We start from the raw sequence: 141459 nt of genomic DNA on the forward strand, positions 1-141459 counted from the left end.
CAAACTTCTTCCACAAGTCTCTGTGCAGTGTACTCAAATGTACATGCGATAGTTTACCTTTGCTTCCTTATTAAAAGTGTTGTAAATGATGCTAGCCCTGTCTGATATTTACACAGAAAATCTTAAAGGACAGTTTTTGAAATAACAATTTATTTAAATGTTGCACAACCTTTACAAAATTAACAACAGAAAAAGAACCCTATAGAAAGCAGATTAATATACTGCCCCCTAGTGGCTCGAAACAAATGCACAATTAGAAGAATACAACTGAAGTCATAGAAAGCAAAACATTTTATTAAAAGTGGTTTGTTTTTTTACCACATTTAATCATGGAAGTCATGGCCGAGTCAAGATCAGCTAAGTCCTCTAAATATACACATCATATATGTACATAATAAAAAAAGGGAGGTCATTTACATTGGGTCAGACAAACACAGTTATCTATCTTTTATGTACATATTCAGGAACTTGAGGGATTTTACAAACGATGGAGCAGGTTTCAACCTCAGTCTAAACTTTCTGCTAATATCCTGGTGAAGCACAGAACTGAAGGCTGAGCTGAGACGTTTTTGATGCTGTATGCGTGACCTGTGTGAACAAAGGATCCATGGTCAGAAACAAAACACACAGTTTACTATTTTAAAGATACTGAAAAAACTGACACTAAAACACGCTTTGATGCATATGTGGAGGGATATCAGACTCACCACATGGCACCATGAAAGATTGTCCTGGGTTGAAGCGGGACTCTTTGCCGTTGATGGTTACGCTCACCGAGCTCGTTAATAAGTTAAAAACCTTTAAAGAAAAATATGGAATGAAAGAAATAAGTTAGAAAAGAAACCAGATTATAAAGAGTCATATGAGAATGAAGCAGAACAAGTGCACTGACTGATGTGGCGCTGTGATCCACCATCAGAGGCTTCTTCATGAAGGAGCCCAGCAGGATTTTCCCGTTACAGATGCTCCCACAGTTCAGGTCGACCAGGAAGCCAATAGCTCGGCCCTTATGGAAATACCAGTCGAACTGGTCTGGGGTGATTTCAGGACTGCCTACGATGATTTGAAACAGTGAAGAATTATTCAATGATGAGCGCTTTTATTAACACAGTGTGATTCAAAGTGGGATCTGGGCCGACAGAGACTCTGAAAGACTGAGGTTTCACTCTTTTTCTTGTTAAACCTTTTAACCTGCTCAACTCCAAAATCATGTCAGAGGCCCAGTAAAGATGTTTGACTGAAGAGGTCTTTTCTTTGAGGTCACTGGGGTAATGATTAGTTTTAATCAGACATGATGTTCTCTTACTATCGACAGAGGCGGACCAGAGGTTCTTGAACCACTCGGTCAGGTTGGCCTTATCCTTTGGCTGTAGGACCAGCGGTTTGAGCGGAGGAGCGCACAGATCTGATGCAGAGAGAGCAGCTTGGACTGTGGAAACAAAAAGGGTAAAAAGCAAGATGTCTTTACTGGGATCAACTGAAAACACCTGTTTTTATCACGTAGAACAAAACCAATCAAGGATCAAACAATTAATAGGACACCAGCATCAATGCGTAAGAACATGCAAGTTGTTTGCAATCCGTATTGCAACCTACAGGAGTGTGTGTTTTTGGTGTGTGCTATCCAAAGGGATTTCAGTTTGAACAGATAATCTAGAATATTAATGTAATCTTTGCTCACTGAAGTTGAGCCTTTCTGACCCTCAGGTGTGCAGAAATCACATTTTAAATACAAATATGTTCAAAAGTAAATCAGCCCTCTTAGTGGTATCGGCCATCACAGGCAGTATCAGCTCAAAAAAATCCGACATCCCCCCTTGTGTCAAATAAAGTCTTCATACCAGATTCGTTGTCTTCCTCGTATTCTTGCAGCTCAATCATGGAGGACGGCCCGCTTCTGTGAGATTTCAAACTGCACAAATAAAGATAAATGATTTAAAGAAAACTGATGACGATATCAGAAGTTTATGAGGGACAGATATTCAGACTTTCTCCTTACGTGTTCTCTGATTGACACTTGCTGTCCTGGGGGGACTGGAGAGAAGGAGGGCTGTTGGACTCGACAGCCTCCATGCTGAGAACCCCTCTGACACTTTCATCAGGTACTGAACCGTCACCAGCATCGACCTTAAGTGTGTTCCTCTGCCCTGCTCCTCCGCTGCTCGTCACGGTCAGGCTCTCTGTGTTAGAAGTGAAGATGTCTTTGAACGTGGCCAGACAGCGCCTGATTGACTTTGGAGCCGACGGCTTTGCATTCAGAGGAGACACAGAAGCGCCCCCTTGTGGTTTCGATGAGACTGCAACATTGCCGTTTTTAGGAGTCCCGAGTTTAGACCTGTTCTGTTTGGTCTTCTTTTTTCTCTCCTTCTGGAGTTTTGGCTCCTGCTGCGGAGGCTGAGGTGAGATGTTCTCCACCTCCTCTGTCGGGCCAGCAGCTGCCCACCAGTTACCAGGAGGCTTCCTCCTCCGTTTCTCTGACTCTGCTGCTCTGAGCTGCTTTCCTGGGCCCCTGGGAGAGGGCAGCACTGGTGGGTGTTTTTCAGTGGAGGTGTAGACTTTTTGAAATACCTGATCCCCTGAAAAAAAAAAAAAAACACACACATCTTAGTCAGCTCCAAGGATTAGTGGTTGGTTTTTATGTTTTTGAAAACTCACACTGATAAAAGTTGTGCCTCACTTTAAACTACAGATGTCAAGTTACCATTTAAAAACACAACACACACCAAGTTTATAAACAGTGTTGGAACAAGACAGAAAATACCTGTTCTGAGGCTGCGGTCTCTGTGTGTAAGGTCCATAGGATTCGACTGATCACCCCCGTCCTCGTCAGGCACCTCGTCCTCCTGCCCCCACTTTTCCTCCCGCTCTGCCTCGACCTCCTCTTCAGTTGCTTTGATCTTGACTGGTGTGTTCTTTGTTCTGTTTCTGTTGTTGCTCTGTTTTGCCTTGTTACCTTTAGCTTTCTTTGCAACGTGGTCGGATGACGACACGGGCTCCCTCTTACCCTTCCTCTTTAAAACTTTGTCTTTTTTAGCCGTCACAGGTGGCGGTGCTGCAGCGTTGATTCCCTTGATCTGCTTTGCTGTCTTGACTGGCTGTCTATCTGTAGCTTGTGTCTGCTCTGGGCTGGTCAGCCACCACTGTCTGGTCTGCTTCCTTCTCCTTTTCCCAGGTGCCTGGTCGTTCTCAGCAGAACTCCTTTCAGAGACGAGCGGGAGGTTGTTCTGTTCATCATTTCCGTCCAATGGAGCCGTCGCTGTTTGTGCTTCAGAATCAACAACTTCTCCGTCTGTGGGAAAATAAACGATGTTGTATTGAAGTTTACATCTTTTAGAGTGACTTTGAAGAATACTTGGATGAGTTTCACTCTCTATTATTTATTCTGACAGTTTGGCGTAAGCAGGTTACTTCTTAATGACTATATTTGGAAAATAATACATGACCATATATGGTGGAATCCAGTGTTCTCTTGTTTTATTTGTCTGTCACAATAAGAGTTAGATTTATAAAAGTAGGAGTTCCTCACCTGATGGAAAGCCCCAATCTTCTAGATCTCCGCCCTCCTGTCTCGGTTCCTTCACAGCCTCAGCAAACACTGCCTTCTTCCCTGCATCCGATCCCCGCACTACTTTTCTGCTCTCCTTTAAAGTCTTCGCTCTACCTCTCCTGACATTTTCTTTCCCTTCTTTTAAAGGCTTTACTTTCTTTATGTCAGGGGACTTCTGAGAGTTCTGTTTCGTTTCAAAAGCGGGCTTTGAGTCCTCTCTGTCCCTGCTGGTTGTGTCTTCAGGCCTCTGTGCTTCGTCTCTCTCTTTCAAAGGAACCTTCTTGAGCCGCTGTTTCTTCTTGGTTAGTATTTCTTGTTCGACTAAGTCGACTGCAGGAGAATCCTCAGGACAAGACATATCAGGAGTATCATTTCTGAGCTCAGGTTCCTCATTCTTCTTTCCTTTCCCCTTCGTCTTCTTCACTTTCTGACTGGAAGTTCCCAGTTTCTTGTTTAGCGGCTCAGCTTCCAGCTGTTTCTGCCCCGTCTCTGCTGCTCTCTCTTTTGCCCCCTTGTCTGTGGAGCTGTCTTTGTCCGCGCTGGACGTCCTACTCTGTTTCTGTTTCCTGCTGGTGGCATTTTTAGTCGGGATGGAAATCCAGAGCGGCGTTTCATCCTCCAGAATCAGGAAATCATCCTTTGGCTCAGGAGGCGGAGTGGATACTTTTACAGGTGACAGAGACTTTCTAGAACTGAAACACAAAAATCATTTCATGTGTTGTAAAACAAAAAGGTCCTTAACTTTGCCTCTTTAATTTTCAGCTGTTTAAATTTGTACCTTAAAACACCTATGCAACAACTTTAAAGGTGTACGCTTTTTACAACTCACCATGGAGGTTTGGCCTGTCCAGCTTCTCTCAGCCTCTGCAGGAAAGCTGTCATGTCTTTTCCCACACGGGTGGAGACCTCCACCTCCGGCTCCTTGTTAACACTCTCTGAAGTTTGACGGGGAGCTTCAGGTTCAGGCTCCTGTCTTACTGCTGGAACAGGAGGCTCTTTGTTTTTCTGACTGAGAATCAACAAAAATAATAAACAGACATGATGCACAGTTAAGTCACATGACATTTCATGTTTCATTGGAGACTTCTCAGTTGTGACTCAATCCATTGGTGCATTTTGCAGTCATTTTATCACATACCTATTCCTCATAATGAATGTCCAGTTTATTATTAGAAGTTAACCCCTGCATTGATCATAGCCCTTCTTCTCTTACAGTCTTAACGTCATATTTAAAATGCAGTTTATAGCTCACTCAGCATTTCTTTAAGAAGTCTTTGTCCAAATGCAGATCTTAATACTGTCTTCATTTGTCCAGCGTCTCAAAATCAAAGATCCACAATAAAATTCCTTGTATGTGGGCTTAGATATGTCGCTCAAAACGCTGCTTGCCTCCTGACTGGTAAGAAAAGGAGGAAGTACATGATCACACCTGTGCTGCGTGCTCCCCATTGGCTTCCAGTCCGTCACAGGATTGATTTTAAAATTGCACTGTTGACGTACAAGGCCCTTAATGGATTGGCACCATCCTAGCTCGAGCACCGAGTTCAGCCAACCATCTGCTCCTGATGTGCCTAAAACTGGGCTAAAACCCTGGAGAGACCAAGCCTTTTCAAAAGCTGCCCCAAAGCTCTGGAATGGCTTACCGCTTCAATTACGATCAGCCCCCACTGTTGACTGTTTTAAGTCTTTGTTGAAGATGCATCTCTTCTCTTAGGCCTTCTACTTGAAATGAGAACATTAATATCCTGACTGATTTTTATTTTTATATAAATATGTTGTGTTGTTTATTGTTGTATCCATGTACTTTGGCCACCACTGGTTGTTTCAAATGTGCTATATAAATAAAGTTGACTTGACTTGACTTGACTTGACTTGACTTGACTTCAATGAAAGGTCCTGTAGCTTTAAACCTTAAACACTCATCACTACTTACCCGTCTGTTTTTCTTTTGCCCTCCGGAACAACTTTTGCAGGTTTCTTGGGTGTTTGTTTTTGGACTGGCTGACTCTCTTTGCTGCAAATCAAAGATCACACACACATGAGTCAAATAATAATAATACTGAAAAGCATGAGCAGGGCAGATTAAGGTCAATCATCACAGCATAAAGTAGATACTGTTTACTGTAATATATATTTGCGGGTGTTTGCAGTGAACTTATCATTACACTGAAAATACAAAAAGGTCCTTACCAAACTCCCTGCATCTCTTTTTTGCGGCAGGACATATTGGGTTTGTTTAAAGCAAGTTTAACAGGAGGAGACTCCAACTCAAAGTCATCACTTCTAGAGGAAATGAGAATGATGGAAAAAAGCATGTTTTAGATGAATAAGTTCAAATATACTGGATCATTATGTTTGTATCGGGGTAGAGCCGGGCGATATTGAAAAAGATGTTATCACGATAATATTTTTTTCATATCAGTCGATATCGATAATTTTCACAATAAATATCAAATCATTCTTTTATATCATTTTAAAGGGGACATATCACGCTTTTTTCATCAATATATATTGGTCTAAGAGGTCCCCAAAACATGTCTTTAAAGTTTATGCTCAAAAAAACACTTTGAAATCAGATTTTGGCATGCCTGAAAAGCCTTCTTCTTCATTCTTCATCAGAACACTCTGTTTTCCCTCTGACCACGCCCCCTCAGGAAGTGGATGTGCCTCGGCTCTCCAGCACGTTGATCTAATGTTTACATGTTGGCTGAATATACACGGCTGCTCAGAGATCACGTTACTTCAACCCTCTGAATCTGATCCTGACGGAGAGGCGCCTGTAGCAGGACCTTTCTGAAGGATTGGTCATAGATTTAGTGTTTCTTGTTGTTTTATTTATCAGTATGTAGATGTGTGTCTTGGTACACAGCTACGAACATGTAGCTATGCTAACTAGCGCTAGCACTTATCCATGATAAAAAATCATCCACTAGATCTTCAAATCTGCAGACGTGGGGAGTAAAACCGACCTCTGCCAGAAAGGCAGCAGGACCTTTTCTGAAGGATTGGTCACAGATTCTGTGTTTCTTGTTGTTTTATTTATCAGTATGTAGACGTGTGTCTTGGTACACAGCTACAGCTACAGCTATGAACATATAGCTATGTGGCTATGCTAACTAGCGCTAGCACTTATCCATGGCAAATAAAAATCATCCACTAGATCTTCAAATCTGCAGACGTGGGGAGTAAAACCGACCTTTGTGTATATTAAGACAGCCTACAACTAGCATGCCTCCCTCCTAAGCTCCTTGTTACCACACATTTGTGCAGGTAATGAAAAACGGAGGAGGGATTCAGTATTATTTTATACAGTCTATGGGCTGAACAAGCTCCGAGCTCTGACTCCGTGACAGACCGGATATTGTTGTTACGTAACAAAAACACGGATGTCTGAAACGGCTCGTTTCACACACATTTACAGAAAGGTGTAGAAATCAGAACAGGGGCAGAATGGATTTTTTTCATTCTCAGGGGGTTTGTAGACATGCCAGGGAAACATATTTCAGGTAAAGAACCATTAAAAAGTCAATTTTGCATGATATGTCACCTTTAAAGGCAAGTTTTCTTGTATTTAGTAGTTTGAAAATAACCAATACATCTTAACTAATGAAGTTTAGTGGCCTCTCTTGCCAAGCATGTTTTCACTCAGCTTGGAGCTGGTAGGTTTTGCGTTTTCTTCAGCGTCACTGTCGCTCGTTTCAGCTGTATTTACAAACGTCAGAACACCTTAAAGCCTGCCTACATCTTACCCTGCGACATGATTGGCTGTTCCATGCTGACTTCGGTCTAATGTTGGGTGGGAACCATGGACTGTATGAAATATGGACGTAGTATCCGTGACGTCCCCCATCTGTTTCTGAAACGCTGTTTTGTGGCCAATGCTGATATCAAGTGATTGTGACGTAAAGAGGCGGGCTTTGAGCCTCCTAGCAAACAGCTACAGTGTTCCCGCCTGTCAGTCAAGTCAGCTGTGCCTCTCATTGGAAGACTCCTAATCTCAATATCTTCAAAATTGCTGTGTTAGAAAATAATTCACCCCCCTCAAAGTGTGTGCCGATCCAGAAAGGAGCTATCCAGACTATACTCGTCTTTTGTACCAGACTGTAAACATGTTTATTTCTGCTCTAAAGATTGCCTTTTTTGGAATTGGTTTGTATGTGGTCCCGGTATTTCAGGAGCCAGCCTCAAGTGGATCCTCAATGAACTGCAGTTTTTAACACTTCTGCATTGGCCTCATATTTTTAGACCGGAGGTTGCCGCTTGGTGGGAACTAGCATTTAAGACACATTAGCGCCCCCTCCCTTTGCAGTGGTTGGGGGGTGTTATTACAAGTTATAATATATCAACGTTTCATCATACATTTGTTATATCTATATTGAGAATAATTATACCACATTAATTATCGTTATATTGCCCAGCCCTATATCAAGGATTTAAATGAATACAATAAAATACCACTGACAAACACAGATCGTCTCTAGAAGAGTTCAACAGAAGACAAGTAGGTAGAGATATACTGACTTTTGGGATTGTGTTTTCTGCCTGGGTGCAGGCTCTATCTTTGCCTCTTCTTCTTCTTCCACATCATTACAATCAAAGAGAATCGGAGACACAACTCTGTCTTTTTCCTTGTCCGGCTCTTCACGCCCACGTCCTAAAGCTATGTTTACTTCGATAGGGCTGGATGTCTTAATCGGCCCATGCACTTTGAATGGGATGTCCAAATCTGCAACAAGAAAAAACACACAACTTAAAATGTGCAAAAGGACAAGAAACATAACGCCACATGTGAGGAAATAAAGAGTGGCAGAGTATTTCCTCCAAGAAAACAGGGTTGACTCTCTTACCCATGTCTGGTTCAGGCCTGGCAGACCTTCTGGAAGAATTCAGGGCATCTCCTTCAGGACCCTAAAGATTACACAAACATATTTGATCTACTACTCTCTTGAACTTTTTACCAGGTGAGGACAAGCATAATAAACCGTTAGAGACTTTTCTGTAAGATTATACAGATGATATACTTTTATTACGTAACACAGGAGCAAGAAAATCAGGCCGTCTTGACCGACTGTACGTTACCCTATGGCTTCCAGGAGGTTTTTCCTGTATGTGACCTTCCTGTGGGACTGATGAGACTTTTTTCTCACTCTGATTTTTCTGATGATCAGAGATCTGGAGCTGAGGAGTTGGAGGAGCGAGGTCAACCTCATTAGTCGAGGGTGAATCTATGAAGGATATAGTAAATACAGGTTAGTGTTATAGAAATGCAAAACAAGCTGTACGTTTTTAAGGAGAAAATAATCAAGCGCATCTCACCCAAGTCATCAAACATTTTATCAATGTCTCCCAAAGTCAGCGGCCCCATCCATTTTTTAGGCTGACTGAAAACACAAATGTCAGATTAGGATTGTATCTTTAAACTCAACATGATGATGTTCCCTTACAGCTCTGAGACACTCAATGCCGTGACATCTGCATGAAACATTTTAATGTGAACACGCACAAACAGCCAATTTAGAGAAGTCTATACAACACAGAGCTGCAAACATGATCTGAGTCAGCTTGATTTACTCACACTATATTTCCTTTCAATACACAACAATATTTGTAATTTAATGAAATGTGACAAAGTGAATTATGAAGCACGTATCTAAAGCATGACTTATAGGTTACAATAAAAACACACTGAATTGGCACTGTTGACAGAAATCAGCCTTTATAATAATAATAATAATAATCCATTTTATTTAGAAGCGCCTTTCAAAACACTCAAGGTCACTTTACAGACAAATTAAAAGACAATAAATAAAAACAAGGTGATAAAATAAATAAAAACAAGCAGAGTCACACCAAGTTAAAATGAGGCAGTGAAATTAGACAGGGAATGCAGTTCCCAGTTTCTCCAAATGTAGTGCATGTTATACGTCTGATCATTGATTTCATGATGGCAAAGTAGAAGCCCTTCATTTAACTGCTATTCATGTTTTTTTATTTAACTTTAATGTAACATATCAGTCTGTGTCTTTAAAATCAAAGATTGTTTTGTAAGTAAAATATGGGCAACAGCAAATTTCTATATAGTGCATCACTCATCACTCAATTGGCGATCAGTAAATACTTCACAAATACTGAAATCATTTTACAAAGAGTAAAATAAACACATAAAGACTTCCTGCTGAAATATGCTTGGATAAATGTAGGTGCAACAAGCACAAAAATAAACAATTGAAAGAGCCATACAGAGGTGAGGGTGGGAAATGGGTGGGTGGGGTGTTAAAGCAGCATTTTATTTTATTTTATTTCTTCACATGATTGCAGTTGATGCATTCATTAGATAATTCAAACTCAAACTAGTATGTGTGTTAACTAAACTAAAACCAAGACGAGAGAGCACATTACTTCTGTTTTAATGACCCTACACAGGCTGCCCATTGCTTTTAGAATAGATTAAGGTTTTACGTATCACTTTTAAAGCACTGCATGGCCTGGCCCCTGAATATATATGTGATCTGCTGTCACCCTACCAGCCCGGGCGCAGCCTCAGATCCTCAGGCAGGAACCTCCTTAAAGTTCCCGTCACGAAGCTGAAGTCTAAGGGTGATCGAGCGTTAGCTGTGCCGGCTCCAGGACTGTGGAACGACCTGCCTGAGGATCTCAGGCAAGCTGCAACAGTATCTTCTTTTAAATCACAGCTGAAAACATATTTTTATCCAAAGGCCTTCTTGTAATATTATTTTATCCACGATGCTACATTTATTTTTCATCTATTTTCATTCACTCATCATTTTATTGTTTTACTGATTTTAATTGTTTTATTGTTTTAATTGTTTTTAGTAGTTTCTCTTTTAGCTGTTCCTCTTAAATTGTCTTGCCAGCCCATATATCTCCCCCATGCTTTGTTCTCTTTATTGTTGGTTTTTGTGATGTTAAGCACTTTGTAACGTCTGTTTTGATAAGTGCTTTATAAATAAACTTTATTATTATAATTATTATTAAGTACATTAATTATTCATTTTCTCTTCATGATTCTTTAATCATTACTTGCATTTATTTTCTTATTTTTCTTACTATTGTTACTCTTAATTTAATTATCATTGTTATATTCATTGCTTTATTCAGCTATGTATCTGTTTACTTATTAGACGTACATCAACACAATTATTTTATATAATATCATTACCTTTTATATCAATTGTATTTGTATGTGTGTATGCATGTATGTATGTACAGTATATATAGTTATTATTTCAATCTATGTATGTATATATTATTATTATTATTATTATTTATTAGTATTTTTTATATATATATGCATTCATATGACTATGTTTAAAACATGAAAAGATGTTTGAAATAATGGACCTGTATTGTAAAGTTTGCGTTTTGGAAATAAGAAACAAATCTTGAATAAAATAAAGAACTTTTCCACATTTACCTTTCTGTGTTGGTGAGGTAGCACAGTTTCCTCTTTGGCCTCTTCTGCAAACAAAATAACAGGAAGGATGTTTTTAACAGCTCCGACAGTGATTCTGTCAGTTTGTAAGCAAACACAGTTAGCAATGTAGTAGCATCACAAACTACAGCCTCCGATATTCACGGCCAAACATCTTTCCAGAATAGTCTCAGCACACTGAACTACATCAAACTGACTTTGAATCAAAGTGGAGAGCCCCTGCTGCGTAGGGGAGACGCGGAAGTATAAATCAGCCTTAAGAGGTTGTGTACTGGACACACTTCAACACAAATTAACAGGACTACGTGAACGTTACAGCCCCACTTCTCTCGATTAGGACTAAATATGACTGAAGTCTACAACCACCTTTAAAAGACACATTTAATCCTGTATTTACTCACCAGGGTGGGGTACTTTGTCTCCATTATTCAGGTCTGCAGGGTGATTCTGACTTTCAACGGTAGAGTCAACGTTAGTTACAATGGTGAGATCGGATTTAACAATGAGATAGTAACCATTCTGTTCCAAATAACCGCTTTTACTCCGTTTCTTTGAGTTCTATCTGTAATAAATCCAGTAAATAACTAGTTTATAACCTCAATAACTCAGATATTCCGCCCAGACGAGTGCCAACGTTAGCTTCAGCAAAACAATGGCGCTGTTTACAATTTATAATATCCCGCTCGATGTGAAGACCCGGGTTGACTGAACCCTCAGTTCAGTCTTACAGGAAGAACTATTAATAACAGGCTGGCGTTAACCTACAATATACAGTTACCTACTCCTTGTGGGCATTCCAGAAACTAGTAGCTGTAAAACATTGAATAAATGTAACATTTACACAAAGATACTGAATGGTGATGCCTTTTCTTTATGGACTATTGCACGGACTTCATGCCTGAATAACGTGCTCAGGAACTCTTTAACCCACGCCTTTCTTCTTCTTCTACGTTTCATGTCGGCAGCGCAAGACCAGACTAAAGCTGGTGCATCCCGTTGCTGCTCCCCTCTGGTGAATGTGTGTATCGTTATCAACTTTCATTTCATTTAAAACGTCCTTAAAACAGACCAAATGATAAATGACAAACGATACAAGGTGCGAGAAATACTGGCAGCCCCCGAGTTCATTTTAAAAGTATATGATACTAAGACTATTTAAAACTTATTTGTTTTGTCAACACAGCACTTCTGCTGTAATCCATACAGATTCATTGGTTCCTTGAAGTTATTACTATTCAGTGGTGGACAAAGTACATATCTTCCTTACTTAATTCAAAGTATAAATATTCCAGGTCAAATATTAATCCAATACAACTGAAAGTTGCTCTGTCAAATTATTACTTGAGTTAAAGTACTTGAGTTAAAGTACTGGAGTACTTGATTTTAAAAATACTTAAGTATTCAAAGTACTTCTTAAAAAATCTCAAAACGTTGTATTTTCACAATACATAAATGCAGTCAAAATACATAGGAGTACATTCTGTTACATTATGTTTATCTAGAAATCATTACTTGAGATCTCTAAAAACTATACCATGGAATAAAAACAGACACAAAGTTACTCCAAGCACAGACAACTTAGTTTGAAATGTTCATCTGGAATTAAACAAACGTTATGTAGCTCAACGCTTTCTCGCTTGGACTGTGAATTTTTGTATGTTTGTGCAGAGTGGGGAAAAGGGAGAACATTTCAAATGATACGTATCATTCTTCATTTTAAAAACCTCTAACACGAGCTGAAGATGTGGCCATGGGTACTCAGGTGGAGAATTATAGCCATCATTACCACTTCTAAATGAACTGCCTGATCTGAGTGAAATCTGCTCTGTGTTTGCTCCACGTTCAACCGTGGAGACACACGATATACAGGTATGACTAAACCACTGAGACAAACAGAACTACACAAACACATTTTACCGTCTTAGGGATCAGATTTCAGAAAAGAGAAGGAAATTCATGAGCTGACTTCAAAGCAAAAGTAGTGAGTAACTAGAGCATTGATAGAAATGTAGTGAGGTAAAAAGTACAATAATTGTCTTCTGAATGTAGTGGAGTAAAAGTAATAAGTTCCCCCAAAAAATAATACTCAGGTGAAGTACAGATACTCAAAAAATGTACTTAAGTACTGTACTCAAGTAAATTTACTTTATTAGTCCACCACTGTTAATATATAGAACAGCCATATATCAGAACAATGATCTTTTATTTCTCCTTCATTGTGAAAAATGGGCCGACACAACCTGTTGAAATAATTTTAATTAAAACTTAATTAAAATAAATATGTCCAGTTTAAATGAGAAAACCGTCATTTGATGAGAAGCAATCCTTCTGTAAACTTTGGAAAATGTTTACAACATACAGCCTTTACAGGGAGGTGGGTGATAACAGTGCTGTAATAGTTTCCTTATCATATACTAATGAGTTGTGTTTGCAATAAATATGTTAGAAAAGACCCATAAAAGGTTCAGAGATCAGTTAGCCAGAGTTGAAGTCTCTGTTATATATACTTGACAACATTACAAATCATACTTTACAATCAGAAATTCAGAATTGTCTATCAAGATTTTAAATAAAAAACCTCTTAATCATAATTGTCAACACACATAGAGAATAACTCCTTTCTCTGATATCAAGTGTCAGTGAGTTATATCATTGACTGATCAGCGGAATATCTTCTTCTGCTTCTCAGCAATCTCTGTGGGCTCCATGGCTTCAGAACTGGCATCTTCATACAGCGGCTGTTTGATGTGTCTCCAAATCACAATAATAATGCGGAGAGCGAACAGCACGCAGGCTAAAGACAGCAGCACAACTGAGAGAAGAAAAACGGTCAACATTTAAATAGAGGTTTGTGGTCACCAAGATTTCTGTTCATTCTTTTTTTTTTTGATTATACACCATCAGGATAAAAGGTACCTTTGTTTTTTTTACATGAAATACTGTAACCAATCAAGAAATCTAAATGATCAAATTGTTTAAAGGTGATGTTTTCAGGCTGAGAGTAGATTCTATCATAAATCTAAATCATAATACTGATGTAGAGTTCTCACCGATGAAGATGCCATTGCGGCTGGGTGATGCAGCGTCATAGTTTTTGTCCATGTTTCCACACAGCGCCCAGATCACAACAGGGTAGATGATGAGGATGTACCGCACGTGTTTGTCAAGCACAAGGTTTTCTAATACAAACCTGTGAAATGTGCAAAAAACAACAACATCTCACTGATGATTCTGCATACAACATCTATAATTATTATTTTCCAAGAGCAGTGAACTCACCACAAAAGCAGTACAACAGCCAGAACAGAGTAGGAAATGGTGGCAGCATCTGTCGGAGACATCTCTGCTTCATAAGTCAGTACAATTGTCAGGTTGATCAGTGTTGCAATGGTGGTCCATGTTGTGTAGACCATGATACCGTTCTGAACCTGAAAGAGGTTTCCACATGGGCCATATTAAAAACATAAAAACCACAATATAGAAAACAGTCAAACTCAGTCAGTCTCAGTTATTGGTTGTACTAACAATCACACGGTAGCACCACAGGTCTGCGTGGTGGTACTTCTTGAGCCAGGGTCCATAAAGATGAAGTCCATGGCAGACGAAGGAGATCATGGAGTAGTTTGTGCAAATGACCAGGATGAGGAAAACCAGTGCAGCGATCATTATCCTTTAAATAGCATGGAAACAGCAGAGATTGCTGCTTATTAATGTCATCCATCATCTCTTCATACAAGCTTCTGCACTGTTTCTGAGGTCACTTTTCACTCACATATACACATATAAATATAAACGTACTGTATATGATTTTAGTTTACATGTCATTTTAGTAATATTGTTTGTTAGGATGTTCATACCTAAACCTAAACAATTAGTATGCACTATATTTGTACATCATTTTGATGTGTCTTTACTTACACTCTCATGAATATATAGATATAACCCTGTTATCAGACATTTCTTTTCATTTCTGTGAAACCATTCCTTCTAAACTGTAATCGGATCTTAATCAAATCATATTGAGACACACCCTTAATGTTTTTGAAATGTTTGAACCATAGACTGTATAAAATATGGACGTAGTATCCGTGACGTCACCCATCTGTTTCTGAAGCGCTGTTTTGAGGCCAATCGTCAGCGGCAGCCTTATTGCTGCTGTCGAGCGATTGTGACGTAAAGAGGTGGGCTTTGAGCCTCCTAGCCAACAGCTTCAGTGTTCCCGCCTGTCAATCCAGTCAGCTGTGCCTCACATTGGAAGACTCGTAATCGCAATATCTTCAAAATTGCCACGTTAGAAAAAAATTCACCTCCCTTACAGTGTGTGCCGATCGAGAAATGAGCTATCCAGACTACACTCGTCTTTTGTACCAGGCTGTAAACATGTTTATTTCTGCTGTAAAGATCGGCTTTTTTGAATTGGTGTGTATGTGGTTTCCAGTACTTCAGGAGCCAGCCTCAAGTGGATCCTCAATGAACTGCAGTTTTTAGCACTACTGCATTGGACTCATATTTTTTTGGTTGCCGCTTGGTTTGAACACAAAGTTTCTAGCTCGTAAGTTATTTTGTCCCTTTTGGCACACCATATTTAAGCCACTGCTGCAGTTTCCTGCTTCCTGCTGCCACACAGTGAAAAATAACAACACAACTGCACCTTTGAACAACATACAGTATTTCCTTTTAACAAACTCCATAACGAATCAGCTGACAGGTCAAAGTAATCTACACTTTGTATCAAACTGAGTTAGAATCTCACCTAAGTACTTCGAGTTTGAGCTACCACCTAAGAGCTAAGCGTACAGGCGCAGCTAATCAGACTGTTGTCAGCGGGCATCTCATTTGCTGGCACTATTTAGGAGTGAGAGAATCACCACAGACCAGAGGATGAGACTAAATCAGAGAAGTTAACTAAATGGAAACAGTCTGCAAGTCGGGGAGACTTGGAGGACCTGAATGAAACAGGAACGGCAACCGAACTGAACTCCTGAAAAGTGTAAATGCTGTCACAAATAAGAATACAAGTTTCTCACAGAAGAAACTCTCTGAAGCTGTCTCCTCCCTCTAAGTCATAGTTCAGACCACACTGATGAAACAGTGCAGTATCTATTTAAATAAATAATCTAAAGGTAAAGATCTTCAAGTACTTTTCTACTACTGTTTCTATTGTCACTTTTTAATTATTTTATTACCATCCATACTTGTTTCATTTGTATACTCTGTTAACTAGCCTCTTTTATAAACTGTTAACAAGTGACTTCCTCCTGGAGGAGATCAATAAAGTTTATCCTAGCTTATCTCATCTTATCTTATATAGTGTTACAAAACAGTAAGTGGGACACAAACAGATACAGGAGCCTCTTACCCTCTGTCCCACACGATCAGCCAGCCGATGTTGAAGCACAGATTGATGCACCAGCTCACGAAGAAACCATAAGGCAGCACTGGAGGGCTGCAGTAGACATAGCCATAACCGTTCCTGAGACAAAAGGAGTTCAGTTTATTCTCAGCCTGTCTCAATACTAATTTATTCAAAAGTATGTCTGGTTCTGTTCAAGATCTCTGCCTGTTTAAAAGGACTTTTTCACTGTACTGTGTCCAAATGCTTGCTCATTAGAGGATTCATTTTAGGTCTCTGTCTCTTTCATACAGAGCATGGTCTAGAGAGGCTTTGTTTTTCAACTCCCATGACTATTGTTGGGTCCTTCAGTCAAACTGACCCCAGAAAGACTCGGATCACTATTTGAGACCAGTGTTTCACTCAGCTTTGACCTTTTGAAAGCGTCTTAAATTATTCGCTGTCATTCATACTTTCTGCAAAGTCCAGTGACGATGTAGATGACCATTGCTGTCAGCCACACATAGATGACACTCCAGATGTTGAAAGTCCATCCTGAGGGTGTGATCTGCGTGTCAAACACAGCTGACACATTGCCTGTCGTGGTTTTATACGGACCTTAGGAGGAGAAATAAACACGAGTCAGTGCACAGAGGAATGTAACATGTTAAACTAATATTTGTGATTCCTCAACAGCCTCACAGAACAGTGCACACTCACAATAGCACTTAAATTACAAACAAAAGGCTTTGACTCACCCAATCCAACCACAGAGAGCCCATTGAACACCAAACTAATCGCAAAGCCCACAACAAACACCACAATCGCAGCAAGGCGTCCTGGATGATGTTTTGCCATTATGGTCTGCTGTTAACAAAAGAAAATTTCTCATTGAAACAAACAAACACACACACACACACACACACACACACACACACACACACACACACACACACACACACACACACACACACACACACTGCAGACTCCAACACGCAGTAGAAAGTTCCTCCTCCATTGGTGATAACCTCTACTTGAACCTGGCCTCTGACCTCCATATGCAAGTGATAACTAGACATCTTATGTAGCAGGTACACAGGCCAAGGTTTACATAATCATATAGGCCAACATTCCTGAAAAGTGTCCCCTAAATACTGAAAACATGACGTTATAAACTCAAGGAAGTCAAATTCAAATAACTCAAGTAGTCAAAAACTTTCATAATACTTAAAAACCATCCATAAGTTCAGAGTAGTTCACGTGCCACTACGACGGCCTGGATGCCCTAGGGTTGTAAAATATTGGCAGCGAATCAAAACCCGCCCACATGATAAAGACTGATCATAGTGAAAGCAGACGTACCTCTCTGTGGTCATCGGCTGGAGACTCAGAGTGACTGTGAGCAGAGCAGGGGTCTGCCTGCTTTATAGAAAAGCGCGTTGTGTAAGAGTTTTTATGAGCATTCCAAGCGTCACATGCGCCTCTTATCTTAAACATGTCCACCACAGTGAAGTGAATCATAAAACAAACTGTCAACAAATGCCACCTTGTTATGAGATGAACGTAAAAAGGTTAACGTAGAGGGTTTATCTGAACAGGCATTGAACCCATGCTCTATCTTTAAGTCTTAAAACATGGCTTCACAGTTTGTAAATTTGGACTTTATAGAAGAAAACCTGGACCTCGACGTAACATGTGGTATACACAGAGGACGTGTTATTAAAGCCATCAGTGTCTGATCTGGGGTTGTGGTTGTAAGTCATCCCTCGCTCCTGACTTCAAACTAAAGATTTGAATTCTCCACATTTTAATGTGCCACAACATGGAAGTATAATGGTTAAACTTGAGCTTTACTTAGTAGTGCGAGGACCCCATTGCATGTGCTCTGTTCTTTCTTTCATCACTGGTGATTCATGTTGTACAGCTAGAAGGGAGCTTATTGGAGACAGAAGTCAAAGAGTGTGGCGACCTGCTGAAGTCTAGCACTCTGTGCATGATAAATAAAATATATTATTATATTATTATTGTCTATGTCCCACTGTGAATCAGAAAGCGGCTGTGACTCAAATGCAGGGTCTGCACATCTGACCGAAACCCCCTCCCAAACACCTGCATTCCAAAACCATCTTTCCGTCATAGTGCCACCCCCTGGTGTGAGACAATAAGTCTTGCATAATAGATTCTGCTTGGTAGAATTTGCAGACATGTGCCAAACCCCTTGCCTAAACCTGACATGCACTGAAGTATTAGGACCCATTCAATGCTGCCTGCAACCCTCGTTTTTATTCATACGTCTTAAACTTGTGTTGCATCATAATGACATAAGGACAAGGTCAAGCGAATAAACACTAACGCAGGACACATAACGTTATGTATTAATTTCTACTCTCTTTATTATGATGTCCTCACCCTGACCCACCCAGCACATACACGTTGTGCTTTTATTAGATATGTGTAATGTCTTAAGTTCCTGAGGTGTTTGACTGTGTTTATTATAAGATTTGCACAAAAAATAATTCAAGCTGCATTTACAAAAAACAAAAAGCTTTTTTTTATTTGTATGAAAAAGACATTTGAACGAACAAATAAAGGGTTGACATTATTCCACTACTAACAGAGAGTGGGGTTTAACTCCAGCATCACATGATTTATCATTTAAAGAGGACCCCAAAGGGAAGTCATCAAGTTTACATCCGTTTAAGACAAGACAAGAGTGCTCCATTAATAAAGAAAAGTGTATTCTAAAACAGCATTCATCATCCCCCCCTTTTTTCTCCCCCTTTTTATTGTGTATATACATGTAGTCGATACAGACATACTAACAAGCACAAACATTACAAAACATGGAAGGACACATTTATACACTTGGGAAGAAAGAGAAAACACAAGAGAAGGGAGGGGGAAAAAAGGAAACCAAAATCAAAACAAAAACAAAAAAAAATAAAATAAAATAAAACAACAAAACAAAAAAAAAAAAAAACGTATTCATCATTTTCACTTGAAGATCTTTTTCTGCTTCTGGGCAATCTCTATCGGGGTCATGTCGTCTGGATCGACGTCGTTGTAATATGGCTTTTTGATGTGCCTCCAGATGACCAAAGCCAGGCGCACAGCACACATCACACAGGCAATGGCCAAGAGGGAAACTACAGAGGAGAAAGACATTAGAGAGAAGAATGAGTGTGAGGTTTTCTGTGCTCTGTTTAGGTGAAACCTTCTGTTTCAATCTGATGTCATACCGACAAACTTGTTGCTGCGAGAAGGAAGTTGAGCCACGTAGTTTTTGCTGAACACCCCCGTGATAGCCCAGATCACAGAGGGGTAAATGGACAGAATGTACCTCACGTGTTTGTCCAGCACAGTGTTTTCCAGGACGAACCTGTCAACACACAACAAACACACAGAAAGAATCCATTTTTACAAAGTGTTTATTCAACATTTAGATTCTTCTTCTACTCTGATTTGTACTTACCACACCAACAGCACCACGGTCAAAACACAGAGACTAACAAGGGCAGCGTCTGGGTTGGACATCTTTGCATTATCAACCAGTACAATGGTCAAGTTAACAAGGGATGCAATGGTGGTCCATGTCGCATATATGGCAACCCCATTCTGGATCTGTAGTAGAAATAGAAGAGGAAATCAGACTTGCAGTCAGTCCCTAATTTTATTTATACTTTGTGAATTTAATTTAATTTCTAACGTGTTACCTCTCTGCTTTTACTATCAGTTTGCTTTTATTGCTTCTTTGCTTTTATTGTGTTTTTATTGTTTTTGTGAAGCACTTTGTTACTTGTATTGAAGAGTGCTATACAAATAAAAGTATTATTAAATAGAAGTAAGAATAAGATGAAGGCAAAATGCTGGTTGACTTTAAAAAGGAAGCAGAGGAACAAAAACCTGAAACTGACCAGCACACGGTGCAGCCACAGATCTACTCTGTGGTATTTGTTGAGCCAGGCTCCGTAGCTTTGAAGGCCGTGGCACGAGAAGAAAATCATGGCGTAGTTGGTCAAGACGATGAGGATGAGGAAAACCAGAGCAGCTATCATCAGACTTTGAAAGAGATGAAAAACACAGTTATGTTTATTTTATTACACACCTGCAGGAAACAGACAAACTCATTCACATACAGGCAGCTTTATCTACTCAATAACTCATCTTAAACAGGATTATTAGAGCAAACAGTTCAAACTGGTTTTTCATTAATGTTGGTTTCTGATGGAGAAATGCCCGTCTTACCTTCTGTCCCAAAGTAACAACCATGCAACATTCAGGGTCAGATTCAAGCACCAACACACGAAGAAGCCATGTGGCAAAACTGCAGGGCTACAGTAGATGTAGCCGTATGCGTTCCTAAAGATGAGAAACGAATAACGTATATGTCCAGATAACCTTCCTTTATCAACATAATGATTATTAAAACCACCAAAAATACTGACTTCCTAAAGACGCCAATGAAGACATAGACCAACAGCGTGGCCAGAAAGCAGTAGATGATCCCCCAAATGGCAAAGGTCCACCCTGCAGGTGTGATCTCAGTCACATACTTGTCTGAGATGTTACCAGTCGCTGTCAGAAATGGAGCTGAGATACACATCAGAGTAAATCACAGAGCCGGATGACAGAAAGATTGAAACTTAAAGGTATCATGATAAACTCTAAATGATGCAACATTATTCCTACAAAACACATAACAAGATAAATACCAGAACTTACAATATCCTGATGCTGCCAGGGCCGTGAAAACCATTGTAATGATGAAGAAAATCACTGCAGCCACTATGGCAGCCAGTAGGCTCATTCTGTGTTTGGCCATTGCTGGAAAGTAACCTTAGAAGCACAAAAATATCACAAATGAAAAAAGCAGATAACGAGAAGGGCATGAGGACTGAAAGTTTTTTTTTTTAACTGTGTAGGACACATTTGATAACATGCAATGACAAATAATGTGTTAAGAAGCTTTTCACGTACCGTTTGTTGTGCGTCCTAGGATGAGAAATGAGCGATAGGAGGGCTGCAGTGGAGGAGAGGCTTTTATTGCTTAAAAAAATGTCTGCTTGTGTAACTGTGAGGCGTTTATGGCCCCTCAACACGTGTTCATGTATGTATGTCATCAACGTTTGCAGACCTCTTTTGACCTTTCCTTTTGTTCTGAGAGTAAAGACAAAGGGGATCTGATTCAGTGGTAGTATTCAATCCTTCATATTTATCATTTTCGTAACTGAGCTCTTGAACTGTCACACTAACAAAAGTCTTCAGTTTGTTTCATAAATCCAGCTTGAAGTTTGCTCTTTGGTCCCCTCCCTGATATAATGAACCGGCCAAAACAGACATATCAAACCCTGCTGCATGGCACCTCAGAGATCAGGCATCCAATCAACTGCATGGGCCCACTCCAATAATCCCTGTGACCTATAGCTTTCAGGCTCAATCCAACATCCGCAATCTAATTAGCTCCACAGGTCAGCCCAGGTAGGGTAAACAAGTTGACTCTACTCTCTTCAGTCACCATGATCCAGATGATCCAGATCCAGAATTGTGATCCTCTGCAATCTTCTGCAAAGGCAAACTCCAGTGCCCATGATCCAGCTCTCTTCACAAGCTGACTCTAGTCCCTATGATCCAGTCTCACAGACAGACTCAGAACTTTGTGATCCAGCTCTCTTTGGGGATCCAGTTGGCTGTCAAAGTCCTGATTTTTGTTGACTATGCTTCCTGTTTAAGTTTGTGGCTCTTGCCTCTCTGTCATGTCTTGTTTTACTTTCTTTGTTTTTGGGTTTCCCCACTCTTGGGCCTTGCTCTTTCTGAGCCTTTCCCTTTTTTTGTTTTCACCTGTGTCTTGTTAGTCTCAGTGAGTAATCACTCCACGTGCATTAAGTCTCTTTTTGTGCTAGATTCTTTGTGTCAAACTTCTTATCATTGTTCCTGGGTGTTTTACCTCGTGGCTCCTCTTGTGTTTGTTGTATTTAGTTGGACCTTTTGTGCACCATTCAGATCCTGGACTGTTAAACAGCATGTTTTGTTTTTATTTTATTAAATTCTGCTAAAATTCTGCTTCCTCGGTTTAATGGCAACCCTAGACACATTCAACTGTTTTTCCTGTTTCATGTATCAACAACTTTTTTTATATTATGAAGTTTGTCACTATGAATCTTGAAAGTGCCGTTCTAAATTTAAAGAGGTCATATCTAAATATCTTATGTGACTTAAGAGGTTCTCGTGCCAATACTGCAAGTGTTACGAAAGCTATAAACATTGGCAGGAAATCTAAAACAGTGCCCCCATGATAAGATCCAATAAAATGAAAATTGACAGCGTTGGTGGAGTAACTGTGGGGAGAGCAGCAATCCAAAGAAAAGCAGGTTGTATAAGCAGTTCAACCTTCATGTGCACCTCTTATCTTGTGCTGCAGTTAAGTGTCATAAAAACAACTGGGGTTATTTTTCAAGTAATTATAAAATGCTACCCATAAACCTGGCTGTTACTCAAAAACCTGTATGGCTGTGAAGAGATTGTCTGCACCTTTAAATACTACAATCTGCACCTTTAAATACCAAACACTGTACCTTTAAATACTACAATCTGCACCTTTGAATACAACAATCTGCACCTTTGAATACTACAATCTGCACCTTTGAATACAACAATCTGCACCTTTGAATACTACAATCTGCACCTTTAAATACTACAATCTGCACCTTTGAATACTACAATCTGCACCTCTGAATACTACAATCTGCACCTTTAAATACCACACACTGTGCCTTTAAATGCTACACACTGCACCTTAAAAATTTAATACTGTACCTTTAAATTCAACTCATCGCACCTTTACTACTACAAACTGCACCTTCAAATACTACACATGGTACCTTTAAATATTACCCGCTGCACCTTTAAATTCTACACACTATACCTTTAAATACTACCCACTATACCTTTACCTTTGCGCTCATTGGTCAGGCTCCAGTCTACATTAGGGAGCTGCTGAAACCTGATAACTCCAGCAGGACTCTGAGGTCCTCAGGATTTTTTGGTTGTGCCTTGTACCAGGTTAAAAACTAAAGGGGACTCTGCTCTCCAGGATGTTGGTCCTAAACTCTGGAACATTCTCCCTCTGGAACTGAGAACTGTGAACACTGTTGACAGGTTCAAAAAGCAGTTGAAGACCTATCTGTTTAGACTTGCCTTTGTTTAATATGTCTGTTTTTGTATGTATTTGCAATCACTGTTTTGCCTTTTAATGTTTTTCTATTGTTGATGTTGTAAAGCACCTTGCGACCTCTGTTCTTGAGAGGTGCTCTATAAATAAATCTCACTTACTTACTTACTTAAAATCTACACACTGTACCTTTAAATGCTTCACACTGCACCTTAAGGTCACCCTGCTTCTGTAATTTAAGACCTCACTTGATTAATTTGATTTTCCCTTGAAATTAATCAATCCTTGTGTAATGTTTTAAGACTCTTAAAGAAATATAACTGGATATTGATACTCATTCTTTAATATGATTTCATTACGGGGGGTTTTCCACTTTTCAGTTCAGATGGAAATATACATTTCGCTGTACTTCACTTCAATTTAAGTGACAGGTTGGGTTTCAAGTACAAAACACACTCGGAAGAAACAGCTGCAATACTGACATAAAACACCTGACACATTAAAACATCTATGATAATAAAAATGTCTTTATATAAAATCATTAATGTAACTCATATCTCAGTGGGGTCATTGTTCATTGTTTTGTAACGGCAGTTTATCACCTCATTAAATAAGTGTGTGAACTGGGCTGTGATAGGGTTTATGATCATGGTCAGTTATGAAATGCTGACACGATGCTAAACATCAGAAGCTAAGCTAAGTGATTGACATTTGTAGTGAATATACAGTGGTGGCCAAAATTATTAGAACACTTGGCATATTTAAGAGGTTTCAGTTGTTTGGTTGAATTGTCCATTAAAATACCCACAGAATTAATTAAAATATCTACAAAGTCATCATTGTGCTCTTACAACCATAGAATAGAGCCATCATAAGGAGATTTAGGTCATTTTCCTAAAGCTAGGCCTATCTCACTGTCAATGTCACACAATCATGTTCCTTCACAGAAGAAGCCAAAGTACCTGCTCATTGTCAGGTGTGATCGTGGTTAAATTGATGCTGATGCTAGAGTCTTAAAACACATCTGTGTGATTTTTTGGAATGTAGAAGGCCTCTCCTGCTCATTAAGTGATTGGTAACATCAGGGATTTGTCACTGCGTCCACACCACCAATTGGTATAAATCTAAAGCCTCTAGAAGAAGTCTTGAACACATGTTGCTCTCTGAGCATGGCGAAGGTGAAGAAGAAGCGAACAAGTGAGCAACGGGTTCGAATAAAGGCCCTTTATGATGCTGGAGTCACCGCCGCATAGCCAAAGACCTGAGATTCAGACCAAGCAGTGTAAAGTACACTTTAGACCGCCATGATGTCACCAATTCACTCTGGAACCAAAAGGTGAGAGGTAGAAAAAAAAAACTTTCAGACAGACAAGTGAAGCATCTCAAAATGTCATTTCAGCCCCAGGTACAGGTGACGATGGATTCATGGATAAGAAAGTATACCACAACATTCTGGTGAGGCACAAAGTACCATCTGGGAGTCCTCTTATTGGGCCCGGATTTATTAAGACCCTAAACATTCTTCTAACTATTGCCAGAACTACCTGTGACAGAGGGAATCTGCTGGAATACTGAAAATGATGGACTGGAGCCCTCAAAGTCCAGACCTAAACCCCATCAAGCAAATTTTGGGCGAGTTGTAATTGCTGCACAAGGTGGACATACCAAAATTTTAAATTAAAAGTGGGTGAAAACACTTCATCATATATTTGTTGTGCTCAGGGCAACCATCTGCATGTTTCATGAACATTATGAAATGAAATCGTGTTTTGGAGGCAAAAAAAAACGTCAATATATTCTGTCAGGTGTTCTAATATTTTGGCCACCACTGTAAGAGAATGAGGCCAAGATTTGTTGCAGTGTAAGATTAATTGTTTATCAGTTATATCCACTGTGTTACATTTTAGAGAAACACATCTCTTCAAAAGAAGCATTTAACCCTAACACTATCGCCGAGTCATTTTCATTATGTTGTCATGGGTGTCATGGGTCCCTGGGTAGCCTCAGCATCTTCTTTTACGTCTTTGAAGGCGTGGGTGTTTCCCTACTCCAAAACACGCTTTTCCTACAGGCACGTGTTCGATTTTTAAGCCTTTTTTGTTTCTCCCTCCTGCAGCTGTTTGTGTGTCAAGGAGACTGTGCCTTCACCAGGGAAGTCTGAAATGTCCTAGGAATGGGTGGACCGAACACCAACTTTCCAGTTCCATCATTTTTTGTTTCAGAAATGTTTGGTACCGAATTCCAAATTTTCAGTAGTCTAATTTTGGAGCATTTTTTATAGGGTTCCCCCATGATTCATTTTTAAAATTTTGTTAAACATGGCACAGTTTAAAATAAAAGAACACTATTCTAATTTGTCATGTATTGTCATATTGTTATATATTTTAAAGACAAGTAGCCTACTTTTTATTGGGTATGTTATATTGGGAAAAAAAACACCCGGCGTTAGTGATGGTGTTACTCATTTTAGTGATAGTATTCTGGTTTTCAAATGTGTGCACTGATTTCTCTAACAAACCCACACAAAGACAACACTCTTAACTTTGCTCTTTTTTATTTTTTAAAAACATATAGCTCATCAGCCAACCTTTTTCTTTGTGAACACTCGTGTTTACAACATGTTTTTAACGCCTGAGAGCTGAGTGATCAAACTCCATCTCCATTGAGTCTGCATCAGCCTGAGTTACTGCACACAAACAAAAAAACGACACAACATTCATTAAAAACGGCACCTTTTGTACATTTACACAACGTCAAACACAACAGTCTTTGTAAACATGAACACATGGCCAAACTGTCCTTGTAATTATGTACAGTCGTGTCCACAGTCTCTCTCCAGCTACCAGAACTTGGACACTTTCGGCATCCCTGCAGCGCCGCTCTGCTGCGTCCGCGGGCAGTACCGGCGTGTGTGCGCTTGGTCCCCGGTGGCCTCACAGATGGGACAGGTGTAGCTCCGGAGGATGGGACAGCTGACCTTCCCGTCGTCCGCTTTCAGCTTGTGGGACCGGTAAACTCTCACAGACTCCCCGTTCTGCTTACAAAAGCGGCAGAAGTCCGACGAAGAAGTCCCGCTGCAGCTCTTGCCCGACAGGCTGCTGGCGGACCCGGTCCCTGTGGGGCTTCTGCTGTCCTCCAACCGAGAGGTTTGGATGTAGCTCCACGGTGACTCTGCGTCTTTCTTTGGCCCCTTGTTGTCGATGTGTCCCCTTTCTTGTCCCACGCATAGCTTCTGCAGGAGTGTAGCCAGGTTCATGTAGTCGTGCCACATGTCGAAGCAGTCCCCATCCGAGAAGAATGAGGTCTGGACCTGTCTTTGGAACGCAGTCATTTTGGGAGTTTGAGAGTTTGTGCTTCTCTTAAGGAGCGTCTCATTTTTATAGACCTGGCTGACCTAAAGTGCAACAATGTTTTGGTCAGGCTCCAGGCAGTCTGATGACAGGTGTCCGTATGGAGACTAAAAAAGTGGCATCGTTACAGTTTGAGGTGCCTCCTTTCATCCAGGCAGTCTGTTATTAGGAGCAGTGTGCCAGACGCGTGCCATGATTTTGATACTGTGAGTGAGATGCCCTTTTTGGAATCCGAAGAGTAAGCCCTACCACAACCTAGTTTTCATCAGACATTCTTTGATTTCAAACAGTTTGATTTAACAAAAACATTAAGTTTAATGTTTATTATAAGGGTAGACATGTTGGCTGTACCTATCTGTTGTTTTTATGAACCGATTGAGACACAAGGTTTTCTTAACAGCTCCTAAGACTGTTACAGGTCTACGACCATAAATGACAATACATTAATACCTCTGTAATTTTCTCAAGACCAATTTTCTCCACTTTATACTGTATTTTTTGAATGGTATGTTGTGTGTTGGTGTGTTTGTGAATTGACTGTCATGAACAAATAACTTTCAACTTGTATCTAAGTGATAGAGTGCACCTGTTGTGTCCTGAAATCAGAGTGGGGTCAGGAAAAGTTCATCATTTGAATCTTATTTTCACTTTAAAACACACACACACACACACACACACACACACACACACACACACACACACACACACACACACACACACACACACACGCACACGTAATTAGAATGTGGGCCTTTGCATTTAAATTTACATTTTTAAGAATACATGTTTTTTAGATAAGGGTCATATATTACAATGCCCATTATATAATAGCTATATAAAATTTATGGGCTACTTTTAATTCTATAAACTTCTTGTTTTGAGTTTTCTTCCAGATATAACCATGAAATAAATTATACTTATGTTATAAAATAAAATTGTATGTGTCATTGGAGTTTACCTCGTTCTCTTTATCTGTTGTAAACTAATTCGTATTGAAAATAATGAGCTATATGAGTTCTTGTTGTGTCGTCCTGTCATCACTGCTTGTGTTGTCTAGTCTTTCCCTGTAGTGTGGTGTTATTACCTGGACCCCCGATGGCTGCTGGCGCCGGAGCGTCTCGTCGTACATTGCAAAATGTATCCTTGTGAAAAGTTCATTCAAAATCAAGACCCACACCTGGCCCAGGTTTTTCTATTCAAAGAACTGAGAGGCCGAGGAATGCTTAAAGTCTCCTTGAAGTTCTCCGCATCATCTGGCACGTGCAGAGGAGGGAGTTAAGGGTGATGGAGCACATGCCCTTTTGCCCCTGACGCACAAAGTTCCCTTTGTTCCGTTGTTTTTTTTTATTTGATGTAATTCTTATATTGAAGGGGCATGTATGAAGGCCTGTGCCCCTACCAAGAAAAATCAATGTTCACACTCACGACAGAAAATGAAAATCAGTGATGATATTGGTAACTTTACTTTAATTAAAACACGAGAAATAATAACTATGAAATAAGTAGTTAAAAAACAGATTCAGGATCTGAACTTGAGAACAAACTTACTGGAAAAGGACTGACATACTGCGAGTATGGGGCACAGCATGCTCCTTATACTTCTTTATCATTTACCAATCACATGAGTGTTAGGGCTCTACAGTGTCCCCTTCAAAGTGTTCATCATTTATGCATTACATTAATTATCTTGGTAACAGTAAGACGTTTTTGTTGTAAAATGATAGAACTTTCCATATGATTGAAATTAATAATTAATCTAAATAGTTTGCAAATAGTTGTGTTTCGATCCTCCTTGTTAACTTTAACACCTGCCCCTCTAAGGTCTCTGCACGGGCCTGATTTTGCAGAAAGACGACTTTGAACTGGATGAGTCCAACTAATCCTCTATGTAGGTTGTTTTTGTGGAAGCGTCCTGTGCGTATACTGGCATTACGTGAAATAAAGACTCCATCCAGAGAGTTTCATCCACGAGCCGTTGTGTTTTTAAATCATAGTAATTGTACAGAAGCCTGTCGTTTGCATGGAGGTTAGAGCAGGGCCGGCCAGTTGCATAGGCAGTATAGGCAAATGCAAGGGGCGCCAGCCGTCCGGGACGCTGCTTGCACCCTAAATGAGTGAGGAAGAAATTTGAAGATAATAGGAAAAATTATATTTTTGTTTCTGATATAATTTGGGGTTGAATTCCAGAGTGATGCCAGTATACATTTTAAAACTTGTGATTTACTTTTGGTTTAAAAAAGAAATGGTTTGCAAAGCAGTTTTTGAAGTGTTCAAGGTTTTACTATAGGTTTTGATTTGTTTTTGTTGTTTGTTTCTTTACACTTTGGAAGCTGTTAGCTTAATAAGATAGAAAATGTAAGGCTAGGTTTAAATAAGAATTTTGCTTCTGGCTTTTTAGTCATCACTTAATACATGACTGTTGCTTTGTTGAAAGTGTCAGTACTTTAAAAATGATTATGCTATATAATGACTGAATAAATTGTACTACTACTACATTATATGTATTTTTAAATTTTATATATTTTTTCCTGCTAAATATCAGTGTCGTTACCATTTTATTAATAACTAATTTTATATATTTATTTATTTATTTATTTATTTATTTATATAGCACCTTTAAAACAATTGTTTACGAAGTGCTTTGACAAACAAAGCCTGGTTCAAATAACAGCAAACATTTCAAACGACAGGGAGGATGAACTTTAACAATGCAAAACAAAATGCAATGCAAGAGGTTAAAGGGAATACACGTGAATCAAACAGAATGAAGTGGTAGGAAATAGACCAGTAAATCATTGTTGAGAGGTTTTTCAAGGATAAATAAAAAAAATAAAAAATAAAAATGGATAAGTAAATAAAAGCATTAAAAGGACAATAAAGGTTTTCAGAATAAGAGGACGACATCACATCGGGAAAATTAGAAAAAGTGTTCAGGATAAATAAGGAACATTAAAATAACAAATGAAAAAAGCGTTCTTTTAGATGTCATTTTGAAATAAATAAAACGTGTAAAACATAAAGCTGCATGTCAGATTTACTTCAGTGTATATGTGATGTGATTGTTGGTGGAGTTGTTGACAGTACAAGGGGCTCCAGTTGAAATGTTGCCTTTCCATAGGCTCTGGGTTAGAGGATGGGATGAACACATAGCAGAAGCGTCGCGTGGGTGGAGCGGAGTGCGGGGGAAGTTGTGGGGAGTGCGTCAAATATCACGCATGCGCATTACCGTACCGGCGACGGCTATACAAACGGTGGCCTAGCGCATAAGGGGATTACAGAGCCCGATCTGACAGGTCAGTAAATATCCTTTATATGTGAGGAGATCGTGTATAGTAACACTTAATAATACCAATATCAGTTAAATGTTCTGTTAGAAATATGTAGAAAGTATTCGGAGCCTTTAACGTTGTATTTAACAGAAACCGTTAGCTGACTCGGCTACCTCTGTTAGCCAGTCTGAGCTAACGACGGACTCTGACATTAGCTGAAGAAGTGAAGCCTTCGTGACGACGAGCGCTTAATTCACTTCATAGTATTTAATGATTGAGTTGTTTGTGAGTCGATAGGTTTAAGAACGACATTGTTTCATGAGATAATGTGCTTTGCTGCTGATTAACCCCGCAGTGTCAAAACACACAAAGCTAACCAGCTAGCTTGTATCCCCAGATGCCCCATTAGTTGAAGAGTGACAGCTGAGAGAAATATTAACCTTAATGTCACCCTTCAGGCTAAATCAGGTTGTTATGATCACAACGACTTGCTCTAGAGACTGTCTTGGTGTTCCTGATGGTTGTCACGCAGACACAGGTGAACGTATTCAGAGCTACCTGTTATACACTGTGATTATACTAGCATACATTACACTATGAAGCAGCCTGTGGTGTTTGTCATCAGTACAATGATCTTTTCCAGGTTGGAATTACTGTTGGTTTTATATATATATATATATATATATATAGTTGTGATTATATTTTTACTTTATATTTGTATGCAGGTTGTTACAAGCAATATATTGATCAGAGCAAGCAGACACATCATGCTTGTGCAAGAAGTTAACCTCAATTAAACAAAAACAGGACAAAAACAAACCATAGTCTATATGATGAAATTATATTTCTAAATGACAATAATAAGAAAGGTAAGCCCAAAACCTCACCCCACCCCCCACCCTCATTCCAGGCCACCATATATCAACATAATCAATGTAGAAGGCTTTTGATTTTCTTAGAAATCATTTGCCAAGTCTCTTTTATTTGCCTCTTTCCCCCCGTGACCTCTGGCTGTTAAGAGTTCAAGGTGCACCATATCTAAGTGTCTTAGAACCCATACTCAAAAGGACATGCAGGGGTTTCCAGCGCGTTGCAATGAGCTTTTTCGCTGCTGTGAGACCAGCTAGTATCACATTGTTTTAATTGATTGTTAGGCCTGTATTAGCAAGATCATTTAATACAAGTGTAACAGGCGAAAGCAGTGAATTGATCTAAAAAATCTGAGATAGATTGGAGGCAACCGTCCCCCAAAAACTGGCCACCGGAGGGCATTCTCCAAACATTGTTGTGTTTTATAACTGTCATGTTCTTCCATCTCCTCAGGCTGCACCATGAGTCAGGGTAAGGACAATGCTCGACTCAAGAGCTACAAGAACAAGTCCCTCAACACAGATGAGATGAGAAGAAGGAGGGAAGAGGAAGGCTTACAGCTCCGCAAACAGAAGAAGGATGAACAGGTGAGCAAAGCTCGGCTGAAATCATAAGAACAAGGAAATCATAAGAAGACCAAATTCTTATGTTTAACGGTCATTCTGTTGCAGCTTTTCAAGAGGAGGAACGTTGCCACGGTGGAGGATGATGGCCTCCCTGAGGAAGATGGGATGGCTGATAGCGGCTACCTGGAGTCCCAGGCCAACAACATGGACCCACTCATGGTGAGGGGAGACTCTTTCACCCATCTAATACCACACTGATAGAAATCAACCTGCTGTCTGTACCCTCCATGTGAACAAATGTCCATGTCTGTGCTGTACAGGGCGGGGTCATTTCGGAGGATATGACACAGATGATCTTCTCCAGCTCTCCTGAGCAGCAGCTAATAGGCACCCAGCGCTTTAGGAAACTCCTCTCTAAAGGTAAGAGTGCCATAGATGACTGTTATTATTCCACAAGGATACTTTTCTCCTCTGCTCATGATGGTGGTGCCTGCCTGTTCACTTGACTTTTTTATTATTACCTACTATTTCATGCATTTTAAGTTCAAAGTCTTCTTTATTGTCAAAAACTGCAGTGTGCACCAGACATACAGAGAATTTGATATTACGTTTCTCTTTCAGACCCTAGCAATGACAGCAACAGATAAACATAGGAACTAGCTAGAAAAAGATAAGCTAAAATTAAAAAGAGTAAGCTAATTAAAATAATAAAATACAGTTTAAACCAGTACAAAAACACTGCTACAGTGCAATTCAAAATCAAAGTGAGCGTGTGCGTTTCAGTCCTGAGGATTACAGACCTCAGCGTTGATTTGGGGGGGGGTCAGTGACTGGGTTAAGGGGGAACTATGGGAAGAGGGGGCAAAACAGGGAGAGAGTTCAGCATACTGACTGCCTGGTGGATAAAACTGTCCCTCAGTCTGCTGGTTCTACTTTTAATATTAAAAGACACTCTTATTTAAATCATGAAGCAGAGTACATTTTGGATCTGTTGTTGCTCTATTTTTGTCTTATGTCGTCTACCTCTCCTCTGTCTCACACAGAACCCAACCCACCCATTGATGAAGTCATCGCCACTCCAGGTGTGGTGGAGCGCTTTGTTGAGTTCCTGAAGAGGAAAGAAAACTGCACATTGCAGGTACATGTCCTCATTTGTAGCACAGGTGTGCAAACGCTGACTCAAGACTTTCTTTCTTGCAGTTTTTTGGATCATGTTTGTCGTGAACCAGATCTACTCTAACAACAACAATAATAATAATAATAATAATAATAATAATAATACATTTATTGATATAGCACCTTTTGAAAACAGGTTTACAAAGTGCTTCAGAGTGCAAGACATAGCGAGAGAATATACACAAAAGCACATGACACTGGTTTAGGAGAACTAAAATATGTTGAGTAAAAGACAATAATTAAAACCATGCAGAAATTAAATAGTCGGTGATGAGTTAAGAAGTAAAAGCACATTTTTAAAAAAGTTTGTTTTTAAAAGAGGACAAGGATGTGGCTTGCCTGATCTGCTCTGGCAGGTCATTCCAGAGTGACGGGGCCCTGCCTGCAAAGGCCCATACAATGACACAGGAATGCTGATATGTTGTGCAGATGGAAACTGTGTACAGCTGTTTAAACCAACCATGAACTAATGTGTTTCTACCCTTGCTTTAGTTTGAGGCGGCATGGGTTTTGACCAACATTGCATCAGGAACATCCCATCAGACTCGAGTGGTAATCCAGGCAGGAGCTGTGCCCATTTTCATAGAGATGCTTAGCTCGGATTTTGAAGACGTGCAAGAACAGGTAAGGAGGATTCAGCCAACCAGGGTTTAGTCAGGTTTCACTCCACAGGCGGTCACTTACTCTTCTCTCCAGTATACATTTGACATAAAAAAACAACATAGTATATTTTGGAAGCCTCTTAGGAAGTACTGGTATCAATTCTTTTACAATTTGATGTTGTTTCCTGACTGACCTAAATCCTTGTTTGGCCCCTCAGGCGGTGTGGGCCCTGGGGAACATAGCAGGAGATAGCACAGAATGCAGAGACTTTGTCATAGACTGCAACATCCTGCCTTCGCTGGTGCAGTAAGTGACTACTTATTGCTTCAGTGTCCTCCTCCTCCTACATCTTCTTATGACACTTGGAAAAATAAAAGAGCCGCTCTGATCCCGCATCCTTGATATAACACGCTCGCTCTTCTGCAGGTTGTTGGCCAAACAGAATCGTCTAACGATGATGAGGAATGCAGTGTGGGCGCTCTCAAACCTGTGCAGAGGAAAGAACCCACCTCCGGACTTCACTAAGGTAATTTGCCAAGATAAACATATCGCTATGGCAACAGCAGCCTTCTCACACTGCTCGAGTGTATGCTATCTCGCTGTAACAGGGTCAAAAGTCACTGTATGAAGATGCTTATATCTAAAGTGAACTCAGACATATTAATTCATATCACATCTCTGTGTCTCTTTTTATTGTCCAGGTGTCCCCGTGTCTCAGTGTGCTGTCCTGGCTGCTGTTTGTCAACGACACAGACATCCTGGCTGATGCATGCTGGGCACTGTCCTACCTATCTGATGGTCCCAATGACAAAATCCAGGCTGTTATTGACTCAGGAGTCTGTCGCAGGCTGGTGGAGCTACTGATGTAAGGCTGTAAATATTTACCGCATGTTTACATCACAGCTGAGATATTTATTGTTCCAGAAGTGCTGTTTGCCCTCAGACAGGCACAGAAAATCCTGCGTGTGTTATCTGTCGGCATTACTTTTAGTGCGGAAGTGCGAATGTGGGTGTAGTATTCAAATATTAAGAAGGAAGTCATGTGAAAAACTCTTTGGAGTCTCTGTTAACTGAGGGATTAATCTGATCTTTATACCTCTGACTCTGGAGGGATAGTACATCGTGGTCGTGTCAGTTTCAGAGATCAGAATCATTACTTAGCTGTCATACATAATCAATCAATCAATCAGACTTTATTTATAAAGCGCTTTTCATACAATCGAATCAATATCAATTAAGAAAAAGATCCCACCCCACAATCCTAAGGTTAAGAACACAATATAAGCAACAATTCATAAAAACAATAAAAATAAAATAAAAAAATAAAAAGAAGTTGCGGAATGAACTGAGGAAATGCTCTCATGATATCTTAATGAGGAAACACTGGAGGTAAAATAAGATGTTAAAACTCACACAGGAAATTAAAATCACCAAAATAAAATACATTTCTAAGATCCTCCTCCTCCATCCACCTCACTGTCCCCCCCCTGCTCACCTTGTTACCAAGGGGAGCAGAAACTTCAGCCGCTCTGCTCCCCAGCTCTGGAACTCTCTCCCACCTGTCCTCTGTAACACTGACTCACTCCCACATTTTAAAACTGGCTTACTCCATCTGACCACAACTCCATCGTCCATTCACTTAAAACTTTTTAAATTGTATTTTATTTACTGTTTGTTTTTTAAACTCTGTTTGTTTTAATGTTGTAAGGTGACCTTGGGTGTCAAGAAAGGCGCCTATAAATAAAATGCATTTTTATTATTATTATTAAGATAATAAACACGGGGCGCTGGTGGCCTAGCGGTCTAAGCGCCCCACATTCAGAGGCTACAGTCCTCGTCGCACGGGTCGCCGGTTCGATTCCCGGCCGGTCGACAATCTCCTGCATGTCCTCCCCCACTCTCTATTCCCCACATTCCCTGTCTCTCTTCAGCTGTCCTAAAGGCAAAAAGCCCCAAAAATATAACTTAAAAAAAATAAAAAAAGATAATAAAACACTAAAATATTAAACCATTAAAAGAAAATAAGATGCTATAATTAAAATAAATAAATAAGAACATGAATAAATAAAGTAGAATAAAAGTGACTAAAATTTGAACTAGATAATAAATAGGTAAATAAATAAATTAAACTGTTATAAGGATAAAACTCAGTTAATAGTGAGACTAAAAAGGTCTTGAGTTTGCTTTTAAAAATATGTATGCTCTGTGCAGCCCTCAGCTCTTCATTTAGGGTGTTCCACAGGCGTGGGCCGTGATAATATAAAGCTGCCTCACCGTGTGTCTTAGTTCTTCCTTCTGGTACAGTTAAAAGTCCACTACCTGAAGACCTGAGGGCTCTCTCTGGCTCATATGATAAGCCAGTGACAGTATTCTGCTTCTTTCTAGGCATGCTGATTATAAGGTGGTGTCTCCTGCTCTGCGAGCTGTTGGGAACATCGTCACAGGAGATGATCTACAGACACAGGTAAAGACATACTAATGAAACTATGTGACGACTTCAGGAGGTTATTGAAAAGAGATAAATATTTCTGTGTTGTTTGTCTGCTTAGGTGATTTTGAACTGCTCAGCACTGCAGTCCCTTCTTCACCTCCTGAGCAGCCCTAAGGAGTCCATCAAGAAGGAGGCCTGCTGGACCATCTCCAACATCACCGCAGGGAATCGAGCACAAATACAGGTGTGGATGCCGTCTGTCAGTGTTCAACTGAGGAGCCTGAAAGTGCTTTCTCGCAGTGGTTGAAGTTTTTCCCCTCTAATTGGTCGTTCCCTCTCTCTCTGTAGATGGTGATAGATGCAGGTCTGCTGCCTCCTCTCATCACCATCCTGCAGGTAGCAGAGTTTCGCACAAGGAAGGAAGCAGCCTGGGCCATTACCAACGCCACCTCGGGGGGCTCTGCAGAGCAAATCAGGTATGACCGCTGACGGCTTCAGGTGAATCTAAAGTGACGACTTAAAATGTATATTCCAAAGCTGACTAAAAGGGCTTTCCAAACCGTCCTTCAGCTGGTGCAGCTGTGTCTCTCTCACTCTGTTTTCCTCGGCGGGGTGTGTCGATGATACCTTTGTTAGCCAAGGACAATTATATGCTCTAAATGTTTGTGTGTGGACGTGTGTTGCTCTCGACAGGCACCTAGTGGAGCTGGGCTGTATAAAACCTCTGTGTGACTTGCTCACACTCATGGACTCCAAGATAGTTCAGGTGGCTCTGAATGGCATCGAGAACATCCTGCGACTGGGAGAACTGGAGGCCAAGAGGGGCGGAGGCATCAACCCATACTGTGCACTCATTGAAGAGGCCTATGGTTAGTGTACCCACACACACACACACCCACGCACACACAGTTAGAGAAATTACACTCATGCAATGTTTAGGCTACCAATTGAGTCACGTTCAGAGTGCAGCAAAAGGACTTTAGATGCTTAAACTTGATATATAACATGTTTATGGCTGGTAGTTAATAATCCTTAGATCTACTAATTATTGGAGCATCAACCCACCTCCTCCTCCTCCTCCTCCTCCTCCTCCTCCTCCTCCTCCTCTCTCAGGTCTGGACAAGCTGGAGTTCCTGCAGGGCCACGAGAACCAGGAGATCTACCAGAAAGCCTTCGACCTGATCGAACGCTACTTCAACACCGAGGACGAGGACCCATCCCTGGCCCCGGCCGTCGACCTGCAGCAGCAGCAGTTCCTCTTCCAGCAGTGCGAGGCTCCAATGGAAGGCTTCCAGCTATAATACTCGATCCCATTTCTCCGAGCGCCACCCTCATCCTCACCTCCGCTCATTTCTCTCTCTCACTTTGCCCACTGCCGTTGTTCAAGGTCACGACAACGTGGGATGCCCTCGGCTCCCTTCCTCCCTCTTCCTCCCCTTCTCATCGTCAGAGATTGATTTAACGATAATCATGATTATGAAAAATGTAACATCACGGGAGCAAGTGTGTGCGTAAGTCCAGCGTGGGTCAAGTTCTGCAGTCCTGTCAGCCAGTTCGTGAAGGTTTCACTCATCATTCTGTCTCCTGCTAAGGCCCTGGCATCTCCTGTGAGCAGATTTGTCCTCGACACCACCCCTAGTTTTACTCCTCCGGATTCCTCCTCAGCTCATTCCAGATAGAAAGCACCTCTCCTTGTTCCTGTAGGATCCTCTCTCTCTGATTAACCAGGATGTTTTGAGACTGCACTGCTTGTCTGATTGAAGCATTTATGACGCAAGACAGACAAACATGGACATGATTTCGACCCCTTCCTACACACACAAACACAAACACACAGACACACAGAAGAATGATCTTACCTAAACACTGGACTGACCACGAGGCGCTGACAACATGTTTGACCGTGGGAGTCCCGCCCCAAGGACTCCACTGACCTCTACAAAAGGCACTTAAATGACTCAAAAATGGAGGTTGAATTCCTTCACCTTCTCCTCTCTAGCCATTGGACAAGTGACCACAGATGGACAAATTAGAAAAATGACGTGTACAAAAAAAAAAAAGGGGTGGAGCTTGGGGATGGCAAAATCAGGCTGCTCATGTTCCCTCCTGGATTTCATATCATTCATTCCTTTATCCAGCATCGGGACTCTCCACCTGCACAGGCTCCATTCTGAAGAGTTTAGACTGCCTCCTGCCTCTGGTGTGATGTGAATAAAACCCCATGGATCTATGGGAATTGGAGTCTTCCCTTCGCACTGAGACAAATGGACAGACTTGGACAAGACTTAAACAGACTATTAAACCCTGGAATCTGTCTAGCAGCAGATCAGCGGGAATTTTTATTATCTTTCCATACTTTTCATTTCATTCGCAGCACTTTAGTTCAAGACTGACGCCTGCTCTTCGAGAATACGCCATGGTTTTTACATTTAACTATTTAATCGGTCAACGACGCTCCGGCCTCATCAGGAAGCGAAGAGGTTCTCGCCTCCCTCCTGGTATGACAAAGATCCCTCACGGTTGACTCTTCCTACAAAGGGACTCAAGCAGTTTGTGGACTGAAACTGTTAGCACACTAATAACAATCAAAAGATCACTCTGCCTCAGCGAAGCTAGACGAACATTATTGAGACGAAGGAATGGACTCTTGGAAATTTAGCTGTGAGCAGTCAAAAACCTGTAGAACTTTCCAATTTGATCATGCCAAATCATCAACACGTATTTGAGCTATTGAAGTTGAAGTTGGGTCTTTTTTTTTTTTTTTTTTTTAAGTGTTTTTTTTTTTTTTAGTGGGGGTTAGCATCTGTCATGTTCCTGATGGTGCCATAATCCTTAATCTACCGTAATCCTTCCAGATAATTTCAACAGAAATCCAGATAAAAACTTGAAAATACTGGTGATCACCTTAGCTAGCAGAATTGAATGTTTGTTTACCAAGTTCTCTTTACATTGCTTCTTTTTGTCGAAATCTCTCCCGAGAGATGACCAGCTCTACATGTTAATTACTGTTTGTTGTACTGAGTTTGTGCAGCTGTCCCCTGTTATGCCATTTGCATAAAAGCTGTTTCATGAACCACGGTGTAAATGAATCCGTTTCATTGAAGAGAGTTCAGACTGAGACTGGATCCGGACGGTAAGTATTTGCTCTGAGGACGACAGAAGAAGTGGTGTCAACTTGTATTTATTTTGAACATTTTGTTCTCTTATGATTAGGGTTGCAAAGGGGTGGAAAATTGAAAATTGGAAATATTCCAAATTGGAAACTTTCCATGGGAATTACAGGAATTATAGGAATTGAGGGTAATTTAATGGAAAAGTATCATATCCAAGCATAAATATTTGTTTTGTTATAATCAGACCTCCATCCAAAATAGAAATGATCTGTGCCTGTGATGGAGGAATGCAGTGCATGTAGGGGGCGTGGTCTCAATAGCCCTGCAGTAAGCAGTGTGCTATGTGCATGTGATTGAGGAATAGCATAGATATTCAACTGTACTAGTCAGGATTATGCTAAAATATATTTTCCCCAACTATATTTAAGTTTCCTATTAACCCTCCTGTTATGTCTGTTTCTCTTAGAACAGCAAAAATGTTCCTGGGTCAATTTGACCAATTATCCAAAAGTGTCAGAACACCAAAAAATCCCAATCCATATTTTTTTTTTCAAATCTAATTTTGAACTCCATTACTAACCATTTAAATCAAGATTTGGTCCATTGGTGTTCGTTACCTCTCACAGATCATGGTTCAATGAGCATAACTCACTCGTTTTTCATAAAAAATCATGTTCTAATTTTTTTTAATGTACATTGGAAAGCCCTAAATATCAATACAATGGTTTTACATGACATAGATTTTATTTTATTTTACTTTATTTTCTTTTTATGAAGTGATGTTGATAAATTAACACAACACCTCTTCTGTCACATGCTGCCCAGATTTTTATGCTGCATTTAGCTTGCATTTAGGAGGGCACATATTGTCTAAAATAGACTTTAAAAAGGGTCAATTTGACCCGCAACATAACAGGAGGGTTAAGAGCCAACCTTTAATTCAGTAAATTCCTGGTTTATTCCCCGTTAATTCCCATGGAAAGTTTCCAACTTTGAAAATTCCCGGAATTTTGCAACCCTTCATGTGATATTGAAATCATAAAAATGTGTAAAGTGTAAATTTCCCTATTCCCGAGGCCGTAAATGTGGAGACCTCTTCCTCTCCAAAACCTGAGGATAATGAGCTCGGCATTAGTTTGCCTGGGAAACAACTAAATGTTCACAATCGTGATTTGTTTATCCAATATTACAATTACAGACATAAGTAAACATCATTTCAGCCAGGCTCTACATACTACTGTAACCACAAGAGGACAACACTTAGTGGAGCTTATCAATAGGGCCTGCAGATTACATTCAACCAGAGCAGGTGGATCAATCAGAAGCAGACTGTGGATAAGCATTACTTTATTGAAGTGATCCTTTTGGTGCTCATTATGTACAAAATCAATGTCACTTAATCCACCAACAAACCATCTTAACGTCCCGCCTATCAGGACAGATAACCTGACTCACTTACAGAAAGTTGGAGATGGTTTTAAACCCTTGCTAGCTGATTGCCTCTGAGGCTGATTTAAAACGAGGGCTACCCTAGGCAGCTGGAGAGGCATGGATGGATTTCTAGCATTTTAATGTGTGCTGAGTAACAGAGTTAGTACAGTCCCAATTTACATCCTGTTCAGGTTTCCGCTGTACGTCAGTGACTAAATGTTACTGATTTAAAACCTCCAAACATTCACTGAAACTTCAAACCTTACATTTGGGCTTTTATATTTATTCAACCATACAAACTTGTGGTTGACATCTACAAACTGCTCTCCAGGATGGGAGTGAGGAGCTCTGAAGGGATGAATACAGCGAGATCTGGAACACTATAGGCCTTGTATTTGTAGGGGAAAATGACACAGTTGTGTGTTTGTCCTCCATCACTGAGCCTTCCCAGACAAAGCGAGAGCAGCCTCCCTCTCTTTCAGCATCTCCTCCCTCCATCGGGCTTTCTTCTCCATGTTTTGTCCGGTCAGGGACTCGTGTCTGCCGGCAGCCTGCAACGACATGAGACCCGATCATGGATAAGATCTTGAAAATATCAGGTTATCTTTTATACTTGTCTTGAGACAGACAAAACAGAGCAGTAACATAGATTAAAGTTGATAAAAATATGACCTTCTTTGTGGTGAAACAATATTTGTGGCTCAGGTGAACTGGTGAGCCAGTTTGACACACCCAGGCTCTGTTTATGGCTCAACCAACTTAAAACACTACCAGGCAGAGATGTCTAACAAAGATAACAGAGAGTGTTTCATGTTGACATAGGCTATTCTGACTTAACTCACCATTGCTTCAAAGTACACCCTTTAATTTAACAGTTACTCACGTGCAAACATGATGCAGTGTTCCTTTGTCACTCACCCGTTTGCCCAGGAAAACCATCACCAGACAGGCTGCTATCGTTGCCCCCATCATTATATAGCAGACCTTCACTCTGACTTTGTTTCTGGCACCATCAAGCGTCTCGAACCTGTTGCACAAACAAGAATCAGTGGACCCAGACATCATTGATATTTGTTCCTGTGTTCAGTATTCATGCTTGTCTCATCCTCTGATGTTAACATTAATTATGTTCCTTCTTTATGGAGCCTCGCAGCATTGTGAGTGCAGGAGGTGGGAGGTCTGCAGTTTGTATACTTCATAATTGGGACTTTAATCATTACAGCAGATCAGACGCAGTCAGATCTCCACCCTGATGTCCAGAGCTGACGTGATTACCTCCAGCCACACACACACACACACACACACACACACACACACACACACACACACACACACACACACACACACACACACACACACCCACACACACACACACACACACACACACACACACACACACACACACACACACACACACACACTGTTTGAACTGGGACATTTTTGGTGGAGCATCAGCGACCTGCAGCAGCATCATCCAGTTAGCTTGCTCTGCCACATCACACAAACAGCCAATCAGATGGGAGTGTGCTAGGGGGGCTATAAACAGGAAAAAATTACTTACGACACAAGCTCTGGTATCTGGTCTGCTGACTTAAACCGTCCAGACCAGATCAGAATCTTCTTGTCCAAATCAGAGGGTCTGTAGCCTGGGAGTCTGAACCCAGCACGAGGAACTGTAGGACAGAACAAACACACAGAATTTATTTTCCTAATCCACATCTTTGTTTTCATCAGGAAAACAGTGAGGGCAGAGAAGTTTGGATTCACAAGCCTCAGTCATTAGGTTCATCACCCTAAACTGTGACCCTACTTCCTGTGTATCCTCCCCCTGTGGGACTGAAGAAAACTTTCACACACTTGCTGTGGCCACAACAAGGAATCTGACTACACTATTCGTTATCTGTGTACATTTGCAAATCAGTACCATGAGTTTTTTCAGTTTTGAACTGAGCCCTGATTCATGCACATGAAAATTATAAAGGTGTAGAACTTTACCAGGTGCTGGGGGTGCTGGGGGTGCTGCGGGTGCAGGCGGAGGCTCTACTTTGGTCTCCTGTGGTTTATTGCACATCCCTCTGTGGCTCCATGTTTCAGTCACCTGTCGGCACCTCTGGCCTGTTGGGATAAATGCAGATAAACCTGAGTGAATCAATTTATTAGGGGTGGGAAATTTGGCTGCAGACTGAAATGATACCATATTTTTCTTGGCTCTTTCTGTGGACTTGAGTGATTAAAACATGTAGACTGATGTAGACAAAATTCCTCTCATATATAGGTCTTCTTGTATGTTTGATTGTAGAATTAAAGAAACATACTGTTGTTTTCTCAATGTGGTGCCATAGCAAATAAGGAAGGGGGCGTGGCGGTCACATTTTTCCATATCAATAAAACTACAAATCAAGATGTCAGATGGTTCCAGGTGGACTTTTGAATAAGATTACCAAACCTGGGCAATAACCACACACTGGCATAATACAACATTTCACAACACAGGAACTAGCTAATGTGTGTCCATAGGTAATCTATCGACACAAACTAGACAATCTCGGAGGAACGCACCTGGTATAACAGTAAATATAAAGTATTAAACATATATTTAAAGGTAAATGTAAATTAAATCAGCAGTATTACTAATAAAGTAACAGAATAACTGAGTTCGTCAGCCTTCAGAACAAAGCGTGGGAATTCAAGACATTTAAAGATACGAACCCATGAAGCTGCCGATGGAAAGGCGAGACCTGATGAAGTTCATGTTTTCGTTTGGGTAAATAAAGTATAAAGTGTAATCAGGCCATGAAGCTGCGTAGCTCCATGTCCAGTCCACTGTCAGCTGTTCAAAGTCACTTCGCTACTTTAGCCATCGACTGCCCTGAAGGACCCCGTGATATAAGGATAGTAGCCCTTGCTGCGTGCCTGATTAAAACAAATCCATGCCTTAGGTTAATTTGTTTCTCTGCAGTTTTTTTTTAACACTTAATGACAGCTTCATTACTTAAGTCAAAGTATAGATACTCCATGTCAAATATTACTCCAATACAAGTGAAAGTTGCTCTGTCAGATTATTACTTGAGTTAAAGTACTGGAGTACTTTCTTTTAAAAACATTTAAAAGGGTAACTGAACCCCAGAGTTTCAGCTGAAGATCATCTACCCAGGAATTTCAAAAAATGCAATTGGAATGTCAATGTTTCAATTTGGACAGGGCTGGAGTTTGTAGAATGTGGTGAGGTAGATTATATAGGGTACGATGAAAGATGCAAGTACCAAATATATCACCATGAACTCAGCCAGCCTTTAGAAAAACTCCATTGCAGTAGAGGGGTTTCAACCTGCAGGTGGCAGTCTCTACACACATTGTCAACACAATTTGAGGAATTGTAATACTTTATGCTCATCTGCTGGGATAAAGACCCACGTTGATTAACAGCACTACTAAATTCCTATGTAAATAAGTTCTCAGCTAAAAAAAATAGTGGTTTGGGGTTTAGTTACACTTTAAGTAGTTCAAAGTAAATCTCAAAATGTTGTATTTTCAAAATACGTAAGTGCAGTAAAGACTACTTAGAAGTGCATTCGGTTACATCATGTTTATCTAGAAACAATTACTTGAAATCTCTAAAAACTATACCATGGAATAAAAACAGACACTAAGTTACTCCAAGCACAGACAACTTAGTTTGAAATGTTCATCTGGAATGAAACAAACGTTACGTAGCTCAACACACTTTATCAGGTTGGACATTGAATGTTTGTATATTTGGGCAGAGTGGGAAACAGGGAGAACATTTCAAACAATACGTATCATTCTTCATTTCAAAAACCTCTAACACGGGCTGAAGATATGGCCATGGGTGCTCAGGTGGAGAATTATAGCCATCATTACCACCTCTAAATGAACTGCCTGATCTGAGTGAAACATCCTCTGTGTTTGCTCCACATTCAAAGCAAAAGTAGTGAGTAACTAGATCATTGATAGAAATGTAGTGGAGTAAAAAGTACAATAATTGTCCTCTGAATTTAGAGGAGTCAAAGTAATAAGTTCCCCCAAAAATTAATACTCAGATAAAATGCAGATACTCTAAAAATGTACTTAAGTACAGTACTCAAGTAAATTTACTTTGTTACTGTACTTAAGTACATTTTCACTTAATGATAATGATAAGTGGTACTGTTTAGCATGCTTAGTATGGATTGGTTGCGGTCACAAAGAGGATAGGGTTAGTGTTGGTTTTGAGTAGAGTAAAAGGCACCCCAATACAGGTCATCACAAGTTGTGTAATTGTCCTGCATTTATTCTGTCAGTATATTTTATATTTTATAATTAGACACAGTAATTGAATTCTAAGAAAAAGCTTCACATGTTTAAGATTAGTCATGATAAATGGCTTATCTCTTGTGGATATATTGTTAGACAGAGTGGTGTTTCACTCAGGCACTCTTTTTAACAGCCATATCTCTCACTGTGTCTTGTTTAGGACCCCGCAATCCACTATGGCGGCGCCCGGTGGATCTTTGGACTGTGAGGACTTCTCAATGTTTCAGGTAATTTGAACCTGAGATGAATCTGTTTGAGCAGACTCGTCACTGAATGGCAGCGCTGAGGATCAACACAGTTCGATGTTTCACATGTTGTGTTGTTTGTTTTCATTTAACGCCAGCCAAAGAGTGACCCTCCTGTTCAATCTGCTGCAAGAGTTCAGAGCTAAACAGGACCAGCAGGACTGATAACAGGCAGCATGTGGTTTTAAAGTCACTGTCACGAGTCTCCAGATGAACATGATGTATTGTTGTATGGAGAAACTTACAGTTAGTTATATGTCTAGACAGAAACCAACATCCCCTCAGACTTCTTTAAATCCTTCAGACTGGACTTCAGTCAGAGCTCACACCTCTGGTTATGTCTCATTAAAGCAGTGATACATTTTTCAGGCTCCACAACCCAAGACATGATGAAAACCAACTGAACCCAGGCTGCCCACTTTGGGAGCTGTCGCCTCTGTGCTATGTACTGTTTATTTAACCAGCAGGCTAATCATTCCTCTCATGTGTTTGTTTTTCAGGAGGTGCTGAAAGCAATGCGCACCATAGACGACCGAATCGTCCACAGCCTTAACACCACAGTGCCCACAGTGTCCTTCTCAGGGAAAGTGGATGCCACACAGACATGCAAACAGCTCTATGAAACTGTGAGTGTGACGCTCTTGGCTATAATAACATGTTTCAGTAAGCTGTTCCTTTTGCGGTAATAACCTTTTGTGTTGTTCAGATGATGGAGGCCCACCTGAGCCGAGACAAAGCTATCAAGTCCTGTATCGCCCAAGCATCTGCAGAGGTCGGACAACTACGGGAAGAAAGAGCAAAAGACAGTGATAACATGGCACTCATCAAACAGCTCAGGAAGGAACAGACCAAAGTAAGAAAGAAGCTCCAAACTCCACCAATCTGAATCATGTTAGTCTGACAAGACTGTCCACCTGCAGCCAAGAGACTCCCTGAAAGACTCCTTCCTCACAGCTGTTCAGTCAGTGTGAGCTCTGAGGATTATCAAGAGGATTCTAACGAGGATCTAATTCCTAAATTAGATGTTTCAAATTCAAGATCATAAAATGTCTTAACCCTCCTGTTATGTCTGTTTCTTAGAGACAGCAATAATGTTCCTGGGTCAACTTGACCCAGGGCATATTTAATGATTCAAAAGTGTCAGAACCCCAAAAAATCCTAATTTACATTTTTTTAAATCAATCAATCAGTCAGTCAATCAGACTTTATTTATAAAGCGCTTTTCATACAATGACATTGTAACACATTGTACATAAAAACAACTTAAAATAGAATAAATTAAAGAAAAAGAAAAAAAAAATATCCCAGCCCCAGCCTCGACCCCAAACCCACCCCACAATCCTAAGGTTAAGAACACAAGATGCAACAATAGTAATAAAAACAATACAAATAAAATAAATAAATAGAAAATAAAAAGATGATGTCATTATTAACTCCATTACTAACCATTTAAATCAATATTTAGTGCATTGGTGTTCTTTAATTCTCACAAATCATAGTTCAATGAGGATAATTCACTATTTTTTTACAAAAATTCATGTTAAAACTTTTTTTTATGTACATTGGATAGTGATTGGGGTGAACTATGTCACACAGTTGCAAAGAAACATTTAGTATTTGACACTTCTGACCCCTTTTAGCCTCCACTTTGACTGCAGGGTCATATTGACCCACAAACAGTATCTATGTAATATAAACATGCAGGGGGGGTTGCAAATGTGTGAAATGAACCATTTTCATTGTATATGTTGTTCACACTAATTAAGCCAAGCAGAAGAAGTTTCAGAGCGAAAAAATACTTTTAAGATTTGTAAATATGGGTCAATTTGACCCTTAACATAACAGGAGGGTTAAAAATCTTTTGATTGTGAGAGGTCTTACATTTCAGGCTGAGAAATCTGAACACTGTGTCAAATCTACTTTGTCTGGTTAGCATTACATAACATAGTTTACAGAAACTACAAACAGGAAGAGAGGAAGAATGAAGCAACTTTAGTTATACTGAAGTGCTTTTAAACTTGGGACATTTGGTTAAATATGCTACACGTGTGAAATTCTGTTTATTCTACTGTTCAAAAAGGATATTTATTTTTCTTTTTGGGGTCTGAAAATGTCCTAAAATCTTACATTTAATTTTAAAAACTGTGTAGTAACCCTACTCCTCTGGGCACCTTTATTAAACTGCCACTCCATCTATTTTACTCTTTAGGTGAAGGTAAGTTGGGGACTGTACTTCTCCTTTTCTTACTGTTCTGTTTAATCCTTCTGTCTCCAGGAGAAGTAAAAAAAAAAAGTCAGGTTATTAAAATTTGGAATGGATTTTTAATTGGAAGCTCACAGTGAAACACAAGTGTGGAGTTTGAAAGATGTTGGCATTTAGGACACGTCTAAGACTGGATGTTTTTAATCAAAATGTCTATTAACTACTTTGTTGCTGCACAGATGTGTGAGGCAAACTTAAAAAAAACCACTCTTAACGATCTGTCTTCTTCGTCTCCAGTTAAAGCTGATGCAGTCAGAGCTGAATGTCGAAGAGGTTGTCAACGACAGAAGTCTGAAGGTCAGCTGTAATGTCCCAAAAAGTCCTTTCATCACACATGCATGTTCTCTCTCTATCTCACATGTAACCTCCTCGTGTTCAGGTGTTCAATGAGAGGTGTAGAATCCACTACACGCCCCCGAAGGTGAAGTGAAGCTCAGTCTGACCAGAGGAGCTGCCTTGGACAAGGTTCAGACCCAGACTGGAGATGAAACTGTGAGCCGCTGAGTCCTGACTGCAGGCGGATCACCATCCGGACACCTCTGACCTCTTCTTCTCCACAACACCTGTATTCCATTGTGATTATTGTATTACATTGCCACCGCTGTGAAACAGTCCTCCTTGTGCTTCTTTGATGAGATACGTTGTACAATAAGAGATTTTTTAAAAAGACAATGAAATGGTTTCAAATGAAACTCTTTGTGTGTGATTTCAGTCATTTAGGATTTCAGTCTACCAACGAGATCAGTGTTTTCTACGAGTAGATCAAATAAGTCAGACTGTTCATCTCACCACAAGAAGAGATTCAACATCTTTGGGTCCCACAGTAACTATTTACTGTGAGTGAAGTTTCTAGAGCTTTCCGTCTGCATCACACAACACATGGAGGTATAGTCTCTCTAATATACATCTCCATTCTGAGAGATTTTAGTGTGGAAATATCTGCATCATTGGACTGCACCATCAGCACTGGGGTCTGCTAAAATACTGTCACAACCTCACTGAAAAACAGGCAGTCTCATGATATTAAAGGTATATTAAAAAAAATCTCATGTTTTTACATCTAAATATTTAATCTGAATAGAGATGAAAGTTTACACCTGAATCATTTCCTCCTCCTCTCAGTGTCACAAGTTGTGGGTTCATCTGAGGTGTGGTTGTGTGAGATTACTGTTAAGGTTAACTTGTTCCTGATATGATACCTTCAAGGTACTTCTGATTGGCCTGCATCAAAGTCAGACCACTACAGTATGTGGGGAAGTTCTGACCTGAATAGCAAACTTGTCTGTTTTTTTTGGGGGTTTTTTGTATCTGCATCATGTAACCAGATTTTCTTGTACCAGAGTACACTGGAAGTGTTTATAAGATTCAGCCTCAAGCTTTGGCAAGAGTTCCAGGAAGGTTGGGAACTCGAACCCACGCACGATGGAGCAATAACATAAGCTGTAATAGGAAACCCAATGAGGACAGTCGCTGGACAGATGTGAAAAATACAAGAGCAGTAAAAATTCAGTTATTGAAAACCTTCTCATCTTACATCTGGAAAGCTTATTTCCCTTTGTTACATGTATTCATCCACTTGATGAAATTCCACACCCATCTCCCTCTGGATGAGCAGGGATGTCCATCTCCTTCTGAAGGCCTGTAACACTGCCTTCAGATCAGGAGACGCACAAGCCTACCTCACAGCCAGGGCTGATCTGAAGTGGGGCACCGAGAAGGCCAAGCACTACTACAAGCGGAAGGTTGTGTGTGATGTAATTTCATCACACCCATCAAGTAATATTCACATTGTACTGGAGTGGCAACAGAAGTCTATGGCATGGGTGAATTATACACCTAGCACCTCCATCTCATGCATACAAGAAGGGGAACGGGTGTTTTTCTATGTTCAAAATGCAGGTTACATGACACTGTTCATCCAACTGTGGGTCTGTTGATCCACAGCTTTGACCACCAGGTAAACCAGATTAAGAAGTTTGGTGATTCTCAGATGAAAAGTCTAGCACCACCAGCAGTTCAACATATTAGGAAGCAAGTATTGACACCACAGTATGACAGAATTTAAGAGAACAAGTGTTCCTTCTCCACTCAGGACTCATCCTTTACCTTTAATGTAGCACCATCTTCAGGTCAGAATGTGAACTTGTTAAGATCAAATACTTTCACCAGTCCTTCACTTTGTTTTATTTTAGTTACAAATGCAAACAGCTCCAATGATGGTGCTCTATGTGTTGATGTCTCTAAACATGACAGAATTGAATCATGTCCACTAACCTTCCTCTGAAAATGTGTTTGGCAAACAGATTACAAGCAGAAGACTCACATCGCCTACAAGACATCTGACCTCAAAACCCACAACAAACATGAAATGAAGAAACTGAATCTTATATTTTGATTAATTCTTTATTATTCCTTTGCACATTGATTTTATCATTAGAAGGTTCAAGGGGTTCCTCTACCTCCTTCACACACTTCAACGTGATTTCTCCACGGCACATTTGGTACACCATCAGATGAAGGTAGTGACTTCCTCCCACATGAACCTGCAGGGAGATGATAGTACACAATCACATGATTTCAAAGTGTACCCAGTCCACTTGTGTTAATAGTTATTTTTTCCTCCACACAAAATAAAACTTTTTTTTTCACCTTAAAAAGGTAGTGACTACATCCCATCAAAAGCAAACTTCTGAACTGAAGTGCTTTGTAGACTTCATAGTTCTTGCTTTTCTTTTCCTCCACTTGAAGCTTCACCTGTGTGAATAAAATAAAGTGTGATAGAAATGCAAACCAGAAAGATAATAAGAAGGAAGCTAACTGAAGCTCACCTCATCACAATCTTCTGAGTGTCCTGATCTGCCTCCTGGATCTCAGTCCAACTTCTAAAACTTTGATCCATTTTCACAGGAAGAGTCTGAAGAGTCAACCGTCTGATCTGATGTGTCTCAAGTGTGCGTTTACAGGTTGGTATCACACATATTTATATTCTGGACCTGATCCTGGATACAGAGAGGAATGTCAGCTCTCACACACAACAATGTGGGCGGAGTCCAAAAAAAGGTTTGGAAAAAGTCATGGGTCACTCTTGCAAAATCCCAGCGAACTCTGTGTAATAAAGGTTCTTATCACCTGTCTTATTGTCAAAGCAAGATCCACTCTGAAGATGAATACTGTTAGAGAGAGCTTTCTGACGTGTTGACTCTGTAGTGACACATCAAGAGAAACATGTTGTGCAATAAGAACATTCCACAGCTTAAATTATTAATATATAACATTTAACCATTTTAGACAACAATAACAATATGACAAATATTACTAACTTTTTTTTTTACATATTTGTAAAAATCAAGAATGTATTTGATCTGCAGAACCCGTCACAAACTCTCCACACAACACAGAAGAGTGTCCAGACTACAGAGACACCTACACCAGCACAGCTCCTGACTGAGCTTTAGGCTGAGTCTGCCGTGTCTCTGTATGTGCAGCAGGTATATATGTGCCAGGTGGTAGCTGCTCTACAGGTAACATTAGATAAACTTCATAAGTCCTCAACCTGATCCACCTGATGCTACTGCCAGAGAGAAAAAGAGTCAACACGTGTTTAACTCTCAAATACATAAAATAAGCAGTATAATGAATTTACATGTTATTTGTAAGTAAATGCATTAGACCAATATTCCTATTGTCATGTTTTCCTGTACCTACAGTCGCTTCTGGTCTCAATTCATCCTCTTATTTCTGTCTAACAAAACATCAGGCCATTCAAGTGATCACAAGTTTACCCAAACTCAGGATAAGTGGTCGTTACTGTAATTTGTCAGAAGATAATGTTAGGTCTGATATGTCTGATTTGTGTACCTAACATAGATAATGTGACGTGGAATTTAAACCCAGAATTATTTGAGTTTAGCTGTTCATTTATAAAGACGGAAAGATGTCAGATACACAAAATCATTTGTTATAGTTGACCATTAACTTTAAATCACTTCTTTGGAAGTAAACAAACATCACAAGATGTGACAAACAAACAGCCACACCTCAAGGAGACCTTCTGTGGAACAATATAAACTAATTATTCATTACCACTCACATATTACAATGTGGGCAGAGTCCAAAAAAAACCCTGCCATGTTCAACTTAACAAAATCCCAGCCAACTCTGTAACAAAGGTTCTTCTCACCTGTCTGACTAGCAGTGGTGGACAAAGTACACAGCTTCATTACTTAAATCAGAGTATAGATCCTCCTGGTCAAACATTACTCCAATACAAGTGAAATTGTTCAGTCAAATTATTACTTGAGTTAAAGTATTTGAGTAATTGCTTTTAAAAATACTGAAGGATTCAAAGTAATTTTAAAATATCTCATCCACAGAGCATGAGTGCTGTCAAGAATGCATGGGTGTACGTTCTGCTACGTTATGTTTATCTAGAAAACATTATTTCATCTCTAAAAAGTGTACCATGAATTATAAATGGCAACTAAGTTACTTCAAGCACAGACAATTTGGTTTTAAATTTTCATCCAGGCTGTGATGAAGTTTGTGTGGTAAACAGATCAGAGATTCACAACAATACGAATCATTCTTTATTTCAAAAACCTCAAACGTGGGCTTCAAATATGGCCGTGGTGCTCAGATAGAGAATCATCATAACGTCTGATCTGTACTTGCTCTACGCTCAGCCGAGGTACGACTACACCGTTAAGACAAACCAAACATAAGTACATGAACAGTTTATGGTCTTTGGATCTGATCTCAGAAAAGAAAATGTAGTGGAGTCAAAAGTATGATATTTGTCTTTCAAATGTAGCAGAGTAAAAGTTATAAGTTCCCCCAAAAATAATATTCAAGTAATGTACAGATACTCAAACAATGTACTTAAGAACAGTGATCAAGTAAATTACTTTGTTACTGTCTACCACTGCTTACTTTCAAAGTAGCCAAGATCCATTTGTATATCTAAAGAGTTCATCATTCAACTACAAGAGCATCAAAGATGTATACTGTTAGAGCCTTCTGATGTGTCTGAGCAGCTAGAGGAGCTGTACTTTCTCCAAGACTTTTTAACATTTAAGCCATTTCAGTCTTCAGACATCCTCAATAATGAATCTCTTCATAACCTTTTAGAATTGATAGGATGTGTTTTAACAGGGAGAAGGAAAAAAATTCTCATGAATGAAAAATGAAAAAGCAGACAATTAATGTAGCTTGCAAACATACGTTATACCCAAGCGGCAACCTCCGGTCTAAAAATATGAGTCAATGCTGAAGTGCTAAAAACTGCAGTTCATCGAGGATCCGCTTGAGGCTGACTCCAGAAGTACCGGAAGTCACATACACATGAATGGGAAAAAGACGATCTTTACAGCAGAAATAAACATGTTTACAGCCTGGTACAAAAGATGAGTGTAGTCTGGATAGTTCATTTCTCGATGTCCTCTCACTGTGAGGGAGGTGAATTTATTTCTAACGCGGCAATTTTGAAGATATTGAGATTACTAGTCTTCCAATGAGAGTCACAGCTGCCTGTGGGAACACTGCAGCTGTTGGCTAGGAGGCTCAAAGCCCGCCTCTTTACGTCACACTGGCTCGACAGAAGCAATATGGCTGCCGCTAATGATTGACTTCAAAACAGCGTTAAGAAACAGATGGGTGACGTCACGGATACTACGTACATATTTTTTACAGTCTATGGTTATACCACCACATTGTTATGATATGAATCTAATTAAAAAGGTCCATTATTTGCATCTTTGAAACATCTGTCTTACATTGAAACTTCTTTCCCCGGTTCTGTAAAAACAGAACAGAGTTCAGTTCAGTCCTGTAACTAAAACTCTGTAGTCTCTTTCAGATGATGGAGTCCAGATCTGACATGAAGCTGTTTTGGATCAGGACCAGGTTTCATTAACCCTCTCAGAAACAGCCAAATCAGATGCTAACTTCAGTGTGGTCACATATGCAGGTAGTGTCAATCTTCTTGTATAACTTCCAGCATGAAGGCTCAGCTGCAGATTTCCAGCATAAAGGCACAACATGTTGAGCAGCTGACACTTATATCCCTGCATCATGGTGAATATTTATGAGACCATTGGTGCTGTAAATTGGATTATGAAAAAGGAAAACACAAAAATATTTATTTTTGCTATATTATTGATATAGTACAAAATTAACATAACATAACAAAATGAACTATATGCGTACACAGAGTGGATTTTTTGCCTCTATGTACTTAAGGGGCTTCTAGAGGGCACTTTTTTGTGTTTTTTCCATAGATTGTATTCTCCTCTTCATGCATTTATCCCTGAAGAAAGCAGCAAAGAAGGCAATGTTAATGTTCCTATCTACTACAGTGGAATCCAAGAGGGCAGTTTAGCATGTTTCTTTTGGTTTTGACAATGGAGGTTTCTGTTGCTAGGATGAATAAGGCAGGCCTGGTTATACAATATATGAATATCAATGTTATAATGTCAACAAATTAAATCACAATATAGTTCTGGAAAAGTTGAGTTCTTCCATTCTGTTTTCAACCACGTGTTTTGAAAACAGAATTGAGATCTTACTTTGACAGAACTATATATGATTTACTTGTGACATTATACCATTGTATTCATATATTGAATCCCTTTTTTTATTTATGCATTATTTATATTTTATTAGGCTTCCTATATACTTTCTCGGCCCCTGTAAATGTATTACTTGCAAGTAATATTCAGTTCCAAGACCATGTCGAGGGGAGGGTCTATAAAACGATGTTTGTAGGTTTAGGTTTATATTTTGTTTTCGTTTGCATTGTCATACTTACAATGGCATGACTGTATGAACTTGTATTGACAGAATTTATTAGATAATGTAAACTTGAAAATTAAAAAATGAATAAAAAGAATCGCTAAATAAAACTGAAAAAAGAAGACTCATGTGGTCTACAAGAGACTGACCTCACAACTCACAACAAACATGAAATGAAGAAACTGAATCTTATATTCTGATGATTCTTTATTATTCCTTTGCACATTGATTGAACCTCTTCAGCATGACTGTAAAGGAACATTTTTGTGTCTTATTTCAGGATGAAGAAGCAGGGCCTGTTGAGGTGAGGCTGCAGCATGGACCAGCTGAATCAGGCTGTGTTTTTATCATTAGAAAGGCTCAAGGGGTTCCTCTGCCTCCTTCACACGTTTAAACTTGACCTCTCCAGAGAGGTTTCGGTACACGATTAGATGAAGGTAGTGACTTTTTCCCACATGAACCTGCAGGAGATGATAGTACACAATCACATTGATTTCAAAGTGTACCACAGTCCACTTGTGATTATAATTATTTTTCCTTCACACAAAATAAAACGTATTATTATGTTTTTTACCTTTATAAGGAAGTTCATTCCTGACACAACCTGACTCCTGTACCAACGTGCACTGTAGACTCCATATTTCTTGCCGGTCTCTTTCTCCACATCGGGCTTCACCTGTGAGAATAAAATAAAGTGTGATAGAAATGCAAACCAGAAGTTAATCAAGAAGGAAGCTACTGAAGCTCACCTCATCACAAATCTTCTGAGTTTCCGGAGCAGCTTCCTGGAATCTCAGAGTAACCTCCAAGAATTTGAGCATTTTCACAGGAAGAGTCTGAAGAGTCAGTCGTCCTGATCTGATGTGTCTGAAGTGTGCGTTTACAGGTTGGTATCACACATATTTATATTCTGGATTTGATCCTTGATACTGAGAGGAGGGTCAGCTCTCACACACAACAATGTGGGCGGAGTCAAAATAATAAAAAAAAGTTTAGAAAAGTCAATGGTCTCTCTTGCAAATCCCAGCGAACTCTCTGTAATAAGGGTCTTATCACCTGTCTTATTGTCAAAGCAAGATCCACTCTGAAGATGAATAATGTTTACAGAGAGCTTTCTGACGGTTGACTCTGTAGTGACACATCATAGAAACATGTTTGTGCAATAAGACATTCCACATCTTAAATTTATTAATATATAACATTTAACCATTTTAGACAACAATAACAATATGACAAATATTACTAACTTTTTTTCATATATTTGTAAAAATCAAGAAGTATTTCATCTGCAAACCCTCCCAAACTCTCCACACAACACAGAAGGGGGTCCAGACTACAGAGACACCTACACCAGCACAGCTCCTGACTGAGCTTCAGGCTGAGTCTGCCGTGTCTCTGTATGTTGCAGCAGTATATAGGTGCCAGGTGGTAGCTGCTCTACAGGTTACATGAAGATAAACTTACATAAGTCCTCAACCTGAGCCACCTGATGCTACGCCCAGAGAGAAAAAGAGTCACACTGTATTAACTCTAAAGATACATAAAATAAGCAGTATAATCAATTTACATGTTATTTGTAAGTAAATTGCATTAGACCAATATTCCTATTCTCTATGTCTGTTTCCTATACCTACCAGTCGCTTCTGGTCTCAATTCATCCTCTAAAATATAGATGTCTGACAAAACAACATCTAGGCCAATTCAAAGTGATCACAAGTCGTGCCCAAACTCGGGCGAAGTGGTCCGTTACTGGTAATTTGTCAGAAAGATAATGTTAGGTCCTGAAATCTCTGATTTGTTGTACCTAACAGAGATAATGTGAGGTTGAATTTAAAAGCCAGAATTATTTGAGTTTAGCTGTTCATTTTATAAAGACTGGAAAGATGTCAGATACACAAAATCATATGATATAGTTGACCATTAACTGCAAATCACTTCTTTGGAAGTAAACAACATCACAAGATGTGACAAACAAACCACCACACCTCAAGGAGACCTTCTGTGGAACAATATAAACTAATTATTCATACCCACTCACATATTACAATGTGGGCAGAGTCCAAAAAAACCTGCCATGTTCAACTTAACAAATCCCAGCCAACTCTGTAACAAAGGTTTTCTCACCTGTCTGACTAGAGGTGGTGGACAAGTACACAGCTTCATTACTTAAATCAGAGTATAGATCCTCCTGGTCAAACATTACTGCAATACAAGTGAAATTGTTTAGGTCAAATTATTACTTGAGTTAAAGTATTTGAGTAATTGCTTAAAATACTGAAGTATTCAAAGTAATTTAAAAATATCTCATCCACAGAGCATGAGTGCTGTCAAGAATGCATGGGGTGTACGTTCTGCTACGTTATGTTTATCTAGAAAACATTATTTCATGTCTAAAGAGTGTACCATGAATTATAAATGGCAACTAGGTTACTTCAAGCACAGACAATTTGGTTTTAAATTTTCATCCAGGCTGTGATGAAGTTTGTGTGGTAAACAGATCAGAGATTTACAACAATACGAATCATTCTTTATTTCAAAAACCTCAAACATGGGCTTCAAATATGGCCGTGGTGCTCAGATAGAGAATCATCATAACGTCTGATCTGCATTTGCTCTCCACTCAGCCGAGGTACGACTACACCGTAAGACAAACCAAACATAAGTACATGAACAGTTTATGGTCTTTGGATCTGATCTCAGAAAGAAAATGTAGTGGAGTCAAAAGTATGATATTTGTCTTTCAAATGTAGCAGAGTAAAAGTTATAAATTCCCCCCAAAATAATATTCAAGTAATGTACAGATACTCAAACAATGTACTTAAGAACAGTGATCAAGTAAATTTACTTTGTTACTGTCGACCACTGCTTACTTTCAAAGTAGCCAAGATCCATTTGTATATCTAAAGAGTTCATCATTCAACTACAAGAGCAGCAAAGATGTATACTGTTAGAGCCTTCTGATGTGTCTGAGCAGCTAGAGGAGCTGTCCTTTCTCCAAGACTTTTTAACATTTAAGCCATTTCAGTCTTCAGACATCCTCAATAATGAATCTCTTCATAACCTTTTAGAATTGATAGGATGGGTTTTAACAGGAGAAGGAAAAAAATTCTCATGAATGAAAAATGAAAAAGCAGACAATTAATGTAGCTGCAAACATACGTTATACCCAAGCGGCAACCTCCGGTCTAAAAATATGAGTCAATGCTGAAGTGCTAAAAACTGCAGTTTATCGAGGATCCGCTTGAGGCTGACTCCAGAAGTACGGAAGTCACATACACATGCATGGGAAAAAGACGATCTTTACAGCAGAAATAAACATGTTTACAGCCTGGTACAAAAGATGAGTGTAGTCTGGATAGCTCATTTCTCGATGTCCTCTCACTGTGAGGGGGGTGAATTTATTTCTAACGCGGCAATTTTGAAGATATTGAGATTACTAGTCTTCCAATGAGAGGCACAGCTGCCTGTGGGAACACTGCAGCTGTTGGCTAGGAGGCTCAAAGCCCGCCTCTTTACGTTACACTGGCTCGACAGAAGCAATATGGCTGCCGCTAATGATTGACTTCAAAACAGCGTTAAGAAACAGATGGGTGACGTCACGGATACTACGTCCATATTTTTACAGTCTATGGTTATACCACCACATTGTTATGATATGAATCTAATTAAAAAGGTCCATTATTTGCATCTTGAAACATCTGTCTTACATTGAAACTTCTTTCCCTCTGTTCTGTAAAAACAGAACAGAGTTCAGTTCAGTCCTGTAACTAAAACCCTGTAGTCTCTTTTAGATGATGGAGTCCAGATCTGACATGAAGCTGTTTTGGATCAGGACCAGGTTTCATTAACCCTCTCAGAAACAGCCAAATCAGATGCTAACTTCAGTGTGGTCACATATGCAGGTAGTGTCAAACTTCTTGTATAACTTCCAGCATGAAGGCTCATCTGCAGATTTCCAGCATAAAGGCACAACGTGTTGAGCAGCTGACACTTATATCCCTGCATCATGGTGAATATTTATGAGGACCATTGGTGCTGTAAATTGGATTATGAAAAAGGAAACACAAAAATATTTATTTTTTGCTATATTATTGATTATAGTACAAAATTAACATAACATAACAAAATGAACTATATGCGTACACAGAGTGGATTTTTTTTTGCCTCTTATGTACTTTAGGGGCTTCTAGAGGGCACTTTTTGTGTTTTTCCATAGATTTTAGTTTCCTCTTCATGCATTTATCCCTGAAGGAGCAGCAGAGAAGGCAATTTTTAATGTTCTATCTACTACAGTGGAATCCAAGAGGGCAGTTTAGCATGTTTTCTTTTGGTTTTGACAATGGAGGTTTATGTTGCTAGGATGAATAAGGCAGGCCTGGTTATACAATATATGAATACAATGGTATAATGTCACAAATTAAATCACAATATAGTTCTGGAAAAGTTGAGTTCTTCCATTCTGTTTTCAACCATGTGTTTTGAAAACAGAATGGAGGATCTTAACTTTGACAGAACTATATAGTGATTTAACTTGTGACATTATACCATTGTATTCATATATTGAATCCCTTTTTTTATTTATGCATTATTTATATTTTTATTAGGCTTCCTATATACTTTCTCGGCCCACTGTAAATGTCTTACTTGCTAGTATATTTCAGTTCCAAGACCCATGTCGGAGGGGAGGGTCTATAAAAACTATGTTTGTAGGTTTATGTTTATATTTTGTTTTTCGTTTGCATTGTCATACTTACAATGGCATGACTGTATGAACTTGTATTGACAGAATTTATTAGATAATGTAAACTTGCAAAGTCAAAAATGAATAAAAAGAATCGTTAGAAAAAACTGAAAAAAGAAGACTCATGTGGTCTACAAGAGATCTGACCTCAGAAACCCACAACAAACATGAAATGAAGAAACTGAATCTCGTATTCTGATGAATTCTTTATTATTCCTTTGCACATTGATTGAACCTCTTCAGCATGACTGTAAAGGAACATTTTTGTGTCTTATTTCAGGATGAAGAAGCAGAGCCTGTTGAGGTGAGGCTGCAGCATGGACCAGCCGAATCAGGCTTAGTTTTGAACTTGGTCAGGATTGAGGGGCATATCTTTGCTGGCCCGGAACACACAAATCACTCTGACCTCTCCTGAGACGCTTTGGTGAACCATCAGATGAAAGTAGTGACTTCCTCCCACATGAACCTGCAGGGGAGATGATAGTACACAATCACATTGATTTCAAAGTGTACACAGCCCACCTCTGTTTTTAGTTTTGTTTCCCTTCACATTAAAGGTGCAGTCGGTAAGAATGGGGTAAAAAAACTATTCTTTTTTTCTGCTGGGTTTGGAAAAAAAAGTCATAATACCCATTGGTACTCATTAGTAATTGGAGTAATTTCCGATTATGGCCAAATCTCTGTGCTTTTCAATGTCTTTGTATCATGCATTGTTATTATTCCACTTCGTTCCTGTTATCACTGACCAATCAGAGATACTCTTCCACTTTCTGTCCTGATTGGTTGAGTGGAGGCCCCTACTAGGTTATTCTGATTGGCTGGGAAGCCGGCACTACTTCCTCATAGAACAAGTACGAGAAGTAGGGGAAATCTGGTGGGGTAGGGTAGTGTTGACACTCAAAATTTCTCTCCAAACTGATGTTTATATCATAACTACCAACAACAGAACAATAGGATGAGATTTATTTTTTACCTTTATATAAAAGTTTGTTCCATTCTCAGGCTGACTCCTGATCTGAAGTGCTTTGTAGACTTCATAGCACTTGCCGGTCTCTTTCTCCACTTGAAGCTTCACCTGTGTGATTAAAATAAAAGTGTGATACAAATGCAAACCAGAAAGATAATAAAGAAGGAAGCTACCTGAAGCTCACCTCATCACAAATCTTCTGGGTGTCCTGATTGGCATCCTGGACCTCAGTCCAACCTCTAGAACGTGGATCCATTTTCACAGGAAGAGTCTGAGGAGTCAACCGTCTGATCTGATGTGTCTCAAGTGTGTGATTGCAGGTAGGTATCACACGTATTTATATTCTTGACCTGATCCTGGATACTGAGAGGAGTTTCAGTTCCCAAACATGACAATGTGGGCGCAGTTCAAAAAAAAGGTCAGTCATGTTTCCTCTTAGTCATGTTCCTGCAAAATCCCAGCGAACTCTGTGTAACAACATCAAGAGAAACATGTTTGTGCAATAAGAACATTCCACAGCTTAATTATTAATATATAACATTTAACCATTTTAGACAACAATAACAATATGACAAATATTACTAACTTTTTTTCATATATTTGTACAAATCAAGAATGTATCTGATCTGCAGAACCTCTCCCAAACTCTCCACACAACACAGAAGAGTGTCCAGACTACAGAGACACCTACACCAGCACAGCTCCTGACTGAGCTTCAGGCTGAGTCTGCCGTGTCTCTGTATGTGCAGCAGGTATATATGTGCCAGGTGGTAGCTGCTCTACAGGTAACATGAGATAAATTTCATAAGTCCTCAACCTGATCCACCTGATGCTACTGCCAGAGAGAAAAAGAGTCAACACGTGTTTAACTCTAAAGTACATAAAATAAGCAGTATAACCAATTTACATGTTATTTGTAAGTAAATGCATTAGACCAATATTCCTATTGTCATGTTTTCCTGTACCTACAGTCGCTTCTGGTCTCAATTCATCCTCTTAAATATTTATGACAAACAACATCAGGCCCTTAAAGTGATCACAAGTTTACCCAAACTCAGGATAAGTGGTCGTTACTGTAATTTGTCAGAAGATAATGTTAGGTCTGAAATCTCTGATTTGTGTACCTAACATAGATAATGTGAGGTTGAATTTAAAGCCAGAATTATTTGAGTTTAGCTGTTCATTTTATAAAGACTGAAAGATGTCAGATACACAAAATCATTTGTTATAGTTGACCATTAACTTCAAATCACTTCTTTGGAAGTAAAGAAACATCACAAGATGTGACAAACAAACAGCCACACCTCAAGGAGACCTTCTGTGGAACAATATAAACTAATTATTCATTACCCACTCACATATTACAATGTGGGCAGAGTCCAAAAAAACCCTGCCATGTTCAATTTAACAAAAACCCAGCCAACTCTGTAACAAAGGTTCTTCTCACCTGTCTGACTAGCAGTGGTGGACAAAGTACACAGCTTCATTACTTAAATCAGAGTATAGATCCTCCTGGTCAAACATTACTCCAATACAAGTGAAATTGTTCAGTCAAATTATTACTTGAGTTAAAGTATTTGAGTAATTGCTTTTAAAAATACTGAAGGATTCAAGTAATTTAAAAATATCTCATCCACAGAGCATGAGTGCTGTCAAGAATGCATGGGTGTATGTTCTGCTACGTTATGTTTATCTAGAAAACATTATTTCATCTCTAAAAAAGTGTACCATGAATTATAAATGGCAACTAAGTTACTTCAAGCACAGACAATTTGGTTTTAAATTTTCATCCAGGCTGTGATGAAGTTTGTGTGGTAACAGATCAGAGATTACAACAATACGAATCATTCTTTATTTCAAAAACCTCAAACGTGGGCTTCAAATATGGCCGTGGTGCTCAGGTAGAGAATCATCATAACGTCTGATCTGTACTTGCTCCCCCAAGTTCCCCCAAAAAATTATATTCAAGTAATGTACAGATACTCAAACAATTTACTTAAGCACAGTACTCGAGTAAATTTACTTTGTTACTGTCAACCACTGCTTACATTCAAAGTAGCCATGACCCATTTGTATATCTAAAGAGTTCATCATTCAACTACAAGAGCATTAACCCTCTCAGAAACAGCCGAATCAGAAGCTAACTTCAGTGTGGTCACATATGCAGGTAGCGTCAATCTTCTTGTATAAATTCCAGCATGAAGGAACATCTGCAGATTTCTGCAGAACATTATGAGCAGCTGACACTTATATCCCTGCATTATGTTAAATATTTATGAGGCCATTTGTGCTGGACACACTGGAAGAGAACTACAAAATAAACAGGAAACACAAAAGACTAGACTAAGAAACACATGAAAAAACAACAAGAGACATGGATCACTAAGCACACAAGGGAGACGAATTATAACTAATACAGATTAAATATGTAGAGGAACCAAGACATGAAACACAACGAAAAAACTAAACTAAACATTGACTCATGACAGCTTTGGTTATCAGCGTGCACTGCTGCGAAGAAGATGCTGGCAGATTAGATAATATTTAAAAAGTCATGGTCTCTCTTGCAAAATCCCAGCGAACTCTGTGTAAGAAAGACTCTTATCACCTGTCTTACGGTCAAAGCAAGATCCACTCTCAAGATGAATACTGTTAGAGAGAGCTTTCTGACGTGTTGACTCTGTAGTGACACATCAAGAAAAACATGTTTGTGCAATAAGAACATTCCACAGCTTAAATTATTAATATATAACATTTAACCATTTTAGAGGGCAACAACAATATGACAAATATGGCCGTGGTGCTCAGATAGAGAATCGTCGTAACGTCTGATCTGTACTTGCTCTCCACTCAGCCGAGGTACGACTACACCGTTAAGACAAACCAAACATAAGTACATGAACAGTTTATGGTCTTTGGATCTGATCTCAGAAAAGAAAATGTAGTGGAGTCAAAAGTATGATATCTGTCTTTCAAATGTAGCAGAGTAAAAGTTATAAGTTCCCCCAAAAAAATAATATTCAAGTAATGTACAGATACTCAAACAATGTGCTTAAGAACAGTGATCAAGTAAATTTAATTTGTTACTGTCGACCACTGCTTACATTCAAAGTAGCCAAGATCCATTTGTATATCTAAAGAGTTCATCATTCAACTACAAGAGCATCAAAGATGTAAACTGTGAGAACCTTCTGATGTGTGTCTGAGCCATAGACTGTAACCCGTTGTACGGTTCTGAAGCCAAAAAACCCTGCTCCAGGGCGCAGCCATTGTGCAGCCAGAGTCTGCGAAGCCAAAGAATTTATGTGGTTGCCACTGTAATTTCTATGTTGGCATGGTGACGTCACCCATCTGTCCTGAGCGCTGTTTTGAAGCCAATCGACGGTGGCAGCCATATTGGAAATGCGGAACTCAACCAGGCAGAGTGTGATGTAGTGTGAGCCTCTTAGCCAACAGCTATGTGTTCCCGACCAGGAGTCACGTCAGTCATGTCCTTGTTTGTGCAAAAACTCGAAATCTTAATATCCTCTGAACCGTCACGTTAGAAAAATTCACCCCCCCTACAGTGTGTCTCATTTATGAAACGTGAGCAGCACGAATCACACAAACCTACACCTGCCCCTGACTGTGTGTAAATGTAGGAATACACATAAATACTGCTTGTCACTGTCGGAAATTACAATTTTAATACTGCTCTCTGTTAAGTAGGCTACACAATATGCATATGCCTTTCAGACACGTAATTTGAACATGACAACATATTAAAAATATATATATATAACATATTTTTACAACAATAGGTTGGCAATTAAAGCTTAGAGATCTAGATTAGGTTTATATAGATTGTGAGCTACTTGTTAAAAACCACACAGACTAACTGGAGCCTAATCTGACGAGGCCAACTAAAAGAAGCCACGCCATACCCCTACGTTTGCATGTGCACTCCGTGCTTGGATTCCTAGCCACAGGGACCTTCCAGCGGGAGATGGCAGATAGATCTGGAATCTCCCAGCCATCAATGAGCCGCATTTTACCGGCAGTACTTGCCGGCATTATTGAATTAAGGCCGGAGTACATTCAATTCCCCATATGGCGCACAACGGCAAATCGAGGTAAAGCGGGGTTTGACGCTCTGGCCAACATGCCAAATATCATCGGTGCCATAGACTGCACACACATACGCATCAAGGCTCCATCTGATGATGCATTTGCATACATAAACTAGAAAAACTTTCATTCCGTGAATGTGAAGCTGATATGTGATGCAAACCGTGTGTTGCTCAACGTTGTGGCTCGGTGGCCTGGTGGGACGCACAGCTTACTGCTGGCACCCGTTTGGAGAATGGAGCTGTGAGAGATGGCTTTTATGCATTTATTTATGCATTATTTATATTTTTATTAGGCTTCCTTTATACTTTCTTGGCCCACTGTAAATGTCTTGCTTGCAAGTATATTTCAGTTCCAAGAACCATGTCGGAGGGGAGGGTCTATAAAAACTATGTTTGTAGGTTTAGGTTGTAATTTTGTTTTTCGTTTGCATTGTCATACTTATAATGGCATGACTGTATGACTTTGTATTGACAGAATTTATTAGATAATTTACACTTGTAAAGTCAAAAATGAATAAAAAGAATCGCTAAATAAAACTGAAAAAAGAAGACTCATGTGGTCTACAAGACACCTGACCTCACAACTCACAACAAACATGAAATGAAGAAACTGAATCTTATATTCTGATGATTCTTTATTATTCCTTTGCACATTGATTGAACCTCTTCAGCATGACTGTAAAGGAACATTTTTGTGTCTTATTTCAGGATGAAGAAGCAGAGCCTGTTTGAGGTGAGGCTGCAGCAGGACCAGCTGAATCAGGCTGTGTTTTATCATTAGAAAGGCTCAAGGGGTTCCTCTGCCTTCTTCACACCCTTAAACGTGACCTCTCCTGAGAGGTTTTGGTACACCATCAGATGAAGGTAGTGACTTCCTCCCACATGAACCTGCAGGGAGATGATTGTACACAATCACATTGATTTCAAAGTGTACACAGTCCACTTGTGATTATAGTTCTTTTTCCTTCACATAAAATAAAACTAGATTTTTTTTTTTTTTCACCTTTATAACGTAGTTCCTTCCTGTCACAACCTGACTCCTGTACCAACGTGCACTGTAGACTTCATATTGCTCGCGGTCTTTTCCTCCACTTGAGGCTTCACCTGTGTGAATAAAATAAAGTGTGATACAAATGCAAACCAGAAAGATAATCAAGAATGAAGCTAACTGAAGCTCACCTCATCACAAATCTTCTGAGTTTCCGGAGCAGCCAACTTGATCTCAGAGTAACCTCCAAGAATTTGAGCCATTTTCACAGGAAGAGTCTGAAGAGTCAGTCGTCTGATCTGATGTGTCTCAAGTATGCGTTTACAGGTTGGTATCACACGTATTTATATTCTGGACCTGATCCTGGATTCAGAGAGGAGTGTCAGCTCCTACATATGACAATGTGGGCGGAGTCCAAAAAAAAGGTGATTTTGAAAAAAAAGTCATGTTTCCTCTTTCAAAATCCCAGCGAACTCTGTGTAATAAAGAGTCTTATCACTTTTCTTACTGTCAAAGCAAGGTTAATTCTCAAGATGAATTCTGTTAGAGAGCCTTCTAATGTGTGTCTGAGCTGCTAGAGGAGCTGCTCTTTCTCTAGGACTTTACAGATTTCATTTTGTCAATGGCTTTTTAACATTTGAGTAATTCCAGTCTTCAGACATCCTCAATAATGAATCTTTTCATATTATTTTAGAATTGTTAGTATGTGTTTTAACATGGGCTTCAACAGGAAACTGTCTGTGCTGAGCAGAGAGTTGCTGACTGTTCAAATGTCTTCAAGGTGGAAAACAGGGAGAAGAAAAAAAAAACTCATGAATGAAAAATGAGAAAGCAGACACATTAATGCATCTTGCAAACATACATTATCCCATCATATTGTTATGATATCAATATGATATAATGTTGCAACATTTGCATCTTTGAAACATCTTTCTTACATTGAAACTTATACCAGTCTTTGTACTCTATTTCAAAACTGGACTTGATATTTGAGACTGGCAGTAACCTTAGTTCAGGTGAAAGCTGAGTAAATCTCAGAGTTTAAACAGGTTCATACACCGGCAGGACCCTGAACGTCCCTGTCTGTACAGTGATCACCTCCTCCAACGTTTTTATTACAGCAGCACCCTGTTAAGATTCCAAAAGATCATCCTCCACTTTCCTCTTTAGAGTTTCTCAATAATTTATGGGAGTTAGTCTGTTAGCACAGCAACAACATGAGGCCACTGTTATACAATAAACTCTAACGTCCTCTGCTCATGCAGCTATGGTGACACATCAAGAAAACAATGTTTGTGTCTCTGTATGTGCAGGTATATGTGCCAGGTGGTAGCTGCTCTACAGGTAACAAGAGATAAACCTCAAAAGTCCTCCACCTGATCCACCTGATTCTACTGCCACAGAGAGAACAAGAGTCAACAAATGTTTAACTCTAAAAACCCCTCTTATTTCTGTCTAACTAACAACATCAGGCCCTTAAACTGATCCCAAGCTTATCCAATCTCAGTATAAGTGACCGTTACTGTAATTCGTCAGAAGATAATGTTAGGTCTGAAATCTCTGATTTGTATACCTTATATAAATAATGTGACGTGGGATTTCATGCAAGAATTGTTTGCGTTCAGCTGTTCTTTCCTGACTGAAAGCCAAGATGTCAGAAACGCGAAATCATAACTTCTGTCATAGTCGACCATTAACTACTAATCACTTCTTTGGAAGTAAAAGAAACATCACAAGAAGTGAAAAACAAACCACCACACCTCAGGTTGAACTTCTGCAGAACATTATAATATAATTCATAAACCATTGACTCTTCATAATTCTTCATTGAAGCCATTTGAACTCCTGGGATTTCCTGCAGAAACTTCCTCCCTCCAGAGATTTAAAGCAGCATCCAATGTGGCCGAGTTTGATCATCATGTAAGAATTAACTGAAGAGTTTCTTCAGCCACAAAAGAACGAAAGTCACACAACCAGCAAGGCTGCCTCCTCAAAGGAACTCTACCAGTGTTAGATAAGGCCGTGGACTTCAGGAAGTGGCCAAAAGGCCAGTAAACCGTGATGAGGGAGTCTTCATGCTGTCACACATCTGAGACAAAAATGCTAAGATTCCAAATTTCATCCTCCACTTTCCTAGTAAGAGTTTCTCAATCATTTACTGTCAGCACGGCTGCAACATCTGAGGCCACTGCTTATCAATGAACTCTAAGTTCCTCTGCTCATACAGCATGGTGACTCATCAGAAGATGTGTGGACACAGAGGTCAGATTGAGTTTATCATGAAGCTTCATAAGGTTTTAATAAACAAACAAACAAGGTACAAACACTAAATCCAAAAAGTCCGAAATAAAACACAGGGAACACAAGAAAAGCAACACAGAGAACACATGAGAGACGTACAATGATCCAACCCAGGACAAGGGAAACAGAGAAACTAAATACAGAGAGTAATCAACACAGGTGTGGAACCAGTGTTGCCAACTCTTCAGTGAGGAAATTAGCTATTTGCCGTCCTAAAGTTGCTAGAAGTCTCTAAATGGCGTCATTACTTAATTAGCATAATTGAATTACTGTCGCAGAGACATGTAACGTTGAGGGAGAGACAAAAAGAGGTTAAAAATCACCCTAAATATGTTTATAACTACACTTAGGAGCCTACAAAAAATCAAAGTAAAACATGACATTTTTCAACCAAAACATTTTCAAGATATTTTCATGAATTCAATCTACATTAACTATCGAAATGGACCAAAAAGAGACAGTAGGTGGGATCAGCCAGCTGTGTCTTCATACATGTGTAATACATTTGCAGTCTGGATGCTGAGGGGTGAACGCAGCCTGCTCTGAATGCAGCCTAGGAGGGACTCACAGCAGCATCCACTGCTTGTTGAGTAGATTAACAATAATACATGCTTTCAAGTCAGTCTCCAAAAGTCTCCCTTAACACACCAGAAGAAGTGACTAGATTTGTCGCTAGTCACTTTTTTGAAAAGGAGTCACTAGAGGGGTCTGAAAACTTGCTAAATATAAGTTGGTAAACAGTGTGTGGAACACAGGCCACAGGTGAAACAAATCAGCTTCATCAAAAGGGAGGGAAAAACACAAGGGCAGGAAGTAAAACTAAACTGGACACACAGGGAAAGAGAACTACAAAATAAAACAGGAAACAAAAAGACTAGAATAAGAAACACATGAAAATACAACAAGAGACATGATCACTAAACACACAAGGGAGACGAATGATAACTAATACAGAATAAATACGTGGAGTAACCAAGACATGAAACAAAAGGAAAAAAATAAACTAAACATCAACTCATGACAGCTTTGGTTATCACCATGCACTGCTGCTACAAAGATGCTGCAGAGAGATGGAAGCTCACACTCTTTCTGTAAATCAGTGGATCAACATGTTAATATAAATTTTGACCCTGGAGCTTTTTGTTGTTATATAAATCAGGCAGGCCAGGTTATGCTTGAAAACAGAATGGAGGACGACACTTGTAACAGATGCAAGAATTCACCTGCTAATCACTCCCATATGTTCTGGTTCTGCCCGCAACTACAAGGTTTTTGGAGTCAAATTTTTGACACACTGGGAACAGTATTTGATACAGTCCTTCTCTCTGATCCCACTCACTGTCCTATTTGGAGTCCCACCTTCTGGAGTGCCCAGCCTCTCAGCGGCCAAACAGCATGTCTTAGCCTTTACAACTCTGCTAGCTCGACGCCTCATCCTGTTCAGGTGGAAGCACACGCTCCCTCCTTCCCATAACAGCTGGCTCAGGGAGATCCTTAGTCATATCCAACTTGAGAAGATCATATTCTCACTTGCGGGATCAAGAAATTCTTTTGACAAGACCTGGAAGCCCTTCACCGAATACTTAGACAAAACAACTGTTCACCCAGATGAAGCTTAGTTGCCCTGCCCCCCCCCCCCCCCCCTCTCTCTCTCTCTCTCTCTCTCTCTCTACCTCTCTCTCTCCCCTTCTCTCCCCCTCTTCCTTCTATCCATCTCTAATGCCTTAATGTTTGTCTAACTTTTTATTTTTAGTCCTTTATTTAATTATCTTTCCTAATTTGGTCTGTCTGTTTTGTTTTGTTTTGTTTCTGTTGCCTTATGTAAGCAATGTGAGGTTTGGGTGGCAGGGGCTTGGGGTCATGGTTGTGAAAAGGCCAGTAAAATGTTGTACTATGTTGTATTGAAATATTGTCATTGGTGCACAGACTCTTTGTATCTACTTTTCTACACTGTCAATGCTTACATGCACTATAATAACAAAATCAATAAAAAAGATTGTGAAAGAAAGAAAACAGAATGGAGGCACTCAACTTAGCCAGAACTATATTGTGATTTAACTTGTTACGTTATACCATTGTATTCATATATTAAATCCCTTTATTTATTTATTTATTTGTTTATATATTATTATTATTATTATTATTATTATTATTTTATTTCATTTGTTCATACATTTAGACATTATTTATTTTATTTTTTTAATGAAGCTGTCTATAGCACTTTCCTGACTTACTGCAAATATCTTGTTTCGAGTATATTTCAGATCCAAGACCCATGTTGGAGGGGGGGACTATAAAAACTGTACATGTGTTCGTTTGTAGTCCAAAAAGTTTAATTAGGTCTGACACTGTATGCTACAGCAAGACAGTTATTTTTACTAGACCAGAGTATTTTTCTTTTTTACCTTGACATGTTTCCACTACAAACTGAAAAACTGAAAAATCTCTTAGTCTACAAGAGACCTGACCTCACAACTCACAACAAACATGAAATGAAGAAACTGAATCTTATATTCTGATGATTCTTTATTATTCCTTTGCACATTGATTGAACATCTTCAGCATGACTGTAAAGGAACATTTTTGTGTCTTATTTCAGGATGAAGAAGCAGAGCCTGTTGAGGTGAGGCTGCAGCATGGACCAGCTGAATCAGGCTGTGTTTTATCATTAGAAAGGCTCAAGGGGTTCCTCTACCTTCTTCACACTGTTAAACGTGACCTCTCCAGAGAGGTTTTGGTACACCATCAGATGAAGGTAGTGACTTCCTCCCACATGAACCTGCAGGGAGATGATTGTACACAATCGCATTGATTTCAAAGTGTACACAGTCCACTTGTGTTTTTAGTTCTTTTTTTAACTTCACATAAAACAGAATGAGATTTTTCACCTTTATAACGTAGTTCATTCCTGCCACAACCTGACTCCTGTACCGACGTGCATTGAAGACTTCATATTGCTCGCCGGTCTTTTCCTCCACTTTAGACTTCACCTGTGTGAATAAAATAAAGTGTGATACAAATGCAAACCAGAAAGATAATCAAGAATGAAGCTACCTGAAGCTCACCGCATCACAAATCTTCTGAGTTTCCGGAGCAGCCAACTTGATCTCAGAGTAACCTCCAGGAATTTGAGCCATTTTCACAGGAAGAGTCTGAAGAGTCAGTCGTCTGATCTGATGTGTCTCAAGTATGCGTTTACAGGTTGGTATCACACGTATTTATATTCTGGACCTGATCCTGGATTCAGAGAGGAGTGTCAGCTCTCACATATGACAATGTGGGCGGAGTCCAAAAAAAAGGTGATTTTGAAAAAAAAGTCATGTTTCCTCTTTCAAAATCCCAGCGAACTCTGTGTAATAAAGACTCTTATCACTTTTCTTCTGTTAGAGAGCCTTCTAATGTGTGTCTGAGCTGCTAGAGGAGCTGCTCTTTCTCTAGGACTTTACAGATTTCATTTTGTCAATGGCTTTTCAACATTTGAGTAATTCCAGTCTTCAGACATCTTCAATAATGAATCTTTTCATATTATTTTAGAATTGTTAGTATGTGTTTTAACATGGGCTTCAACAGGAAACTGTCTGTGCTGAGCAGAGAGTTGCTGACTGTTCAAATGTCTTCAAGGTGGAAAACAGGGAGAAGAAAAATAAAAAACTCATGAATGAAAAATGAGAAAGCAGACACATTAATGCATCTTGCAAACATACATTATCCCATCATATTGTTATGATATCAATATGATATAATGTTGCAACATTTGCATCTTTGAAACATCTTTCTTACATTGAAACTTATTTGGTGGCACCTGGTGATAATCTCGTGGCTCTTGATTATACCTGAGAGGGACACACTTACCCACTGACACTAAGCACATGAACACACACATCCCAGGTGCCCAAGCATGTAAGTGTGATTAAGTGTGATTTATGCTTATTTAAGTCATACAAAGAAGATGACAAGGGAATACATACAATAGTCACGGGCCTCACAATGAAGCAGTGTAAAAACAACTGTGAAATATCTATTTTTGATTTCCAGAAATAAAATAAAATTTTCACACATATGAAAGTGTGTTTTAATAGTTAAAAAATATGTATGTATTCTCTTTTAGATGATCGAGTCCAGATTTGACATGAAGCTGTTTTGGATCAGGACCAGGTTTCATTAACCCTCCCCCAAATAGCTGAATCAGAAGCTAACTTCAGAGTGGTCGCAAACGCAGGTAGTGTCAATCTTCTTGTATAACTTCCAGTATGAAGGCTCATCTGCAGATTTCACTCATGACAATATTTTATCAAACTATTGAATTAATGGGGCGCTGGTGGCCTAGTGGTCTAAGCCCCCCACATACAGAGGCTACAGTCCTCGGCCAAGGGGTCCCCGGTTTGCTTCCCGGCCGGTCGACCATTTCCTGGATGTCTTCCTCTGCTCTCTGCTCCCCACATTTCCTGTCTCTCTTCAGCTGTCCTATCAAATAAAAGCAAAAGGGCCAAAAAACATGATAATAAAAAAAATTAAAACTAATCATGGAATAAATCATGGTTAAAAGTTACCCTGAAATGAAAACAGTTCCATGAATTGATGTTAAAACTGGCCTGACATGATGGAGGCTGGTCTGAGCCTGGGACTTATACCGGTCTTTGTACTCTATTTTAAAGCATAGGCGTTTCTAGCCCATTTATGGGGGTGCTGAAGCAACCCTAAATTGAATCCCAGCACCCCTAAAATTTGAGAGATTTTTTTTTTACTGTATGTCCTAAAAACAAGCTAGAAAAGTTTAAAAACCATACAGTACTGGGTACAAACGTAATATTTCAATAACAAAAATACAGCAGTATTAGTATTATTAGTTTATTATTATAATTTTTTAATTTTTATGTAATTTTTCATCTAGTTGAATACAATCTATTTGTATATTATTGTCAGTCCAAAGAGGGAGAGATGAAAAAGGGGAAGGAGAGGAGAGAGTGCAAGATCAGATAGAACCAGGTAAGAAAACAAACAGAGAATAGTGGCACGCAAAACTTATCAAATTATATGATACAGACAAGAAGGAAAAAGGCAGAGAACAACAAAAGTCCATTTCTGTTAATGTGTTTTACATGCTGTGCATTGCATTTTAAATGAAAGTCCAAAAAATAACTCCAATGTCAATTTTTTGTATTTTTGGTACTCACTATAGGGGGCTGGTTTACTCCAGAAACATACATACTGTTTATGTATATGTTGACGAGCTGCTGTATCAAAATGAGTCTTCTTTCCCCAGAAATTAGGGTTACCATATGTTACTTTAATGATTCCAATCCATTTCTCTTTTGCTGGGGCTCAGCATTTAAATAACCTTTATCAGATTTGATGGTTTAGTCACAGACTTTCCCAAAAAGTTTTAAACTTTTCTTTCACAAATGTGGGAATGAAATTGCATTAAAATGTACAAAACAAGTGAATTGTATCTTGCCCGGCCGAGCAGCTCTCTGGGTGCTCAGCACCCCTAAACATCCGATCCTAGAATCGCCCCTGACTGGCAGTAACCTTAGTTCAGGTGAAAGCTCAGTAAATCTCAGAGTTTAAACAGGTTCATACACCTTCAGGACCCTGAATGTCTCTGTCTATACAGTGATCATCTCCTCCAACGTTTTTATTACAGCAGCACCCTGTTAAGATTCCAAAAGATCATCCTCCACTTTCCTCGTTAGAGTTTCTCAATAATTTATGGGAGTTAGTCTGTTAGCACAGCGACAACATGAGGCCACTGTTATACAATAAACTCTAACGTCCTCTGCTCATGCAGCTATGGTGACACATCAAGAAAACAATGTTTGTGTCTCTGTATGTGCAGGTATATGTGCCAGGTGGTAGCTGCTCTACAGGTAACAAGAGATAAACCTCAAAAGTCCTCCACCTGATCCACCTGATCCTACTGCCACAGAGAGAACAAGAGTCAACAAATGTTTAACTCTAAAAACCCCTCTTATTTCTGTCTAACTAACAACATCAGGCCCTTAAACTGATCCCAAGCTTATCCAATCTCAGTATAAGTGACCGTTACTGTAATTTGTCAGAAAATTATGTTGGGTCTGAAATCTCTGATTTGTATACCTTATATAGATAATGTGACGTGGGATTTCATGCAAGAATTCTTTGAGTTCAGCTGTTCTTTCCTGACTGAAAGCCAAGATGTCAGAAACACAAAATCATAACTTCTGTCATAGTCGACCATTAACTACTAATCACTTCTTTGGAAGTAAAAGAAACACCACATGATGTGAAGAACAAACCACCACACCTCAGGTTGAACTTCTGTGGAACATGATAATACAAATCCTTAAACCATTGACTTTTCATAATTCTTCCGTGAAGCCACTTGAACTCATGTGATTTCCTGCAGAAACTCCATCCCTCCAGAGATTTGATCATCACATAAGCTTTATATGAAGATTTTCTTCAGCCACAAAAGAACAAAAATCAAACAAGCAGTGAGGCTACCTCCTCAAACAAGACTTCACTTATCTCTAAAGTTCTTGTGCTCTCTCTGTACTGACCAAGAAGTAAAAGAAGTGGGTTCTGATGTTTTAACAGAATAGTCCTCCTCTCTGTAACTGTCCTGAGGGTTGGATGAGTCCTCACATTTCACAAATCATCACACGTTTAGTGTAAATCAGACTTCAATGAAGATCGATGTCTACAATTGATCTATCATCAAACAAGCAAAAAACTGAGCAAAAAATCTAAAACCTCTACCCAGGGTAAGAGAGAAAACCACGCCATGAACTGGGAAGACCCAAGGGTTGTCCCCTCAGAGAGTGACCAGTGTTAGATAAGGCCGTAGACATCAGGAAGTGGCCAAAAGGCCAGTAAACTGGGATGAGGGGGTCTACATGCTGTCACACACCTGAGACAAAAATGCTAAGATTCCAAATATCATCCTCCACTTTCCTAGTAAGACTTTCTCAATGATTTACATCTATAATTTACTGTCAGCACAGCTGCAGAGAGGTTAACCTGCAGAACCCTAAACATCCCTCATTATGTTTTGTAATGTTCAGGAACTGTGAACCTCCTCCCACGTATTACAACAGAAAAATGCAAAGAATTTAAAAGGTCATCCCCCACTTTCCTCGTTAGAATTTCTCAATGATTGAATGTCAGCAAAGCTGCAACATCACTGCTTTGCAATAAACTTGAACTTCCTAATGGAGTTCATTTAGGCCACCTGTGTTCTTTTGTTTGCAGGTAGAAAGAGGGGGTGAGCTGGGTCTCTGTACTTTATGTTGACAGCTTAGTTTATGCTTATTTTCGCTATTTTCTGTTTGTGCACTTTATCATGAGTTGATTATCCTTTTACCTATAAAGGTTAAACTTACTTTTTTGTGCATTAGTGATTTTTGCTTTTAGCGCGTCCGACAATAACTAGGCCCAACGTCAGCCTCTTAGCGGCTGTTGGCTCTTTATAGTCGCTACAGTGCCCGTCTGGCCCAATGGGAGTTGAACACAGAGACTGGCAGTAACCATAGATGGTAGGCAGTAACCCTCATTTCAGGTAAATCTCAGAATACAGAGAGGTTAACCTGCAGGACCCTGAATATCCTTCTTTATGTTTTGTAATGTTCAGGAACTGTGAACCTCCTCTCACTTATTACAACAGAAAAATGCAAAGAGTTTAAAAGGTCATCCCCCACTTTCCTCGTTAGAATTTCTCAATGATTGAATGTCAGCAAAGCTGCAACATCACTGCTTTGCAATAAACTTGAACTTCCTAATGGAGTTCATTTAGGCCACCTGTGTTCTTTTGTTTGCAGGTAGAGAGAGGGGGTGAGCTGGGTCTCTGTACTTTATGTTGACAGCTTAGTTTATGCACTTTATCATCAGTTGATTATCCTTTTACCTATAAAAGGTTAAACTTACTTTTTTGTGCATTAGTGATTTTTGCTTTTAGCGCGTCCGACAATAACTAGGCCCAACGTCAGCCTCTTAGCGGCTGTTGGCTCTTTATGGTCGCTACAGTGCCCGTCTGGCCCAATGGGAGTTGAACACAGAGACTGGCAGTAACCATAGATGGTAGGCAGTAACCCTCATTTCAGGTAAATCTCAGAATACAGAGAGGTTAACCTGCAGGACCCTGAATATCCTTCTTTATGTTTTGTAATGTTCAGGAACTGTGAACCTCCTCTCACTTATTACAACAGAAAAATGCAAAGAGTTTAAAAGGTCATCCCCCACTTTCCTCGTTAGAATTTCTCAATGATTGAATGTCAGCAAAGCTGCAACATCACTGCTTTGCAATAAACTTGAACTTCCTAATGGAGTTCATTTAGGCCACCTGTGTTCTTTTGTTTGCAGGTAGAAAGAGGGGGTGAGCTGGGTCTCTGTACTTTATGTTGACAGCTTAGTTTATGCACTTTATCATCAGTTGATTATCCTTTTACCTATAAAAGGTTAAACTTACTTTTTTGTGCATTAGTGATTTTTGCTTTTAGCGCGTCCGACAATAACTAGGCCGAACGTCAGCCTCTCAGCGGCTGTTGGCTCTTTATAGTCGCTACAGTGCCCGTCTGGCCCAATGGGAGTTGAACACAGAGACTGGCAGTAACCATAGATGGTAGGCAGTAACCCTCATTTCAGGTAAATCTCAGAATACAGAGAGGTTAACCTGCAGGACCCTGAATATCCTTCTTTATGTTTTGTAATGTTCAGGAACTGTGAACCTCCTCTCACTTATTACAACAGAAAAATGCAAAGAGTTTAAAAGGTCATCCCCCACTTTCCTCGTTAGAATTTCTCAATGATTGAATGTCAGCAAAGCTGCAACATCACTGCTTTGCAATAAACTTGAACTTCCTAATGGAGTTCATTTAGGCCACCTGTGTTCTTTTGTTTGCAGGTAGAGAGAGGGGGTGAGCTGGGTCTCTGTACTTTATGTTGACAGCTTAGTTTATGCACTTTATCATCAGTTGATTATCCTTTTACCTATAAAAGGTTAAACTTACTTTTTTGTGCATTAGTGATTTTTGCTTTTAGCGCGTCCGACAATAACTAGGCCCAACGTCAGCCTCTTAGCGGCTGTTGGCTCTTTATGGTCGCTACAGTGCCCGTCTGGCCCAATGGGAGTTGAACACAGAGACTGGCAGTAACCATAGATGGTAGGCAGTAACCCTCATTTCAGGTAAATCTCAGAATACAGAGAGGTTAACCTGCAGGACCCTGAATATCCTTCTTTATGTTTTGTAATGTTCAGGAACTGTGAACCTCCTCTCACTTATTACAACAGAAAAGTGAGAGATCAAAAGATCATCCTCCACTTTCCTTGTTAGAATTTCTCAATGATTTACTGCCAGCACAGCTGCATCATCTGAGGTCATTGCTTCACAAAAACGCGAACTTCCTCTGCACATGCCTGCATACATGCTCGTGCAATGTGAGAGTTAGGTGATAGAATAAACAGAGTGATTGATACAACAAATGATATGTGAAATGTGTGATTGGCATTTTTGAGATAAGAAGAGAGGAGATTAAGAAATAAAGTGACACACATTACAAAAAAATGATTTCACAATATATTACCAAGAGTACCAGCTAACTTAATTTCAATGAATATCAGTCTTTAGCAATTATATTGCATCTCACTGTGACGACAACAACTATCATCAGTCGAAAAGCCAAGAGACATTCGCCCAGGCAAGAACTTATACAGGGACATGTTGGACATATATCACGTGCTAGCTTCTCTGCGCTGGCTCCCCATAAAATCTAGAATAGAATTTAAAATCCTTCTTCTGACCTACAAAGCTCTTAATGGTCAGACACAGTCGTATCTTAAAGAGTGCCCTATTACCCCTCTGGAACACTACGCTCCCACCTTGCAGGCTTTGTACTTAAAGCTGGGGTTGGCAGTCTCGGAAAAATAGCATGAATTTGAATGTAGCATTCCCCTCCTCCCTCAGAGCTCCTCCAAAACGACAGCAGAACAGCAGGACGGGATTTGAATGGTTTAAAATTTTGGCACCCAAAAAACGGTGATTGGTTGGTGTTTTCCCAGGTTTACTCTGGCTGTAGATAGCAGCTTTTCTTCGCTCTTTTTTAAGAACACATTATGTATTGATTGCCATCAGGACATAAAGATCATTTTAACCAGTATAACAAAAAGTGTATCTAAATCTGATTACCAACCCCAGCTTTAAAGTCACTCAATGGAGATAGCATTCAGTTATCAGACACCTCTCCTTTGGAATGATCTAGCAATCAGGGTCCGGGGAAGCAGACACCATCATAAAGAAGAACTTAAAATGCTGCCAAATAATTTGTATTCATAGGAATTGTAGACAGTAAAAAAACGAGACAAATGGAGGATCGGTCTTATCATGAGGGGAGTGAGTTCACTAAATGTTCCTATTTCTACATACCATACCTTTGACAGTTGAAGCTTTCCAAACATGAGGGTAATGCAGAGCAACATTTCCAGGATTTGGGGGTGTTGATATCTGCCTAAAAACTACAAATGTTGCATAAAATCTGCTTTAAATTTCTGTGACTTTAGTGATCAATATAGTGATCAATATAGAATGACACAATCTGACATATACAGCATGGCAAACATTCACCTATAGGAACAAAGTAAACTGAATCTCTAACATGTCGTGAATCGTTAGTCATGGGGCACGCCCAGCTGTCAGGACATATACATGAGTCAAATGCAGTACATTTAATCCTCCCTTTAGTTTGGACAGAGAAAGTTAAACATACACATTTCACAATGCACTGGAGGAGGACTGTGAACCTGATGATCAGTGTGTGAAGGAAAGCTGTTTATTGCTCAATATTCTCTAACGGTCAGCTGGACAGCTTAGAAAACATATCTGATTTATATGGACTAGAAAAAGTTGACTTCTTTCAGTACTTGCAAATTAGAGCTTATTTCAATAAGGAGGTTAAACCTTTAGAGAAATCTGATTCTGAGCTTGTTGATATCTTTGTTGATATGTACAAAGGCAAGGGCACAAGGAAGCTAGTCTTAGTTTACACACAAGGGTTCAATCCACTAAGACACACACAACAAACAAGGTTAGATTAAAGTGGGAGAAAGAATCTAGACTTATTTTGGAGGAGGATTGGCTAAATATGTGTTCTGTGAAGTCCACCTCCACCAGCTCAGGTCTTTGGAGGGATTTCTGTTGGCGTAATGTAATGAGGTATTTTGTAACCCCAAAAACAAAATGTATACAAACAGCTGAGGTTGGAAAAGGTCTGTGTTGGAGGAAGTGTGGAGAACAGCAAGCAGACCATTTTCATATATTTTGGAATTGCCCAAAAATCAAGTCATATTGGGGGGGGTAATTAAGGCATTACAAAACATTTTCGGTGCAGGGATTGACTGCTCATTCTCAACAATTTATCTGGGTAACATCGCAGCCCACCTCAGTTAAGGATAAATACTTGCTGAAGATTTTATTAGCATCCAGCAAAAAGGCTGTTACACCAAAGTGGTTGCAGCTCAATCCTCCAACAGAGACTGAGTGGATATAAATCGTGTCTAGTATTGAAAATATGGAAAGAATGACTTACTCACTAAACCTTGTAACAGAAAAGTGTTTGCATAATTGGGAAAAATGGACTGTGTACGTAGCATTGAAGGATTAATAAGCCATTAATGCATGAACTGACTGTATTTCCACTATTATAACAAGGATGTATAGATGACCTCCTGTTTCTGTTTCACTGAGCTGTGTTGTCTAACTATGCCTGTTTACAACAAATAAAGTATAACAAAATAAAAACAAGACACCACAGAAATGATCACAAAAAGTCTGAATGATTTATTCAGTTATCTTGTACAAAATAGTTCCTTTATGACATACTCTACACATGATGACCTACAGTATGTAAACAGTATGGAGTGATGGAGCAATGAGTAGACATGATTATTGGTAGTTTGTGTTTAAAATGAGACTGCAGCCTGTTAGAGCTGGTGCGCTGTCTAGTTTCCGCTCCCTTTAAAAGTAACCAATAGGCTCGTGCTCAGTCTTTGATTCCTCCATCTTACTCAGTGAAATTTCACCTCCATGACACGGAAGTTTCTGATAAACACAGAGGTGGATGTGTTCGTCTCCTCCCACATGGACCTGTAAGGAAGTGGAGAGTTTAGTCTTAGAGGATCTTTGAACCCTGTCACAGATTGCTTCAAATCCATTTAAAGGAAGCAGAAACCAGCTGATCACTGATCAGGTGAATACAAACATTGTTAGTTAATGACGTATCCAACAGTTCCCGTTTGTTTGGAATCACATTGGAGTCCTTTAACCCTCCTGTTATGTTGCGGGGGCCAAACTGACCCTTTTTTAAGTCTATTTTAGGCAATATATGCTGTCCAAACCAGCTAAATGCAGCATAAAAATCTGAGCAGCATGTGACAGAAGAGGTGTGGTGTAAACATATCAACAGCACTTCATAAAAAAAAAGAAAAGTAAAATAAAATAAAATAAACAAAAATCTACGTCATGTAAAACTATTGTATTATATTTAGGTCTTTCCAATGTACATTACAAAAAGTTTTAACATTAATTTAATGAAAACCAGTGAGTTATCCTCATTGAACCATGATCTGTGAGAATTAAAGAACACCAATGAACTAAATCTTGATTTAAATGGTTAGTCATGGAGTCAAAAACTTGGGATTTTTTGGGGGGTTCTGACACTTTTGTATATTTGAAAATGCCCCGGGTCAATTTGACCCAGGAACATTATTGCTGTATCGTGATGAACTGTGTTTGCACAGTGGAGTTTTCGAGCTTTGACACTTTTGCGGTTTTATAAACATTGTTTGGAGTCTGGAGATTGAAATGAAATGTAGCTCTAGCGAATGTTCAGACAGGAAGACTATAAAGCAGTCACAGTAGTTGTTTAACTCTCCTCTCCCTCGTTCAATAGCTCACCCTCTTCCAGCTACATGCTCCAGAGCAGTCATTGGTTAATCAGCAGCGGCTATCATCCAATCTCAGTGGCACGCCCTTATCATCAGCCTATCAACTTTCTGCTGTCTTTTTAAATGTGTCTCTCTCTCCAGCTAGTTCCTTCTTGCATTGATGGTGCACACCCCTCCACCTCCCCCCCTTACGCAAAAGATTTCTGTGAAGTTTCATTATTCATCAAGTTGTAATAAATAACCTTTAATCTTCAAACTGTGTCTCTCCTGATTGAAATCAACACTTTAAAGCTACAGGCCATAAGTGTTAATAAAAAGTATTTGGTTTGAATGAAACAACAGTTTTCTTAGAGTTAGTACTCTTATAGTGAATTAGAGTGTCTGCCTTGTTCAACCCAATTCAAGTATGCTGGTGTCAGTGTAAAACTAAGGTGGTGTGCCCAGTGGCGGTTCTGGGGAGGGGCCAAGAGGGGCCAGTGCCCCTGTAAAACTGATTCTGGCCCCCCCTCCACACCAAACAAATATTATACAATAAAAAAAGCTTCGGTATTGCGCCAATGTTACAGGTGGAACACATGCGTGTGGCACTTGGTTCCAGTCCCTTAGAGCGCTAAGGCAGCCAAACAGCTGCTGTCAGTCTGCATTTTGATATAGTACACAGTAGTGTATATGTCTAGTATATAGGGATGCACTGATGTTTTGCCAGTTTGTTCTCAGCCGGTCCTCGCCCTTCTTAGTCTCTTTTGTCAGGGTTGAATGTGTCCCTCTGACAACACCCTTGGCCCAGCGCCCCCCCCAAGTAAAATTGGTCTAGAACCGCCTTGATCATTGAACTCAATGCTTTTAAATAACATCTACCTTAATGAAGTAGTTGGTCCCAGCCACGCACTGCGTCGCGTACTTCTTGGCCACGAACACACCATACTCCTTCCCTGATTTTGCCTCTGCATGAGCCTTTACCTGCAGAGAGAGAGAGAGAGAGAGAGAGAGAGAGAGAGAGAGAGAGAGAGAGAGAGAGAGAGAGAGAGGAAACAAAGTGAAACTGTTTACAGTGCGAGAGCTGATTCAAGATGTGAAAGTCGAAAAGAACTAAGCATTTAGTTCCTACTTACGCTGTCACAGATACCCTGGACTTTCTCGTCGGCATCTTGTACCGATCCGGTTCCTCCACACATCATCTTGAGAGGTTTTAGTGAGACAGTTCAGAGACAAACAAACGAACCCGAAGTGGTTTGTGTCAGTCAGGCGGACAGGCTGAGTCAGGAATCATGTGATGCTGTGTCTGGGAGCGTCATTGGACTGTACCATCTGGGAGGGATGGGGGTGGAGGAATTTCTTAACTGAAGTCACAAAGCGACTACAAATATATAGTCTATACATATGAAGTTAGTGTGGAAGGAATACATTTTTGTGGTGGTTTACTTTCAAATGTCTACATTTGTAGAGGTCAAATTTAGAAAGTGTACTTTAATTGTCCTCCCCTGTCCCATACCTAACAGACCATGTTGGTTGATCCAAGGCGTGGCTGTGGTCATGCCGTTTCTTTCATCAACAACAGGGAGACAGGTTGGACCATGAAACGCTCTGAAATGCGGTTTCCATGTTTGGGGAATTTGAGGATCGAAATGAGTCATGCATTAACCAAACACTTCTTGTTTTTTGTGTTCCCTCTTTCTCGAGTTATTCCTGCTGCATAGTTTTGCAGTAACTATGCTCAGAAAACAAACAGTAGGTTACCATGAATCATAAAACCCTCTTTGTGGTCCAGTCATGATTAATGTTCTCGTGCTGCTGTTTCAAAGCATGATCCAATCCATCCTCCTGTACTGTTTCACCTTCTTCTACAACATGTTATCTGTTAAAAACAAGGCCGGACTCACCACAGCTTCAAAAATAATCAGTCTCCCCACACACCAAACCTCACACATTTAAAGGTGACATATTACGCTCTTTTTCATCAAAATATATTGGTCTAAGACAGGCATGTCCAAAGTACGGCCCGGGGGCCAATCATGGCCCATGGTCCATTTATTTATGGCCCCAAGCTTCCATCTTAAAAAGTGTTATTTATAGCACAGCACACCTTCTGAATCATCTGTACATTTGCAGTTTCTTTCAAGCGCACTAACAAAACTAAAGTCAATCCAGAAATGTCTCAAAAAGCTTCATATGGACTACTTGTATAAATCCAAAGCACTGGGAATTCTGCAAGATGGCAATAAAGAAGAAACTCTTAAAGTTGACACATTTTCATATTAATGTTTTTATCATGATGTGAAAATGTTCTTGATGAACACTATAAGTTCAGAAGACACAAAAGAGGACACAAGACAAGATCAAAATTATGAAATTGTGCAGAAAAGGCTAAATTTGGTGCATAAAAATTGTAAAAATAACGTGGAAAAGAAGTGTGATGAAATCCAGATAGTGATCCTGCCATAGAAAAATAATGATACAATATTTTTCCCAATATTGCCCGGCCCTAATAAAAACCATTTTCCTCCAGAAGAAGATAAAGTTAGCTAATGTTTATGTGGCTTGTGGAGAACTGAGGACTACCTAGTTACTGATTTATTGACAAATCATTGAAAATAATAGTTTTTAAATAGGAATCATAAAAGTCATATATGAAATATCTAAGTCTCAGTAGGAGCCACTGGCCCTGAGGTATTCTGACAACATCAAATGTTGCCCTCTTTGAAAAAAGTTTGGACACCCCTGGTCTAAGAGGTCCCCAAAACATGTCTTTAAAGTTTATGCTCAAAAAAACACTTTGAAATCAGATTTTGGCATGCCTGAAAAAAACTCTTTTTCAGCCCTGCTCAGAACACTCTGTTTTCTCTCTGACCACGCCCCCTCAGGAAGTGGATATCCCCTCGGCTCTCCTAATGTTTACATGTTGGCTGAATATACACGGCTGCTCACAGACCCACGTTACTTCAACCCTCTGAATTTGATCCAGAATCTGATCCTGATGGAGAGGCGCCTGCAGCAGGACCTTTCTGTACGATTGGTCACAGATTTAGTGTTTCTTGTTTTTTTTATTTGTCAGTATGTCGACGTGTCTTGGTACACAGCTACAAACATGTAGCTATGTGGCTATGCTAACTAGCGCTAGCACTTTTCCATGAAAAATCAAAATCATGCACTAGATCTTCAAATCTGCAGACGTAGGGAGTAAAACCGACCTTTGTGACAGCCTACAACTAGCACTACAACCCTCCTAAGCTCCTTGTTAGCACACATGTGTGCAGGTAATGAAAAACGGATGAGGGGTTGAGTTGTATTATATACAGTCTATGGGCTGAACAAGCTCCGAGCTCTGACTTCCGTTACAGACCGGATGGCGTTATGACGTATGAAAAACACTGAAAACTGAAATGTCTCGTTTCAGCACACGTTTACAGAAAGGTGGAGAAATCAAAACAGGGGCAGAATGTTTTTTCTTCATTTTCAGGGGGTTTGTAGACATGCCAGGGACACATATTTCAGGTAGAGAACCATTAAAAAGTCGATTTTGCATGATATGTCACCTTTAGAAACAAGGCCAAACTCACCACAGCTTCAAAAACAATTGGTCTCCCCACACACCAAACCTCACAGATTTAAACAACAGGGCATTTAGACGCATCGCAACCTCAATAGAACAGGACATCACACATCCACTAAAAACCCACCTCATCCCACTCCCCTCAGGGTGCCAGTGGCGGTTTTGAGGAGGGGCCAACAGGGGCCAGTGCCCCTGTTAAACTGAACCTGCACCCCCCTGTGGCCCCCCCTCCGCACCAAACAAATATTATACAATAAAAAGAGCTTCGGTATCGAGCCGATGTTACAGGCGGAACACATGCGTGTGGCACTTGGTTCCAGTCCCTTAGAGTGCTAGGGACTCATGTTGAGTGTAAACAGCCAAACAGCTGCTGTCAGTCTGCATTTTGATATCGTACACAGTAGTATATATGTCTAGTATATAGGAATGCACTGATGTTTTGCCAGTTTGTTCTCAGCCGGTCCTCGCCCTTCTCAGTCTCTTTTGTCAGGGTTGAATGTGTCGCTCTGACAACACCCTTGGCCCAGCCTGGCCCCCCAAGTAAAATTGGTCTAGAGCCGCCACTGCAGGGCGCAGGTACAGGGTACCGAGGTGTAGAAGGGCTTGCCTTGGCAAGAGCCTGATCCCTGCTGTTATAGGGACCCTGAACAACAGGCCTCACTGAGTAAAACCACTTTCTCTGTTTGAGTGTTGATGCCTCTGTTGATAGTTTGTTTTGTAGAGTTGAACAATGTATGTTTTTCGTGAATGTGTTTGTCTATGTCTGTGGAAACACAGAGGGTGCTGTGGAAAATAATTTCCTCAAGGGGACAATAAAGCATAAAGTCTAAAGAAGTCTGGGACAAATCTCTCATTTCCTCATCCAACAGTTCCAGACGAAATGGTTTACTCTTGGTTCCTTAAAAACTTAATTCTGAATATTTGCTGAGGTGGACAATACTGAAAATCAAGTACAATTTTGAGACACTGAAGTTTCCATTGAAGGCTTCACAAAGCTGTCTTACCGAGTGTATTTCAGATGCAAATATTGAGCCTACGACCTCAGACCTGTATGTTTGACACCTTTTTGAACAACACTTATAATAATAATGATAATAATAATAACTTTTATTTGTAAAGCACCTTTTTAAAACAAAGTTGACAAAGTGCTTTCCATAAGCAACAAATCCACAACATCCGTTATCTTGACCGCTTATCCCATTTTGGGGTCTCACACACACACACACACACACACACACACACACACACACACACACACACACACACACACACACACACACACACACAGGCAATTTAGAGTGACCAATTCACCTGGAGAGCATGTTTTTGGACTGTGGGAGGAAGGCGGAATACCCAGAGAGAACCCACTCATGCACAGGGAGAACATGCAAACTCCACACAGAAAGGCACCTGCCCGACCGGGTACTTGAACCAAGAACCTTCTCGCTGTGAGGCAACAGCGCTACCCGCTGCACAACCATGCCCAAATCCACAATAACGAAGAAAAATAATGTAAACATATCAGCGGTCATATATAAGAACAGACATTTTGCTATGATACTGTGAGATAACACTAAGATATGATTTATATAAAAGATTGATTTTGAAAAAGTGTGTTTTAAGAAGGGAGTTAAAAGACGAAACTGATTGGGCGAGCTTTATCTCTTCTGGTAGACTTCCAACAGGACACCAAAAGCATATCAACCCACATCAGAAGCCCCTTCCAGCTGAATTGGAGAAAACTCTTGGTATCAACTTTCTGCAATACTGTAAAATATGACTCTATTGAAATCCGGGTGAGTGCTCTCTGACTGTGTCCACCTTTTTTAGAAGGAAAACAACACAACCATCAGTTGTGCAGGGAGAGCTCCAACCTAATCATGATGGAGTACAAAAAAGTGAGTGTGAACCTGATGAGGACATCTGCTGGACAAACATTAGAAATACAGGAGCAGTGATAACTTCACTGTGATGAACATAATAATTCTGTATCAGGAAAATAAATTTCACCTTTGTCATATGTATTAAAACACCTACAGGCTCTCAGGTTGAGGGTTTAGCTGTCAAGGTGAACAAGGATGGGATCAGTCTTTAATGGAGTTTCATACAGCAAAACTTTTATTAGATGACATTTTATACAAACATTCATTTTCCCCAGAGGATGAGACAGACAGTTTATCTGACACAGTCATGAGGTCGACATTTTTGGTTTTAAGTGAAACACTTTTTAGCGACTTTTAAATCGATTGCATCAAAACTGTGTCCTGCTTTTTGTGCTCTCCAGAGGATCACTTCTTTGGACTTTAGTGTGCTGCAAGTAACATATTTTATATTCATGTCTTCAAAAGCAGAGAGCAAAGGGTCGAGGCCAGCGATCGCTGTGACAAAGACTAATGCCTCTGTAAGTGGGACACACGCCTTCACTGCTCAGCTGATCTGGCGCCCATTGTTAGGATTTCTAGTCTTGGTTTTCCTGTTAAGATAAGATAAGATAAGATATTACTTTATTAATCCCTCGAGGGGAAATTCAGTTGTTACAGAAACCCAGACATAAGTACTATCAAGAAAAAGTTTCAATAAGTAAAATAAAATAAAATAAAGATAGAATACAATTTAGATATATACAATGTTACAAATGGAATTTAGATTAAATAGCAGTAATTACAGGCAGTATTAAAAATGTTTCAGTAGTGAAAGGTTGACATGGTGTGATTATGGTTGGTAATGACAGATTAAGCAATAAATAAAAATAAATCTGGGTATGTAATATGACTGTGAGTTGTAGTAAACAATAATAATGTAATATAACATAATATAATATAGCAAGATAATTATATAATACAGTATATTATGCATTATAATGCCAGCAGCAGTCAAGAATGTCAGTTCAGGATGAGATGATGGGGTGTGGCAGACAGAGCAGGGATGGTGTGGATCTGTTCATGGAGGGGGGGGTTGTCAGTGGTCAGCATGGTGCAGTCTGTAGCCTCCGTTACTACCGCACAATTCAGGCAGCAGAAAAATAAAGAAATACATTTTTTCCTTATTTAAAAATTCTTAGTTTTTGTAAATCAAAAACCTGTCTAAACAACATGTTCTTCCTCTCTCCCTCATGTATCTCTTTTGTAAAGCAGGGGTTCCCAAAGTGTGGGTCAGGACCCCCTGGGAGGTCGCAATACAAAAATGTGGGGTTGTGAGATGTCTTCCATAATGTCTTTTTTTTTTAGGTAATCTAAAAATTGTACATTTTACCCAATATAGTAAAAAATATTGACAAAAATAACAGCTAACCTTGAAATAAAACCTTGATAATAGAAAATGTAATGAGTTTTCTGCCTTTCTTTTTGCCAGATGACTCCTAAGTTTAGAGTTAGTGAACAGTTACTTATCAAAAGCATCAGGAGCATTAGGTTAATTCATAAAGACACAGGATACACAGACACATGCTCATATAGGTAGGCTGATTTTCTGCAGACCAGCTAAATGAAGCCACATTAAATCACTTTGAGGGACAGTAGGGGTCACAAGTCTTTGGCACAGACTTTGGGGGTCGCGGGCTGAAAAGTTTGGGAACCCCTGATGTAAAGAACAGTATTATGTTTAGTTTATGTATTACTACGTGGACAGAGATCTCAGGGTCAGGAAGGAGATGCTTAATGCTGAATTAAGTCCAGGGGTGACTATAAGGTGGCACACACCAAATGTGTCCCCTTACAACAGCTTCATTGTCCTGTTATATACTACAAAGGACACACAGGGGAGGACACATAGATGAAACATGTCCAGGTCAAAGGGGAAAAGGCACAGATAAAAGAAAACTGTAACAAGGGTTTAGAGCTGTATGTGTTAGGTATAGGCTGACATAATATCTACTACATTGCTCTTCAAATGTCAAAGCTGAACAGAGCCTCCCTTTCTAAAGCAGTATTCGTAAATAAGATCTCAGAGGAGGTCTGAAAGAGTTAAATCACCAAAATCATTTTCGGCCTTCTTCTTGATTGTGTGGTGCAACAGAACTACACAGGCAAAACTCTTACAAAACTCCAGAGCCTGCAGATAACAGCTCTAATGCACTGCTCCACTGAGGCAGTGGATAGTCACGCTGACTGAAATAAGATTCTTTCAGCAAATTTCAGGCGGCAGAAAAATGAAGAAATAGATGTTTTTGTTATTTAAAGATTCTTAGTTTCAGTAAATTAAAAACCTGCACATTCTGTGTACACTGACCTGAAGTGGTAGTCTGTGAAATGCTTCCCTAAGTGAAAAATATAAGTAGAAAGTGGAGGTTACTGAGCAGAAAGAGAAGTTTCAGATATTTTCTTAAAGGAACAAATTATTGTTATGTGCACAAATCATTATCTGTCTGGAACAAGTTATCTTGGGTGCATAAGTTCAATCTTAGGCTCACAAGATAATACTGTATCTTGCACAAGATGTCAACTTTTTGTCACCACAAGTTAATGCATTGCACGCACAGGTTATTGACTTGTTCTCACAGGATTATTTTCTTGTGGACACAATTTTTAAAAAATCACTTTTTGGGCCAGCAGGGTCTCCTCAGATTTGAGCTTCTTTTTCTTTATTTGCATAACTGGCCAGATTATCTGCTTTGTCAAACACGACCAGTTACATTTATTTTGATGCACTATTTTAAATTTATCTTACATCCCATCATACATAGAGATACCTTTAAAGCAGGGGTGTACAAACTTTTTTCAAAGAGGGCAACATTTGATGTTGTCAGAATACCTCAGGGCCAGTGGCTCCTACTGAGACTTAGATATTTCATATATGACTTTTATGATTCCTATTTAAAAACTATTATTTTCAATGATTTGTCAATAAATCAGTAACTAGGTAGTCCTCAGTTCTCCACAAGCCACATAAACATTAGCTAACTTTATCTTCTTCTGGAGGAAAATGGTTTTTATTAGGGCCGGGCAATATTGGGAAAAATATTGTATCATTATTTTTCTATGGCAGGATCACTATCTGGATTTCATCACACTTCTTTTTCATGTTATTTTTTTTACAATTTTTATGCACCAAATTTAGCCTTTTCTGCACAATTTCATAATTTTGATCTTGTCTTGTGTCCTCTTTTGTGTCTTCTGAACTTTTAGTGTTCATCAAGAACATTTTCACATCATGATAAAAACATTAATATGAAAATGTGTCAACTTTAAGAGTTCTTGTGTTTCTTCTTTATTGCCATCTTGCAGAATTCCCAGTGCTTTGGATTTATACAAGTAGTCCATATGAAGCTTTTTGAGACATTTCTGGATTGACTTTAGTTTTGTTTGTGCGCTTGAAAGAAACTGCAAATATACAGTTGATTCAGAATGTGATTAATTTCTGTGCTATAAAGAACACGTTTTAAGATGGAAGCTTGGGGCCATAAATAAATGGACCATGGGCCATGATTGGCCCTCGGGCCGTACTTTGGACATGCCTGCTTTAAAGTCTATGGGAGAGACCTCACCGAGGCCCAATATTAAAGTGACCTCAGACACTACAGTAACATTTCCAACCTGAGGATGGCGTAATATCTTACCTTGTGTAAAGAGAAGAACACGGAGAAGTGGAGAAGCATGCCGTCTCTCCTCAGCAGGCTGATGACAGCTATTGTCTTCAGCATGCTGTCCTTCGTGCTGTCTCGAAGCTTCTGTCAGGCTGCAGCGGGAGTCAGCCGCAGATCCTACCCGATCATTGGTCCCGATATTCGGACGTACACAACCCGGAGCCCAGCCTGCGGAGGAGCGTCTGAAAACGGTACAAATATGTTCTGGTCATCTTAGTCGAGCAAGAATCATCCTCTAACCCTGCTGTATTTCTTTTATTTCTTTTTACTCAATTTAACAACGTTTACCTCTGTTTCATAGAGCTTCTCTGTACAAACAACCTGTGGTGCACGGGTTCCCAAAGTGGGGGTCGTGAACCCCTGGGTGGTCGCCAGACAGTAATTGGGGGTGGCGAGATTTTTTCTTTTAAGTAATCTAAAATTCGTATAATGCCATTACTGTAAATGCATCTTTAAAAAGTGATTCATTCAGAAATAAAACCTTGCAAATTATTTTTTTTCATTAGTTTTCTGCCTTTCTTTAGATGACTCTTGGGGTTATAGTTAGTTTACAGTTAGATAACAAAAGCATCAGTAGCAGCGGTTAATAATAATAGTAATACATTTTATTTAAAAGCGCCTTTCTCAATAGGTCACTTAAAGCTGCTGTGAAGAACTTTTGATTTATATCAATTTTGGCGTCCCATTGTGGACAAAGTGATACCCCTTATCTCTTGTTCTGTACATGCAAAAGTAGTGTTTTCAACAAAAACCTCACCCTGCTGTCTTGTAACAGCCAGATGTATCACTCAATGTGATTATTTGCCATGAAAACAGACGAAAAAGGATGTTTCTAAAGCCAAATGTCAATCATGTGGTCTGACACCTACCCCCTCTGAGTGGTTTAAGGCATTAAAAATGAAAACAGAGAAGATATCAGTGTTGTTGTTTATGGTTTTGTTTGATTTTGAAGGTCATAAAGAGGCATCAGTGTTGGTTTCAGTCTGTTTCTCAGCTGGTGAAAAACTCCTCATAGTGCCTTTAACAGAGGGATTAAAAACACAATAAATAATGTTGGCTGATATTTCATAAAATATACTCTGTTGATGTTCACTGTATAGCCATAAAGAAGAAACATTTACAAAAGGAAGGAAATTAATCCTGTGCTTGGCTCCTTTACTCTAGTTATGTAAGTAATACCAACAAAATCTATTGACCCTGTAGTTGTACGGAACTGTAATTGTGTTTGTCTCTGCCTTGTTTTCAAATAATTGTAAAATTCAATGAAAATAAAGTTTAAAAAAATAATAATAAATAATACAAATAAAATAATAAAAACAACAAGCAAAAGTAACACCAAGTTAAGATAAAGCAGTGAAATTATACAGATAATGCAGCTTGGAGCAGATGGGTTAATTCAGATCAGCACTGGAAACACAGCCATATGTGCATGTAGGTGGCTACTTTTCTGCAGATTAGCTGGATTAATAATATATAATAATAATAAACTTTATTTATATAGCACTTTTCTTAACAAGGTTACAAAGTGCTTCACAACAAAAAAAGCAGAGAATTACAAAGCATAAAAAACTGTGCAAACGGGGAAGAAAAAAGACAGATTTTAGTTTAGTGAAGTATGCTTCTAATGTTCAGACAGAAATAATTGAATAACTTTTTACTGCTACATTGACAGAGTGTATCTTCTTAAGTCTGGCACTGATAGTAGCAGTCCAGACAAAATATCTCACCTAACTAAATCCATATTTAAGTTTGTCCAGTATTTTTTAGTTGTAGGCAACATTATCTTGATATGTATAGAAGCCCCCAGCAGACATACCCAATGAGCAACATTGAAATTTCAACCATTTTTCAACCAGCAAAAAAAAAAGTTATAATATCAATAAAACACATTTTGTCTTTAAATTTCAATTCTACGTTAATTTACAGAATAGAGAAATGATTACTTATTTTCATAAAAATCATGAATACTGCAGATAATGTGCTGCGTCGTATTAAAAGATGGTCCAGAGATGTCTTAAAGAGAGCAGTTTTAAACACTCATCACATGCTCAGACACAGCTTGATGCTGCCTGATGTACTCCATGAATCTGTGAGGATGAGGCAGCTTCTACAGATCCTGGAGGCGGACAGTGATGAGTGCTGGACTCACTCGTGGGCGTCTAAGTCTAAGTTATGGACATCAGTTTTTTGAAGGAGACTGTGATGTGTCCTACTCATTTTTATTTCAGCTGCTGTGCTGAATCCTGTGTCAGAAGCGGATTTGTGAAATATGATCGAAACAGAGACACTGAATCGTTGTCAACAAATAGATGTCATTAAATGTTGTGTTTGTCGAAATGAAATTGTTCACTGTGAGCCAGTATTCATTGCTTTTTCAGCAATCAGATGTTTTTTGAACATTGTTTAAAAAATGCTCACTGGGTGCATTCATACTATATCACTATATCATCTTTCACAGTGTCCAGCCTATTCTTTATTTCTCTAGATTGATGGAAATTATCCTGTGGTCTGGAGAAAACTAGCTTTGCATCTTGAGGTGATGATATAAGATGTGGGGAAGAACTAAATTAATAAGTTCATTAGATGTAAGATGCCATTATTTACTACTTATAATTACTGGGACTGAAGCACGTTTTAATGACTGTTTCTTGTGTCAGAGTGTTGTGATGCTAATATATGATGTACCTCATCACTGCTCACAGCACTGACTCACTGAAAGCACAGAAAATGTGTATTCAGTGTTTGTCGTGTGATTGTTTGAAACTGAAGGTTTTTGTTGACTGGCGTTTTTGTTTCATGAGAACAACAATGGTGAGTGAAAGGTTACCTGCGTTAGATGAGAGGTGTAGTTATCACATAGAAACAGCATCACTGAGCAGCACTGAAGAATAACTCTGTTACCCTAAAGATAATGGAAGGTGGGTGAATGTGAAGCAGTCTTCAGGCGTCTGTTGTGACTTTTTTTTAACTTTAAACTAAAGTGTGTTTATACTCATGTGTCCCAGCTTCAGAGGTGACCTACTCGCAGCTGAAGACCATGCTGTCCACCAGAGACATTCAGCTGTTCGACGTGAGAAATCCGGATGAATACGAAGCTGGACGCATCCCAGATTCTGTCAACATCCCACGTCAGTGTTAACTATACATGTTCAGGGTACAGACAGTGATTTCCAATGTTTTTATGTTATATAATTTGTATTCATCAGTGGGTCAACTGGAGGAGTCTCTGAAGCTGTCCCCTGAACACTTTGAGCAGAGATTTGAGGTGAAGGCTCCGGGGAAAGATGACGACAACTTGGTGTTTTACTGCAAGAGTGGCAAGAGGAGCAACACTGCGCTGAATATTGCCCATCAGCTGGGATTTATGAGGTAAATAAGAGCAGATATACATGTACACAGAGGACGCATATCCATCCAGTGCTGCAGTGAATGAAGCTCCTGTGAGGAACCTTCTGGTTGTGTTGATTTTCGCGCCCCCTGTAGACAAAGCAGGGTGATTTATATCTTTGCAGATTTGTAATGTCCAAGTGTAAGCCCTGTTTTCTAGCAGAAAAAATTAAACCTTCATTTTAAATGTCTGATGAGCAACTCACAGTGATGCAATGATACATTGGTTTCATGGGCTTGAGTGTCTCGGTTCTGATCAGGTTATTTAAGGCAGGGGTTCTCAAACTTTTTGGGGCCAGGGACCCCTTACAGGTGAGAACATTTTCCAAGGGCCCCTCATAATTGTAACATGGATTAAGCACATGCTTACCACAATTCTCACTCTTAGATGCCCTTGGAACTATTTGAATTGTAAAACTTATCAATCTAAACACTTCAGACCTGTTCCATAGTGATAAACAGAAAACACTTCGCCATCTGTGTTTTCTGGCGGATGTATTCCTCGCTCTTTCGCTGGAAAGAGTCCTTTGTTTTCTCGTTATATTCCGGGTGATCAGATGTCGCTTTAGCTTGGTCGGCTTCATTCGCTTCTCAATTTAGCTAGCTTGGGCTTAGCATCACTTGACGATGTTAACTGATTTAGAAATGGCTCCATGCTCGCGATGTAGTAAACAAAGCTAAGTAATGGCAGGAACAGTTGTGAACGGAGTGAAGTGTGAATGAGTGATACGTGACAGATTGATGTGAGTGTCACAGTCATATTAGTTTCTATTGGCCCAAAGTTAACTAGGGTGGGAGTAATGGGCACAATATGCTGGTTTCATTGGCTCAAATGGTCCTCATCTGTATATATGCTGTTTTTAATGACACAACACAATTTTATAATTTATTAGAATTTGTTTATAATTATTTCACGGACCCCCACTCTGTGGTTCGCCGACCCCACTTTGAGAACCACTGATTTAAGGATCCTGTTTTTGTCTTGTTAACATCATACCCTGAGTTCAGAAAACAGGATGAGTCCTTACCCAGGTTTGGAGGAGCCTGAATCTGCTACCTGGTGACACTGCGGCATTCATACACCTTGCCCTGTTTTGTGACAGCTGCCTACCATCTGCACAGGTGCGGCCTCAGCCAAGTGTCAGTATCAGCAAACAAACGTCTTACTTCTGGAGCGACGATGGAACTGTGTTTGTTTTTAGTAAGGAGATAATTAAATACTAAAGGAAGCGAAGACCAGTCACAGCTGTGTCATTGCTCCTTTATTCTGGCTGACTGGCATGCGCTGAGGACATGTTTCATATCTCCTGTCGCTCTCTTCTCCTTTTGCTGGAAATGAGGTGGATATGACATATCTGTTTTCCCAGGTTTAACATGATATGATCAAAACCAGATTAAGGCTCAGAACCAGGATACTCAGGTCCATGTGAACACACTCACTTGCTGTCAGTGAGTTTCAGTAATTATAATGACAGAGACACAGTCAGTGTTGTCTTTCACGTAGAGGCATCAGCACTCGTTTCAAACAGTTTTATCGACAGGTGAGTGTCTTTACAACACACTCACTGAATACATGTGAATCATTATGGTGGCAGTGTGTGCCCTGTTGAATCTCACCATGAGCACACGTTATTTATGTAATTATTAAACAGTCCCAGAGCTCTAACTAGAGGTCAGTGTACACACGCTGCTCTGCTTTGATGACCTTTCAGTGGAAAAACAAACACCAGCGTCAGGGCGACTCAGTTCTTGTGTTGTTGTGCTTCTTCCTCAGGGTGAGACATTATAAAGGAGGATTCAGTGAGTGGGCAGAACAAGAGGGGAAATAATCATCACCAAGGTAAATCGACAAACAGCCGGATCAAAGCTACAGAACAGGAATGTGACCATCTGTTGCATTAGAGCAATGTTTTTATCACATGGACTGGAAACGAATCACAGCTGGGATTTACTGCTCCTTTAAAGCTGTTTTCCTCAGATGTTTTGATGTCGGGTCACATTGCTGTGAAGAAAAACTGACTAATGTGAAATAATTGATGTTAATAAAACCTTATGAACATTTCAACAAGTCTCTCTCTGTCTCTGTCCACCCACAGATTGTCCCAATAACACACTGTAAACACAGTTTTTACTGTTTCTTCAGCAGTATGCAGGCTTGACTGAGTTTTTTTTTGCAGGGAGCATTTACACTGCATTTTGTTCTCTCTTATTTGGGCTTTTATGCCTTTATTGATCAGACGGTGGATAGAATAGGAAAATGAGGAGAGAGTGGGAATGACTTGCAGCCAGGACTACAGGTCTGAGTGGAGCCGCCTGGTTCTGCCTCTGGAGTGAGGGATTTACCTTTCAGGCAGAATTAAAGAAAAAAAATCTGTTCAGCCAAAGTTATTTTGAACAGACAATTCAAATTAAGCAATCCAAGTGTGAAGCAGTTCAGAACAGAGCGATGCGTTATTTTCTGGGTGTACATAAAAATGCCCCCAAACTTGCATTGTATGGTGACATGGGATGGAACCATGTGACATACGGCTTATGGGCGACACGGTGAGACTGTGGAATAGATTTATTAATATGCCAGACAACCAGCTAACTAAACAAATCTTCTACTGTGATTATTCTAACAGCTACACCTGGACCTCAGAGCTTGTGAAAATATTTCATAAGGTAGGTCTCCAATATATTTATAGAAACAAGTTAACTTGTAGTGTGAGACAGATTAAAACAAAACTATTTGACACTTAGAAACACAAATGGTTAGAAGAAGTCCTGTGTAAGCCCAAACTAAGAACATATTGTCTGTTCAAAAAAATGTATCAGCCAGAGCTTTATGTCACTCTTAACCTAACCAGAGCTCAGAGGTCTGTCTGTGCTCAGCTGAGATGTGGTATCCTTCCTCTGGCATTAGAAACAGGTCACTTCCACTCTGTTCCAGAGGAGGAGAGAAAGTGTTCCTTGTGTGATCTGGAGGAAGTTGAAAATGAAATGCACTTTTTATTCTACTGTCCATCATATCATGATCTCAGGTGCCTCCTTTTCAACAAAATATCAGAAAACTGTCCTGATTTGTTTTCCATTTTCTGATGAAGATAGACTTCAGTTCCTGTTTTCACACAAAGTGTTCCAGTTTGCTCAGTTTGTGTTAAATGCTGTTCAGCAGCGTAGGAGCACACTCTATGTCTGATTTAGTTGTTGTTACTGTCAAATGTCTGAAGTGTACCTCTATGCTTTTTCATTACTTTAGGTCATTGCTGGACATGTACAGTATTGTAACTGCTCTTCTTTCTTCTTTTTTCTTTTTCTTATTATGTTGTTGCTCCTATTTTGTTTTGTTTTTGTAATGTGTTGTAAGTACATATGGGCTGGGCACCTTTATAGTGCACGACACGATGAATAATAAATAAACTAAACTAAACTAAACCAAACAAACAGCGTTTAATTTCTAGAACTAAAACATGGTTAATATTTATCTTCTGCTTTTTTCTGTCCTCCACTTCTTCTTGTTTTTCCTCTGGTGCAAAGTGCCTCCAGGCTGAGTTAAGCATAACTAAGTGAATAATTAGCAAGTTTAAAACATTCAGGGATTACTGCCAACACTGCAGCACTGGGACATAAGTTATTAAAAGAAACTCCAATCTAACTTCACAGTGTGTTCTTCAGAAGATTTAATAGATGTTGTGTCTTCCCTGCTGCTTACAAAGTTTTCTAAGTTTGCTTCCAGCTCCTCTTTTTCCTTTCCACTCAAATCTAAGACTGTTTTAGCATGCCCACTGTTTGATTTCACTATCTTTCCACTACATACTCTGGCTGGGGCATGGCTGCAGCTCCAGTTTCATACAGCATGGTAATTGTATACTATAGATTTAATTAATCAATTAGCCAAATATTCTCTAGTCACAGATTTGTCAGTGTTGGCATGAACTGTTGGCTTTTTCATGTTGGATAAAAAAAGAAATGTGCTCACCTTACTTTGGACTCAAAAAGTAAAACATAATTATTCTATAAAGAAGGTCGTACCTGTGCAGTCAGGTGTCATTATTAAGATCTGAACCTCTCCTCAGCTGTCTTTACCTCAGTTCTTCTGTTTCTGTTTCTGTTTCTGCTGCTGAGGGAGGCTCCTCATGTCCTGAGTTTACAGCACCAAACTTCAACTGGACATTTATCATTTTGTCATTATTCTTTGTAAAAAAAATAGACAGAACACCTGCCTTCATTAGTATGGATTTGGGACACATCCTGTTTTTCTGATAAAAGCAGTTCCATCTCTGGACCAGTAGGTGGCAGCAAACTTTCAGCCAACTCTGAGAATGGTGATTTCCATTTTCCTCCCACCACTGTCCTTTATCGTTATTGTCAAGGTGCTCTCTCAGGCCTGACCTTCACACCGCTATCGGTCTAGACAGGTATAGATTCTGTGAGTAACAGCTATGTGAGCAGCTGTCAGGAGTCCGATCTGCACAAGGTCCACGCAATCCTCCAACCATCAGTCAGAGGGGAAAGTGAATCCCTCTTCACCTTCACTCTGCACCTTTCCATCCTACACAGCTAATCAGAGCTGTGTTTACTAAACAACAGTCCTGATGCAGGTGTGTGTGTGTGTGTCTGTGTGTGCGTGTGTGTGCGTGCGTGTGTGTGTGAGTGAGTGAGTGAGTGTGTGTGTGTGTGTGTGTGTGTTTGTGTGTGTGTGTGTGTGTGTGTGTGTGTGTGTGTGTGTGTGTGTGAGAGAGAGAGTGAGTGAGTGAGTGAGTGCGTGGGTGAGAGAGAGAGAGGAGAGAGAGAGAGAGAGAGTGAACTCTGTGTATAGGGAGTGAATGTGGTGGTCCTCTGTGGATTCATACGTCACAGCTGGTCCTCTGCAGTGACCATGAAGATGCCGTTTGGAGGAACCTCTATTTAAAATCAGCTTTACTTTTTCCGCATGATGTCATAAATCACCTCTTCATTGAGGCTATAGTCTGCCCAGCAAACATTATATACTTCCAGCAGCTGACACAGACGTTAGAGGGACTGAGATTAATCATCTGAATGTTGCATAATGTGCATAAAAGAAGTGTTGGGGAAATCTGGATTTATGGAACATGTTTTGAATGAATGGAGACAGCTCTGCATGTGCCCTGTAATGTCGTCTAAAGTCTAATTCAGCATTTGTCATGGATGTCACACTCCATCAATTTGGTTTGAAATGTATGGATTCCTGCCAGCTGCAGTGAGTGTTTACATTCTCATTCTCATTCAGCTCTGCTCGGCACAGGAGCTGCAGAAGACAGAAGAATGAGTCAAATTTACAACGAGCACCAAGGACGTTTGGACACTTCGACATGAGTTAAAACCTGTATCATACAGTCTATGGTTAAAACAAAGACTGACTGCAGGTAGGTGGTGAAAGATGAGCAGGTGGGGCTGTTTTTCAGCAGTGTGCTGCGGTCACATCCACATCCTGCTGCTTGTTACCTTTTAAAACTGCACCTTAAAGGAGGCTTTTTTAATGAAATCAACACTGATGCTGTGTGTGTGTGTGTGTGTGTGTGTGTGTGTGTGTGTGTGTGTGTGTGTGTGTGTGTGTGTGATCTTCTTTTACCTTCCAACAGACTTGGCCATTAAAAAGACATTCATAAGTTCCACAGGAGGTCTGCTGGATTTATTCTGTTTAAATATAATTGGACTTTTCTTCAGTTGAAGCAGATTTATGGTGAAAAAAAACATCTCTCCTCCTTCACACTGGCTTGAACACAATCTCATTTGTTTGGTATTGGCCTCTCCTGCAGTGTTTATTAAACTTATCTTAAAAAATGTCAAAGACAGCAGAACAAAGCACAACGGGAAGGGGAAATACAAGCCCTACTATCTGCACTACTTTTTTTTTATCTGGTGGATGAAGGGACCCAAAGGTGCAAGAGTAACAAAAGTGTGTCAGTTTATGAGTGACCTAAATACACTGTCAAGGACTTACTGGTCATCTCATCTGGATGCATTAAGAGGCCAACAATGGACTATATTTATGCGAATGTCACTTGCAGCGAAACACGACCCAGACATGGTTCAGGGTCATGCGGATGAATATAGCCGTGGGGCAGAGGATGTTACACAACTCAAGCTTGTATAATAAACTGTGGCATTATCACAGCTGGATATTGATGGAAAAGTGTGAGATGCAAAATATTGAAGAAACTTAAAAGTCACCTTCATCAATGAAAGGAGGAGGACACCTGACGTCTTCTCTACGCACGCTCACCCTCTGCTTTTGGACATGCAAAATCATAGCGTAGAAGAAAATCAGCGCGCGCTTCTTCTTCTTCCTTCTGTTTTTTTTTCAGCGGCAGTCACAGAGCGACAATGCCGTGGGGAGGTAAATGAAGTGAGTAAGAGCGGAGCTGGTTTGTTCACTGAGCCTGTGAGAGCTTCCCACTGTCACATTCGCCTGTGCGCAATGGCACCAAGCGCTCCCCTCCTCTTACTGCGCTGGACGCGATGACCGGATAACTTTAAACTCTGCACAGGATGATGCTTTTCCTGGGTGACATCTGATGCATTCTTCCTTGAAACACAGTAAGAGGTATGCAAATCTTCTCAAATTGGGGGAAACTAACTAAAGCATAAACTAACTCCCTTCTGGGGTTTTTTTTCCCTGCTTTTGCTTCAGTTTTTGCGCGTAAGATTGAGTTCTTATCTGCTGCTTTGTGTTAAATTGTGTTTTTTTCATGTGCTCAGACAGGTGAAGACATGAGGAAATTATTTTGACTCATCCTCTGTGTAACAACATTATGATTTGACCCCAATGTATCTCGTAGCGTGATTGAGAGAAGCGATAAGATGCGGTAGCACAGGGTTTAATTTGATTTTACGATCGAGATATGAATGAAGATTCCTTTGCAGCTATGATAAATCTGTGAGGAAAAAGTTGCTTGTGATGAGGTTTCCTGCTGCATGACCCCAGTTAATTAAAATAAAATACATGCATTATTAATCCGCAGATAACTAAGCTGTCTCATGCAGTTAAATAAAGTAACATCCCAACCTTCCTTTACTGTACAGTCTGTGTAGAGCATACTGGTACAGGAGACAAAACACTAAATATGCCTGTATGTGTGCATGCATTTAAGTGCCCATGAATGCCTCCTTCATAGACACTTGTGCTGATTCGTGCACACTGACACTGAGGTGGTGTTTACCATGGGAGGGAGGTTCAGAGCACATAACAGTGAAGCTGGAAATCAGCTTCAATTAGCACTTGATCTTTCAAGTGTAAGTAGATCATGCACTGGAGCACTTTGCAACCTTGTATCACATAACCAGTGCCCCAGGATTAATAATGTATGTGAATGTATGAATCTGTGTGTGTGTGTGTGTGTGTGTGTGTGTGTGTGTGTGTGTGTGTGTGTGTGTGTGTGTGTGTGTGTGTGTGTATATATGTGGTTTTATGATTTGTAGTCTTTGTGTCCTATCTCTCACACATTCTTTTGAACAAACTCAGAGTTAAACTCTGGTTAGGAGACTTCAAGGTGATTGGTATTGGTGGCTGGTGTTGCTTTGCTTCTTCAGATTCTCCTGAGGAGAATCATATGATACTGGAGCCACCGAGGAGGAGCTGAGGGGGAATTATAGACCGAGCAAATCTTTAAAAGGCTCCTGGGCTTGAGCCAGGTCTAAAAATGTTTCGCAGTCTCTTTTTCCCCTAGTTCTGTCACAGAAAGAGGCGGGTGAGGGGGGGTTGATTAGATGGATCAGTTTCTATAACATCTCGGCACAGGTGTGAGAATCATCACAGCACTGTTGGAGTGGATCCAGAGAGGGAGGATCAGGAGTAATGAGAGGAAGGATGGAGTCTATAGATGTAGAGTCTGGGACCAGAGCCAACCGGACCTCTCAGTGTGGCAGGCAGCACTGACTTATTACTCCTCCCTGATGATCTAACCTCACTGACTGCACAAGGCACGACGCCAGCCCCTCATTAAACTCACCAAGTTAATTTTTTTCTAGTTTCTGCTTCTGTTAGGTATGTGTGAAAGCTAGTTACAGGATGGACAGGAAGACATGTCAAAGACAGACTGGAGTAATCATAAATACATTACACTGTAGACGAAGTTTGCTCTTAAGAGCATGAATTTCTGCTGAGTCCTTACAGAGCTGAATGTCCATACAGGAGCCAGAGAGCCGCACCCCCAAGGAGGCATCAATATGTGCTTACACTCCTCACTCAGCAGGGAAAAGAAAACACTTTTACACAGCAAGTCCTGCACAGCAAACATAAGTGATGTACAGCAAAGAATACTGCTGGAATGCATTTATGAGCAGGTGTTGTTTCCCAGCAGGCTTCTGAACTGAAACGATCTCCCCCCCATCATCATTGAACAGCTAATTTCTTCTTTCATATGTGTAATGAGATATAAGGTAATGTCTGTGTTTGAATCCAGAAAACCAGAATGAGGGGTTTAACACCAAACTCTACTTTTTCTCAGGACTGCCAAACATCTCACCTCCCATGTCAGCGGGGCATGGCGATGTTCAGCAGCACAGAGCAGCTCTGGAACGAATCAGATCGCCTGGGATGGGATGAGAGGAATGAGAGTTCGGACGCATCAAGCGAGGATGAGCGTAACTACTACGCCATGCTGTACTCGCTGCTCATCCTGGCCATCGTGTTTGGAAACGTGCTGGTGTGTATGGCTGTGCTGAGGGAGCGTTCCCTCCAAACCACCACAAACTACCTGGTGGTCAGCCTGGCTGTGGCCGACCTGCTGGTGGCCTCACTGGTCATGCCCTGGGCTGTGTACCTGGAGGTGAGTGGGTCAGGGTGTCTTTATTATCTCTGTCTAAGCATTGGTTGATTTTATTGCCCAGTTGTGTTTCTGTCTGGTCTGTGGGTGAAACATTTAATTTCTGCACAGTTTATTTCGAACTGGACGTTTAGTAACACCTTACGCACCTCTGTGTGCATTCTTTAAGTCAGTGTAAGGTTGGTTGGTCAGGGATGTGATCCACTGTTAGCTTACAGTTTCAAATGATTTGTTCCAATAAGCTAACTGTTAATCTAATCATCCATTAGCTAACTATTTCAAACTTCACTTAGTACTTTAAGCAAACTTCGGCCGTGAGAAATGAAGCTGATGTACATGTTTTAAAACTGCAGTTCCTCCATTGTCCACTTGAGGCTGGCTCAGGAAGCACCATAGACTGTGTAAAATATGGATGTAGTATCCGTGACGTCACCCACCTGTTTCTGAAGAGCTGTTTTGAGCCCAATGGTCGGCTGCAGCCATATTGCTGCTGTGGAGCCAGTGTGACGAAAAGAGGCGGAGATTGAGCCTCCTAGCCAACAGCTGCAGTGTTCCTGCAGTCAGCTGTGCCTCTCATTAGAAGACTCGTAATCTCAATATCTTCGAAATTGCCGCGTTAGAAAAAAATTCACCCCCCTCACAGTGAGAGCCGATCGAGAAATGAGCTATCCAGACTACACTCGTCTTTTGTACCAGGCTCTAAACATGTTTATTTCTGCTGTAAAGATCGGCTTTTTCCCATTCATGTGTATGTGACTTCCGGTACTTCCGGAGCCAGCCTCAAGCGGATCCTCGATGAACTGCAGTTTTTAGCACTTCAGCATCGGACTCATATTTTTAGACCGGAGGTTGCCGCTTGGGAAGCACCAGAAACCACAAACACACCCATTCAAAAAGCCAATCTTTGCTGACTTGACTGACAGGTGGCACACTAGCTGTTGGTTAGAAGGCTCAGTGCCTCCCTCACATATTTGAGACATACTAGGTTGACCCAAAGTTAGGTTGAATCAGCATATCCAATCCGGCAACTGCCAATGATAGGCTTCAAAGCTTTGCTTCTTAAACAAATGAGTGACGTCACAGAGATTACTTCCGTGTTTTATACAGTCTATGGCTTCAACTTAGCGGAAAAGCAAGCGATACAAAAGTAAAAAAACACAGAAACATTGAAGCCTGAAAGTATCTTTAAAATGATGGTAATGGTAGTCCAGTTATGTTTTGCTGACCATGTACTCAGTTTGATATCATCTTAGCTCATTCTTTTGTCAGGGGGTTACAACAGCTAGTCTGTTCTACTGTTAACCTCTGACTTCAAGGTTACTCTATCAAACCTCTAAAAGCTACGCTGATTCCTCTGCTTGTCTGCTCACTGTTTTGTAAAGCATGGCTCTGTTTAACATGGTACGTTTGTCTCTGCTGAACGAGTCATCCGTCCCCCTGGACACTGCAAGTACTCCCTGTGGGGACTCTGGATGGATATCGCTGATCTACAGCGGAGAGTGCAGAAGTAGGGAAAGTGCAGCAGAAGTACAGATGCTTTGCAGTGAACAGGGGACCAAAGAGTTCAGAATACAGAGCTGAATGTTTTGTGGTGGACTTAGGGAACAAAAAAAAAAAGGAGCAGCAGTCTGAAAGAAGGATGAGGGTCATTTGGAGCTTATTAGATAGGGACAACTGTGTGGGTGATAGGAGGTGATAATGATGATTAAAGGTATTTTAGATGGTGTTTCACTATTCATGTGGAGTATACATAATTGCTACAGGACATGTTGAATATAAATTAAAATTAATGACTTAATGTGCTCGGGTAATTGGCTGAGCTTCAAATTCTGAGGAAGCAGCTTCAAACTTGTGATTTGATTTTTTTATCAAACCTGTGAGGCAGCATAACACTTTTTTGTGTGGTTGTCGTTAATTTTAATTTGAGCCTCACAGATTACTCAATTGTGTAACATAGCTTGATTGCTAATTGTTAATTTGCTCAGCCTCTATCTTTGGGTGACATGCTGTTCAGTAACTACATTAACAGTACAAGCACACATAACCCTCAGGCTTCCACTTTTCATCAAAGTAACAGTGCATTCGGAAAAAATTCAGCAAAGGGGCGTCCTGTTTGTAAAAGCAATCAAAGGCAGAGGCTGGCCGATGTGGGGATAGCATCCTTGAATCTGGGGGTACGGACAGCATTGCTCAAGGACGGGGTTGTGTGTATACATGAGGTCTAAAATCATGTGGTTGAAGTCCAGCTATGTTTACCAAGCAGTCACCCTGCTGCACAAAGTTTGCTTACTGTCAGCAGAGCCTTTTTTCACAGCACGCAGAAGATTCAACATCAGGCCAAGCAGATTAAAACAGTGAACGCACTCAGTGAGCAGGAGCAGACAGATTAAAGATGATTGTGTCCTATGAAGGTAAATTGATGTAGATGGAAATCACAACAGGATGCAGTCATGCTGTAAAAGTATGTGCTATAATTTTAATTTCAAGGGCCAAGGGAGACCCCCTACAAGGAAAGGGTCATCAAGAGGCAGTAATGAGAAAATCATTATATTCATTAATTTAGTAGGAATGCAAAGGTCAGTAAATAGCTCATATAAGGCTGAAGAAACATGAAAAACACCCAATCCCAGGAGTGACACGTTGAATACCAGCACCATGAAAACTTTCATCTGAGGAAGAAGGAATAGTTTGGTGTGACCAAAGCATTTACTAATCATGTGCCTTTGAGCAAGCCCTCTTCCCCCAGGATGGTGCAGAGGATCAGGATGTACTTAATGAGTTGTGCTGCAGGAAGTTGTTCTATTGGCAGCAGCAGTGAGTGAGTGCTTACTTTCCTGAACTCATCCTGAGTGATGTGATTCTGCTTCAGCTAATCTACATTTTACATTACAGAAACATGACCACTGACCATATACAGTATATTCACACAGTGGAATTTTATCTGGGATGTCACACTCATGGTGCTTTAGTCCACACGGTGAAGCTCAGCTGTTGGTTTAATGTTGTATTTTGTTTCTGGTATAAAAAAACTTATAAACACACAAAATCTAACTGACTGTCATCTTTTCATTTGTATGCTGATTTAAGGTTGATTAGTATGGACATGGGTTTAAGGGGATTGTTTGTTTTTGAAGTGAGGTTGTATGAGATTCTTGTAAGTGTATTAGCCTCAGAGGATCTGTGTTAGCTGTTGAAGGTGAAGTCTGACTGTCTGTGGGTAGCCTTAGCCGGTTTTAGCCATTTAGTGCTTAAATGATGACAAATATCAAAATTACCGAATATATCAGTGGCTTGTCTGCATGGACCCGATTAGCTGATCAGTTCACTGGAGGCGGAAGAATGTGCCTGTCCACTAATTGAGCAAAAACAAATGGGTCCTCTGACAGCTAAATGAAGCGCTGACACATTTCCAAATTGTGCTTGCACTCGCAAGAGGAGAGGTTTTATTGGGCTGAAGAAGTCACCTGTTGGACAAACTGAGATTTGCTTTCATGATCATACATGGAAGAAAATATGGATTGGAGTATTTCACCATCTCTGAGAATTAGCCCAATGGTTAAATTGCATGTCCATATATCTCTCCCAGTTTCCTACTCTATCCACTGTCCTCTCTTCTATAAATAAGGGTGTAAAAGTTCCTAAAAATATAACATAAAAGAAATAATAATTCAATATGTCAAATCTCAGTTCATTTAAAAACAGACATGAAGAATTACTCATGAATAAAACATCAGAATCAGCTCAAGGTTATTTTAAACATCAGAATCGGTGCAAGCTGCAACCTCCGGTCTGAAAATATGAGTCCAATGCGGAAGTGTCAAAAACTGCAGTTCATCAAGGATCCGCTTGAAGCTGGCTCTGGAAGTACCTGAAGTCACATTCACACCAATTCAAAAAAGCCGATCTTTACAGCAGAAATAAACATGTTTACAGCCTGGTACAAAAGACGAGTGTAGTCTGGATTAGGGATGACCACAATTAATCGATTATCGATTAATTGATTGTTAAGAAATTACTTGAAACACACATTTTTGTTATCAATTTTCCGTCACGTGGAACAAACATCATGTGGTCTCATATTACACTCATCTATCAGAGAGGTGTTTTAAGTTTAAAGCATGTTTCGATGTGAATCAGCTGTTAAAGGTGTTGCGCACAGCGGAGACGCTCAGCTGGCGGCTGCTGCTGTGCGTCAGGTCTCCCTGTGCGCTTTTTAAAAGAGGATCAATACAAAACTGCTGCCAACAACAACACGGACACAAAGGTTGACAGCTTTAAACAGGATATTTCCACCTTTGGATACGAAGGCAACAACAGGTGGGAAATTCTGGTACGCTACGTTTACAGACCAGCAACATCAGAGCCGTCTGAGCTTTTCTGCAGCGGGACTGATTATGACCCGGTTGCGCTCCCGGCTGACACCTGACCGAAAACACATGTTTATTTTTCTCAATAAGAACGAGTAGACAGAAAACTGGACACTGTGAGTCTGAAGTACTGTTCTGTTAGTATTATGAGCCTTCACTTTATAAGATTATGTCCGCGGAGAATATTTTAATGAGCCTGATCGTTGATATTCTGCGTGTCAAACATGTGCCCGTTTTCAATCCCGTCAGTCAGATGCATTTTGTTGCTGTAAAAAATCCAATTTAGGGGGAAAACAACCTATTTGGCATTGTTTTTGACTTAAGAATAATAATGTTTTTTTTATCAATTAATCGATAATTGATCGTTAACATTTCCAAAAATCAATCACGGAAAATACTTAAAATGTACATCCCTAGTCTGGATAGCTCATTTCTCAATTGGCACACACTGGGAGGGAGGTACATTTTTTTCTAATGCGGCAATTTCGAAGATAATGACATTACGAGTCTTCCAATGAGAGGCACAGCTGCCTGCGGGAACACTGTAGCTGTTGGCTAGGAGGCTCAAACCCGCCTCTTTAAGTCACAACCACTCGACAACAGCAATATGGCTGCCCCGCCGATTGGCCTAAATGTAAACACTACCTCACTAACATGTCTGTGAAATATTTCAACGTATCACAGTCAAAGGCCAAAATTGTTTGCAAGCTAACGCTGCAGTAGCTGACATTATTCTCAGTTAGCTAATGTATGCTTTCCTTACTGTGTAGCAAAACACTGTTAAAGGTACAGTCTGCCAAAAAGATGATGATGCTAATCGCTGACGTCTGAAACGGCACTGGGGCAAAAGTGGTCCAGTTTTTAGTGAGGTCACTTCTCCGTCCTTATTGTAGTTATTAGAGTGAGAGCTGAAGGAAAGTATTAGTATAAGCACAGACAATTTAGTCAGTAGTTTAAAAAATAGTTGAGGATAAAATGTGCTGATTTTGACTTCATGAAAAGCAAAGGGAACACTCCATACTCCATCTTCTGTGACAGAGTCTTCACATTTCCCCCCCTGCGTTTTTTTTATATGACATTTAGCTCCTTTAATGGGCTGAATGAATTGACGCCATATTTTCAAACAGTCAATATGAAATGTCTGCAGAGCCCCATTAAATCTGCATCATATTCCCACTGTGCACACACTGTTCATCACAAACATACATATGTTCAGTCTTTCTGTGTGTGGGCTGCATCTGAGTACAAAGACATGTATATTCCCTACGTACTGCATGCATTTGTGTTATTTCCATCCTGAGGGGCACCGCATGTTCTCACACGGATTATAATGATGATAGTCACATCATGCAATGGTGAGGGTACATTCTCCTCCCTCTGCTCTTTAAGTTAGCTTGTGATGAATTTTGTTTAGGATTGAAATCAAAGGGACTTTGTTTTATGGAGCTAATGAGCTTCTTAAAGTAGGAGGATTTCCGGGAGAGATTAAAAAGAAGATTGATGCTGCAGAGGCAGAAATAGCTTTATCTTTCTGTAAATGGCTGCTGTGATCAAATGTCCATATTAAAAATGTATAGTACAGTATACACTTTATTTGAGGCATACACTAACTGCAGTTAATACAGACAAAGCTTTGTTTCGATTTAAGATCCTTCCACCAGCAATTAGCTTCATATCATGTTTTCCAGCTTGCTCTCATTGTGCATAATAAATGACCGAGTTATGTACCAGCAGCAAATAAATCATGCGTTTGAGTATACATACTCATTAGCACTGCGCATGCTCCATTGAATGTAATTAATTTGATATTTATCTGATGGTAATACTCTAAAATAAACCAGTTTAGAAAATAATCTGGAGTCTTGAATAAGTTCAAACTGTTAGTAAGGGTCAAGCGGGTTTCACTCACTTCCCATAATACCCATAACATTTAAACTCTAGTTTTTGTCAACACTAATGGTAATAATAATACGACTAAGACATCAGCTGGTCTGTTTTATGACCATATTAAAGATCAGAGTCACTTGTGTTCACAAGCTCAGAGGGACTTTAGTCGATCCGGTCTTTATGATGAAAATTTGTAATAAAAAGATAAATGAAAGGATTGCATGACAGCGAGCTGTTGTGAAGTTTTCCCTTTAAGCTAAAACTGTAGAAAGAACATTAGCAGTGAACCTTCTGTAGTCAACTAACGAAAACAAAAGGGTAAATTTAAGAGACATCTTTGGTCTTTGTAAGTGAGACTGCTGTCTGTTTTCATCTTTGTACATGCCCGTGTGCCTGTGTGTGCGTATTCCCATGTGTACCTGCTGCCTCTCTGTATAGGTACACGTCTGTTTCCATCTAAGAGATTTAGCATTCGGGTGATGGAGCTTGGGTCCCATTCATCTTTGTCAGACAGTTATTAGCAGGCTTTACGGAGCCTAAGTGAAAGCCTGCCGGTCTGAGCAGGACTCTTCCTGAGGAGGGTGTGGAGGGGGTGTTATTGGTTTGGATAGGGTACACGTCTCTATGGGAAGTGGAAACTCCCTGAAGATGAAAAAATCCTCTGTTTGCCAGGCTCTTGGATTCTCCCTCCTTACAGGGATCATCAGAGAGTGCCCACGCTTCATCACCAGCAGCATGTGATCTGAGGGCGAGAGCTGTGAAATTTTGTTAGCTTCAGACGCTGGGGGCCTAGTGGTCTAAGCGCCCCACATACAGAGGCTTTAGCCCTCGTTGCTGAGGTTGCCGGTTTGATTCCCGGCCGCGACCTTGTGCTGCATGTCTTCCCCCACTCTCTGCTCCCCATGTTTCCTGTCTCTCTTCAGCTATCCTGTCATAAAGGCAAAAATGCCCCCCCCAAAAAAACTTTAAAAAAAGAAAGAAATACTTATTTATAGAAGTTGAATTAAAATCCCTACTCTTATTGGCATCAAGTCAATGCATCACTGACCACATTAAAACAGTTTTGCTGTGCCGTATACTCGGATGGGAAACTTTAAAGCTGTCACAGTGTAGCTCTGCTGTGTCCAGTTTGAATCATCAAAGGAAAACTAACCAATCATTATCATTACAACATTTCAAGACCATAGACTGTGTAAATACTGGATGTAGTATCCGTGACGTCACCCATCTGTTCCTGAGCGCTGTTTTGAAGCCAATCGTCAGTGGCAGCCATATTGGAAATAAGGAACTCAATCAGGCATAGTGTGACATAAAGAGGCAGAGTTTGAGTCTCCTAGCCAACAGCTATGTGTTCCCGACTGTCATTTCCTTAATTGGGCAAAAACTTGAAATTTTAATATCTTCTGAACTGTCGCGTTAGAAAAAAATTCACCCCCGTACAGTGTGTGCCGATAGAGAGATTAGCTATGTAGAGCCAAGCCGTTTTTTTAGCCAGGCTGTAAACATGTTTATTAATGCTGCAAAGATTGTCTTTTTTGAATTGGTGTGTATGTGGTTTCTGGTGTTTCTGCAGCCAGCCTCAAGTGGATTCTCGATGAACTGCAGTTTATAACACTTCCACATGGGCTTCATAGTTTGAGACCAGAAGTTGCCGCTTGTTTTAAGACGCAACAGTAAAGAGTTACAAATAAGAGGGCATCCATAGGCTGTTACTACATGTTTGATATCATCATGCAACAGCTAATGTTAGCATTTAGCCAGTTACTCACTAAAATGATTGTTAGCTAGGATGAGCTGAATGCTAACATTACATTATGAAATGTTATATGATTCAAGAGGAAAGGCGTTTTAAAAGCAACATATTTCATAAGGTAACCACTAATCAACAGCTTATACTGGAGATCTACTTTATTGCATTTAATTAACAGGGAATGTTTTATTGTTTTTATTGTACTGTACAAAGCTATCAAATGTAATGCTATTGCAAAACCACTTTCCAGCTAAGATGCTATAAAGACGAAGGCTAACACGAACGTTTTGTGAAATGTCACATGGTGAGATCTAAAGGCTTTAACAGGCTTATCTAAGTAATAAAAAAACATACCAGCAATATGTCAGAGAAAGATGTCTACTGTATAAATATGGTGATAACGTCAAGTTGTATCAGTGAAAACAGATTCCCCCTTTCCTTTGTACTGTCACGTGTGGTCATATGTGCTTCACACAGGTGCGTCACACTACATGGTGAGCAGAAACCTGTGTTGTTAATCTTCCTGTCTGTCCTGTGCAGGTGGTCGGCGGTGCCTGGCTTTTCAGCCGGCTCTACTGTAACATCTTTGTCACGCTGGATGTGATGATGTGCACCGCCAGTATCCTCAACCTGTGTGCTATCAGCATTGACAGGTGAGTATGCCTTGTTTGTGTGTAGGAGTGTGTGTGTGTTAACCCTCTGGGTGCATACACAGATGTGGCAATGACATCTCCAGTATAAATGAGAGGTTGCTGTATCTCCAGGTGTCACTTTATCCTTCAGCTTACCTCATAGATATTTCAAAACTTCCCAGAGAGACACGATTTTACATATCATGTGGATAAATCTGTGTGCATCAGAGAGGAATGAAGGGATGAAGGGATATTGTGCGCACATATGTGCACACTGTATGGCTTTTATTTAGTGTTCTGGGTTCAGACTTGTTTCAACTAAGTGCATTTGTTTGCAACAACACTGAACATCCTGTGCAGTGAGTGAGTTTAAACCTTTACTGTACATATCCAGTATTTGCATTATTTATTTGCATATTTTTTTCTTCTTGTTCCTTGTATCGCACTCAATATTTAATAGCCCTCTGGAGTCTTTGAACTTACAATCCCTCAGGCAACAAGAGTTCAACAATATGGATGAATTAAGTAATGCATACAGACTGGAGACGTCCTGAGGATGTATCTGAACAAAGTGCACGGAGCACTCTCCCTGCTCTTTGACAATCTTTGCAGAACTGTGATGGACGCTTCTGTCAAAAATATTTGGTCATGTTCAAAGCTACATTTCCCAGGTCACAGCACGTGTTTTGGTCATATTATTAGTTAAAATATATTGAGGATTTTCCAATAAGGTGGTCCAACATATCTTTAGATAGCAATACATTGAATTACAAAATGACAAGAAGCTGCCTGTAGAGATGAACCAACAGAGAGGTGTACAGCTTCCCGTCACCTTCATGGAGCTCTGAGTTTCAGCTTGTTTTTTCGCTGTGGAGCCGATGACGTTACTCTTTTTGTTGCAGCAGGTACACACTTCCAGAAAAACACACTTCTATAAAACAAACACACCATAAATATGAAGTGCATATTTGTAGGATTTACTGAAAAAGGTCATGCTATATGTACTAATATCTGATGAGGCATTTTTTCGTTTAACTTGATCAATAAACCTTGTCTATTTATATATTAAAAAGCATTTCTTCTTCTTTGCTTTTATTCAGCCTCACAGCAGCACTGCAGAGGGGTAAATCAGGGGGGAGTATTTTGAGTGTACGTCTGCGCTCTGGGGTTTTGCCTCTGCGTTTTGCCCACAGACGATCTTGTGTAATTAGTCTGATGAAGATAAACAGTCCTGGCAGTTATCTGGCTCCAAACAACATAACATCACATCCATTTCGGGTCAGGGTCCAGAATAATTGCTGCTTCTCCTGAGCCATTGCTGAACCTTGTTCTCCCGCACTCATTATACACTCTCAGCATATAGTATGCTGATTAACTCTTAAATCAAGCCCCACTGGGTTTATTGCTGAATACTCATATTGTTTTTGAATAGAAAAGCTTGTTTTGCTGCCCCACTGGTGGTCTTTATGTTACCCACTTTCTGCCAGCAGAGTATTTCTTGGCATCCCTAAGCCTAATTCCTTTAATGGAGTCTCTATTTCTCCTTAATAATGCTTTTTTCCTGTTGTTTGTCAGCACTTTTATCCCCTGAAATGTCACTTCCAATCCCCAGAAACATATTTGAGAGCTGGACAAACAGTAATGTGTGTGTGTCTCTGTAGGTACACAGCAGTGGTGATGCCTGTCTTGTACAACACCACCCATCGCTCAAGGAAGAGAGTTTTTGTGATGATTGCCACCGTGTGGGTCCTGGCCTTCACTGTCTCCTGTCCCCTGTTGTTTGGTTTCAACACCACAGGTTAGGTCAACAACATTCAAAATGCATCCTTCTGTCTAGATGCATGGTAGAAAAGGTGGTGGTGGGGGGGGGTTGAAATTCTGTGTCAAACAATAGTCTAGTAGATGTGTCAGGGTCAGCACTGGGACATGAAATGCAGGTTAGGATGTGCTTTAAAGGTGCACTTCACCAGTTCAGCTGTCATTTAACTTGTCAAGAGAAGTCCGGCACTGCTCATCCTTTGAAAGTGTGTGATGATGTCCTCTCTGACCCTGCCATGAACTTTAGGGAGCCCAAGAAAGAAGCCACTGATGATGAGATTTGGGACTTCATTTTGTCTGAGTCTGAGTCACAAAGAGAGCATTTTAAGTTTGAAATATATCAAAGCTTCTTCAGTAGCAACAGTCTTATGTTACAGTCAGAGTAGCCAAGTGGGAGACACAAGTGTGTGCTCACAGAAATATATGAAACGATCACATCTTCAAAACACCCCATGATAAGGCACGCTAAAACATAAAATAACAGATGAAACAATCCCAATAAAAACTCATCAAGTAACTCTTTGGGAACTGTTGGGTCCTGTTTGAGAAGTCTGGATTGATGACTGGGAAAGACTGATTTCAGAATCAGAATCAGAATCAGAATCAGAACCAGCTTTATCGGCCAGATATGCTTGAACACACAAGGAATTTGACTTTGGTAAACTGTGCTCTCTTTGTACAAGGCATAAGAATAAGACATACGAAATAAAAATAAAATAAAAATATAACATCAGCTATAAATACAAATTCATTTATGTGACCAAGAGTAAAGTTTTCTTTGTGTAATACAACACGATAAGACAAAACACGACGACACAACACAACACCTAACATCATGGCATGTAACTTGTCTCAGCACAATAGATTTATTTAATTTGATTTGATTAAACTAACATGACATAAAATGACCTAATCTGCCATACTTAACATTGACGTGACGTGGCATGATTAGTGAGTATCCCTAAATGTAACTTAACATAATGTTACATAACCTAACATTAAGTCACATACATACTTAACGTTATGTAACATGGCCTAACTTAATGTTACATAGTTAAATTCAACATAGTTTAACGTGAACTAACAATGTAACTACGCAAACATAATAAAGCTTAACAAAATCTAATAAAGCTTTATGTAACTCAATGTAACACAATTTAAATTTAAGGTACATAAGGTGATGTAATTTATATGTCATGTGCCTCGATCTAACTGACATGTAATAATTTCATCACAGTAAGTAAAGTCAAAGTCCTAAAGTTACAAAGTTTTTTTTTTACTTGCACTTTGATATCCAGGACTCGTGCAGAAGGATAACTCTAAATCAATGCATGATGCCATTATGTAATGTAGTTTACAAACAGACATGGCCAATTGATATGTTTGTCTGTAAGACAACATTGTGGAGAAACTGATGGCTTAAACATTTGAGTTGCTCTTTGTAATATTATATTAAGGTCAACTATGTTTGACAAAGCTCATTAAAATTAGAGCCGAACATGTTGTTTGACTCTTTAGCGAAGTGCTTCATAAAATTTAAGACAGGAAACCTCTCAACTTCCATTATTGCAATATAGTCAGGAAGGATAATATTTTAAACATTGAACATTTTCAAACCTACACTGACATCTGTCTGGTTTTTAAAGTTTTAAATGGGCTCTCCCCTCCATCATTGCTCAAATTTATAAAAAAGAAACACAATATGATAAACACTAGAGCACAAACTAGAGGGGAATGTGATGTACCAAGACGAAAAAACAAATTCAGCCAAATGGTAGTGTCTGTCAGAGGCACACAATCCTGGAACAAACTACCAGCACACATTCGGGAGCTTGAGAACTACTGTACCTTTAAAAGAACAGTTGGTTAAAAACAAACCAGTCATGAATAATCTGTTTTCTTACTTGATGCCCGTTCCCGGGGGCTTTGGCCTCACCATCCTGTTGTTATAATGTCTCAAACGTTTTGTATGTAAAATCTGTTTGTAAGTCAGTTCGTGTAGTGTCCCGTTAACTGTGACATCCTGTAGTTTTAAAGCTTGTTGTTTTATGTTTCATGTGAGTACCTGCCTTAGGACTACGGATGAAATTTAGCTATTGTACTAACTCCAGCATATTTACATAGAAGCATACTGTTGAAATGTTGATTAATGTGCATTGTCCTATTCAAATAAACTCAAATTAAATTAAAGGTAAAACAGAAATAAATTAACTCAGACTTCCTTGAAAAATCCCTTTAAAACCCTTAAAATGGAAATAATTGAGTAAACAGAGGATTAACATCTGAGAAGGATTCTTCTCTGAGAATACAAAGAAATGTCAAAGATAGAGTACGTATAAAACATGGTGTTTCTGATGACTCTGAGTAATACAGGAGGGATTATACCTGGTCTATACAACAACAAATCCGCTGATCACATCTTTGACATTTGATCATATTGATGTACGAACAAGACGAATCGACTATAAGACTGACAGAAAAACAGATGCTTCACCAGCTGTTATTTGATTTCTGTAGCCATCAGTACGGATGTGCATGGCTGCACAAACACAATGAATAACATTAAAGGCACACAATGCAAAGCTACTCACAGAGATACAGGCATTTGGCTCAGAGCATTCACGCTGATGAATAACAATGGGTGGTGATTGCAGGAATGTGTTGTGAGGATGCAACCAGCCATTAGCATGGGTAGGATCACATATAGGTTCATGTCAGGTCCAGAAGAGACACTTTATCATCCTTTAAAAGAATAAATCAGAAAAGGGGACATTGACAGGACAAATTATGTGTATGGGAGGGACAAAGGTTTAATGATATGGAGGCAGACACTGAAGGTGGTTTGGAGTGTGGCTAGAAATAGATTACACCTGTCTGTCCCTGTTTCCATCTCTAGGTGTATTGAGGTATGTGGTATTGATCCAGAGCAACACTCAAGCAGAAGCAAATCACCTCCGTTTTCATTCCACTGACATGCAATATGCATGTCACAACTGTGGTCAAGGCCTCTGTCGTTCTATTTCCAACATCAATTTACAGAAATATTAGCGTATCTGATAGATATTTAACTCTGAAATTGGGATTGAATAATTGATCTATTCTCTATTATTATTATGCCAAACAGTGTACGATGCTGGATTTATGGCTCAATTATAGCTGAATCAATCAACTCAGCTGCTGGGAGTGTGTGAGTGTGTGTACAGCAGAGGGGAATTCAGTTTGCATGCAGGTTATATTAAAGGACAAGCCAATCAAGGTCATTTCAAATGACTGAGCATGCAGCAGCAGGGTCAGAGGTCCACTGTAAATGACATCCCCTGTCCCCGCTGTTAGCCTTTTAGTTTGAGGCTGTTTTACGTAATGATGTTGTTCTGACGTAGATGACCCCCTGGTGTGCTCCATCTCCAATCCCGACTTTGTGATCTACTCTTCCGTGGTGTCCTTCTACCTGCCGTTTATCGTCACCCTCCTCGTCTACATCCGCATCTACGTCTTCCTCAGGATGAGGCGGAAGAGGATCACCTTCGGCCAGGTCAGCGGGAAGGTGCAGCCGGGCTCGACTCCTCCGTCTGTGGTGAGACAAACATCATACTCATGTCTCCCTCTGTTTGCTTTGTTTTAATGTGCTTCATGTCTTACTGCACGATGGTGCCACTCTATAAACAGGCTCACTATATAAAGCATTGGTTTGTCACTAATGCTTCAGAGGTCATGAGTAAGTCAACTCGTTGTGGCATCAACCTGCATGGATTTACTCATAAAGAACCTTATTTACTGTTTACACTATTGACCAGAGCTGACCTGATGTTATTTCAGTCATCATTTACTTAAGACTTGTCTATAACTATTACAGCAGGCTGGCTAGGTGTTTGTAAATAAAAGTAGTGAATTTCAAGAAGCTGACCTGATGCTTTATCGTCTTTTACTACTTGTTGTTACTGAGATTAACAGCCAAAGCCTTACTGTGACATTAGAGCCTTTGCAGTTATTTTTAATGACCTGAGTTTTGATGAATCTCAAATACACATTTTTTTACATCCACACTTCCAAAACTTAGAATTTTAGCTCCTTTCTCATCTAAAAAGCATTACAGTTTTTCTCAGTTGCTTTGGTACATTTCTCAGATCAGAATTGAAATTCTCAAAACTACTTGTTCAATCTTCACATCATTGCATCACTTGTGCACATCAAAAAAGCAGTTGAACAAGTTGCTGCTTTGGTACATTCACGCAAATGATTATGTACAATTCTCTGCTGGATCCTACATTATCAAGTGCTTATGTCATGTTGATCAAAATGTATTACAATGGGTCTCTGTTGAATAGTCTCACCCTCCACAGCATTTAGGTTCATAGTTCATAGCATAAGTCTTCACATGTAAAATGGTTGAACATGTTGTCAGAATATGTCAGTCATATTTCTGTACATTTCCATTACACTGTTTTTCTAAATCTGTCCTGAATTGGTAAATTACTCCCAGGTGAATCCTGACTTTCTCTAACGAAGGGAAATGTGTGAAGCATTAGATCAACCAATGATCAACCAGTGTTCTGAAATAGCTTAAAGGTGCATCTCATGAACCATCAACTGGTAAGTATATATATATAGCCGGAGCATAAAGACAATGTTACAATGTCTGACAATGGAAGCACAAGTACACTGTTATATTGACAATATGAACATGACTATGGTGATGTTCTTTGTATGCATGCTTCCTCAGCCTCTCTGAAAATGTTGGACTCGGTGTACCATGCTGCATTGCGGTTTGTTTCTGGTTTAGGTTTCCACACACATCACTGTATCTGGTGTGAGAAGGTAGGCTTGTCTTCCTTATACAACAGAAGAATGGAGCATTGGTATGTCTTTCTTTATAAGGCCATACTACAGGAGCTGCCGTCTTATTTATGCTCCTTATTGACTCCCAAAGTTGTCAGTGGCTGTCACCTTCGGTCCCATGGACAAATTCTTTTTGTCATTCCTCGGACTCACTCTGTCTTTGGTAAAAGTGCTTTTAATGTCTTTGCTCCCTCTTCTTGGTTTGAGCTTCAGGGTCACCTGAAACTGAATTCTTTAATTCGATTGGAGGATTTCAAAACTAGGATAAAGGATTATCTGATCAGCTTGTGCACATGTTTTAGAGCTTAACACTGCTAATTTATAAATCAATGTAATACTTGTCACTGTATGTTTTGTCCTGTTCTATTTGTGAAACTTTTATTACTGCTGTCTTGGCCAGGACTCCCTTGAAAAAGAGACTTTGTATCTCAATGGGACTATTCCTGGTAAAATTAAGGTTAAATAAAAAAAATGAAAAAACCCAATATGACTAAGAAATTTGATTGTCTTATCCGCACACAATGACACAAGGACTTGTCACTCTGATGGCACTGACATGTTCATTGACACAGATATTTACTTTTGAGAGATGACTAAGGATTTTGAGCAAGATACTGGCTTCAGGTAATCCATGGTCTTTTGCTATTGGTTTTGCAAATGTTGAGGATGATTCGAGAAATGTACCAAAGTGACTGAGAAAAACTGTAAAAGGTTATATAATCCATCAGTATGGCCATAAGTTACATCCTATAGACACTTTTTCAGGGCGTTGTACCCTACGTCCTGTAAAGATGCCTGATTAGATTAAAATCTGATTTATATTGTAACATATTCATGGAGGTCGAGCCCTGTTTGTATTTACATGCTGATATTTTGAAGATCAGGTTCTTCACATTATATTAGCCTCTCATGCTCATTTACATATATTCACACTGTGCCTGCTGATAGTGACTCACATGCTCACCTTTATCTTGCACCTTTCCTGTTAAAAGCCATCACCTATGCCTTTTCCTGTGTGCACATACTTCAGTTACAAGTCCTACTAAAAATCCTCCATAGATGCAAAATATCCTGCTGCTGTCAGAAACAACAGCATGTTTCCTATAGGCGTGAAGGTCTTTACATTAAAACGATGTCAGAGTAACTCTCTTTTGTGTAACAGGAGAGAAAGCTTTGTGCTGCTCTGAATGAAGGATGTGGAGAAAAGACCTGTAAATGTAAGAGGTGGTTTATAAGCAGCTGGCATGGCTCAGAGTGTCTAGTTTCATCTGTTTAACAAGGAGTGTGTTCAGTTCTGTTGTGTTTCTGTCTGTCTTTTGTGTTTGGTGAAGGAAAGAGCTGCCTAAAGATAGACTGACTAACACAAAAACAAAAAAAAGTCAACTCTCAAAGGAAAAAAAAAGAAAACATGTTTTTCTTATTTCTGAGTATTTTTTATGAGTACTTGGGGTTATATGCCTGTACAGAGAGAATAGGACAGTGGATAGAGCAGGACACTAGGAGAGAGAGGTAGAGATGAATAACACGCAGCAAAGGGCCACAGGTTGGAACTGAACTCCGGCCGTCCTCTTCAAGTAGTGTTGCTTCTAGAAGCGAGGCACCCCAGATTCAAATGCATCAATACATCATGACGTTTCAGTGAGAGAAAAGTCCAAAACAAGAGACTGAGAAATCAGCATTAAGAGTCTTTGAGTAAGCTAGTTGCTCTGAGAGAGATGATAGAACCAGCTGTCAGCTCTCTGATCACATCCATCACTGAATACTTGCCTCAGTCTAATCTGTCACACAAATGAAGGCCCGGTCTTTCACCAGAGGCAAGGACAGTAGGTCGGGTTCTGTGCCTCTGAATCAGCCCCATGTTTAACATTTGGAGCAAACAAAGACCCCAACAGTTAATTCAATAAAGTATCTGACCAGCTTTGGATATTCAAGAAGCTTCTGTTTTTTAAGCGGTTCATTTCATATCACTCCATTTTCCCCTTCACTGCCCACACACTAACACACGCACACATACAGTGCTCTCTGGTTTAGCAGCAGGTTGCAGATTGGCACAGTTTGGAATCTCGTAATGGATGAGGACACCTGTGGTAAGAGTTCAGGCTGAGAGAGTTATGATGGGAAAGTGTTTATAATGAAGGGCCACTGTCTTTATTCATGGACCTTACTGAAGCTGCAGTGTGTGGATGAGTAGAGAGACTGACACAACATGAAGAGATCTTCGTCCTCTGGTTTCTGTAGTCTATGGTGGACACCTAACAAGATCTGCTTCATTAAAATGAATGAAGATGAATGATTGAGCTTCATACTGAGTTCCCAAGTGAATAGCAAGAACTACCTGCACCAATAGTTGATGGTGTTTGGGACGTTGGGATAAGAAAGGCAGAGCATTTGTCTTTAATGTATTCTTTATCTCCCTCTGCTCCTCAGGAGACCTGTCTACAGGAGGAGACTCCTAAGGCAAAGCGAGACCTGTCACCTATCAGGATTAAAGTGGTGAGTTTATTTCAAACCAGACATCCAACACAAACATCACATTTATTCTTTTTTTTTTCATCGCTCTATTTTTGCCAAAGACAGAATATGAAGCCTGACAAACTCTACACTGAACATGGAGACGTATTTTGCCGCACCAGTTCTGTTTATAGGTTTTCGTTTGTGTCTCTCCGGGTGTATGTGCATGCTTCAAGTTTTCTCATTCTGCTGTGTAGATCCAGCCCGGGGGTCTGAGAAGAAGCAGAAAATTGTGATTCTTGTGTCACCTGGTCATAGCCACCTGAGCAAGTCCAAGCTGTCTGTGTGTGACACACTGCAGCATTGTCATAAACCCCGGACTGTTCAAAGACAGGGTATTAATCTGTGAGTTTCTCAAGAGGAAATGTGTGATGACATGATGGTATATGCTTCTCACGCATATTGAATAACCTGGAAACAGTTGAGCCTTCTCTAGTCATGGAATACAACTGGGAAATAAAAGAAGAGCAAAATGTCCTGGAAAATTATTGAATCATTCTCCTTATTTCATATCAGAGTTTCCCGAGGATTAAACTAAAGAGAGATGGTAGTTTATGGATCATAGTTTTAGTTTTTTCAGAATAAGCTTCACTCTGCAAACAGCCTCAAGTCACATCACACAGCAGCACCTGCAGGCTGATTGACACTCAGGTAACCTGACAACTGTTGTTGCCAAAATTCAAATATTGTTGGTAAAATATGCAGTTTCAAATTCAATGAGTCACTGCTGGCTGCTCACTCTAGTTTATATGGAGTAAGCGTTGACATTTTTTAAGTGGTTAGCATGTTTGGTCCAGTTCATGAAGTTGAAGTGCTTGCAAGCTTGTTTAGCATGCAAAGAGCAGGTTTCAGCTGTGTGTTGGACACTTGGACTGTAATGGTCAGGCTTTGTTTAGAGATTTTAATGTTGAATGGGACGCTGTGGTTCAAAGTATGAAAGGTAGCCAAACTGTGAGCGTGGCAACCACCAACTACTGGTGAACAGTGCTATTTTTCTTTGCTAGCATTGTCTCTTCAAACACAGTGATCTGGTCAAATGGACCAGATCATGGGATGTGTGGTTTGGGAAAGTGCATCTTTTTCGTGTGCACCCAATTATATTGTTTATCTGTATATTTGTAGATATTCATATTTCAATCAGGAGAGACACAGTTTGAAGATTAAAGGTTATTTATTACAACTTAATGAATATTGAAACTTGACAGAAATCTTTGGCGTAAGGACTCTATTGGGATCATTTTGTGAGCGTAGGATGTGTGAATTTGGCAGCAGAAGAAATCCCCCTAGAGTCCAGACACTGGTGGTGGTGGTTGATGAATTCTAGGAATGGAAGACTTGCAGAGACCAGGTGGAGATGGGGAGGTGGAGGGGTGTGCGCCACCAGTGCAAGAAGGAGCTAGCTGAAGAGAGAGACATTTAAAAAGACAGCAGAAAGTTGATAGGCTGACGATAAGGGCGTGCCACTGAGTTATTGGATTACAGGCGCCGCTGATTAACCAATGACAGCTCTGGAGCATGCAGCTGGAAGCGGGTGAGCTATTGAACAAGGGAGAGGAGAGTTAAACAACTGCTGTGATTGCTTTTATAGTCTTCCTGTCCGAACTTTCGCTAGAGCTACATATAGATTTATTTTATAGCTGTTTTTAGTGTCATTGAATGACAATAAAGGAATCTTGAATCTTAACTCATACAGTGGCGTTTCATATCTCAGCTGGTACCTGATCTGTCATGGTCAACCCCCACAATTCAATTCAGACCACATATGGTCTGTGGATTGATGAAAATTGTCTCTGTGAAGAGGAGGCAGCATTTAAGCAGCATGCCCTTTGGACAGCCACTATAATTAGGAACACGTGTTAAGGGGACGACCTACCTACACAAAGCCACTCAGCAGAATAAAGACCTGTGTCTCTGATACCTGTCAAATCCAGTATTCATCCTTGAGTTCAGTTCGAGGAAATTAATATACTTATCCCTGGTCACTAGTTTGTTGCTAGCTTTGTTTAGCCAGAAAACTAAAACACAGAGCTGAGAGGTGCTGAAGCAGTCTTTATATAAGAGTGAGGTCATCATTATAAAGAGATGATATTTGACCCCAGGGCAGTTAGATCACATGACCCTGTTTTAATTAGTGATGGTCTAATTGAGCAGGTGGACACTTATAAGTATTTGGGCTTTCAGATGGATAACTTATTAAAGTGGAATGTTCATGTTGATTTCTTGTGTGCCAAACTGGCCCAAAGACTGCATTTTCTTCTTAGACTCAGATTGTTTGGCGTAAGTACGAGTGTGATGTTGACCTTCTATGATGCTGAAATGGGAAGTCTGATCAGATATGGGATGGCAGCCTGGTTTGGCTCTATCTGTTCAATGTAGATCTAAGATTGAAAAAATGTTTAAATGTCAAACTGTCGTCAATCAGGCACAAAAATGTTTGAAGGACTCTTCTCGTGTTCTTTATTCAGAATATGAATAACTGCCCTCTGGAAGACGGTTCAGAGCGAGCAGATATAAAAGTAATTGCTTCAAGTTCTCATTCCTCCCTACTTCCATCTCCCTACTCAGCAAACAATCTGCACCAACATAATGCTCTTGTAGGAGTATGAGAGTTGACTTACTCTTGCACTAATTTTAATGTTACAATGTTACAATGTCATTTAGCAGACGCTTTTATCCAAAGCAACGTACATACGAGAACAAGAACAACACAAGCAAAGATCTAGACAAGAGGAAACAAGATCAGTAAGAGTAACAAAGTGCTTCAAGTCAATTTGGGTGCAGGTACTGCCAAGCAGTGTAAAGGCAATGCACAAAAATAATAAGGAACATCTACAATGAAGCAACCAAACAATTTAAGACCTTCCATTATCATCATTAACAGTTAACATCACCACAATATTGACCAATGTACCAAGTGCTGGGTCACTCCAGAGCTGAACACAGATTCCCAGAGTAGAGCAGGACAGTGCCAGTCAACTGTAGCTGGAAGACATGATCTGCCACTGGGGACAACAGTGGGAAAGTCTAGCTAAGTGCATAGTGCTTCCTAAAGAGCTGGGTCTTTAGCTGTCTTTGGAAAGTATAGAGGGACTCTGCAGATCGAATGGAGTTGGCCAATATGACATTGCTTTTTTACTGCCACATTGGTATCTTATTGTTATTTTATTGTATTATTGGTATTTTGTTGTGTCATTGGTATGCCACAGTGACATGTTTTTTTTATTTTTGACAGTGGGCCTGTTATTGTAATATTGGTATGACAAATGAATGTATTGATTGTGAGCAGCACTGTACTTATGTCCATGACAAACTTCCCCCCGGGGACAATAAAGATTTTATCTTATCTTATCTTATCTTATCGTATCTTATCTTATCTTATCTTATCTTATCTGCTTTATTTTAACACCTTTACACCTATAACATCACGTTATTTTTCACCTTTGTGGAGCGGCTGTGGCTCAGTGGCAACCTCTGCCTACAGTGTGTGAACGTGGTGTGAAAGGGTGACTGTGGCGTGAAATGTTAAAGAGCTTTGAGTGGTCAGGTGACTTGAGACAGTCCTGTTAACATATATATGTATCATTGCAGCCTTAATGACATATTATTATTCAATCTTTATTTATGAGTGCTGATTGGATGTCTTTTTCTTGGCAGCAGAGTGTGGAGCCTTCAGGCCCCTTGAAGCCCAACCTGCTGACAGGATGCCTGTGGCGAAAACGCCCAAAGACAGGACCGGTTGAGAACTCTATGCACCCACCGGTGGACACGCACAACTGCTGCAGCATGAGCCACGCCTCCTGTGGCCGTACAGAGATGGAGCTGGACCAGGAGCATGAGCGAGGGCAGGATCCAGGAGAGAACATCCAGAATGAACAGCCTACAGTCAGGATGAACTGTGAGGTGAAGGATCTGTCTAACGGGCGTACACACACATCACTGCGGGCTCTCCCTCATTCTTATACCAGCAGCCAACGGTTCAGGAGCATGCACGCGCGGGAGAAGAAGGCCACACAGATGCTGGCCATTGTTCTAGGTAAGTGGAGATTGTCTACTACAACAGAATTCCTCATTCAGCTTTACCGTCTTTATCATTTTACCCTTGGACTCTCTCTCCTCGTATTCGTCTGGTTCGTTCTGCTCTTGTAATGGAAACGGCACATTTGCTTTCTCAGTGTGCATTTGCTCCTTATTTTGCAGAGCTACAATAAATCAGCCTGAGTTGTAAAAAAATATGTCTGACTTGGGGTTCACAGTGTGTGTCCACACTCATGCCGCAGCTCCTGACACAGCTTCCACATGCTCTAATAATCAGCCAGGTTGCTGTAAGCCAGTTAGCCCTGGCACGGCAAAGATCTCCCTGACAGAAGTGTAATCAGAGGTGTCTGATTACATTACGCTGCTGTCAGTGAGAAGTCAGCTGCACAAACAGGAAATTATCTTGGTCCTGCCCACTTCCCACCTGCTTATCAGCCAGCTGACCGCTGCTCAGCTGCGTTACTGTGACCCCAATTAAAGTGCAGAGGAGTCCAGTAACGAAGTACAAATACTTTGTTACCTTACTTAAGTAGAAATTTTGGGTATCTATACTTTACTGAAGTAATTATTTTTTAGCCAACTTTTTACTTCTACTCCTTACATTTTCACGCAATTGTCTATAATTTCCTACTTGTTACATTAATGCGCGTGTTGTGAATAGTGTCTTAATAAAGTAATCAAACATTTTGGGTGGCCTAGATTAGTTTGAAGCAATCTAGCCTTCGTGTTGAGTAAGACCCTTTTGGTCAACACCAGCTGTTTCTGGTCTTGAATGGGTGCTTGATGCTTGGATGTACATTGGCAGTCCAATAAAGGCTGTTGATAACTTGCCTGTGAAGTTTGACTTTTTGCACCATTACAATACTTATAGGCAACGAGTCATCATATCTCTCGCTCCATGAAACACGTTAATGCTCAGTAGTACACATGTATTCTTTAATGTATTTGCATTGTACGAAAATGCTTTCATTTTCAATGGGCATGAACGTGGCTGAAACAGGCGCACCCCAAATATTTCAACATTAACATATTAATATAACATTATAGTCATTATGGCCTTCAGAAATAATGTTTTTTTTGGGAGGTGGGGTAGTGCACTATAGGCCCCTGTGGCGCAGCCTAAGCTTTTGTCCTTTTAATGGCATTTTTTTGTCCCTACATTAATTTACCTTTTTCTCTTTAATTAGTTTTGAAACCAGTTTTACACTTTTACTTGAGTAAAAAGCTTGAGTTGATACTTCAACTTCTATAGAAGTCTTTTTAAACCCTAGCATCTATACTTCTACCTGAGTAATGAATGTGAATAATTTTGACACCGCTGATAAAGCGTGAGGAGTGATTCAGCCAAATTTCCAAGGGCACTCCCTTGAATATGAGGTTTCGTACTGGTCACGGCTGAGACTGGCTTCATTCTGATGATCATACATATTTATGTGGAGACTCTATTTTTAATGTTCATTCAAATTAGAAATGTGATACTGTCGATGTGAAGCTGAGCAGAAGCTCTCGGCGCTTTTTAAAGAGACTGATTATTGGCAAACACCCCCTTCCATGATTTAGAGCTGGCTGCTGGCAGCTCTGATGAGGGGCTGAAAGAAGGAGCTGTGAGGTCTAAACAAATCAAGCAGGGTTGTAAACCATGAGGTAAAAAGCTTGAGTTGATACTTCAACTTCTATAGAAGTCTTTTTAAATCCTAGCATCTATACTTCTACCTGAGTAATGAATGTGAATAATTTTGACACCGCTGATAAAGCGTGAGGAGTGATTCAGCCACGCTGCAGCATTTAAAGGTGTTTATACACAACAAAGTACACCGTATTGGCTGCAGCTTGCCGTAACAAGTGTTTTAATTGACCCTTGACAATGTTAGTTGCTGTCGAGCTTCTCTTTACAGCACAGCTTGTAATAATTCAAAAGTAAACAGCAGGCGAACCGCTGCTCCTGCTCTGGAACACCTCAAGAAATGACTCACTATCAAGGACTTCATTGGCCTCTGTTAGCAAGGTCGGCACCAGCAAACAACAAAGCCAGCACCTGGTTGAAAACATTGGAATTTTAATTGATCCCCCGACTCGTGTAAAACAACAACCTTGGGGCAACAGAGTAGTGCCCCGTGTAAAGGCTGAAGTCTTTGCTGCACTGACTCCAGCTCACTTCCTGACCACACACTCTGCTTTGTGTCATGTCGGCCTTCCCACTCCCACTTTCTCATGTGTATTTCAAAGGAAAAAACTCTGTGTTGTATCCGTACCAATACAGTTATTATCTGTTATTTAAATCAATTTTGTGAGGCTGCGATATGAGCGTTGCATCATTGTACGACATGTCCATGTTTTCTACTTGTGCTGGTGCTTGTGCATGAGCTCCGGTGCGATGCTGAAGCCCCGCCTCCTCAAACTGAGCCAGGGCCGGTGCGGACGATCACACAAGTCCAACAAACTGGACTCTGGTGAAATGTGCTTGGGCACAGTACGGATTGTCTGTGTGACATTGCTCTTAATTAGTGATATAAATATAAATATATTTTTAGAATGCTATAATAAAGCTCAAGGGGGGAGCTGCTTTTTGTTGTACAATGAAAGGAGGTGAAGACTTTTTGTCCATTTTTATGTAATAATAATGATTCTTAACAAATATTTGGTTACTGTATTATTGCATCAAAACCAAAGCTATAAAATGAAATTAATCTTGCCATGCCACACTTGAAAGTGGAAAGGCTGTGTGGGTTTTTTAAATCTGGGGAACAAGTTTGTCCAGAGGATTTAAACCTTTCTAAACAAATCAAAGAGCAGGAACAAACTCTGCTGTTGTTTCAGTTAGCGTCTGTGCAGTGGATGTGTCTGTTTTTTTAAACCAGTAAACAAAAGGATGATTTTGTAATGACCTATGTGACATTGTTTATCATGAGACAGTTAGGAGGTAACACGTTCTCTTCCTGTTTATTGTAAATAGCTAGGCCAGCATGCTAACATGTATAGTTTCAGCTACACACAATAACCTTTTGTTTTTGCTCCTGCCTCTTCCTCCTCTCCTCCTCTCTGCTCTCAGGAGTGTTTCTCATCTGCTGGCTGCCTTTCTTTGTGACTCACATTCTGAACACGCACTGCAGGACATGTTACGTGCCTCCAGGGCTTTACAGTGCATTCACCTGGCTGGGGTATGTCAACAGTGCCCTCAACCCCATCATCTACACCACCTTCAATATCGAGTTCAGACGGGCCTTCATCAAGATCCTCAGCTGCTGATGGAAACAGACACCAGGAGGTACCAAAGGAGATGAGGCTGAGCTACGACCGACTTGCCATGTATTTAGTAAACTGTGATCAGGGATGTGCTCCGGTCCGGTCAAAGGATTTAAACCTGCTTCACGTCCTCCGGGAGGGATACAGAAACAGCTGATTATGCAATAAGCACAAACTTTTTACTCCAAACCAGGCTCAAAGTATGCTTGCTAGCTGGATTGGGATTACATTTGAACAGTATGAAACACAGTCTCTTTGATAGCACACAGAGTTGGATCTGCTTGTACAGTATTTTGAGCTGCTCATCTTCACAGTGCTTCACCCCACGTTTGCTTAGACGCTCTTTGAAGCCACAATGGAGCTGTTAACTTGGTCATGGAGCAGTGGGCCATGTCGTCCTGAGACACCGCACTGTGTGGATTAACTGATGTTTCTCACCTCCCCCGATCACCCGTCCTTCATCATCACCATCAGTTACTCACCAGTGCATGCACGGAGCAAATTTCCAAGGGCACTCCCTTGAATATGAGGGTTCGTACTGGTCACGGCTGAGACTGGCTTCATTCTGATGATCATACATATTTATGTGGAGACTCTATTTTTAATGTTCATTCAAATTAGAAATGTGATACTGTCGATGTGAAGCTGAGCAGAAGCTCTCTGCGCTTTTTAAAGAGACTGATTATTGGCAAACACCCCCTTCCATGATTTAGAGCTGGCTGCTGGCAGCTCTGATGAGGGGCTGAAAGAAGGAGCTTTGAGGTATGAACAAATCAAGCAGGGTTGTAAACCATGAGCAGGTTGGTTATGGACCGTGTTGTAAATAAATAAAACAGATTAAATGTTTTCCAGGCTTGAGATCATCGTTCTACACATGAACAGATTTATTTAGCTCACGTAAGCATGTGAGTGACTAAATGTGGTGAATCCAAGTGTTGGTGGGATTTCTGGGAGGAACAATGAGGAAGCTGAGCGAGCAGGATGTTTGAAGATTTAGAGACAAAAAGAAACAGACGCAGAACGAGGACAAATATGGAACGAAAAACAAGGAGGTAAAGAGGTAACGGAGAAGGAGTAAGAAGGAGTGAAGCTTTAAAGGAAAGAGATGCTGAAAGAGCAACGATCAAAAATGATGTGATAATCGCTGTAAAGGGGGGAAAAAGAGGGAAGAGAGAGAGGCTGTCAGTCTTCCTCAGCCTACTTCCTTATAAACACCTGCTCAGCTGTCACTCTGCGCCGTCACGTCAAGTCAGCCTCGTTCCACTGACCATGTATGGAAATGATGCAGCAGGTGTGTGTGTATGAATGTAAGCTGTAATGTGGGATTTAATCATCAATAATTGTTTGACCACTTCCAGATAAAACTTGATTTAAGGAAATAAAACTTGTGTTTGATTGAACTGACCGACCTTTAAAAATAACAGCAGGAGTGTGATCAGGACAGGCACACAGAGGCGTCATGGTGAGGAGTGTGTTCATCTGGTCTTTAAATGTGAATTAGAGTTGGTTTCATTAAGATCCTATTAAGTGTAAATGTGTCACAGCTGTGCATGTGTCTCTACATGACATCAAGTCTTTCAGATGCTCTAATGAAGCCTCTCATCTCTTACTGCGACCACATGATCCTGAAGACCTGCAGGCAGTGAGCCCCTCTGTAGAGCCAGAGAGGCTGTGATGTTCTTTAAACCAACAGTATGAGGCATCATGTAAACCAGGCTGCAATATGAAGGAGGCTTCTCCTCAAACACTTCTGGAGGTGAGATCACAGGGTCAAGGAGGGCGCTGATCCCTTTGGGTGCTCGTAGATGATTTCACGGTGATGCACTTTTTTTCAAAGACATCTTGAGTGCACATTTACATTTTAGCTGAAGGTGATGCAAACTCAAAGTGAGCTTGTCTAATAGTAGTTGTAATTAACTTTATTTATAGAGCACTTTTCAAAACAAGGTTACAAACTGCTTTAGGAATGAAAAGGTATATCAAACCCTGAGCGGAAAGTTTGATCCTCACCGTGAATTTGAGCCTCTTTTCTTTTGTGAAATTCTGTGATCGCAGTCATCAGCCTGATGAAGCCTTGAGTTCAGACGTCTTGTGTTTTAATTTGTATTTGTATATTTGAAACAGTAGTGAAACAGCTGGATGAGATGGTGCCGCTCCATGGTTGACTGGTCGATCCCTTTCTACAGCACACCCTGCTGTATCATCACTTTTCTTTGAAGGGGACCATGATTTATTAAATAAACATTATGTTGATTATTACCCGCCTTTCTTACTGATCACTTGTCTGTGTAAAAGTCTTGATTCTGCTTGGTTAATAATAATAATAATAATAATAATAATAATTCATTTTATTTAAAAGCGCCTTTCTTAACACTCAAGGCTGCTTTACAGAAAGATTAAAACACAATAAAATAACACAATAAAATAAATAAAAACAACAAGCAAAGTAAGGTAACACCATGTTAAAAATGAAGCAGTGGAAATTAAACAGAGAATGCGGACTGAAACAGATGGGATTTGAGTTTTGATTTGAAGAGGGGTAGAGAGTCAATATTTCTTATGTGAGTTGGGGAGCAGAGCGACTGAAAGCTCTGCTCCCCATGGTGCTTAGACGGGCAGGAGGCACAGAGAGGGAGGGAGGAGGAAGACCTGAGGGAGCGAGAGGGGGGTGACAATGTGGAGGAGATCGGACAGATACGGGGGGGCGAGGTTGTGGATGGCCTTGACTGTGTACAGGAGGATTTTAAATGAGATTCTGAATTTGACCGGGAGCCAGTGAAGCTGCTGCAGGACGAGGGTGATGTGGTGAAAGGTCAAACCCAATAACGATGTTTCTTAATTCTGAACAACAAGAGCCACGTTAGGGACAACTACATCACACACCACATATCAAAACAAGAATATAAAAGTGTCTGGGACATACAAAAAGTTCATGATTTCACCTCTTCCTGTTGACACTGTGGCAAAAACGTTTGCCTGAGATAACATCAGCAAACAACCTATTTTATATTATATTTTATATTATATATATATTGAATGTTCCTCTCAGTTTATTACTTTGAGAGCACAGAACTTTAGATCGTGATCAATGACTGACCGGTCATCAGTTCGAGAAGAAGAGAGGAGGAATACAGCCCATAAACTAGCGAGGGGATGTTCAAGTACACACTCAGGTGAAGAGATGTCGACCAGACTGAAGGAAACAGACATGAAGCAAACACAAAGAACTTACTTTAATTAGAGCTGAGGAAGCCTGCAGGAGGCGAGGTTAAACGTCTTCAAGAACTTCTACCAAGTCCAGTGAACTTTTCAGATCAAGCTTCGTAAAGGTGTTTATTTCTGCCCTAAAAATTGGCATTTCAAACACTGACTGTATAAAACATGGACGTAGTCTCAGTGACGTCACCCATTTGTTTCTGAAGCGAGCTTTGAAGACCAACAAAGGTTGATGCCATATTGGAAATGTTGACTCAACGGGACTTTAGGTTGACCTAACATGAGGCAGGGTGGAGTTGAGGCGGGCCTTTAGCTTCCTGTGTGTCTCGTGCCCCTAATCATGCAAAACTCACCGAAAACGTTTTAAGTATCAGACTGTAAACATGTTTACATCTGCGCTAAAGTTTGTTTTTTTAACGTAGTTTTTATTTCAAATTCAACAATTTATACAATAGTATTCACAATTCTTCATTTTTCCTTTTTTGTTTACAGCTGTATCTATATGATTACAAGGATAAGCACAACAATAAAACAAAAATAATCCAGCAAGAGAGATATAACTTAACTCTATCATAAGGTGAAAAATATAAATATACATACAAAAAAAACAAAAAAGCAGAAAAATAATAACAAAGAAGGTAAGAGTCGGGAGTGGATTTGCACGTGTGTGCGGCAATGTGTGTGTGTTTGTGTGCTTGTGCGTGTAGTAGCTTCAGCTTAGAAGCAGTACTGAAATGGCAGGGTTCCATCTTTTCATGAATGTTTCTTTCTGTAGTCTTAGGGAGTATGTTATGCGTTCCATGCATAGACTGTGTAAAATATGGACATAGTATCCGTGACATCACCCATCTGTTTCTGAAGAGCTGTTTTGAGGCCAATCGTCGGCAGCAGGCATATTGCTTCTGTGGAGCCAGTGTGACGTAAAGAGGCGGAGTTTGAGCCTCCTAGCCAACAGCTGCAGTGTTCCCACAGGCAGCTGGGCCTCTCATTGGAAGATTCGTAATCTCAATATCTTAGAAATTGCCGCGTTAGAAAACAATTCACCCCCCTCACAGTGAGAGCCGATCGAGAAATGAGCTAATCAGACTACACTTGTCTTTAGTACCAGGCTGTAAACATGTTTATTTCTGCTGTGAAGATCGTCTTTTTCCCATTCATGTGTATGTGACTTCCAGTACTTCCAGAGCCAGCCTCAAGCGGATCCTCGATGAACTGCAGCTTTTAACACTTCCGCATTGGACAATATTTTTAGACCGGAGGTTGCCACTTTGTTCCATGTGATAGATTTCCAATACCTTCTCAGTCCATCTACTATATGTCGGAGGGTCAGGTTTTAGCCATTTAGTTGTTATACATTTCAGAGCAGCTGTAATAAGTATTTGTAAGAGATATTTTTCAGCTCTACCATCAATGCCTCTTGGTGTTCCATCCAGTAGTGCTACTGTCAGATCTTTAGTAAGCTTTTGATGGAATATAATTTCTAGAGCTTTAAAAACCTCCTCCTAAAATGTTTTTAATTTTGCACATGTCCAGAATATGTGAGTATGGTCAGCATTTTGTGTACCATAATTTCTCCAACATTAGAATATGCTGGGCCCATTTTAGCCACTATAACTGGTGTCCGGAAGAATCTCATTATCATCTTCCACTTGAATTCCCTTCATGAATTAGAATTGGTTACAAGATGGGCTTCAGTGCATATTTCCTCCCATGTGTCCTCTGGTATGATTACATTAATTTCGGTTTCCCATCTGCTTTTTATCTGCAATGTATTATTCAAAGTCATACCTGACAATATTTGATAAAAATGACCTATGATCTTCTTACCCTGGTTTCCAGTTTGTACTTTTAACAGAAATTCCTCAATTGGGGTGGGTTCCAAGACTTTATTCCAAAGGTCGACTCTTTTGAATGGATGTGTATGTGGCCTCCCAGGCTTTTGAGGCTAGCCTCAAGTGGACACTCGAGGAACTGCAGTATTTTGGCACGTCTGCCTTCAAAACATATTAAGAACACAAAAAATGTCTAAAAACAAAATTATTCCTGCAGAAGCAAATCATTTTCCTGTCAGGGGTTTTCATTTGACTCTTTTTATTCTACCTTCCTGTTCTTTTTCTCTTCACCAGCATCACTTTCGCATCCGAAAGGTGGTTTTTCAAAGGCAAACATTAAAGCACATTTGATCAAAGCAAAACTTTGATGACATCGGCAGTAAAAGGCACAACAGCCTTGTGTTGCATCTTTTAGATACTTTCTTCTCCAGAGATAAAACACATGCTGGGATTTTAATAGATTTGGAGCCCTCAGCAGAGATGTATCCATACAATATACTCAATGTTCCTGTGATAAGGAAAACATTGTGATTAAGATCGCTATGTATTTTTCATTATCTTTGGATATAAAGCTGTGTTTTCGGTTATAACAGATAAATCCATCCCATTTTCTGGAGATAACAGAACTTATGTTCTCATGATAGTAAGATCATTCTCTGGCGATCTAGAAAATAAAGCATCAGGCTGGTTTTTGATGGACCACAGTGTGTATGGAAGAATATCAGCTTAGGGCTTTGTGTACCGTACGGACTTACTTTACTCCTGAATTTCTCTAATCTGTGTTTTTACATGTGACTGAGGTTGTTAAACATGCAGTGCAAAGTAAGTAAAGTGACATCACTCCTGTTCCAACACATACAGTGTCCTCTTTGATATGAGAGGCCGTGTGCATTCTGTGGTTGGACAAACAGATGTGATCGGCACTTGCAGAGTTTAGCGGTGGTTAATGATGATGGATAAAGATGTTGTGATTGCAGGCAGGGAGGGGGGGCACATGCCCTGCCTGACATTCACTCTGCCCCTCTTTTCTTCCCGATGCCTCCCCCTGTTTTCCTCCCACCAGTCTGTCACAGCAGCATGATAATCATCCTTCCTCTGTCGCTGCCGGTTCTTTACACACACGCTGCCTTTACCTATAATTTGATGCTATTTCAAGGTTCAGAAGGTCACATGTGAGGATAGGACCGATCCTGCAGCAGTGGGGAGTGAATTATGGAAATTTGCAAGTACAGTAGTTTTTACACCGGCTGGATAAACAACATGAACATCTGCTTCATTTTGTGTCAAGTCGGCTTTTTATAATCATATCTGTTTTGTACGTAGCTGCACCCATCAGATGGTTAGCTTAGCATTAAAACTGAAAACAATGGGGAGCTGTCAGGGTGTGCTTTCAACAGAGGGACCCAGGAGCTGAGACGGAGACAAATTTAACAGTTCAGTCAATTTATTGTGGAGACAACTGAAGAAAACCAAAATATCCAGGAAGCCGGCTCCAAGACGCCTGGTGAAAAACTGGTAAACAGGAAGATCGCTGCACACAGAGAGAAAAACACAACGGGTTAGGCATGAGGGAAAAAACTCTGATCTTAGACAGACTTCTTGACTAAGTACTCGATGATAGTATAATCATCCGTGGCACAATCCGGCACTGAAGTGGCAGGAGGACCAGGTATTAGTAGTAGTGCTGATTTGGATTGCTCACAGGTGTATCTCCTGAGCTACACCTACACCAAGCACACAGGAAGGAGGGGGCAAAGACAGAGAGGAGGGTTAAAACAACAGGGGAGAGAAAGCACTGCCACAGCTGAGACAGGTAGCATCTTGACTGGTTCTGCCCTAACATAACAAATCCACATTCAGTACCTTAGAAACCTTAAAAATAAAAGCGTATTTCTTTAATATTTGACTCAGAAGGAAAACAAGGTGAGGAATGAGGTTTCCAGGAAAGAGGCAGGAATTTTGATTTAGTTTAAAACAAAACTTCAAGAGAAAAATGAAAAAACTTGTACCATGTTTGCTGAGCAGGACAAACAAGAACTTCAGGTAAAGCCTGACCCGCGCTGTAAGATTTTAAGACCTGAACAGGAGTTGAAATGTGGGAGACCCCACACATGACCACGATAACTGATCATTTTGTTTGTGTAGAGAGCAGTCATGTGGCCAAACACACACACACACACACACACACACACACACACACACACACACACACACACACACACACACACACACACACACACACACACACACACGCACAATCAAACAGAGAGAGTCAAGACCCTGAAAAATGTAGATCTTGCAAACTCTACAAGAGAGGGAGTCAGTTCAGTTTTGGAATTTATTTTGTTATGTATTTTGTTTTATAATAATATGAGAGATGCTGATCTTTATTAAAAATTCAGGCAAAACAGTAAATATTAACATGATTTTCATATTTACAACAATTCTTTTTACTTGAGTTTTAGGATTTAAACTTGGTTTAAAAGTAAAGTTGGGTTTAAAAGTACGGTCAGGGTCATGATTAGTCTTATAGCAGACGGGGGAAGGCTATGAATACAAGCCGAGTCAAAGCATGTCTGACTGCTGTAATGTAGAAAAGAAGATTCTGTGCACGTTTGTTTGTGAATGTTCTCTGGATGATAATTTAAAACCATCAGACTGATAATGAACGCACACTTTGGCTTAGACGGAAGTCAAAGCCCTTCAAACGTGCACCAATCAGAAAGGGATTAAAGCCGGGGTTTGAGCCCCCGTGAGATCTGTGTTCATTCACGTTCCATAACCTGATACCTTCAGGCACAAATAAACTGCAAGCTGCTTTTTATTTGGTACAGTGATGATAGTTTCCACTCGAGTGCCGTATCCTGCTGTGTTTGATGTCCTGACAATAAGCGACAATCTGAGAGGAATCTTTAATTCAGAGAGGACAAACAGACACACAGGCACTCTAACGTTTTATCATCATGGTGGGAGGAAATTAAATCATTTCAGATTGGTGTAGCTGGTGGATGTAATTAGTGTCACACACATCACACCTCTGTCAAACTTCAGCCCAGGTACAAAACATCACAATAGCATGTGTTATCGGACTCTTATATCCAGATGTAGTTGTTTTGATATTTCTAAATGTCCCCAGGCTTATTTAGCTTAATTAAAGAAGTACACATCTGATATCTATGGAAGTCTGTTTCTGTCATGAAAACAAAAACGTGAAGAAATGATAATAACAATGATTAAACCATTGTTATTTGATATCTCATTATATTGACTAACATCAATATTCTATCCCTATATACAGTGCTGTGAAAAAGTATTTACCCCCTTCCTGATTTCTCATATTATTGCACATTTTTCACACTTAAATGTTTCAGATCATCAAAAAAATAATTATGTTAGACAAAGATAACCAGAGTTAATACAGAATGAAGTTTTTAAATGATGATTTTATTTATTGAGGGAAAAAAGTTTTCCAAACCCTCCTGACCCTGTGAAAAAGTATTTGCCCCCCCTTTGGTCAATCACAAATGAATAAACGCGATAAACCAGCTTTTTTCAGTCATTCTAAGCCATTTCTAAGACTTTTTTACGACTCCAGAGAACCACAGTGAGAGCCATGATCAACAAATGGAGAAAGCTTAGAACGGTGGTGAACCCTCCCAGGAGTGGCCGGCATACCAAAATTACTCCAAGAGCACAGCAACGACTCATCCAGGAGGTCACAAAAGAACCCAGAACCACTTCTAAAGAACTGCAGGCCTCACATACCACAGTTCAGGTCACTGTCCATTATTCCACCATAAGAAAGAGATCGGGCAAAAATGGCATCCATTGGAGAGTTCCAAGGAAAAAAACACTGCTGACCAAAAAGAACACAAAGGCTCGTCTCACATTCACTAAAAACATCTTGATGATCCCTGAGACTTCTGGAAAGCATTCTATGGACTGACGAGACAAAAGTTTTTGGAAGGTGTGCATCTCGTTACATCTGGCATAAAACCAACACAGCGTTTGATAAAAAGATCATACCAACAGTGAAACATGGTGGTGGTAGAGTGATGTTCTGAGGCTGCTGTGCTGCGTCAGGACCTGGACGACTTGCTCTGATAGATGGAATCAAGAATTCTGCTCTCTACCAGAATATCCTGAAGGAGAATGTCCAGCCATCAGTTCAAGACCTCAAGTTTAAGCTCACTTGGGTTATGCAGCAGGACAAAGATCCAAAACACACCAGTAAGTCCACCTCTGAATGGCTTAAAAAAACAGAATGAAGGTTTTGGAGTGGCCTCGTCAAAGTCCGGACTTGAATCCGATTGAGATGCTGTTGTATGACCTTAAACAGGCCGTTTATGCTCGAAAACCCTCCAGTGTGGCTGAACTAAAACAATTGTGTAAAGAAGAGTGGGCCAAACTCCTCCAGAGCGATGTAAAAGACTCATCGCCAGTTATCACAAACACTTGATTGCAGTTATTGCCTCCAAGGGTGGCACAACCAGTTATTAGGTTTAGGGGGGAATTATTTTTTCACTTAGGGTCAGGAGGGTTTGGTTACCTTTTTCCCTTAAAAAATAACATCATCATTTAAAAACTGCATTTAGTGTTTCCTCTGGTTATCTTTGTCTAATATTACAATTTGTTTGATGATCTGAAACATTTAAGTGTGAAAAAAATGCAAAAATGTAAGAAATCAGGAAGAGGGCAAATCCTTTTTCACAGCACTGTATATAAGGATAAAATATTAATGTTAGTCAATATAATGAGATATCAAATTACAATGTTAGCTACTTATGTCAGATTTGACTTCTTCAAGTATCTAACTCAGCACATTTGAATTTGAGTCCCCTGCTTATTAAAAATGTACTGCTTCTCATTTACTATCCACCTTTCATACCTAAGCGTCATCTAAACAGTAAGATGTGTCTTATGCACTGGTGTGAAACACACAGAGAGGTGTTATGGTGAGTTACTGTATTTATCACAGGAGATGTAGCTGCAAGAAGCAGGCTGCTGCCTCAGTTCACAGAGCATGCTGGACACATCGTGAGGCGGACCAGTGGTGCTGCTTTGATTGAAAAGACTCTCAGTTAACGAAAAGTGACCAGCTGAGGGAGGTGGGGAGTGGAGGTCTTGTCAAATGCAGTTGTTCTGTCTGTACCTCACAACTGTCACCTGGGACTTCCACCAGATCCATGTCTGGTCCGTCTCCCATCCTCTACAGTCCGGTTTCATGCTCTCTTGTCCGTCAACACACATACCGATTGAGTTTTCAGAACGGAGCATGGAGCAGGACCGCCGGACAGCTGGAGTCATGTGACAGAGGCATCCAACTCCTCTCCTCATCCATGTTGTCTTTATCAGCCCCTGAAAACCTGTTGACTCCAGGCCTGGTTTCCCTCATTATGACAGTTTGTTGTTGTAGTTAAGTGAAAAACGATCTGGCGAAATCACTGTGTTTTATTCTAAAAATGAACCGGATGTTTTCATTTTATTTTGGTGCCTGACTTCCTGTCCCGCTCCATCTGCTCTGTTAAGATTTATGCCTCGTGCTCCGGCTTATGGCTTAAATAGAAGTCTAGCGTATCTGATCCAGAGTGCTCCAGAGGGCTTCGGAGGGCTCCGGAGTGCCCTGGATGGCTCCAGTGTGCAGGTTTGGTGATGCAGCCAGAGTGCAACAGAGTGGATCCAGTGCGCCATGACAGATCAGAGACGGACCAGACACAGAGCCTGTGGAATTTGGCCGTCAGTGCAAGTGTAGGCTGAGAATACCATACAAGTAGCTCACACTGTGGATCTAACAGATCGTACTACAAAGATCTACAAACCTGCACAGAAACTGCACGCTGCTGAACTCACTGGAAGTCTTAATGCAGGAACCCCGTTTATACCTTTTTCCCTCTGGGAGATGCCCCAAAACAAACTGAATTTAATATAAACTGGTGCAGACTTTGTCGTAGTTAAATGGTTGCACCGGAAAGCTCTTAAAGATGTAAATAATTAGAGCCAGGAAACAAACCACAAACCAGCATGGCTGATCCAGTCTACACACTTGTCCCTCAGACATTTTCTCTTTTTATGTGGAGTATAACGAACAAACAGAGACTGGTCTTTAACCCTGTTTTATAACTTACTTTTGTACTACATAGAAAGTTTTCATAGCAGCAGGCTGTTATTTCTTCATAGCACACCGTTACCAAAGGAACAGATACGGATGAAGCTCTAAACGAGATTCCTGAGGAATCACTGTAATCAGATCAGTGCACACCCAGAAAGAAGGCTGGAATTTAATGACCATCCAGAATGAGATAACCCCCCGCTGCTTCCTGTCAGTGTTTCCAATGCACTGAAACAAGCCGCTCACCTCACATTATCCTGTACCACATATTTTTCTGCATTTACTAGAAAATGCACTCGCCACACATTGAGCATGAAAAAACAAACAGGACTAGACTTTGTGTGTTTTTAATCTCCACCAGGAGTCCGACACTCACAGATTGCATGCACATTTCTACAAGCTGTATGTCTTTAGATCACAAATACTAAAGAGGTATAGGCATGCTTCCTCACCTTTCCTCAGTGGATCCCTGAATGAATTTATCTCCCTCCTGTGATGATAAGGCACCAACAGGAGGAGGAATGGGAGCTCATGAAGAGAACGTTCTTCATGTGTTCGTGACTTCCATTGATAAGCAGCAATAAGTACTGGGGGAAACTATTTAGCATGATTAGATATAATTAGTTCTAGATGGTTAGTGATGCAGGCTGAAGGTAAATAAGAAGGAAAGGTTGCTTCAAGGACTTTTCAAAGTGAATACAGTAAGAGATGCTAAAATGTGACTGTTCTACTCTGATTAAAGATATGTGTACAAGACGAGAACAGAGGAGAAATATTCTGAAGCTGTGTAAAAGTCACAATGCATCACAAACACAGTTTATCGGGTTAGGACTGGAGTCAGATACGCACCAAGTGATCACCTGAGAAACCAGGAAACACAGATCACATCTGACACCTACTCAGATGGCAGCACAGAAACAACTCCACACATCATCGCTGTGAGGGGTTTGAGCCGTCGATGTTCTCTTCAGGAGGTGTGCTTCACTTTCACCTTCAGATGCTCTCCTGCGGAAGAGATTAAAGGGCAAACGCTGCTGCCCTGAGAATTACCATCACAATGCTGGATGTGATTATTATCTGCCGGTGGAGGCTCAACCTGAGTGCTATTTTTGACCTTAATGAGCAGAGGAGAAGTGGGAGGGAATGATAAAGGCAGAACAGCTCGACGACACCTACAGTCCACACTGCTTTTTCTAACCAAGACAGAAAGGGTTAAACTCCAATAAGAAATTATTCCTTCTGCAGAAATCCAGAGGAAATAAAATAATTCTTTAACCGAAACTACTGGACCTTCAATATCTCACACACTGCATAACCTGCAGATAAGCTGTGTGCTTTAAATAGAGGTGCACATTCAATAATGTAGAAGGAGTTGGCATGCATAAGTAGTAATGCATTCCATGCATGGTCACACCTTGCTCACTTTGGACCTGCAGCACCTGTGCACCCCTTACTCTGTCAATATGTCAAGCAATTAAAGCGAGACCTCCTTGCACTGCTTAGCAGGGTTGACAGGGACTGCTGTGTGAGTCAACTGTGAGGAAAATATGCATTTACTCATGTTAAGGTGCACCAACGAGGAAGGAGAGACATGGAGGTCATGGAGAGCTTGGTGATTTATATGCCATAATGTGTATAGATTAAAACACATACAATTACCTCACATTATGACCTTCACTCAAACAATGATGACTAATTATATCTTCTACTCTACCCATCCATATTAAGCAGGCTGCTGAGGATTTGACAAAGAACCCTTCACTACAGCTGAAAAGGAAACAAAAATCCTCCCTCTGTCCTCATTAAAGCTTTCTGAAATGTTCCCCACAATCCCAGACTGTTTATTCTATCACGGCTTCAGCACACAGCCTTCATCAACAGAAAGACACGCACTCCATCTCTCTGTGTGCAGGAAGACCTCTCTGCTATCTACCGTGCTTGCTCTGGCTTTCAATTTTCCCTGTGCGCGCTGTTTTCTCAGAGATACTCGGCGCATGTGACCCTGGCGAGGAGCTGCAGAGGCTGAGAGACCAACTAAACTGCTTTCAGACAGATTGAATTCCTTCCTCATTTCTTTCCTCTTCTCGTGTCAGCGCGTCTTGATTGTGTTCATTCTGCTTTGAGATTACCTGAGTTGTTTGTTTGTGTATCTGCCTCATGTGGCTCATGTGTGTTGACTGTTTGCTGGCAACTCACAGTTGCAATGAAGAACTAAATGCTTCCTCTTCAGACTACAAAGAGCTGGAAAAAAGAATGGATATAGAGAAAGGAGGCAAATATTTAGACTGACGGTTAAAGAAAATGGAAACATGATAATATCATGTTAGCCCAGCTTATCATGACAACTTAAAACAGACATATCTCACAGTCTCTCATATCATATGGCAATTTTCTCATACAGCATCAAAAATGAATTAATGACAACATTACAGCACGGAGAGAGGTCCATGACAGTGCAAGGATACACAAGGAGCAAAGACAACAGCACCATGAAACCATTTAGACCAAGTCTGAGGAGTCTGAAATATGTATTCATGTGAACGAGCTTCTTTAACATTCAGATATCTTTAAGCTACTGGAGACCCAGATCTATAAGAGCCCTCTAACGATAGCATGGTATGGTCTTACATGCTCAGAAGTTAGCAAAGCGTGGATGATGGAAAATAGGAGTAATCAGTAAAGAATCTCTACCCTCTAAGGGGGGCAGGGGTTTTGGTTTATATTACTTTTTCTTGCTTATTCCCTTTTATGCTCTCTCCCTCCTCGTTCCTCTCCCTACCTCTTCCTTCCTCTTTTCCTACCTCCTCCTTCCTCTCTCTCTTCTGTCCTCATGATTCTAAACGTCCTTGTTCCTCTCCCTGTCTCTTCCTTCTTCTGTTCTCCATCTTCTTCTTCTTCCACTTCTTACGTCATGCTCCTACCTCTGTCTTCTTCTCCCTCTGATTTCCACATGCTCCTCACTTCCTCTGTTCCTACCCCATCCTACCTCCCCAGCTTCTGTACTCATGATCCTCCTTGTTCCTCTCCCTGCCTTTTCCTCCCTCTGCTCCTACGTCTTCCATCTTCTGTTCCTACCTCCCCATCTCTTGCACTGTCTTCCTTCCTCTGTTCCAACCCCCTCCTTCTTCTCCCTTTTCTTCCCTCAGGCTCCTAAATCCTCCTTGTTCCTCTCATTATTCTGCTCCTACCTCCTCCTTCCTCTCCCTCTTCCGTCCTCATGATCCTACACGTCCTTGTTCCTCAACCTGCAGCTTCCTTCCTCTGTTCCTACCTCCTCCTTCCTCTCCCTCTTCCTTCCTCTGTTCCTACCTCCTCCTTCCTCTCCTGCCCTTCCTTCCTCTGTTCCTACCTCCTCCTTCCTCTCCTGCCCTTCCTTCCTCTGTTTCTACCTCCTCCTTCCTCTCCATACCTCTCCTTCTTCTGTTCCTACCTCCTCCTTCCTTTCCCTCTTCTGTACTCACAATCCTTTACCTCCTTGTTCCTCTACCTGCCTCTTCCTTCCTCTGTTCCTACCTCCTCCTTCCTCTCCATACCTCTCCTTCTTCTATTCCTACCTCCTCCTTCCTCTACCTACCTCTCCTTCTTCTGTTCTCATTATCCTATACATCCTTGTTGCTCTACCTGCGGCTTCCTTCCTCTATTTCTATACCTTCTCCTTCCTCTCCTGCCTCTTCCTTCCTCTGTTCCTACCTCCTCCTTCCTCTCCATACCTCTCATTCTTCTGCTCCTTCCTCTCCATACCCCTTCTTCTTCTGTTCCTATCTCCTCCTTCCTCTCCCTACCTCTCCTCCTTCTTTCCCTCTTCTGCCCTCACGATCCTTTACCTCCTTGTTCCTCTCATTGCCGCTTCCTTCCTCTGTTCCTACCTCCTCCTTCCTCTCCCTACCTCTCCTCTTTCTGTTCCTACCTCCTCCTTCCTTTCCCTCTTCCTTTCCCTCACGATCCTTTACCTCCTTGTTCCTTTCCTTGCTTCTTCCTTCCTCTGTTTATGTACC

The 141459-nt window shown here is 40.2% G+C and overlaps 12 protein-coding genes and 3 long non-coding RNA genes across 18 annotated transcripts; 4 read left to right on the forward strand and 11 right to left on the reverse strand.

The window, feature by feature from the left end:
- Nucleotides 1-273: 273 nt before the first annotated feature.
- si:ch211-161h7.4 (neurofilament heavy polypeptide) lies at nt 274-11696 on the reverse strand. 2 transcript variants are annotated; one of them, XM_034706360.1, is made up of 17 exons: nt 11402-11696; nt 10983-11026; nt 8864-8928; nt 8627-8772; nt 8395-8455; nt 8069-8273; nt 5738-5827; nt 5481-5561; nt 4377-4556; nt 3527-4239; nt 2762-3289; nt 2000-2576; nt 1842-1912; nt 1307-1429; nt 893-1053; nt 708-798; nt 274-588 (listed from the first exon to the last, which is right to left on the reverse strand). In XM_034706360.1, the coding sequence occupies exons 1-17, from the start codon at nt 11423-11425 to the stop codon at nt 506-508; spliced, it is 3243 nt and encodes a 1080-aa protein (XP_034562251.1). In that variant the 5' UTR covers nt 11426-11696; the 3' UTR covers nt 274-505. The 2 variants fall into 2 exon arrangements, with proteins under 2 accessions (XP_034562251.1, XP_034562249.1); XM_034706358.1 differs by having other exon boundaries at nt 5738-5830.
- A 1560-nt stretch (nt 11697-13256) lies between these two features.
- LOC117829253 lies at nt 13257-17195 on the reverse strand. The gene is made up of 7 exons (XM_034706869.1): nt 17091-17195; nt 16806-16950; nt 16360-16473; nt 14526-14670; nt 14280-14428; nt 14051-14190; nt 13257-13812 (listed from the first exon to the last, which is right to left on the reverse strand). Exons 1-7 carry the CDS (start codon nt 17188-17190, stop codon nt 13661-13663), a joined length of 945 nt encoding a protein of 314 aa, XP_034562760.1. The 5' UTR covers nt 17191-17195; the 3' UTR covers nt 13257-13660.
- Nucleotides 17196-19316: 2121 nt separating this feature from the next.
- Nucleotides 19317-21154, reverse strand: LOC117829331. Its single transcript, XM_034706960.1, has 7 exons — nt 21055-21154; nt 20778-20907; nt 20578-20691; nt 20247-20391; nt 19805-19953; nt 19572-19711; nt 19317-19478 (listed from the first exon to the last, which is right to left on the reverse strand). Exons 1-7 carry the CDS (start codon nt 21152-21154, stop codon nt 19327-19329), a joined length of 930 nt encoding a protein of 309 aa, XP_034562851.1. The 3' UTR covers nt 19317-19326.
- Nucleotides 21155-26037: 4883 nt separating this feature from the next.
- LOC117829015 (nanos homolog 1-like) lies at nt 26038-27058 on the reverse strand. The gene has a single exon (XM_034706513.1). The coding sequence runs from the start codon at nt 26829-26831 to the stop codon at nt 26340-26342; it is 492 nt and encodes a 163-aa protein (XP_034562404.1). The 5' UTR covers nt 26832-27058; the 3' UTR covers nt 26038-26339.
- A 2556-nt stretch (nt 27059-29614) lies between these two features.
- kpna1 (karyopherin alpha 1 (importin alpha 5)) lies at nt 29615-38838 on the forward strand. The gene is made up of 15 exons (XM_034706961.1): nt 29615-29622; nt 30001-30143; nt 31443-31576; nt 31661-31774; nt 31876-31975; nt 32599-32693; nt 33224-33355; nt 33552-33640; nt 33761-33860; nt 34036-34199; nt 35720-35798; nt 35884-36009; nt 36114-36241; nt 36459-36634; nt 36879-38838. Exons 1-15 carry the CDS (start codon nt 29615-29617, stop codon nt 37064-37066), a joined length of 1776 nt encoding a protein of 591 aa, XP_034562852.1. The 3' UTR covers nt 37067-38838.
- Nucleotides 38839-40208: 1370 nt separating this feature from the next.
- fam162a (family with sequence similarity 162 member A) lies at nt 40209-43204 on the reverse strand. Its single transcript, XM_034706881.1, has 5 exons — nt 43019-43204; nt 42305-42424; nt 41871-41982; nt 41228-41336; nt 40209-40860 (listed from the first exon to the last, which is right to left on the reverse strand). The coding sequence occupies exons 1-5, from the start codon at nt 43059-43061 to the stop codon at nt 40744-40746; spliced, it is 501 nt and encodes a 166-aa protein (XP_034562772.1). The 5' UTR covers nt 43062-43204; the 3' UTR covers nt 40209-40743.
- A 1521-nt stretch (nt 43205-44725) lies between these two features.
- Nucleotides 44726-47823, forward strand: ccdc58 (coiled-coil domain containing 58). Its single transcript, XM_034707050.1, has 5 exons — nt 44726-44850; nt 45369-45494; nt 45575-45721; nt 47369-47428; nt 47511-47823. The coding sequence occupies exons 1-5, from the start codon at nt 44800-44802 to the stop codon at nt 47559-47561; spliced, it is 435 nt and encodes a 144-aa protein (XP_034562941.1). The 5' UTR covers nt 44726-44799; the 3' UTR covers nt 47562-47823.
- Nucleotides 47824-49520: 1697 nt separating this feature from the next.
- On the reverse strand, nt 49521-50275 carry LOC117829296. Its single transcript, XR_004634600.1, has 4 exons — nt 50261-50275; nt 49960-50130; nt 49781-49885; nt 49521-49674 (listed from the first exon to the last, which is right to left on the reverse strand). It is a non-coding gene; the product is annotated as an uncharacterized LOC117829296 (long non-coding RNA).
- Nucleotides 50276-54109: 3834 nt separating this feature from the next.
- Nucleotides 54110-54767, reverse strand: LOC117829294 (cystatin-B-like). The gene is made up of 3 exons (XM_034706922.1): nt 54670-54767; nt 54495-54596; nt 54110-54381 (listed from the first exon to the last, which is right to left on the reverse strand). The coding sequence occupies exons 1-3, from the start codon at nt 54739-54741 to the stop codon at nt 54271-54273; spliced, it is 285 nt and encodes a 94-aa protein (XP_034562813.1). The 5' UTR covers nt 54742-54767; the 3' UTR covers nt 54110-54270.
- A 9740-nt stretch (nt 54768-64507) lies between these two features.
- On the reverse strand, nt 64508-65051 carry LOC117829295. Its single transcript, XR_004634599.1, has 3 exons — nt 64917-65051; nt 64741-64841; nt 64508-64625 (listed from the first exon to the last, which is right to left on the reverse strand). It is a non-coding gene; the product is annotated as an uncharacterized LOC117829295 (long non-coding RNA).
- Nucleotides 65052-69534: 4483 nt separating this feature from the next.
- Nucleotides 69535-70227, reverse strand: LOC117829293 (cystatin-A1-like). Its single transcript, XM_034706921.1, has 3 exons — nt 70092-70227; nt 69915-70016; nt 69535-69805 (listed from the first exon to the last, which is right to left on the reverse strand). The coding sequence occupies exons 1-3, from the start codon at nt 70161-70163 to the stop codon at nt 69695-69697; spliced, it is 285 nt and encodes a 94-aa protein (XP_034562812.1). The 5' UTR covers nt 70164-70227; the 3' UTR covers nt 69535-69694.
- Nucleotides 70228-78808: 8581 nt separating this feature from the next.
- LOC117829276 (cystatin-B-like) lies at nt 78809-81206 on the reverse strand. The gene is made up of 3 exons (XM_034706906.1): nt 81052-81206; nt 80798-80899; nt 78809-79139 (listed from the first exon to the last, which is right to left on the reverse strand). The coding sequence occupies exons 1-3, from the start codon at nt 81115-81117 to the stop codon at nt 79011-79013; spliced, it is 297 nt and encodes a 98-aa protein (XP_034562797.1). The 5' UTR covers nt 81118-81206; the 3' UTR covers nt 78809-79010.
- A 4378-nt stretch (nt 81207-85584) lies between these two features.
- Nucleotides 85585-89475, reverse strand: LOC117829277. Of its 2 annotated transcripts, XR_004634594.1 has the most exons (4): nt 89359-89475; nt 89044-89252; nt 87717-87739; nt 85585-85962 (listed from the first exon to the last, which is right to left on the reverse strand). It is a non-coding gene; the product is annotated as an uncharacterized LOC117829277 (long non-coding RNA). The 2 variants fall into 2 exon arrangements; XR_004634593.1 differs by lacking the exon at nt 87717-87739.
- si:ch211-161h7.8 (thiosulfate:glutathione sulfurtransferase) lies at nt 88944-94522 on the forward strand. 2 transcript variants are annotated; one of them, XM_034706902.1, is made up of 4 exons: nt 88944-89261; nt 92076-92198; nt 92277-92439; nt 94232-94522. In XM_034706902.1, exons 1-4 carry the CDS (start codon nt 89081-89083, stop codon nt 94284-94286), a joined length of 522 nt encoding a protein of 173 aa, XP_034562793.1. In that variant the 5' UTR covers nt 88944-89080; the 3' UTR covers nt 94287-94522. The 2 variants fall into 2 exon arrangements, with proteins under 2 accessions (XP_034562793.1, XP_034562796.1); XM_034706905.1 differs by lacking the exon at nt 88944-89261 and adding an exon at nt 91872-91988.
- Nucleotides 94523-98770: 4248 nt separating this feature from the next.
- drd3 (dopamine receptor D3) lies at nt 98771-127651 on the forward strand. The gene is given in 9 exon segments (XM_034706583.1): nt 98771-99007; nt 100911-101231; nt 109773-109885; nt 111526-111662; nt 115063-115256; nt 118946-119011; nt 122684-123062; nt 126114-126298; nt 126301-127651. Coding segments are annotated over 8 exon segments (1404 nt in total). The 5' UTR covers nt 98771-99007; nt 100911-100946; the 3' UTR covers nt 126346-127651.
- Nucleotides 127652-141459: the final 13808 nt, after the last annotated feature.

This window comes from Notolabrus celidotus, chromosome 17 (genome assembly GCF_009762535.1).
Source record: "Notolabrus celidotus isolate fNotCel1 chromosome 17, fNotCel1.pri, whole genome shotgun sequence".
Lineage (NCBI taxonomy): Eukaryota > Metazoa > Chordata > Actinopteri > Labriformes > Labridae > Notolabrus > Notolabrus celidotus.

Bases quoted from the DNA above. Each gene is read 5' to 3' on its own strand.
- LOC117829276 (XM_034706906.1), bottom strand. From the start codon at position 81,117: ATGATGTGTGGAGGAACCGGATCGGTACAAGATGCCGACGAGAAAGTC. The intron at 80,900-81,051 runs GTAAGTAGGAAC...CTCTCTCTGCAG, and splicing joins TCCAGGGTATCTGTGACAGC to GTAAAGGCTCATGCAGAGGC. The intron at 79,140-80,797 runs GTAGATGTTATT...ACTTCCTTACAG, and splicing joins GGACCAACTACTTCATTAAG to GTCCATGTGGGAGGAGACGA.
- fam162a (XM_034706881.1), bottom strand. From the start codon at position 43,061: ATGAACTTCATCAGGTCTCGCCTTTCCATCGGCAGCTTCATGG. The intron at 42,425-43,018 runs GTTCGTATCTTT...TTATCCCAACAG, and splicing joins TTCCATCGGCAGCTTCATGG to GCCAGAGGTGCCGACAGGTG. The intron at 41,983-42,304 runs GTAAAGTTCTAC...TCTGTCCTACAG, and splicing joins CCCAGCACCCCCAGCACCTG to TTCCTCGTGCTGGGTTCAGA.
- LOC117829294 (XM_034706922.1), bottom strand. From the start codon at position 54,741: ATGCTCAAATTCTTGGAGGTTACTCTGAGATTCCAGGAAGCTGCTCCG. The intron at 54,597-54,669 runs GTGAGCTTCAGT...TTATTCTCACAG, and splicing joins CTCAGAAGATTTGTGATGAG to GTGAAGCCCGATGTGGAGAA. The intron at 54,382-54,494 runs GTAAAAAACATA...CATCTCCTGCAG, and splicing joins GAATGAACTTCCTTATAAAG to GTTCATGTGGGAAAAAGTCA.
- si:ch211-161h7.4 (XM_034706358.1), bottom strand. From the start codon at position 11,425: ATGGAGACAAAGTACCCCACCCTG. The intron at 799-892 runs GTCAGTGCACTT...TTTTCTTTAAAG, and splicing joins TGGATCACAGCGCCACATCA to GTTTTTAACTTATTAACGAG. The intron at 589-707 runs GTGAGTCTGATA...TTGTTCACACAG, and splicing joins ATCTTTCATGGTGCCATGTG to GTCACGCATACAGCATCAAA.
- LOC117829253 (XM_034706869.1), bottom strand. From the start codon at position 17,190: ATGGCAAAACATCATCCAGGACGCCTTGCTGCGATTGTGGTGTTTGTT. The intron at 14,429-14,525 runs GTTAGTACAACC...AACCTCTTTCAG, and splicing joins TGTGGTGCTACCGTGTGATT to GTTCAGAACGGTATCATGGT. The intron at 13,813-14,050 runs GTGAGAACTCTA...TTCTTCTCTCAG, and splicing joins CCGCAATGGCATCTTCATCG to TTGTGCTGCTGTCTTTAGCC.
- LOC117829331 (XM_034706960.1), bottom strand. From the start codon at position 21,154: ATGGCCAAACACAGAATGAGCCTACTGGCTGCCATAGTGGCTGCAGTG. The intron at 20,908-21,054 runs GTAAGTTCTGGT...CATTTCTGACAG, and splicing joins CCTGGCAGCATCAGGATATT to CGACTGGTAACATCTCAGAC. The intron at 19,479-19,571 runs GTATGACATCAG...TCTCCTCTGTAG, and splicing joins TCGCAGCAACAAGTTTGTCG to TTTCCCTCTTGGCCATTGCC.
- LOC117829015 (XM_034706513.1), bottom strand. From the start codon at position 26,831: ATGACTGCGTTCCAAAGACAGGTCCAGACCTCATTCTTCTCGGATGGG.
- si:ch211-161h7.8 (XM_034706902.1), top strand. From the start codon at position 89,081: ATGCCGTCTCTCCTCAGCAGGCTGATGACAGCTATTGTCTTCAGCATG. The intron at 92,199-92,276 runs GTCAGTGTTAAC...TGTATTCATCAG, and splicing joins AGATTCTGTCAACATCCCAC to TGGGTCAACTGGAGGAGTCT. The intron at 92,440-94,231 runs GTAAATAAGAGC...CTTCTTCCTCAG, and splicing joins CATCAGCTGGGATTTATGAG to GGTGAGACATTATAAAGGAG.
- LOC117829293 (XM_034706921.1), bottom strand. From the start codon at position 70,163: ATGGCTCAAATTCCTGGAGGTTACTCTGAGATCAAGTTGGCTGCTCCG. The intron at 70,017-70,091 runs GTGAGCTTCAGG...TTATTCACACAG, and splicing joins CTCAGAAGATTTGTGATGCG to GTGAAGTCTAAAGTGGAGGA. The intron at 69,806-69,914 runs GTGAAAAATCTC...ATCTCCCTGCAG, and splicing joins GAATGAACTACGTTATAAAG to GTTCATGTGGGAGGAAGTCA.
- kpna1 (XM_034706961.1), top strand. The intron at 33,641-33,760 runs GTAAGTGACTAC...GCTCTTCTGCAG, and splicing joins ATCCTGCCTTCGCTGGTGCA to GTTGTTGGCCAAACAGAATC. The intron at 36,010-36,113 runs GTGTGGATGCCG...CTCTCTCTGTAG, and splicing joins GGAATCGAGCACAAATACAG to ATGGTGATAGATGCAGGTCT.
- ccdc58 (XM_034707050.1), top strand. From the start codon at position 44,800: ATGGCGGCGCCCGGTGGATCTTTGGACTGTGAGGACTTCTCAATGTTT. The intron at 45,495-45,574 runs GTGAGTGTGACG...TGTGTTGTTCAG, and splicing joins GCAAACAGCTCTATGAAACT to ATGATGGAGGCCCACCTGAG. The intron at 45,722-47,368 runs GTAAGAAAGAAG...CTTCGTCTCCAG, and splicing joins TCAGGAAGGAACAGACCAAA to TTAAAGCTGATGCAGTCAGA.